At 40.9% G+C, this 117,216-nt stretch overlaps 3 protein-coding genes across 3 annotated transcripts; all 3 read right to left on the bottom strand.

Moving 5' to 3' along the window:
* Positions 1-39,572: 39,572 nt before the first annotated feature.
* LOC124272941 (multiple epidermal growth factor-like domains protein 10) lies at positions 39,573-43,114 on the bottom strand. The gene is made up of 4 exons (XM_046708183.1): positions 42,966-43,114; positions 41,209-42,045; positions 40,962-41,093; positions 39,573-39,625 (listed from the first exon to the last, which is right to left on the bottom strand). The coding sequence occupies exons 1-4, from the start codon at positions 43,021-43,023 to the stop codon at positions 39,573-39,575; spliced, it is 1,080 nt and encodes a 359-aa protein (XP_046564139.1). The 5' UTR covers positions 43,024-43,114.
* Positions 43,115-48,918: 5,804 nt separating this feature from the next.
* Positions 48,919-50,644, bottom strand: LOC124272940 (cell death abnormality protein 1-like). Its single transcript, XM_046708182.1, has 2 exons — positions 50,589-50,644; positions 48,919-49,706 (listed from the first exon to the last, which is right to left on the bottom strand). Exons 1-2 carry the CDS (start codon positions 50,641-50,643, stop codon positions 48,919-48,921), a joined length of 843 nt encoding a protein of 280 aa, XP_046564138.1. The 5' UTR covers position 50,644.
* A 23,818-nt stretch (positions 50,645-74,462) lies between these two features.
* LOC124272939 (multiple epidermal growth factor-like domains protein 10) lies at positions 74,463-96,104 on the bottom strand. Its single transcript, XM_046708181.1, has 3 exons — positions 95,984-96,104; positions 93,273-94,206; positions 74,463-74,652 (listed from the first exon to the last, which is right to left on the bottom strand). Exons 1-3 carry the CDS (start codon positions 96,036-96,038, stop codon positions 74,463-74,465), a joined length of 1,179 nt encoding a protein of 392 aa, XP_046564137.1. The 5' UTR covers positions 96,039-96,104.
* Positions 96,105-117,216: the final 21,112 nt, after the last annotated feature.

Here is a 117,216-nt window from a genome sequence, read left to right as displayed (position 1 = left end):
CGGTATTACCACGACAGCCAGACAGATCAACATCGTTGCTGGTCATCACGCATTGCGTTCCTTCTTCAATACCGGATAATGATGTTTGTCGACTGACCGCCAGGCATCGTCGCTATGACAATGATCATTAGCGTGCAGCGAAAGGTTTAAACCCCAGTTGAGCTGCCAGACAGCGACTGAATCTTGAATTACCGTCGGTAAATTTATCAAAGATTACACCTGAAGTAAATCGACAAAGAACGGCATGAATAAACGAAGTCAATATCCACCCAGCCATGAACGAGATTTTCAAGAACAAAACAAATTGAAATCGTACTACAGTTGTCGAAATCATATCGAAAGCATATATTCGTATTCGCCGCGACGTTAGCCAGGAAGAGTTCGGATCGTAACCAGGATCAAACAACATATCAGTATAAAGTTATGAATCCCGAATAAACATCTTCAAAGTCAATAACGAATGTCAGTATCAGTAGTCATCGTATTCAATCGCATGAATGGGTTGCGCCAAATCAAAAGAGTTGTTACGCAATACGATGAATGGCCATGTCCCTCCACTTCGTTTTGCGTATCATCATCAAGCGTGGAATGCCGTAAATGATTGCGTCAGTTTGGGGATACTCAGTACGGTATTGTCGTTCGAGTCCGGCCCCGCTCGAACATTGGCAGAAGTTTGCAAAACCACCACCAATAATAACAATCGAATAACTTCTCGATCAGCGCTTTAACGATAAACAAACAAATGATTACCGTATTCAGTCAGTGCATGAATGTTTAGCCAGTTACGATCATTATCAATGATCACCACAACTCTTCTTCTCTGAATGCACGTCGCTCGGCCACGATCGCACGAGTTCATTCTTTAACCCCGGTTATATAACGCCTTCGACGAATGCCGGCACATAACGGTGTTTATCAGACGACGAGGTGGTCGGTTATCGATGTAGCGATCAACATCAACACCGGTTGCGTAAAGAACTCAGGTTTACCAATAACGCATTCCGTTGTACCGCATCATCGATCATGCCGGTTCACCCTCATCCGTTGACAATTGATTTTCGCAGTACGGTTGTTCCATCATAAACGAATACCTTCAATATCGTCGTTTTGCTCAATCGTCAGAGTCAGTGAACGAACGCACATAAACTTCAAAAACTTAATATCAGGTTTCGATAGAAAACGGTTTCGACCCCGATGACGCAACGTTAAATACTTTAAGGTCAATCACTGTATCGAAGAGTACAAACAGATTGGCGTAGGAATCATCGACCGTGCCTTTCTTAACGCGATGTCGATTATCAAAAGGCGTTTTCGATGAACGTAATTCCTTATCAATAAAACGTCAGCAATATCATCGATAGACCAGTATCGCCGTTTTCATTCGAACAGTTCGATTGCATCGCGACGGAGTGGGTACCATCGATGCGTTCGAAATACGTTTGCGCACGACTGTCATTTCCGTCAGCTGTTCAGTTTGTTATCAATCTCTAACGCCATAGACTTCATCGCATTTTCGCGATAGTAACAAGTCTGAAGTTCAACAGATGTTGACATCACGAAATTCATTAATAGCAGTCGCTGTTTTGCGGGGAAAATTGTGGCAGTTCAGTTTGGTCCGATACGCTTTCCTTCCGACAACCGATTGCTCGAGTGAATCAGCGAAACTGGCTAAAGTTTAGCGTATATTGTCCATAAAATAAATACTTGCGTCGAAACGCACAGTTCACGAGGTTAAGTCGACGTTCGTCGAAAAGAACCATCCGCTCACCCCTGAAAGTGTTCACCGATCGTTTCGGGTCTCGATTCAAGGATAGTTTGTTTGACCCGAATGATGGTCGTTGTGATTTATGAACTGCGCTGACCGCCATAATCCTCCAGAAGATTGCTCGTAGATCACCCTTCAGTCCACTGAACATTGGCAATGAAGTCATCGCAGCCGGTGTTGATGTCAACCCAATTGCGTTCGATCGTCAGGAAGATCACGCCGCCGCTCATATTTCCGATAAACGATTGCCAACATGACAAGCGACGCCTGAACGTCGTTCAATGTACGACTTTACCGAGATATTCGATTGATCAGCATCAATGCCATATAATAATCAACAAAACGTTATTTTAATATCAACAAATCATCAGAATCGCGAACATCAGCAAAAAACATGCGTTACTCGATAATACATCTATGTTATTTATTTCCGTTTGACCATCGGTACATCAGATATAATATCGGCAGTTGAAGAAGGTGCGCCGGAATCATAGGGTTACCAGACTGGTTGGAATTAACGGTTTAATCAGAAGGAAAGCCCGTCATAATGTCAGCGTCATATTGAAATGATTCATCGCCTGTTTTCAATACGTAGCGTACGCAGTACGAAAGCAATAATAAATCAACGATCACCAGCCCTTTATTGAATTACCGTCAACGACGCCTGGCGAATGTTCATTTCCTTCCGCATAAAATATCAACGGCTTCGACATATTACGAGTTCTTCATCGGCGTATCAGCGAAAGATGCGTTTAGTACCAACGAAAGGTCATGGCGACTTCGTACGACATACAGAATATACGAGACAGCGTACTAACAGACAAAATTGGTCTTTATGCGAAGTGCGTATGCATACCAGCATCACTAAAGAAATCAGCATCGTTCAAAATATTATCCCAGCCGATAAGCACACCACAAACAAAGGCAATATTTTAAATTCTACGAGAATTACGGTCACTGAAAAATCGGTCAATACGACGTCACGAATTACGCCAGCGGACAGGGTCCAACGACCATCATGTCACAAGTCATCAACGGTGGTCGGCATTATATAGCGTTTACAGAGCCTATCAAACGGGTGATGTTTTCAGGATGTCAATGCCATCTTCAAGCGTTAATTATGATAGTGATACGGCGACGATCCATTCGTCCAAACATGCTTAATGGGGAGATCCTATTTTAGCAAGCAGCACGTTAAAGCCGCAAGAAATCATAGCAACCCTCCTTCCGCATGGTAAGGGCACTGCCGGAATACCGAAATGCCACAGGTCGAAGAACAATAATCAGTTAAGGTACCCGAACAATAAAGGGATCAATCTCAAATCATCACGGAATCACCACCGCCCTTCCAAAGACATACCAACGCGCGAGAAGAACGTTGACAGCGGGGAAATGGAAGCAACCTCGGATCTGTGAAAACAGCATTTTCTCCATCAGCCTGAGGACAACATTGATGAAAGCTGACGACGCAAACAGGATGGCGGGGATGTCGGTTCGATCCGCGACGATGCAAACGCCAAATGAACCGTGTTGGGTGGGATACATAAACCGGGATATCGCCGCAGCCTCGAAATTCGTGGAGAAGAGCTGGCCTCATCCGATAGTCTCAGCCTGGTATGTCAGCCATAGTAACGTGGTCGATCGATTATCTTTCTGCGCCAGTAATCAAGAATGGTACCGGTGCGGAAAGTGTCGAGACATTCTTCAATATCTCAATGGTTCATGACGCCAGACGGTTTCGCGGCGCGTTTCAATAGTCGTTTGGTTTCTGAACGATCGCAATGGCCGAATCTCTCCGCTTATCGCACAGTGTTAATTATCGTTTCCGCTACCTTTCAGCGACGAATTACCCAGTCTACGCGCATTTACGCTGAACGTACCAATAGTGCCTGACAACGCAGATTCAACTTTGGGCGCACGCTATGCTCAGCGCAGCTGCATGCATGCCGTATAATGATGCATGCAGTGTATGTACGTACGCATGGCGTAGCGCATGCATGCATGCATGCATGTATACATGTACATGCATGTATGCATGTATGCATGTGCATACACAGTATGTATATATGCGAGATCGATGAACAATACAACACAATAACAATGGGTCACACAACATGAATGTTAAAACATAGTCTCATGGCGGATTTGAGTGTGGATATCAATTGGCTAAAGAAGCGTTGACGCCAGGCACGAACAGCCAATTCAGACGACTTCATTCGAAATGAGTCACCGCCCGCAATCAAAGCACAGCTTTGGCGGCATACTGTACGTACATCAGTCAAAATTAATCAGTTCACGATTTACATTAACAGACTTCGACGTAATCATTCTGGATGGAAACAGGCACGTGACTTCGAATAACAAATTACCTATTGACGCTGTTGCATTGACACCACAATTACTACCTCAAAAGAAAGTAGCAGTTATCAACCACCTGGCACGGCCGCGCCGCCACGTCGGTGACATTTACTGTCGTAGTTGCGGTGGACTTCGGTCAATTGCGCAAGCCAGAAACAGATCATCAACCGTGCCATACCAGCACAAGCTACTGAACTGGTCACCAACACAAGATGTGTTCTGCCCTCCCGCTAAAAAACACCTCGCGCAAGCCTTTACAACCGAAGTCATCGTCACATTACGCAACACTCTGCACCATGCATAGCAAACAAACGCCAGCCGTCGTTTATTCAAAACAGCCTGAATTTCACGAGCATAATTCGCTTCAGATTTCAAAATTGTCACAAAGAGCACCGAGTCCCATAAGCGATTTGCTATAAACCTCCTATCTATTTTGTTAAAGATCTCGACGCCTCAGCCAGGTTACCTGGGCAACGATCAGATTCACCGATCAACACCAGCCTGCCGACATACGAAAACGTCAGAATAACGACTGGTTGGCCTTCGTTGTCAAATACGAAAATTACCCGCCGTCTTCCGAACATTGCCATTAACCATTTTAACAGCCGAAACGCATGAACAAAGCGTCTGGTCAGCGCTTTGTCCTGTCCACAATCTATAGCATGACTTCGATGGTCAAAAGATTATCACCAACCATCACGCTTATATTTACCATATTTATCGTAGCTGAGCGCGCAAACAACATTAAGATTGTCGCATGCGAATACAATAACTGGATATCAGCGTCGATTTCAAATGAGCGATTATAATGCAGGCGTACATTGCGACACGCGACTTTGTGAACTGAGGCGGCACATAACAGTACCGCCATTCATTCTGCCAAGCTTTAGCCAGGTTGTGATCACGCACATATTGCATCAATTTATCGAACCGACACCCCGCGATAGGCCGGGCTGGTTTGTATCGTATCGATCAACATTGTGTATGTTAACATTCACAAACCAATGAAAGTTAAGAATATGCGCTAAATCGATGCGTATGGCTCATAATGCCGTATCATTGCCGAACTAAATCCTCAATACCTGCAAATTGAAGTTGTGTCGCCGAGCCGATTGCTAATGGAAGTCACAACTCCACGATTCACCAGCAGCCAGCCACCGTGTCGGCTCGCCATATTTTCAAAACAACGAACAATATATGCGTTCGGTTGATCAACGCAGAACTTCACGAAAACATGATATTGTTCGCTTGATGCCGCCAATCATCATCGCAGTTCGCCGCAGAATATACGGTCATGAATCGACACGGGGATATGCTGAAAACCGTCAGTGAAAGAATCATCCTCCCGTTTCCACCATCAAAGGGTACATAAACCAGTTAGATCGCGATATTGTATTGAACCAGCCACGCACGAACCTTCCGGCATAGATCCACCAGGTGAGCCGATCGTCAGCATTCGTCAGCATCTATCTTACTCGACAGGAACATTGACCAGATCTTTGCATTCGTGTTAGCGTTTAACTGAATTTAAACGAAGTCAGACAATTTCAGCTTCGATTTTACGATTCCATCACACGACGTTCCAAAGTGTCAAAGATTAATCAACCACGGTTAGCGCGCATCGAATACGAAACACCACGAAGACGTTTTCGCACAAATCATCTTTCAAACAACCAATCACGCAGTTTCGCAACACCACGGAATATTCTCCGCTTCTTTCAATAGCATAACGAAAGGTCGAAGTACCGAATGCTTCGTTACCGAGAACATTGAGATCCGAAAACGTTCGATACCGTGACGAAATGAAAAGCCCGCAGCTTTCATCATATCAAACGAGATGGCCGATCGCCGTAGATCGATAAAGCGCTTGTTTCTTTGTATCGATAACTTTCAGATATGGTGAAAACAAATAGCATATTACTTTGTTAAAGCGATCAAACCACGTTTCCTCACCGACGGGTCGTCGACATTGTCGTCAGTCATGCCACGCTGGTTTCATTATGAACAACCGCAACCACGTAACGACAATCGTCATTGACGGCGCAACAACGCAGCGAAAGATGATTATGATCCATCAAAACTTTTCGTCCGAAGAAGATGTTGGAGTCAGTGATCAAAGGCACAGTAATTAGTACCAGATGGAAAGATTGATCGGTTCGTTGACGTAAAAGATCGTTCGTATCGCAGAAACTTGGTCATCGATTTGCCGTCGAAACTGGACGGTGGAAGAACATGCGATGCCCCATCAAGAGGTTTACGGATCGATATTGTTCTAAACATGCTTCTGATGGAAACATTGCCACCGATGGTTTACCGCTTCTATCGGATGACAGGTATTAAAGGTGAATGCGCAACCGGTGTCGACGAGTGAAATATCGCACCGTTGAAACGATGCCAAGAAGTGACGTCGGTTGGCCCGAACTTCAAATTGTGGCCGTGAAATACACCACCGGCGTAAAATATCTGCCCGCCAGTCAATAAAACGATGGCGTTCGTGAAGAGGCTCGGTTGCAAACGACCGACGTCATCATGCGTTAATCAAAACAAAACAGATATCGTAATAAGTTACGGAACACGTCAGAAATGTACCGGGCAAGACGACACGCAGCGATGAGATGAACAAACGGATGAGGGGAATAGGCGAACGCTAAGTTGCGTGATGACGCACCGTTGCCATCGCGAACAACGAAAAGATGAACCATCAATTATTTGCCCGCATCATCAGACTGCACCCGATACTGCGTTCCTTCCTTCCACCGTCCGGCCTGATCACGACGGTTGCCGATTTTCGACCGGAACACCAGTACGTCAGCCATGACAGTCGACACCATTAAGCGCGCAAGCAGAAAGGGTTAAACCGAAGACAGATCAAATATACTGAATTCAATTGGTAAGATTTTACAGAAGATAAAACCGATCGTTTCCAGCGGCCTGACATAAGAAGGTTAACGAGTCTGGTTTCATGAAACAGATTTGCGTCGCGTCAGCATAAAGTCCACCGATACGTTCAAAATCGAAAGTTCGACCGCACCAGTTCGATGACAGGCGTTTGCGAATCCCCAATCTTCGCAGTCACCGGAACGAATAGCATTATGTTTGCCGTAATATCGTCGTACCAAAGATATATGCACGATACGAATGATATATCGCCATTAATGCCCTTTCGTCCAATACGTTTTGCGTCAATTACCGCGTGGAATGCGTTAATGACCTGTTCCGGGTGGGTGAAAATCGGGAGTTTTGGGAGCGTTTAATTCGTTACGGCACACGTTCCCGCCCCGTCGAATTGGTAATAGTAGAAAGTTTAAAACTAAATAATTAATCATCAACAACAACAATGTCTTCAACGACAAACAAACAGTCATTACTGGTCAGTATTCAGTCAGTATACGTTATATTTACCATGATGAATTTATCAATGATCAATTACCGATTATCGAAGATGCATCGTCGGCTTCATATTATATGCAATACCCCGAAAGCCGCAGGAATGCCAACGCTTCTGAATATAACGCCGACGCTCACCGTATGTCGATAGCTACGTACGACCGACCGTTGTTGAAGTTTATAGCAAACAACCAGGGTTTACCAACGGCATCTTCAAAACGCAAAGTTAAAATACACCGAAATATTACGCCATCACCCCCGCCCCGCAGAACAAGGGCAAGATATACAATAATGGCAGCGAAGGGATCGGTGTTGGTGAACACGATGGCGACATGTTCTTCACTCTTTCAACACAGTTTTTCAGAAACATTTTCGTTCAATGGCTCCTGAAGGAGACGGTGATCGCTCAATCATCTATCAGTGCCAGGAAGATCATCTGTGAACATTAAGGGCAGTCACCATAATACATCTGCATTTTACCTTCGTTTTAACCGACTGCACATCAGGATATGGCTGATTGTATTGAGTGGCGAGAAAGCGATTGTTGATGCCACATGCATACCCGAGTTTGCGCACAACCACCAACAGCGAAAATGAACAGCCGCGCAAAAGCACGGCCGGCTTTCTCCACCCAGTTCAATCAGAAAAGGAGTCCGCCATACCGTCAGATGATCACGTACGCTGATTACCGGTCATCATCGGGTTATCATGAGTTACTTCGATTATTGGACTGTCGAGGGAGAAAACAAAGATCGGTTCTCAACATAATCTCTAACTACAGTCAACGATGTTTATACTGCTGTAAGGATAAGATCGTGACTCTGCTGGGACGATGATTGTTTATTTCTTCATTGCGGTCAGCGAAGATGAATGGGTATCGAACACGAAAGCGTCTTCATGGAGCGACTTTGCATATTTCGTGATTACAAGCAGATATAAATGTGTCGCCAGCAATTATCAAAATAGTTCATCTTCGCGAAAGCGTATGCATGTGTATGTTAATAGTCATCATAAGAAATTGCGCATTGTCGTGAACTCGTGCCGCGCATGACAATGTCAAAGGTACTATTATCGGAGGACGATGAGCATCATACCAGTGTCGTAACACTGAAAAGTCAATAAACGATCACAAAGTCATCGTCGGTATGTCCATCATCGCATTGGTATCACAGACGACGATGAGCCTGGTCAGTAAGCGAAAGTTGTGGGATTACATCTCTCCTCGAAAGTTGCGTTGCGTCAGCGACGCCATTCGGCGATGAAATATTTGCAATGCTCGATTCATTCCCCGAAACATGGCTTCATCGGCAGATAGAGGCAGCAGCAGAAACGCCACTTCGTCGGCGGTAAGCAGCCGTTCCCGTTGATTGATTAATCGCCGTGAAAGAAAAGCGTAATTGCCACGGTCGACGAATTCGATCTCGTAACAGTTGTTTCGAACAATAAATTTTACGCTTCCATCAACCAACAGTTGAACTATCATATCGCGCGATCTTCTAAGACACAGTTCGTGCGACAGCGCCTGCAGCACGCCGACGTCCATCATTGAAATACAGTTACCCGGGATCATCTAAAACAACATTCGCCTGAGATGATTTCGTTCGCCGAGAGCTTTTACTGACGTTGCGCCGAACCGATCCTGATGAGCGGAAACGCCAGAAGCCGAGATCATTCAATGTAACATGACAGCCAAAAGACGTATCTACAAAGCTTCGGAGCCGCGTTAATTTGTAACGACGCGTAAGCCGGGCCGACCTTCAGCGACGGTATCAGGCGGCGATGTACAGTACATACGTACAAATGCAGCGTATGCATGTACGTATGCATGTGGCTACGCACGCATTACGCATGTATGTACGCATGTACGGCTGCTGTTTGCAGTACGCACGCATTTGGTTACGTGTTGTACGTACGCACGCGTCGCGCATGCGTACATATACATATATATGTGTAGCCAGGTGAGACCACGGAATATCAATACACAATACCGTCGTCGTCGTCGTATCAACACAAATACGCCAGCATCAAGAATGAAAAGCAGAATGCCGCTGAATTCTGGCGATTTAGAGCGTGATATAATAACCGGCCGTAGACGGCAAAATCTTTTCAGGCACGAAGCTGCAATTGTTTTCGGTCAAAATGACTTGCCGAATATTTCACCTGCAACAGCATTGAAGTTAAGGCATGGCACATGCCCGTACGTACACTCGACAGCCAAAGGTCGCGATGTGCTCAATCAGTTCACGATGCCCGACGCAACACCGGCTCTGAATACAACGCACTTCGAATAATAACCGACGCCGTTGCATTTATCACCTGAACGGAAATACCATGCACCTCATCATCAATATCAGGAATCAATACTGGAAGCGACATACCGCCGTCACGTGGCGAATCATTTACACAGATTGCTGTCAATGAAATGTTATCAACTCGATCGTTGCCGGTTGACGAGCGTGATTGCACGAATGTTGCGGTATGTAAGGCACACAAAATTAATGGCTTTCAAAGCAGAAATACATCATCGTCAAAATATCAATGTCTGTTTTTATCAGCTGGCTAAAGCTTTGAATAGCATTCGTGAGACGCTGACAAATACCAGAGAAAGTTCACGATAACGTGATAAGCAGGAGCCGTGGCCAATATATCAGTGCCAGGTAATAACAACAGAAAGCATTAAACAAACAATGACATCAGATGACAATGACAACATAAGCTTTACAACATGTGCATGGCGCCGGTAGTCAAAGCGGACAGCAGCTATGTTCCACCTTTAAAAATACTGTTAACCAGCAGTCCTCAGCCCAGCCAGCGCCATAAGAGCCTGTCGCCGACATGGAAATACGTTCCAGCCACCGCGCCTCACACATTAAAACACGACGAACAATAAGCAGTGTGTTCGGTCAACGCGACAAGCCAGCACGCAAGCTGGCCCGACGATCGCATGGCCGGTTCGCGCCACGGGAACGTGAAGCCGTAAAACTGCAGCATCAGTATTTATATTGTCGCCGATCGGTGACACGGCATATAGAACAACGAAGTCAATTATCGCGTCAAGGGGATGGCTCCTTCCTTAAGTCAAATAAAGTTGGCAGCATATCAAAATCTTCAGTACACCGTGCCATAAAACACTTGAAGCTCGGTGGATCAAATGAAATTGAATCAAAGCCAGTATGCTCATACCATCTTTCTCCGTCATAGACTCACTATAGGCGATACCGAATAAGTACTAGTCAGACGCATCTTATTTAATATCGAATTCACATTTCGAAGATTGACTGGTGATCGATTTCAGATTTAAAGCCGTTATTTCGTCAACGTTTGTTCAATTCGATCATCAGTCATCGTTCCGACGACAGACGTTCGTCAAACGAATCGCCGAATCGAATGACTTCGATCGATGTTAAGCAATTAACGCATTGTTCCGCAGTCAGATTCTGCAACCACGTATTAATCGATGAAACACGTTCGAATATCAATATTTACCAATTCATTTTCTAACACAGCTTCGATCCCAACATCATCGACCACGGATTGAATACTCGCTTTACCCGATTAGCCAACCGAATCCAAGCCGAGGTTCAACATAGCATCATTGATCCAAAGACGAACGTTAGAAAACGTTCACAAGATCAGACGAAATGGAACGGTTTTAGAACCTCACCGTCACAAAGTCCGGCAGTTTCATCATTATCACCAGATAAAGCTTCGTTTTTTAATGATAACCGATATCGCGAAGAATTTCCGGTCCGTCACCGACGACGTTCCATCGACGAGTCCGGTGATCGTCACATTGGTTGCCGGAATCAACATCCACGTAACGACAATCGTAATAACACGTTATCGCGAATCGCTGAATATCACGCAGTCAGTGATATTATGACTGACCGTACGTTGGAGAACATCTTCGTTATCAAAGATCGTTATATGAAGAAATCCAGATGGAGATTGATCATATCGCAAGAACGTCGTCGATGATCGTAGTTCGACAGAAGGTCGCGAAGAGCAACGATGGATACCGTTCATATAACCATTACGTGCGAAGACACCGAATACTGGTTTATCGAGAACAGGCAGTCAAACGCGACGAATAACGTCTGAAACCGCCGGATACACGATCAGCCGCCGTCGTTCGGTTGCATCGTCGTCACCGGTATAAAGAAACATGATGTTCGCGAAAAGTCGTCAACGAGAGTTCGTAAAGTTCACGGCAAAGAAATGTCGGTTTGTTCAACGTCAAAACAACGCACAGATGACGACGCGAACCAGACGATGGAGAGAATCAAAACGATGCCCGCGACGCATTTATTTATGTTCGTAATATTGCGGCGGATCCAGAAGAGACTCAATAACGACGTCGACAGACCGTCAGCGGAACACGCTGCAGTTCTTTCCGTCTGCACAAACTGCTTCCTGATTAATAGATTTACGTCGATTCGGGTTTGCGTCAATCAGCGCCATCGCGACAGCCGATACCATTAGCGCGCAAGTTAGCCGAAAGGTTTGAATCGACAGACAGCCGGTCGGCCTGGAATACCAATGGCAAGTATCGTTTTAACGAACGATTAGCAGAACATAGGCAATACGTCGATAACGACGGTTGACGATATGAAGATCAACGAGTCAATATTCATCTGTTTTCATGAAACAGATTTTCTGTAAGCTTTAGGAGTTATCAAAATATTTTCCTCATTGATTCATAAGAAATTCGTTAAGTCGAATGGCACGAATTAGCGCGATTAAAACGTGCCAGTATTCCGCCGCACGGTTTGCAAACAAACGGTTCGACCAGACAATTAAAGATCGTCACCATTATCGGGTTAAAGCGTTTATGAATTTAATAAACACTCAACGAACGTCAGCATACGATCGCCACAAACGCATGACGTAATAAAATTCGACGATATGCACATTAGCCGAACGACACAGTCGCCGTTACCATTGTCCTCCAGCCGACATCGTTAAGTGTGTGAATGTAACTTTCAGTATCGGGAAGTTTAATGGTATCTTCGCGTACGTTCGAAGTTCGCAGTTCGCCCTGGTTACAGCGTAAATTGGTTTCACCATCAACGAACAAAATGATCAAGTTAACGATGAATATGATGACCAGTCAGCGTATATTTGGTTGGCGACACATGAATAAATACGATCAATACAATAAACTTCTTCGATGAATTAATGATGGCTCCATTTGTCATTTCGTCATCCCCGGTTAGTATACCGTTCTCGAATGCCGGTTATTGCCAACGAGGGCAGGTTTAAAATTAACGAAGATGAATAACGCTCGAAACACCGCGACGATCAAGGTGTCATTATTGACGCATGATCGTTCAGCCATATTCGGTTTCAGTACGTTTAATACCAATAACGCATATCCTCCAAAACGCAAGTTGTTAAAGCACACCACGACTGTTCACCCCATTCAAATTGTGTCTCCACTGATTACCGCTGAAGTCGACAGCACAACAACAATCATCGTTCAAATCACCGTTCATCAGGTCCGCCATTTTGATAAAGGCAGGACGATACGATCCTCCACCTTATCAGCATGTCCGATATATGTCGAGTTTTTACGCTTTCATGCATGGTTTTTCCGCCGATCACGTAGCAAACGACTGTTTAAAGATCGAAAGTTACCGCTCCGAAATTAATATAGACATTGCAGATAAGAACATCAGAGCGTTCAGCTCTATTTGATAACAATTACGGTACGTCGCGACGTAACGCGGTGTTAGTTGGTTCACGATGCAGATCAGTTCTTCCTCAACAACAGCAGTTCTTTCAGAAGTTATTGCCCAGCGATATGGCGGACAAAGCTCGCCCGATGTAAATAATATCGTAGCTATATATTAGAGAGTCGAGGCGTCGATCCTTTACGCATGAGACGAGATTTTTCCATAGTAGACGAGTTTCGCTTCGTGTCAGTATTTATCACCGGTTATTGTTGATGTCATGTTCCTTAGTTACAGTGTCATCCGCAGATGATTGGTTGTGTCCTCATAAAGACGCAAATCATCGTCAAAAACGCCATAGAACATTAGTTGGCGATGCTTTCTCCGTCAACGATGACAATTTCGAATGACGAAGGGTCGCGACAACTCGGTTTAAAAGACGGAAATGCTATTTTCAGAAACTGACGACCGTATTGATGACCTTAAACAGCAAGAAACAGCGTCGCCGCTCGGATGAGGCAGTGCCAGGTGAAAATAATATCAATCGTAATCCTGAAAGCCTAAAAATTGGTAAAGCTTGGCTTTCGCAGGTTGTTGTTCTGAGTCATTATAAACAATATTTCATTACACGGCACGACAGCTCTTGAAGTTACCTTACCGCTTCACCAAAAACGCCCTCTTATCAGAGTTTCGAGAAGTCGAAACAGTTTCCTCGACAAACGCAAGCCGTTTCAAATACACCGGGTTCGTCGTTGTGTTTCAGACGAACGTAATTCTGTCAACATATCGATACCGCATCGCCTCGCTCTCGACGGGATCATCGTTATCGGTCACCTTCGGTGATGAGTGCTATTGATGTACGAACACGTCGGTGCGTCGATCACCACCGTTCGTCTACCGTAGTATCGGTGTTGGCCGTTATCGATCTTCTTTAAATGCCATGTATGTATTCATGGTTTTCAGAGGATATGTTCATCATCAGACGTTGTTACCATATCAGCGGTTTACGCACATTAGCAAAGTAGCATAGCTTCGAGGTCGCACGATGCAACCAGTGTCATAATGTCACACGCAGCGATGATAGCCTCGACGCTGTTTATCTGCAGCAACGAATGACGTCACTGGGATGCAGACGCAAACGAAAAGATACGTCAATACCGACACGCAGACGTTCACGACGATAAGTTTTCGCAGACGTCACTTGATCTGCCAAACTACGCAGCGTTCGCTTCGATGAATACCGAAAGAGAATAAACACGACGACGCCACATTCCACCACGTACCACGCGTCATTGAACGTCGGTTGGAACAGGCGAACGGTCATTCAGTACGTATGCGCGGCGCGCGTGTGGTATGAGGCGTGACACTAACATCACATCAAACAAAAATGGAGCATCATAGCATCCGTTCGTCGTTAAATTACCGTTTTCGGTGACGCAAAGCACATGCGGCGCACGATGACGGTTTTGAAGGGAAAGGTGCGCAAAGCCTTCGCCAATAGCGACCGCAAAGAACACCCAGACACATCTTTACCATTGATCGACTGCTCAGCTCGCTAACGAAGAAGATTTGCGGAAGACGGTAGCGTAGCAAATAGTGGAGCCGGTTAAAGCCACCGGTCAGCTCAAAGCGGAATCTGTTTTGAACGAGGTTCGTAAATGTCGCCGTCGTAAAGCTTCAATATTAGCAAAATAGCCGCATAACACTAAAAATAACATATTCCAGTTTATATGCGTTCTTAATGAATAAGGAGTTCTACCAAATGTCGTTCCGTTGTTGTCGAGTTTTATCGAAAGTTCGCTGGTAGCACAGTCCCCCGTTGCTTGGAAAAATCGTTCTACGATATGCCTGTTTTGAGGATACCGTCAACACTTTTATATAGCGATAGCAGAGAACAGTGTTAACGTCAAATTTTACCGTAAATGGTGCACAACCGTTATTTAATGGTCAGTAAACAAAGCATCGATACGTTCACCTATCGCGCCTTTCGCCAGATGATGATACCTTTCTTGAGCTGAAGAAAGCCATTATCTTCCTCATCTCTTCTCGCTCGTCATATGATTCGTGAATGCGGCAGTATCGCGGCAGGAGTTATACAAATTACCGGGTTACAACACAGTGCATACCACAGTGGTTGAAGTTAACGCCAGCATTATGCTACCGCAATAAAGTACCACTTAGTGCGCACTGCCTGGCCAAAGGATTAGGAGGTCAAAAGGCGAAAGAGCAAAGAGTAAGATCAAGAAGCCGTCAGCATTATGCCTGATGCGAGCTGAGCCCAGGGCGAAATCGAAGAGTAAAAGCACTACAGAGAAAGAATAGCCAGCGGGCGTTTGAACGACCGGGCTGCGTCGATAGCCAGAGTACACTGAGAGACGCTGCGGCGAAGTCGTCGTTTAAAGTGCCAGACAGCAAACGTTACCGTAAATGCCAGTCCCGCATTGTCACAAGCAGACAGCGTTCTCCGATATGACGCAGACGCGATCGGAAGCGTACCGTGACGTTTTTACAGCGTAATGACACGGAGAATATCGAAAGACCAATAATCATCCAGAACAGGTGGGCACCGAATATCGCATCTGACGATATCGCCCTCACCCCCAAAGATGAATAACAGAACATCAGACCGTCTTCGAGCGTCCACGATTCGGTATCGAATCGCCGCGATACGATCGAAGCCAGCTGAAAACCAACGACGAATGCAAAGAAAACCGCGTACGACGTATCACTTTGTCATCAACGACTTTGACCGACCGAAAGAAAGACGTTGATGACATATTAACGATGAACGAATCATTCATCACTATCCACCGGTACGATCACGTTCGATAACGATCATCCGAAGATATGAATACGCTTCAAGAAAACCGCAACGAAAACACGATATGGCGAAGAACGCAAAATAACGATCAAATAAACGTTCAACATAAACAGCCATATACGGGTATTGCGTCTCGAAATGGGGACCGCTTTGAATGAAAGCAGCCGAGCGGCGCCAATCGGCGCAAAGCCAGCCATTTAACACCGGTATTATCAATCGCAGTACAGCTGGTAATCAGCATATTTAACCAGCCGCGTGGCGTTTCAACACGGTTACGCGAAAGAATAGGCGTGACCAGCGGTTAATTCGTCCGCCATTGATTCAGCAAGTCAACCGGTCCCATCTTTTATCATCAAACGTGGTATCTAGCCGCGTAAAGCGTTAAGTCATCGCCATCCACCAGGGTTGGTAAAATGGTTTGCTTCGATAGTGGAAAATGAGAACATTCGCTCATCAATCTGGTTTTCCCTCGTTCGTAACTACGGTTTGAAGTCTTCGAGTACATTTCGGATGCCATTCGATGGAGCCGCATTACTTTTACCGAATGCAGTGACAATGACGACAGGTTACCCAATCCTTTTCGAATATCGTAAAACGTGAAATCGTTGAGCCGCGCAAGCATAATGTATGAGTACGTACCATTCGGTTCTTTTCCGTCGCGGTAACAAACAGAAGTATTATTCCGGTTATTCCGACCATAAAATTCATATTATCAGTCATCGAATCTTTACCAGCATCCGCCATTATAATGCCGGTATTTTAGTGTTCATTGTTCGTCCGGATTAGCGCCTGCGGTTTGGTTCGAAGAGGATACGCACCCGTCCGAAGGGTGAAATTCGGTGTTGTTTATCGTCTTTATCAACGCGCAGTGTTCATTGTTCGGTCATCACCGTTACGTCCAGTCAATCGTATATCCCCGTTAATCGTCGACGTTTGAGCCCTCGAAAATAACTCACGGCTCACCATCGCCCCACGACCGCCCTTCGTTCAATCTTCCGAAAATAACCACGCAATATCGTTATCATCACTTCAATATGGATGACGTTAGCGTTCATTCCCCAAAACGTTCAAGAACACCGAAAATAACCCCCAGTTCGTTTGTCGTCCCCCTGTTATAACAGTCAGCGTTAATAATACTTTTTCTCGACATAGACCCGTCGTCCGAAAATATCAGGGCGTCAATGCTTCACCCAAAGTCCTTAAATAAAGTCGAAAACCACCAGTTTTCTCAATATTTAGGTGCTCGTTATCCACGCCCATAATATCATTTTCGATGTTCGATGGTGTTAACGCGATAATCCTTTCGGTCTGAGGGTCGGTCGTCAATCATCGGTTTAAGTTTTAAAGGGCGATTAACAGTTCGAATAACCTTTAAGGAGAGGTGTCCCAACATTCGCATTACGTTGTCCAACATATCGCCCAGCGCCCAATCATCAACACGCATCTTTAATAAAGTCTTTACGCGCCGTAAAATCATCGGGAAGCGAACAATCTTATAGCAGTAAACACGCTTCAGTGGCGTCATAGTCGAAAATCACCGTATCGCATTTTATAAAGGGTCGGTGATAATTTTGTGTTCGGTTCGCCTTTCGATATGTTGAAACATATTGAAACAGCCCGCATGGTAAACATTTTTGCAAAATATACTTCGAAACAGCTATCACAGCTTTATAAGGGGTGCTCATATTTCGAACAGCGTTAGCGGTTATACATTCGTCGTCAGGCAGTAATTCGTGAATCAGTTTATGTTGCCGACTTTGGGAGATTTTGTCATAGCTTCGAACTTATCCACGCTTGTATCACCGTGTTCAGCCCCGAGTTGGTTCCGTCAGACAAGATAAATCACGAAGGAACGAACGTTTCGAAACGCGTTTGGGCTGTTAAAGCGATGCGTATTGAACACCACGCATCGCATGTATTCATGATATCATGACCAGAGATCCTGATCGGCGACGACAGTTGGCACTTTGTATTAACTTCCGTCATAGCTTCAACGAACGTTACGCCGGTCGGCGATGATCGCCAGTTCCTTTGCCGAGCCCGTTGATTGAGACAGGAAGCTGCCACACCGTAGTCGATATTGTTTCAGCCATTGGCCTTTGTTTTGTTCATTGGTTTTGTCAGCCGTTTTGTTTTGTTTTGCGTTTTGTAGCCTGCGTTTGGGTTTCGCGTTCAAGTCCCAACATCTGGTTGCCGGTTTAATGCAACGTTATTGGCCGAAGATATTCGTCAAACAATGAAGCCACGCCACCCATCGTCTTCAATAACCACACAACAGTTTCGGTCATCGACAATACGACCAACAACAAACAGAATGACCGCACTTTACCAGAGTCATATCGGTTTTCGCAGAGTTCGTACCGAATTGCGGGAAAATATCGACGATTGTTCGCTTTTTGCCAATCAGATGCCAAAGACCATGTTCTCTCTGCTCATTTAACATGATGTAACAGTAATCGACAGTCGACATTTATTTAACCATTGCTCGCCGCCATTTCAGTCTCGTCGTTCGTGAAAGCCGACATTGGGCTTCGATCATGCGCGACTCCGAAACAGCCAACAACAAGAGTGAATACCGAGACGATCACGAAAAGAGAGTCGACCGGCGTGGCCTCAACAAACACAACTGGTAAACATTGTTCGCTCGGTACCGGATCAGCTCGTTTCATGGTCAAAGATGACGTCACTTTATTTTACGCACTTTGGCACGAACAGCATTGCGTTACGTTTAGTATACCGTTTGTTAATTAAAAACACCGCAAAAGCCCATATCGCCGATGATCATCATGCTGTTGATCCGGATTTGGTCATTGCCGTTCGCATTTCCGCCCCTTTCGATGAGAGTCGGATGCATGATGAAGCTGGCTCTATCATCGCCGCCGCCTCCGGAAACTTCCTGGCGTTCACCGAGATTCGCCACGTCATCATCAGCGTCTTCTTTGAAAATAGCGTCAACGTCCGAACCTCGCGACTCTGGTGCCGTCGCCATAAACTTCAGCAATGGCGTCACCATTCGGCACTTTTTCGATCAAACATCAAATGAAACACAAAATTATATGAAGTGATGAACCGGTTTACGCACCAGTCGTGTTACCGACGAGTGAGTTTGGTTTTCACGTCGCTTTCAGCAATAGCCCCAGCAATATCATGGCGCCAGCATCGGTCGAAAGTTTCATTAAAGCTCACGAGCATTCGAACCTGTCGGGCTATAATTAAGCCGCTCACGTCACGAAAAGCCGAAGGCGTCAGCAGTTGAAGAGCATAAAGCTGAAATGCTGTATAACGCTTTAATACGGTATTGTGTTTAAGTTTACCCCTGTGTTAACAAACACCTCGAATATTGAACAATAGTAGCCTTGCGCCATAAAGGTAGGTCTACCACGCCAGGGGAGCAGCGCATCGCCGCCATAATATTCAGCATTATCACGGCGGAGGACACCAGAACATCTGGCGTAAATCATCTTTATTTGAAGTCAACGCCATAATCACTTAGTGTTTGGCTCATTACCAGCAAAGCGATATGATGACACTACAGTTTCGAGAGTCATCTACCGCAAAGATTTGCATGCAGGTAAAGCGATCCTCGATAAGAGCGGCTCGAAGCTGTTCAGCTCAAACGAAGATACCGAGAATAACCCAAATCACAAGATTACGAAGGTCAACAATCTCTGCTTCATGCAACAAGAGATTCGTCCGAGTTTAATCACGTAAAAGCAGTCGCGCTTCGTCTCAGCTAAGATTAATGAAAGCGTACCAGCTCGGTAGTTCAGTGGTCGAGCTGCCGTGAGCCAGCATCAATACGCGCCTTGCGCAGCACATTCCTCATCGGTATCAGCGTACATCGCTTTCCGGGATTTTACATTAGTACTTAACGCGAATGGTTTGAAACACTTTGCGCTATCAAAAGTCATTTCAAGACAGCATGTGATGAAAGAAATCACCTCAACACATACCTGGACGCCACAATATGGCAGTATCAATGGAAAAGATCACCAGCCTGGCGGGGAATGAATCCCGCGAATACCAAGCGCTGTCGCCTCTGCTTATGTAAGTATTGACTAAACATTAATTCAAGAACACCCGCCAGAAATAGCCTGGGAAGCCGCTCGCTTCCGTTGTGACCGTTTAGCCATTAATGTATAGTTTGCCGGGCATTATTGCTTCCTTCAAAGTTGGTGCAGACGCCAGTGCTGGTAGCAGCCAGCGTAATGAAAAGCCAGATGTCGTCGTTACCGGACAACGCCAAATATGGAGATCGTTGTTGTAAGCGATGTTGAGCAGCCTGAAGGGCCAGGGCGTCGCCGAAGATTTCATCAAAAGCGTTAACACGATTTGTTGAATTGAACTGAAGTATCACGCATTGGCATACCGTAAAATGCAGTTATAGCTTTTCATATATTGCGCAAACACAGCGCGAAAATTTCATACCGCAATTGCCCATTCAGTTCAGCCAATGCCGCCCCGAGTTGCATTGCTATCATCGTTGAAGACAGAAATTACGTAGCTCCAAAATGATGACGATAGTAAAGACAGCACCGAGCTACCACCGTCACTGCCGCCAGCGGAGCGCTGCATAAAATGCAGCCGCAGCCGTTATATTTCGCATCGACTTTACGAAATGAGCGATCGGTTAATAATGGCAGTTGAGCTGCGCCAGGCGAAAGGCGACCGATTTTCGCGTCAAAAGCAGCAAAGCACCACGACGCAGCTCAAAACAGCCAGGCCAGCTTCACTACCATTCAGCTCACGAATAAACACCGTAGTAGCCAATCATTCTTATAAAGATGCAGTACGCCTCTGACGGTATTATATCATCGTTCGTCTCGAACACGACCGTGAACTGGTTAATCGCGTTTTAACCTTACGTTTGTCGTAAGATTCGATCGGCGGTCGTGGTTGCCGGTTGTTGACACGTCATCGTTGATTTACAGATCGCCGTTGATCACTGATATACAGTTCAATCGTCGAATATTTATATTTATCGCAAAACCAACCACCACCTTCGTAACATTGAAGTTGTTCAGTATCTATGATTGCACAGCAAAGATATAATAATAATCAGCTTGATTTTGTCATTGCCAGTCGGTCAGCACCAACGGAAGTAGCGTCCGCCACGCCGAAGACCGGTTTCTCCTTCACGGTCAATAACAAAACTTTACTTCAGATCATCCGAGATATTGTTGGAATAAAAGTGCCATATGTAAAATCATATCATTCAATTTCGAAGCATAATACCGAGATCGGGGATGAAATTGTATTTTGCCGGCGCTTTTCTGTTCCTTTATTCTGGCGATACGATTGATTTTGTCATTTGCCAGTTCATTTCGTACGCAATTGAAACTTTGTTGCGCGATACGGTGAATTTATCATTACGATCAATACGGTCTTTTAGATTGCCGTAATCATATTAATAATGCGCCTGGGTGCGTGACGAAACACCGATTAATATGAAAACAATGATTCTGCAATTGCTAACAAATGAATAAAAATCGATATCGCAAATATTAAAATCTAAACAACAAATTAGCTTAATACCGGGTATTATCTAATCCATCAATATCCACATTCATCTAATTCGACAAAGAATTCCCGTTTGACGTCATAAAGTTCATCATCGTTGCCATAACCGAAGTCCGCCTTTACCCAATATTTTACTATGCTTTATAAACGTCCAGACATTGGCGTCACGTTACAACTCAATTACAGGCATAAGATCGCACATTTTATTGGCCTTGCATACAAATATAATACACCAATCAGACAGGAACAAAATAGTAATACGATTTCCGTTCAACATTAAATACCGGCTCTTTGTCGCTTCGGTCGATACGGAACAGTTGCGGTATCAAAATACTTCATCTTCTTTCGCTTCATTACTTCGGTAGGCGTCAAGAATTTGGATATCAGGTATCACGGTAAAAATAATAATCGAAGTTCATCGGAAATAGTCTCTGACAACAAGACATGTCGTTCAATAGCACCAGCTGATGTCAATAAGAATTACAATGAAAAGGGAGATTTCATGTTCAACGACTTCTTAGTTTTGATTGACGTGTATGTTTTATCAAAGAGTGCATCGCATTGATGCGATTTATACCGATTGGATAAACGCAGGTTACCATATAACATACAACAGTTCGTAGTTTGTTCTTTGTGGCCGATATTTTTGCGACAACGTTTCAACGGTCATTGAACAGATTAGCAGCTCAACACAATATTTCATCTTCGAGGTTATGACATAAACGATAACGCATGGTATCAGCGCCCCGATCCATCACCGTCTTCTGCGAACGACGCCATGCTCGCATCAACATACCATGCGACAACATCGTCATATTGTAGCTGTGGGTAACGCAATTACGCAGCATTTAGTTTTCTGTTCATATTGCAGCATTAACGAAAATATGGTGAAACACCAAAAGCCAGAAAGCGTACCACGATTGGTATCGTCGATTGAAACAAAATTCCGCATTCAGTTTATGCGTATCAATCGGCAGCTTTATTTAATAGACGTTATTGGCAGCGCCCGTGCACACCACGCCTTTTTTGAGACTCTGTAAGGCGGTATTATTTGCCAAATGGTGGTATAGGCGGTAGACGTCAGCGAAGGGATCAATACGATCGCTTCATAAATATGCGCAGGGCAGAGTCAGCGGTCGTTTTCGCTGAAGAGGCGGTGATATACGCATGACCGTTATACCGCCGGATATAGCAGTAGCGGTAGATATACCGCGGACCATAAAGGTGGTATCGCCTTTTAGCGGACTCAATTCACCAGATGAGTTTAAGTTGTTTTGAAGGCCGTAAAACAGACGAGATCACGATTGAGTGCCATGCTGTGAACGGTGAATGATTATCAACGGCAAAATTGCTCCTGTTGAAAACATTTGGTTAACATACAATAATAATAATAGTAACAATGATGAGGTGAACAACGCAGTTGTTTAGGATAGTTCTCCAGGTCATTACTTATAGTAACATACGGCATATACTCAAACAAAGTCATATTACAAACGAAATATGGTTGATGATATCCGATGCATATGATGTACAAAACAGCTGAAATGCGTTAGCGTAATTGGCAATACTTCAGTTGTATTTCAATCTTCAGATGAAAGAACAGTTTTCTAATCTACGAAATCAGTAACGGCCAGATATTAATACGTATTGAATAGCCATGGTTTTTCCAGTTTGGCAATACAAACAAATGAACAGAGGCCGTTCATGGGGAGATTTCATTAACGACTAACAGATATACCACATCAAAGATTTAATCTTGTCTCGGATACTATAGCTTCAATCATTTTGAGAAAGGTAATATTTTAAACGTCAAATTGCTTAAACCTACGTATATCGCTCAAATTGGAACATGATCAAAACAACAGTCATTCATTTTGTTAACCTCAAAAACACAAAACACATTTAATACCTTCGCTCCATGGCGTAGATAGATACATATGCTGAGCATTTAGATTTCTTAGTAAAGTACAATGGCTTAGTTGAATTTATTCACACACTTTCGTTTCCAGCATTCTGGTCGCCAGCAAGCTTACGTGTTACATAGATGGTTTTACGTAGCCAGATTATACAATACGAATAATGTCATGATATGACCTTTTACCTGACATGATATAAAGTTATGTCAACCTGAAACTGAATGTTGATACTTCGATTGTATTACCATAACGTGACATATGATGGATAAACTTTTCGCCGAGGGCATCATTGGGGAAGATATACTGGTGGAGTTTCATTGAGAAATGAACGAATATCGACGCGGGTAAATTGCATTGAGGCTTCTAGGTGATAGTTCCAGAATTGATAATTAAAGTAATCGACGCGAAACGGTATTGACTTGATGATTTGACGAATGGTCATGGTTGGACAAGCTTCTCGAACATTGTCGTATAAAAGAAGCCATATCACCGCAACCGTTCACTATAAGCTCGCGTCAATGACCTCGCCGCAGTGACAATGTCGTACCGCTAAAACATTTTACAAATGTTGTAGCTGCCAGGCGATTGTTTTAAGCTCATATCTACCTCAAAATTTGAGTTCAGGAGTCCAAAATTCATCAAATCTCAATTCTTGGTATAGTTTTTCTTTTGCCTCGAAGGATTTTGGCAAAGATTTCATCGTAAAAGTTTTATTTGCATTTTGGTCGGTCTATGGGTAATTTACACAGTTTTGCTCCTTGTGTGTGTGTTCGTTCATTTCAGTGAGGAAATCATCGAACATGTTCCCATGTAAATCTGGAAGTTGGCTATTCAGCTGAAAAGGAGACGCATCAGTATTTTACATATGTATACGTTATGAATTGTTACCATAATCAGAAGAGCATCTGCATTTGTTAAAAATTTGGCACCCCATTGCCACTGAACTAGGTTCACAGGCACACATCGAATGTCATAGGTAAAGGTCATATCGCTGACCCCATTTATTTCGTATTGGCAATGAATTAGCCTCTGAGAACACATACAAGTTTCATCCAGATTAGGCACGTAAAGAAACTGTTTGAAAGGGCGATTAGGGTGCCAGACTCTATAAGTGGAGTTCGAATCTTTGATGCAGTCTAAACTCAAAAAGTACCAACATTTGGTACTCACTAAGAAAGTGTAATCCCAAATATAACATATGTTATATCTCGCCATGGGCGAGAACATTTACCCCAGTAACTCCAAAATACAAGTTTTTAATGTTTTTGAGGTTGTAAATGAATGAAAGTATACTTTTAGAATCATGACACAAGAAGATTTAACTAAGCTCTTTTGACTCATCCTCTGTTAATTTAGAGTTATTATAAAAAACTTCGACCATGGAGGACAAAAACAATTCTGGCTCCAGTTGCGGAATATTTACCTTTCCCTCAAAATACATGTTGTTGTTTGTATTGTGCTTTGGAGGTTAAGAGAAGTATGTTTATAAAGCATCACATCAAAAAGATTAAATCATTTGGTCTTAATTCGTCTAATCTAGAATCGTTAATGAAAAATCTCCCCATGGGCGAAAATATGTTCATTTGCTGTGTTTTCTTTATAATGCAAATAAATGATTAAAAACACACGAGCACTCATATCAATAATAATTTAATTGAATTGAACTTCACTCTCGACTGTGATATAGTATTAATATCTAACCCATTCTGGTTCGAGTAAATGGAATTAGAAAAACTGTTCTTTCATCTAAACTTATTTCTTGGATAGGTTAAAATACACCTAGGTGTGCCAATTGCACCACAACACGCATTTCAACATTTTTAGCGTTACATCATATGCATCGGATATCGTCTTCTTTATATTTCAAAGTTTGCATTATGACTGCTTAATTTTTAAAAAATATACCGTGTGATCCTACATAAACAACAATGACCTGAAGTGAACTGGCCTAAACAAGCGTTTAATTACCTCATACGCATGACATGTTCTATTGAATTACTAATGTGTAGTATATGTGTAATGCCATAATATAAGACAATTTGCCGTTGTCATGACCCCTATTCTACGTGCTCAACATAGCCTCAATCAAGTGTTTGGTCTCTGCCCAGCTCTGGCTTTGCGGGCTTCAAAACAACTTAAACTCACAGATTTATCCACCAAGATTGTTGGGATCCATGTTATTATATCTACCACCATACCACCCATATATAGTATCAGAAAAGCGATGTATTGTGGATCATACAGTACATTATATCTACCACCATACCACCTTATATAGCATCCAAGCGTGCATTGTGTGGATCCATACGATATTTATATCTACCACTACTCCACCTTTTATAGTATCGTAGCGATGCATTATGGATCCACATACACTGACGATTATATCTGGCACCACTATACCACACTTTTATAGCATCCAAGCGATGCATTGTGGATCCATACAGACATTATATCTACCAATTATACTACTACCTTTTGTTATATAGTAGTATCAGTAAAGCGATGTATTGTTGGATCCATACACTGACGTTATATCTACCACTATACCACCTTATAAAGTATCAAAGCGATATGTGCATTGTGGATCCATACAGACATTATATCTACCAATATACCACCTTATAGTAATCATCAAGCGATGTATTGTGGATCCATACACTGACATTATATCTACCACTATACTACGCTTATATATAGTATCAAAGCGATGCATGACAGATCCATACAGACATTATATCTACCACTATACTACCTTATATAGTAGCAAAGCGATGTATTGTGGATCCATACACTGACATTATATTCACCACTATACCACCATTTGCATACAATGTACCTAAATACCACCTTACAGAGTCTCAAAGCGTAGTGTACAGGTTGCTGTAAGTAACGCTCTGTGTTCATCCGGTCTAATTAAATAAACTGCCAGTTAATTACACCTGTGTCCAGCTTGCATTATGGGCCCCTAAGCCAAAATTTGTGTTTCAATCTGACGATCTGTCATTAATTACCTTTCACGAGCTTTGAGTGGTATTGAAAGCTCTCGCCCTTTTCTTTCATTAATAAATTGTTTCACGGATGAGTATGTAATCACTGGAGCACTTAAACATTAGAAGTAATGCCATGGAACACGTTACCTAACTACACTAATATGACGTGTTATTATATAGTATATGATTTGAGAATACGGAAGCACTGAAAAGCATCGTTTTTAACCACCAAGACCAAAACACTGGTGAGTCGAGTTCAGGATCGAGTGATGATTGAAAATACCACGCTCCTCAACAATCTGCGAATGATCCAGAGTTCTATCATTTTTATGTCATAGCCTCAGAGACAAATATACAAACACTGCCTTGTAGTTGGAAACTGTGTATCTGGCCTTCTGTTTCAATGATACATTGATTCATGAAACAGAACATAAATCACAGCAAGATAAACCCACTCAGTACAGGAACTTATTTCTAAATTTGTTAACGTACAACATGTGAATTAACTCAGCGCAATTGGTAATATGACTCTTGTTTTTATGGTACAAACTACTACGTTTATCAATGGTATGCGTGTACGTACATATAACATTAAAACATACACGTCAACGTAAACTAAGAGGAATGTTGAACATGAAATTCCTTTTCATTTGTGGCGGTTCTTGTATGACATCAACAGTTAACTGTGGGAGCTTTAAACTGTACTGACATATGTCTTGTCTGATCCAGAGCTATTTCCGTGGACTGGTTGTTGCTTTTGTTATTGTATTTTTACCGTGAGTACCCGGATGATATCCCAGAATTCTTGACTTGTTCGTGACCTCTGCTGCGCCACCCGCATGCGCAATTTATAGTATAAGTATAGAAGGATCAACAAAGATGAAATATTTTATCTCTATAATATTTCCATCCTCATTATTAATGATAACAAAGGAAAAATGTTTGAAAAACCACCTGCCAGTGGTAACAGATGTTAGGATTGAAAAATAACGAAGTCAATGTATATTATTTCGTCTTTATAATCCTAGTTAGTTTATTATTAGATTTGTAGGCAAAGTTAATAAAATGTACACGATCTGCTTATACCCATAGTGAAGCTGATTATAACACGACTGTAATATCTAGACATTTTATAAAGCCGAGACGCAAAATATTGTAATTAAAACAGACTTCAGTTATAGCAACAATGTCAGACAATACGACATGGAACAGGATTCTGCCTGGTGCAGATGAATGGCATATCGTTCCTTTATGTGGATATTGATGGATTACATTCCTCGAACAAGGTAATAGCCCGGCATTGTTAAGCCATAATTTTAGTCTGTTTAGATTTTAATATTTGCATTATGTTTTTATTCATTTGTTAATAGCACGAACAGAATCATTGTTTTCGCCGTGAAGTGTAATAATGAGACGAATTGCGCACACCAGGTCAAAAATTTGAGGCGCGTGTGTGAAATATGATTCACGTTGGCAATCTATAAAAGGCCAGCTGTTATTACAGTCAGCGTAACAAATTCACCATAATAATATACAGCAGACCTTGTTGCTTTTTTGAGTTTCAAATTGCATACAGCATATGAAAATAAACCCAACCGTGATTATAAGACAAAAGAATATAAAGATGCGGCTACGCCTACATACCAACAAAATCAAACGCATATCACTCATGTCAGCGCAGAATCGGAACAGAAAAGCGCCTGTAAAATCTACAATTTCATCCCAGTCCTCGGGTGATTGCCCAAAACAGCGAAATGAGTATGGTTTACGCCGCTTTCAGCACTATTCCAGCAATATCTCGGATGATCCTAGAAATGGGATTTACACAGTGCGCCACAGGAAGCAAACCCGATCTTCAGCGCGTGAAGAGCGGACGCTTTCCATTAGGCTAACCAGCTGCCCAATGACAAAATCAAACTGGTTAATACTGATATATCTTTATATATATGCAATCGTAAAAGTGTAGATACTCGAATAACTGTGAGCTTACAGGGAGTGAGTGAGTTTAATTTTACGTCGCTCTCAGCAATATTCTAACTATATGGCGGCAGTCTGGACCCGACAATCCAGTGATCAACCGCGGTGAGCATCGATCTGCGCAATTGAGAACCGATGACATGTGTCAACCAAGCCAGCGAGCCTGACCACCCGATCCCTTTAGTCGCCTCTACGACAAGCATGGGTTACTGAAGGCACATTCTAACCCCGGACCTTCACGGGTCGTGAGCTACAGGACAAACGATGATATATAATACCGTATAGAACCGAACAGTACTGGTGTTTAAAGCAACAATGCCTTTACTAAATTGTCATTTATTACCTGAGTGTTTGATCGTGGCGAACTGAGATCGCAACTCGTCGAGGTAAGGTAGGTATTTTGAAATATGAACTTTTGGAACAAGACGTGGTTGGCTTTTAGAAAACCTTTTTTGACAGAAATCGGTTAAAACGTCAGCTTTGGCAGAAATAGCTACGCCAAATGCATTACGGTGACTGTTTCAATTTCAGTAAAGTCGGTCTTGAACAAGAAATATAGTAAAACGACACGATTACTATGCACATCGTTGCTATGCAACACGCTCGCTTTGGTAACTACAGTGACAGTTAAGTATGATTCTTTATGCTACTATCAGTCGTCATTTTAAGATTCCCGTAGATTTCTGTCTTCAAACTTGATGCGTTATGGTAACAACTCAGGGGCGAGCGTGGCTGGACTGAATGAATGATACGGGTTTATTCGCGGTGTATAAATTTTCGCGCTAAAATGTTTTGCACGAAAATAAAACCTGCGCGAAATATAATACATTTACAGTATGCCAAATGCATTGTGTGCCTAGTTCAATTCCAGTAAAGTCGGTCTTGGAACAAGAAATATAGCAAAAACGACACGATTAGGAAATCATTCAACGCGGTATGTAAATCCTTCCAGACTTGCTCCAACACGACATCGCTACAACCAACCAGTCTCTCCATAATGCAACATCGTTATCCAACGACGTCTCCAGGAAACAACGACGACCTCTGAAACACCATTGCAGCAAGCAACCATCACAGTGAGAACACTGAAGAATGCCGTTCACCAACTGAGAGGAGCAATGAAGGCTTAAAGACAAAGCTCGCCAAAATGTCCCATTTACAGACAAACGTATACATTAATGGCTAAACGACAGTCTGACTTGGAAGAGCAACTGCAAGCAAATTCTCTAGTTACGGGATGACCTTTTCAAGTTGGGGTTGTTTTTGAATTATACCACACTAAATGTTATTTAAGTCATCACTTAATATAAATAAGGGCGGTAGGGTAGCCTAGTGGTTAAAGCGTTCGCTCATCACGCCGGAAAGACCAGGTTCAATTCCCCACATGGGTACAATGTGGAGTCTGGTGTCCCCTCCGTGATACTGCTGCAATATTGCTAAAAGCGGCGTAAAGTCCAAAGTCATCCAGTTTCATGTGTTGTGCTTAGATAAAATATTTGTTCTTTCATCCTACATGCTATCTTGACAAATGAGCTTTTGACCTGCAGAAAGGCGAAAGAAGTGTTTTAAGTATTCACTGGAACAAATTTACTGTAATGTAAATCCCAGGAAAGCGATGATTATCACATATCACCCCGAATTACCTCCATTTGAGTGTACTGTTTTCAGGCCGTGAGTGGATTGATTCTGTGCTCACAGTATCGACCACTGGGCTGCCTTAATTGAATTTACCTTCAGTCGTCATATAAGCTAGGACAGAGCTTGCTGCGGCATCAAAACAATTTTTACATGAGGTGTAAAAATAGTTAAGTCCTCTTGATTTGCATAGTAGGGAGGTTGTGAACCGTTCATGAAATCATATGATTTGGGTTGTATATTATCTTCGTTTAGGTAAGCAGATAGCCACAGGTATACTATCGGGGATCCTGCTTGCCATGCTGTGTTTCATCTTGTGCAGATGTCGACCTCTCAAACAAGCTCATTAAGGTATCTATCTATCTGCCTCCAGATTCACACTCTTTTCTGCTAAAGGGGGCAATGGGGGTAGCCTCGTGGTTATCGCGTTGGCTCGTCGCCTCCGAAGACCTGGTTCGATTCCCCACATGGAGTACAATATTAGTGACGTCCACCTCTGGTGTCCTCCGCCGTGATAATGCTGGAATATTGCTAAAAGCGACGTAAACCATACTCCCTCACTTTCTGCTAAAGTTTCTGTATTGGTTAGACTAATCTCCGAAAACTCCTTTATATCAGCACAAGACCTTTCGCTGTTCAACGGCTCTTCAGGTGTTTGATTGTACACAAGGACAAACCTATAACGCACAGTATCATGCCGTATTACAATATAATGTGCTTCACAAAACAGTTCAAGAACTACACGATTCTTTCTTATCAGTGTAGTTAATCCGTCATGGTTTGATGTTACTCAACGTTATACAGCATTTCAGCTATATAAGTGGTGAGCCTGTGACTCTTAACCTACAATTACCCTTTCTTGGTACCTTCAACTTTCATTGGGGGCGGGGCGGTGGGGTAGCTCTAATGGTTAAAGCGTTGGCTCGTCACGCCGAACACCCGGTTCGAATCTCCACATGGGCACAATGTGTGAAGCCCATTTCTGGTGTCCCCCGCCGTGATGTTGCTGGAATATTGCTAAAAGCGGCGTAAAACCAAACTCACTCAGTCAGTCAACTTTTATTGCTGAGAATTTATGTGCGTGTCCAGAAGGTATCGCGAGCTATTTAAAACGAGTTCATCACTCACATATAATTTTGTGTTTTCATTTAGTGTTTGATCCAGAAAAGAAGTCCTTAGTGGGTGACGCCGACCTTGAATTAAAGGACACTTAAACGACCCCGAACTTAGAGGAATCCATCACCGAGGTCAAGGTTGACTTCTCACTTCGACACCAAGAAAAAGAAGACGCTGTGTCGGATGATAGCGCTGTCGTCGCTGGATCCTCAGTTGAGAGCGTTAACGTGGAGAGTTTTCGGGAACACAAGCCTGACGGCTCTGATGATAGAGCCAAGGGCAACCATGGCCCAACATCCGACTCTCAAGATCAAAGGGACGTAAGGTGTGACAGCAATGGCTCCAGTCAGGACACCCGCGGGATCAACCCAACGCTTGATGATCAATCAGCTGATATAAGACTTGCAATTGACAAGCCTTTCAGCAGGGTATATAAACATGCTGCAATGCCAAATAATGGCGTATTCGGTCACAAGAGGTATGAGATAGACATGTCAGGAAATAAGAAATTGACCAATCATGTTGACCATGAAACAGGCTGATCCGGCTTTACCGAGCAGACAACGAGACATGACCCCACACCAGTTGTGTTTTGACAGGGATAATTTACACCAGTTATTTCTACGACCTTTCGATATGCGTCCGTCTCTCGCGGCAACCCGACCAGTGGTTATAAAACCTATTTAACGTATATTTCAAGTCAGACTATACGCTAATCAGAAGCCAAAGTAAATCCTCAACGATGCGACAATATATGTCAACTCACAGGCAGACAAAGTTCCAAAGTTTACAAGTGGCGAAGCTCAAGGCAAAAGTTAATGTGAGACGTTCCTCATCGTATAATGCGACCTGGCATGACGTCAATTACTGTTACATCACACATGAATGCTAAATAATTTAAAGGAAATTACATGAATGCTAACATCCTGTGCCAAAAGCGGACAAGTCGTCAATGGCACCACAGTTCAATTTGCAGAATTTCTGCGCAAGAGAAACCGATGAGCGCAGATTAAAATTCCCGATTTTCACGTATCTTGTTTATTTGTTAGTCAGTATTGTCGATAGAATTCTCCAAAGGGGCTTATGGCAATGTAGTTGTGAAAGATGTGTTATGTCGGATGTAAACTTCGAGTATTTGAGAACAACAGATATACTAAATATATGCCTTTACATTCAGCCAACTGACAATGCAAAGATGTTGGGACCCAGAATCGCCACTTTTGAAAATACCCCCCCAAAAAACACAAAACAAAAACACAAAACAAAACAAAAACAACAAATAAAACCAATGACAAAACAATAAAAAAAGCCAAAAACAACAAACAAATATATAAACATACAGTTGTAACACAGCCCCTGTCCCTCCCCTGTCATATAGCAGGGTTTTAGCCATTCAAAGGACACAACGTCATCACCCCGTGATCGAGCATGGCGTTGTTGAAGTATGACGAGAGTTAATACAAATTCACCAACGTGTCCTTGTTTGTGACGTCATAAAAGGGAGAGAGGTCCTCTCAGAGGAGTCATGGCCGTTGCGAGGTCATGAATGCATACCGATGTTACAGCTGTCTCTCACACCTCTAGATTGTGTGTTTCAATACGTACTTTCTTAATCAGTAGCATTCAATCCTTATCTAATTTAAACACATTTCGAAACGTTCGACATTCATGTTGTACGTTTTCTGCAGATGTATCTACAGTAAAGGGCGGGAAAAAGTATAACTCCTACCAAAGGTATGACACAGTGTCCCAAACGTGGAACAATTCGTTCCAGAAGTATGACAAATCCTCCCAAAAGTGTAACTAAGCCTCGTACAATTCTCACAGATTTTACTACTACAATGACGGGAGAATGTATAACGCGCCCAAAGTATGACACACTGTTCCAAAAGTATGACACCCCTTATAAAAATATGATAAGTTGTTTTTCAAAGTATGACACACTGTTCCAAAAGTATGACACACCCTTATAAAAATATTATAAGCTGTTTTTCAAAGTATGACCAACCGTATCAGAAGTAGGGTAGACCATTCCAAAGTATCACCGACCCTTATAAAATACGATACAGTGTTTTTCAAACTATGACACACTACACCTAAGCCATGTTTACCTGCCTTTCTTAGCGTGTCTGATTGCTAGACATTACGAGGTCAAGATGTTCCACTCCGATGGTTACACAGCAGTAAAAGTGGTTTATTAAAGTGTCGCATGTTGTGGTTGACACTAGACGGCTATAGAGAGTTGGACAGTATATAATACAATGTGATCATTTTAGCAGTACTGCTATAAACTAATGCAGATGACGGGCAGTTTACCTCTCCATCTAAAGTACTGTACGGGGCGAGATTTGCAATGGTTTGGCAATACTGCCCCTTTTCTTAAAACCGTCTGTGGTGGCATTGCTTTACGACCGCAGTTGAAAGGATTATCGCGTCAACGCACACCATGGAAGACATCGACAGGGAGAAATAGTGTATAAGATAGTAGATGTAATTTTCGCGACTTCATGTGAGTTTTATTGGGGAAAACTGGTGAGACGACGGCGACGACACGCACGACTGTGTGTATTAGAGACGATTAGAGGCAATTAACCCTGTTGACGATGTACGGTAGAGGCTATTTTCGAAGGACGGTAGGTAAGTCTATGTCAAGGGAAAATGTGTAGAGACGACGGGGTGGACACTCACGACTGTGCATAATAGGGGACGATTAGAGCAGTTAGGCCGATTAACGATGTACGTAAAGGGGTTATTTTCAAAGGAAAGTGTGTAGAGACGACGGGGTGGACACTAGCGGTCATGTATAATAGGGACGATTAGAGCAGCTAGGCCAATTAACGATGTACGTAGGGGTTATTTTCGAAGGAGAGGGTGTAGAGAGACGAAGGGTGGACATTTTTAGCGGTCATGTATAATAGGGACGATTGGAGCAGTTAGGCCGATTAACGATGTACGTAGGGGTTATTTTCGAAGGCTTCGGCACACGGTGATGGTCGAAACGATTAGTAATAAGGGGTGGTTAGACCCATCAGCAGGAATATACGATAACTGAGGACATATGGTGTGTAAGATAATAGAGGCGATTTTCGTCTTCCTGCTGCGCGTGTCGGACGTGTATGGTCATGTCTACAACGCAGACACGCTCAATTACCCTTCGGGACCTTTTAAGTGCATATCACTCTCAAACCATACCGTCAGCAGCTATCCGTACAGTTTGGACGTAATGAGCCTTTTCTTAAAACAACTATGGCGGTATAAGCAGTAGAGATACTTTGGTAAAGGTGTGGTAATAAAATAGACTGTAGTGGGGTGAAGCGATTGGAATATCCTATACTGTTTATTTGCAACACGGACAGAAAAGCGAACCGGGTAGATTACACATGCATCGACTCGTACGGTATAGATTACACGCGAATATGGCCCGAATTTCACGATTTTGCAGTATTCCTACAAAAGAGTTCGTGTACAAAGCCTGTCGTCGGTAGCTTGCAATCACCATTTCAGTAAAAGTAATACGCTTCCATGGTTTTCAGATGGCATGATAATACCAAGAAGAGTATACTCAGGAACTTTAAGAGCCATGGATTTTGACGAGGGAAAAATTAGGTTATTGATAGAGCTGTAGGAATGTTCTCGATTTTTTTCCCACGCCGCCGTCTCGAAGCAAACCGATTTTACTAGCCAACCATACAAAGAGGTGTTAAGCGTGGCTTTTAGCGCTTACGCAGCTAAAACCCACGGTGATAACGCCTGTGTTTGATGTATATAGGTATAATTATGTCCAGGACCGGGATTTGACCCCTTACCGTCCAATGGCAGGACGAGGTGCCCTTAGGTCACGCCCCCTATTCTTTTCTTCACACGTAACCGCTGATGGTGACAAGAGTATCACGAGCACCGACACGCAGTAGCTAGTTAGAAGCCGTCTGCCCGAGAGGGGTGGAGTCTACTAATGCCTGCACAGTGAATAATGCCTACAGTGTTAAATAAACAACTTTACGCACCAGTGCTGCTGATTGCACCTGCCTTCAACCTTTCAATAAAGTGGCATGGTCCTATTTCAAAGTGCACTAATGCCTACAGTATATAGAAAACAGTAACTTTCTATGTTGAGAGACATTTTATTTGGTCATTCATATACATATGTACATTCATATACATATCTTTCACATTGTTTTCATATTTTTCCTTAATTTTTTCTTAAACTTTATTCATATCTTTCACATAGTAGTTTGTTTGAGAGATAAATAAATTTACATAAATAAACATAATCATTTATTTGGATTAAAATGTAATTAAAACTTAATTTGATTCATGATTATATATACATATATACATCTTTCACACAATCAACTACCACATTCATTAATAAAGTCATTGTGGTAACCAAAGTAATTTACATGTATACACACAGTTTCACACATTCATCAACATAGTCATTTGGTTTTCAAGCTAGCTTGATCAAATATCCTGCAGCAGTCAGGAATTCCAGGGGCGTCTTGATACCAGATGTCAGCTGGGCCTTCAGACGAGTGAGTCTCTGGTCAATTTCTGTGTACGTCCTCTTGCGGGTGGGGGACGGGCGCCATGAGCCATCCTCATCGTAGATCACCCTGAACTGGCGTCGTCTCAGTCTGTACCCGCTGCCTCAGGAAACTGGCAATCTTCAGGGCTACCTGGTCTTCTTGTGGGTGGTTGTGTGGGGTCTGATTCCGAACAAACTGTCCGACTGTCGTACACTTGCCAAAGCAGCCACCTTGAACACACTTCCAGTGTACACACGTCTGTCGCCTGTTGTTGAGTCTGTAGCGGTATCCCTCAAAAGAGTACCTGCTGTCCTCCTTTCTGTGAAGTATTCGACTTTTTTTTTGGGATTTGGCATGATTTGCAATGAAGATTTGTATCACAAGCACTTTAAAGCAATACATTTCCTTCTCCTTTAATAATCTCTCAATTAATTACTCTATTCTTCAATTTTAAAACCAATACATTTCCTTCTCCCTTTAATAATCTCTATTAATTACTTTACTCTTCAATTTCCTTCTCGTGTGAGAACTAAATGCGTATGGAATTATCAAAACATAAGCTAGCTAACGATTTAATACTCTTGATCTTACTCTCTTTACTCTCCGCCTTGCTGGCCTCCCTAATCCCTTTGTAGCAGGCAATAGTGCACACTAAGTGGAACAATCTACTTGTGTGCAGGTGGCGCTATCGCTGTCACTGCAAACGTTGTAGCTATTATTCCCTGTAGGCATTATATTCACTGTAGGCATTAGTAGACCCAACCCCGAGAGTGAGGTTGTATATTTTGAGTGCTCCGTACCACGATGTCCTGCTGCTACGTTCCCGAATCGTATAATGAGCAGAGGGATGGAGAAAGATGTAAACTTTTCTTCAATAAGAAGGGAAAAGTATCGCCATCATCGCACTCTGGAAACGAAGACACCTTGTCGGTGGACGGGAATATGGTCTCCCAACTGTTTTGTGAGTAGAAATGTAGTTGTGCATATTTACGAATAAAATTTGTGAAACGTTGTTTTTACTAGTCTCTGTTGTGTTTTATATAAAAGTGTTGACGTTATCTACCTCGTGGGTATATGTTGGGGTGGTTTAAACAACGAGGGATACGGTGCTCGCGCGGACTAGTATTGTAGAGAGCTTTACATAGACTGTCCGACTCAATATCTTCTTTGTTGTATTTGGTAGAATATAACCGCCTTCCCCTTGTTGTATTGTAGAGAGTTTTACATAAACTGGAGGGTGTGTTATTTTTTTAGTGTCTTGTTACATTTATTTGCTGCCTAGTATTGTAGAGAGCTTTACATTGGCAGTACGACATTTACAGACCTCGTTCAAAATTATTATTCGTTCCCGCTTTGGGTTTACGATACGAGGTAAAGAACGTAACACCGTACCACTCTTGCTGCCTTGCCGCTTTTTCTACCTCACATTTTGTTTCATGTAGAATATCACCGTCTTACCGTCTTGTATTGTAGAGAGCTTTACACAGACCGGGTGGTCGTGTGATTAAAGAGTAATCTAGGTGTTTCTCGTATGCGGTCTAGTATTGTAGAGAGCTTTACATAGACAGCACAGATTCCCTAGCCTCCTTCAAAAACTCAAATATTATTGGCACGCTAATGGTGCATTTATGAGGTAAAAACGCGTCTGAGAGCAATTGAGAATTTAGCTTGACGGACGGATTCTTATGGTCTCCATTTTTGTTTGTGTGACGTCATTAATAGGTGTCACATGCGCGCACACACACACACACGTACATGCACGCACACGTACTAGATGACCATTCCTCCTATTTGTGACGATTCAATGACCACGTGACGTCAATACCGTCGTTGTAGGTCGTGACGTCAGTGTGGCAGTATATTTTCGAAGTTGCGTCACCATCAAGTGACGTCACTACCTTCGTTTGTAGGTCGTGACGTCACGAGACCTATCGTCGTGACGTCATACGTGTATGACGTCAGTGTGGCAGTATATTTTCGGGTTGCGTCACCATCAAGTGACGTCACTACCTTCGTTTGTAGGTCGTGACGTCACGAGACCTATCGTCGTGACGTCATACGTGTATGACAGTATATTTTCGGGGTTGCGTCACGTTACGTCACCTCGGAAATGTGCTGCTACCATACTACTGCTTCATGTGCATAAACCGTATTATGAAATGTATTAACATCTATTGAATAGACTTATATCTATCTGAAAACCATATGATAAGTCCCACTACATAGCATTTAAAGAAGATTGGTCTTTTAAACTTAACCTTTAATCTCAGTAGAGTGAGCGAATGAATTAAAGTCGACACACCGGCAATATTTCAGCCACATCGGGACTGGACACCCTCAATATAGCCTCCATCACAAGTGATTGATCTGTGTTGGGTCCGACTTGGTCCCGGAGGTAAAAGCAACGAAACGTCGCAGATCTATCAATGTTGTACTGACATTTATTGAATAGAATTACATTCATCTGAAAACCTCTTTGACAAGTATCAGTACATCGCGTTTAAAGAAAACTGGTCAATTAAAGTGAGTCCCTTTTCCCCTTAATCTTAATTACAAGTGATTGGTGCAGAAAGTATTTAAAGCAACACGTTGCTCGAAGTGAAGCCATTTTCCCCTACATTCTCCAAAACTCTATTAGAAGTTTTTACGTTTTTTGGTATGCGTCCGGTCCGGTTTGGCCCCGGTGATTAAAGGTAACTAAAACGGCGACGATGTATAATGAAATGTGTTTATAATGATAGAACAACATTATAATAACCTGCAGAAATAAACACTATAGCTTAAAAGAGCACGGTTGTTTTAAACTCGGTTGATTAATGTGAAGCCTTTTCCCCATACCCTCAACACTGCCTCCATCAGGCATGGCCGGTATGACTTTCTACTGGCTGTCTAAAAGACGTAGTAAGTCATGTAGTGTCAAGTTTTGTAGAAAAATATAATTTCCATCTTTAAACCAAGTTATTATGTCACAGTTATTCATTATTCAAAGTAATCATGTTGGTTGGGAGGAAAGCCTTTTTCTGTACTTTTTTTTAAAATATATATCTTCTATGAAACGTTTTTGGCCTGTGTTCCTTGCCCGTCTTGCTCAGGACTGTGAAATCGACATCTAAAACCTCACAGATGTACCTGTATACCTAAAGACCTGTATATTATGTAATTGTCATCTATTTTAAACAAACTCGTCCTTTATTTTCTCAGGAAAATCTCTGTCTCATGCATGGGATCCGCATTTCAACCAGACGCCTCCCACCCAACATGGTTTGGCTCTCTAGCTATATAGCTACGACTGGTGACACATCCGTGAAGTTTTAGGAGCTTTGATCCACCCGTGTCAACTGGGACGGAAACAGACGAAATGCTTCTGAAGAGGCTGTGTTGAGAGGAAGGGCACTGTCACCATCGTGATTGCTAAACACCACGATCCACGTCACCACAAGGCAGCACTTACGTATAAATTGTGTATGTCGTACTAGTCAGTAGAAGCAGACACTTCTGATGATATATCTACAATGTCTATATTAATTTCGACAGTAGCTCGATCACCGGTTAAACAGATCATTTATCACGACACATGATCAATAAATCTTCAGTTTACTGAAACCATACATAAGCTCTGTAAAAATAGTACACTATGTTATGGTTATGTTTGAATAAGATTCGTGGGAGGAGTTAAACTATCTGATCCTCTAAACGCAGCTTCTACTCATCAAATGTATCAATAGCGGATTCAAGAATGGAGCAGTGATTTAAGACAATGTTGTTGTTGTGCACCACTACTCAGTGACTTAACATAGCGGTAATCCGTAATGGTGGGGGAGTGGGGACTAGGCCCTGAATTTAGATAGGGGTGACCAGCATGGCCCAATTAATTAGTGTGCTATTTTTAACTGCGTTTTGGGAGGGTCTGCGTTGTGGGAGTAAACCCTGAGTTGTTTGCTACACAAACCAGATAACAGTGTTGGTCATACATCAATATGTGACACCTTGTCAGTCTGAGTGACAGGCGTGCATGTTATCTTTCGGTAGGTACAGCCAGCTTACCCTCGTTATAATGCCAACATTCGTCAGGGGAGATTTAGGCGTTATATAACCAGGGTGGCAAAATGACTCGTACAGTCGTAAGCCAGTGACCATGTGCATTCAATGAAGAAAGAGTTTATTGTAGTGATCATTATTCATTCATGTGTCATAGCTAAAATATAACATTCATACACTGACTGGATACAGTCATGTATTTGTTTGTTCATCGTTTAAAGCTTGTCAGGGGACATTTGTTCGTTATTGTGAGTGAGTGAGCTTAGTTTTTTCGCTTCTGCCAATGTTCCAGGAATATCGGGGCGGGAGACACAAGAACGGGGCTTCAGACATTGTACCATGCTGGGAATTAAACCCGTACGCCTACCATTGCGCTACTCCCTCCCAAAACTCCCATTTCCACCCACCAATCCCCACCCCGACCCCCAAGACACATGCTTACATTCCACACACACTTAGCAGTGGCATACACAAAAACAAATATTGGAGGGACGAGATAGAATTTATTGTAGCGACATATATCATTCATATGTACATATATCTTTAATTGCAACAATATTACATCCATACGTTGATTAGATACAGTAATTTGTAGCAAATCGTAATACTGGTATTCGTTGTGGCTGCAAGGTGTTTATTAGGAATTCATAAACACTTGCTCTGTCATGGTGACAATCACTAGATTGTCTGGTCCAGACTCGATTTGTTTACAAACAACATCGTACAGCTGGAATACTGCTGACACAAATATATACTCATGATATAGTCACAATTGTACATTCGACTCTGCTTTTAGTACAGATTTCTTATGGATGTGGAAATTGTTTTGTCGCTTCTATTTGCAGCTTACAAGAAAATCTGTTTCATGAAAACAAGGTAAGATATTGACTCGTTTAAGTCATGCCCTTCATATGTCAAACCGTCAATTTATAGAGCAATCAGTTGCCTATGTTCTGCTAATCATTCGTTAAAATGTCACCTGTGAAACAATTCCAAATTATTAGCTGTCTATCTGCTTCAGGGAGGTTTAAACCACTCGCTTAACTTGCACACTTAATGAATTATCAGCTAATCATAGCAGCTTGTGCGCTGAAGTTAACCACCTGGCATTGTTCCAAGCCAAGTCAACATACATCTATTAATCAAACCGGAATTTGAGTGCATAGATAGAAGAAGGAACACAAAGTATATGTGTAGGTGTGTGAGCCGCTTGATCCTGATGGTGAGTCTGTCTGACCATCATTGTGGGAGTCATCTTCTGGATCCGACACTCTGTTGGTCACAATGCTAGACATACAGACGCCATCATCATCACATGTGTCACAGCCGCTTGGACATCGGAGTTCGCAATTCTTCCCCCTCCATCCGTCTGGACAATACCTGAATCTCCCATACTTTTCACAATCATCATCTGTACATTTGATACATTTCCTGTGGCAGTGTTTTCCATGGTAACCCCCTGACACACCCGTGGGCACACGAACCATCGTGACTGGCACACAGTGATTGCTTGCACGTGGTACTGCATGGCGTCAGACAGTGTTTGCCATGCCAACCAGGCTTACAACCATCTTCACAGGCACCATCATGACTGTAACAACGAGACGAGTTGCAGGAGGTGCTGCACCGAGTGGAACAACGATGACCGTGCCATCCTACTTCACAACCCTCCAGACAGTTCCCGTTGTAACGATCACAGTGCCTGTGTCCATCCCCGCCTCTGTAGCATGTTTCAGAACAGTTGTGGTTGCAGTGTCTTCCTCGATAACCTGGACGGCACGATTCACATATACCTGTTCCTCTGTCACAGCCAGTAGTATAACATCGAGGGCAAGTCTTCTCGCACATGTCTCCATAGAGACCGCGTTTGCAACCATGGAGACAATATCCGGTCCAGCTGCATCTTGTGTTGAGGCAGGTATCACATGTTCTCTTGCAGTACTCTCCTGTCCAAGTTTCCTGACAGCCAAAGATACATCGACCGGTTTCTGTATTACAGACTTGATCCTTGCAGTGTACACCAGTCAATCCTCCATCACAGGTTTCAGAACAAGCACCTGTATAACGGTCACAGATAGCAGAGATCGTTGTGATGCTCCAACATCTTCTCGGACAGGACACATTGCAGTCTCGTCCATAATATCCCTGGCTTGCATGTGAAACATTCCCAGCGATTTTGTTACACCCGTCTGTGTGACAGTTGTCATTACATGGGATGGTGCAGTTTGTTCCATAGCAACCAACGTAGCATGACTGACATCTTAGTCCACCGTTTCCATGTCGACATCCATCAGTGAAGCATGAGACTGATCTAGCCAAACCTGCAATACCAAAATGTGAAGAAAGATATATATTTGCACGTACATATCTGAAGTTATCCATTTAAAAAAAAAGCAAAGCTTTTATCGTCTAGTTACATTGATAGCCATCGACTTTGATATGAAGTAAAGCTACGCCCGAGACTTTGTATTGAAGTGTGAGTTGGCTCCTGTTCTTCATGTGAAAAACCGATTTCCATTTCGTCCCAATGTATGAACATTTTCCTAACATTCGAAAATAGCTGGATCCAATGATGCTATGTTTAGACCTCGGGCATAGCAAACGTTCAATTGCTTTCAACGGCATTGCTTCATTGTATAATGTTAAAAAAGCAGAGGCTATTCCATCCATGGGTGGTATTATTTAGGATCCAAGCTGCATGATTGGATGTGATTTAGAAAATGAATTTAGTAGTACAAAACGTCTTGTGTAAACGTGTTTCATGGTGTGCACGCTAACATGGTTGGTGTAAATCTACAACTTACTTTGGAACATGTCATTGTGTTGCTGTACATGTCAGTCATAAAAATCAAACTGAGAATTGTCCTGAAATTGTTTAAATTCAATTAAACGTTGTTTGACAGGCGGCGTCTGTCACGTCAGGAACTGTTAAGGCAGCTGATGTGGTCGGAAGTTGGAACAAGCATTTGGCAAGAGCTCTTACCGTTTCATAGTCAGTAGTTTTCAGCTTTAAAATCACAAAATCGATCTGGTCCAATCTTGGAAATGTAGATCCTGTCTTAAATAAAGATCACGTCTGACAAGATACTTGTGATCCATGCATACCTATAGTAGGTCCTATACTATTGTTGGAGAAGGTTCGTACATGAGCATACAAGGCTGGTTCAAGTATATGATATCACTGATCCACGAACTGTAAGTGACACTAACACGAGTGGCATAGAGGATTTTAAATACTTACCAACACAACGGCTAAAGTAAAGAAGTAGGAGGATGAGGAGCCGTTCCACTGACATCATTGACTGTTGTTTCCTGCCTGTCTTGTGTCTTGTGTCCTGATTGATGACCGTCAGCCACTGGGTATACCCAGTCTACGAGTTTTACAACTTCCGCGACCGACGTGGTAGTGAGCCATGCGATCGTCAGATAAACAACACACAGTGCCGTAACATACAATATCCGTATTTATGTGCAGATTTCTGCATTGATGTAGACACACTGCTAGATTGTTCATTCGGTGTTTTGAAAATGTGTAAGTGACACAGGGTGAAACGGTACTTATTAGATCATGGAACATGACTCCATGTCAACTTTAACAGCGACACAACAGTCCCGGTCGTCTTATGTGAAGCATGTAACTTTAGATTTGGGTTCTTAGTTCTTAGTAATTTTTAAAGGTGGAACTTATATCTACTCTCCGCTTTGTGCTTCTAGGTGTGAAGGCACCATACACATGTTGTAAAGCTATGTGTATTCTATTCATCTGAATAACTCATTGTTTGTTTGTTGAAAATGCTTCTGATGTTGATTGGCTACCTAACTACGATATATTGTACAGCCCTGCTATCACGTTATCCGAGTATTGAAGACTCTCTGGTGGCGTTTGTGTATGTCTCCACAGGTCACTGAGTAAAGCTTGTAAGCTGATAAAAACAGACATTGATAATTTTGTGTGTCTTAGTTTCACAAAAGATATATTCTTCACTGAAATATTAATTTACTATGTACATACATACCACCAGCGGGTTCGTCCTATTATAATCACACTCAGTCATAATGTAACCTTGATCAAGTTGATAACGTTTCATTGTGTAATCTGGCGCAATTAAGTGATTCGCATACATTGTTGTATGGTGACATGAACGCTCGAACAGGTGTGAGCAATAACCCACAGGTTCCTGTCAATGATGATGGGGGTGCATGGAGGTGTTCATTCGTGTGTCTAAATACAACAACGTCAAATATCGTGGGTTGTTATTCAAGTCACGTTGCTGTTATCAAATTGAGTGTTACGTCAAGTGTATCATCTGTGTATAAATCATTAGACTGATTAATTTTATCTGACCTTGTGTCCAGGTGTACGTACAGGGCATGAAACATGCCGCCAAAGCATTGAAACATTGCTTTGATTGCAGGAGGATTTGGTGAAACTCATTTCAGATAAGTCATCTACAGATTGAAAACAATTGAATTCACCAGAAACTCGTACCTGAAAGAATTTTACCATCAACATACTTTGTAGTTGGTATATCCACACTCTAAATCCGCCATGAGTTATGACAACATTCATGGCAACACTTCCGTCTGTCTGTATGTATGTGTGTGTGTGTGTGTGTGTGTATGTGTATGTATTGATTCATTGAGTCTCACACACGCAAACACACATATATACATATATATATATATATATACACACACATATACGTACGTACGTACGTACATACATACATATATGCATGCATGCATGCATGCATACAAACATACATACATACATGCATACATACATGCATGCATGCATGCATACATACATACATACATACATACATACATACATACATACATACATACATACATACATACATACATACATACATACATACATACAATGAATGCCACACAATACTGTCACTTTGGAAAGTTCAACCCCAGCCATTGCGATCGTTTACAAATTAAGCGGCTATTGAAACGCATAGCATGCCAAGGCTCACGTCTGCACAACGTCATGAGGCCATTGGGATGGTCCATGGGGGAATGTCTCAACGACAAGTGGCTGCACATTTCCACTGCCACCGGAACACCATTTCTGCACTGGTGAGACACTACCAGAACACAAATGACGTCATCGATCGGCGACGTTCTGGACGTCTACTTGTAACAACGCCAAGACAGGACATATGGATAAGGGTGACCCATCTTCTCCACAGGTTTCAGACTGCAGTGATGACTTCCCAGACCATCCCAGGACTTCGCCGTATCCACCTCAACACAGTTCGACAACGTTTCCGTCATCACGGGATCAGACCACGACGTCCCGCCATACGGCCTATCCTGACACAACGTCATCGACAAGCTCGCCGAATGTGGTGACGAAATCATGTCCGCAGACCCTTGTTTTGGTGGAGAAATGTTGTTTTTACAGATGAGTCCAGGTTTAACATTTCCAATAGTGATGGACGTCAACGTGCCTATAGACGCGTTGGAGAACGTTATGCACAGGCCTGTGTCTTAGAGATGAATCGCTTTGGTGGTGGTTCCGTGATGATTTGGGGTGGAATAAGAGCACGCCAAAGAACTCCTTTGGTGATTGTTCAGGGCAACTTAACTGGTGTGGGCTACAGGGATCAGATTCATCGACCCGTGGCAATTCCTTTTCTGCAACGTCATGGCCCTGGGTTAATATTCCAACAGGACAATGCCCGCCCTCTTACGGCAAGGGTTGATATGGATTTCTTGCAACACCACAACGTTACTGCCTTACTGCCTGCCTGCAAATTCACCGGATCTCTCCCCGATAGAGCATGTTTGGGACGAGATGGATCGACGTCTACGCCGTCTTCCTCATCCGCCAGATAACGTCCTTGACCTTGCAACATAACTCGAGAGAATCTGGCGTGACATCCCACAAGCTTTCCTTGCACGTTTGATAGGCTCTATGCGTCGTCGATGCACTGCTGTTCTCAATGCCGATGGTGGACATACCCGTTATTGAGCTTGTGACATGGTCGTTTGACCCCTGTCCCGCTTGTGGACTCGTGACGTCATTGTGATTGACTTTTCAATTGAAATTCTCCCGACTTGTTATGGTCTCATGATCCCTCCATTAAAGTTTAAATGTACCTTTGACATTGTTATCGTACTTATCAACTGGGATAACATTTTGACAATGCACAGTTTCTTTATGTGGCTAGTAATACATACATACACTTTCACAGATAAAGATAATTTTATCTATTAAGTACACACTGTCTCGATATGTCTGACACATTTATATCTACTTGTAAGCCGTCGAGTATACAAAGTCATACATAAGTACTCGGTGTTGAATTACTAAATACATCTTTCACTGACCACTGATGAGAGAAACTCGCTAATCGATATGTCAAACTAAGAGTCACGATCTTAAATACTGACCTCCATACCTTCTGAAGGAAAGGAACAACGGTACCATAAACATCATTGACTGTAGTTGTAGTTATGTTAGAGGGAGGGACGTCAGTCTTGTGACTGCCGCGGTGTTCAATGTCAAGGGATAGTGTGTTGATTTATTATTCTTACTCACATATTGGTGTGAAACCCATGTGAGAAAACCGGTATCAAACATATGTGTGAGATCGATTTCCAAACCCGTGACTGGCTACTCCATAATGATTATGACGGACTCCTTTCCTGATTAAATTCATTGGAAAGCTCCAACCGAGTGCAAACCTTTTACTAGTGCCAAACACCTTTATAACTAGCTGTTATTTTCGCTGTTGGAGGTAGTTATGCATAAAAACGCACTCAGAATATACATAACAACATCCCAACTGTCACTTTCTCACCCTCTCAACACAGTGTATATCTGATGTACGAGTGGTTAAAGGTAAGTAAAATGTCACAGATGTATTATGGGTGACTGCACATGAGGCAGACGTTTCTTTACCTTTGATGTTCACAGATCTGGTCTTGCAACTGATAGGTGGTGGAGCTTTGATCCACCCGTGTCAACTGGGACGGAAACAGACGAAATGCTTCTGAAGAGGCTGTGTTGAGAGTGAAGGGCACTGTCACCATCGTGATTACTTAACACCACGATCCACGTCACCACAAAGTAGCACTTACGTGTACATTGTGTATATCGTACTACATGTATTCTGCAGAAGCAGATACTTCTGATGATATATCTACAATGTCTATATTAATTTCGACAGTAGCTCGATCACCGGTTAAACAGATCATTTATCACGACACATGGTCAATAAATCTTCAGTTTACTGAAACCATACATAAGCTCTGTGAAAATAGTACACTCTGTTATGGTTATGTTTGAATAAGATTCGTGGGAGGAGTTAAACTATCTGATCCTCTAAAAGCAGCTTCTACTCATCAAATGTATCAATAGCGGATTCAAGAATGGAGCAGTGATTTAAGACAATGTTGTTGTTGTGCACTTCTACTCAGTGTCTTAACATAGCGGTAATCCGTAATGGTGGGGGAGTGGACTAGGCCCTTAATTTAGATAGGGGTGACCAGCATGGCCCAATTAATTAGTGTGCTATTTTTAACTGCGTTTTGGGAGGTCTGCGTTGTGGGAGTAAACCCTGAGTTGTTTGCTACACAAACCAGATAACAGTGTTGGTCATACATCAATATGTGACGCCTTATCTTTTGGTAGGTACAGTCAGCTTACCCTCGTTATAATGCCAACATTCGTCAGGGGAGATTTAGGCGTTATATAACCAGGGTGGCAAAATGTCTCGTAAAGTCGTAAGCCAGTGACCATGTACATTCAATGAAGAAAGAGTTTATTGTAGTGATCATTATTCATTCATGTGTCATAGCTAAAATATAACATTCATACACTGACTGGATACAGTAATGTATTTGTTTGTTTATCGTTTAAAGCTTGTCAGGGGACATTTGTTTGTTGTTGTGAGTGAGTGAGCTTAGTTTTTCGCTTCTGCCAATGTTCCTGGAATATTGGGGCGGGAGACACAAGAACGGGGCTTCATACATTGTACCATGCTGGGAATTAAACCCATACGCCTACCATTGCGCTACTCCCTCCCAAAACTCCCATTTTCACCCACCAATCCCCACCCAGACCCCCAAGACACATGCTTACATTCCACACACACTTAGTAGTGGCATACACAAAAACAAATATTGGAGGGACGAGAAAGAATTTATTGTAGCGACATATATCATTCATATGTACATATATCTTTAATTGCAACAATATTACATTCATACGTTGATTAGATACAGTAATTTGTAGCAAACCGTAATACTGGTATTCGTTGTGGCTGCAAGGTGTTTATTAGGGATTCATAAACACTTGCTCTGTCATGGTGACAATCACTAGATTGTCTGGTCCAGACTCGATTTGTTTACAATCAACATCGTACAGCTGGAATACTGCTGACACAAATATATACTCATGATATAGTCACAATTGTACATTCGTCTCTTTTTTAGTACAGATTTCTTAAGGATGTGGAAATGGTTTTGTCGCTTCTATTTGCAGCTTACAAGAAAATCTGTTTCATGAAAACAAGGTAAGATATTGACTCGTTTAAGTCATGCCCTTCATATGTCAAACCGTCAATTTATAGAGCAATCAGTTGCCTATGTTCTGCTAATCATTCGTTAAAATGTCACCTGTGAAACAATTCCAAATTATTAGCTGTCTATCTGCTTCAGGGAGGTTTAACCCACTCGCTTAACTTGCACACTTAATGAATTATCAGCTAATCATAGCAGCTTGTGCGCTAAAGTTAACCACCTGGCATTGTTCCCAGTCAAGTCAACATACATCTATTAATCAAACCGGATTTGAGTGCATAAATAGAAGAAGGAACACAAAGTATAGGTGTAGGTGTGTAATCCGCTTGATCCTGATGGTGAGTCTGTCTGACCATCATTGTGGGATTCATCTGCTGGATCCGACACTCTGTTGGTCACACTGTTAGACATACAGACGCCATCATCATCACATGTGTCACAACCGCTTGGACATCGGAGTTCGCAATTCTTCCCCCCCCTCCATCCGTTTGGACAATACCTGCATCTCCCATACTTTTCACAATCATCATCTGTACATTTGATACATTTCCTGTGGCAGTGTTTTCCATGGTAACCCCTTACACTGCCGTGGGTACACGAACCATCTTGACTGGCACACAGTGATTGCTTGCACGTGGTACTGCATGGCGTCAGGCAGTGTTTGCCATGCCAACCAGGCTTACAACCATCTTCACAGGCACCATCATGACTGTAACAACGAGACGGTTGCAGGAGGTGCTGCACCGAGTGGAACAACGATGACCGTGCCATCCTACTTCACAACCCTCCAGACAGTTCCCGTTGTAACGATCACAGTGCCTGTGTCCATCCCCGCCTCTGTAGCATGTTTCAGAACAGTTGTGGTTGCAGTGTCTTCCTCGATAACCTGGACTGCACGATTCACATATACCTGTTCCTCTGTCACAGCCAGTAGTATAACATCGAGGGCAAGTCTTGTCGCACATGTTTCCATAGAAACCCTGTTTGCAACCATAGAGACAATATCCGGTCCAGCTGCATCTTGTGTTGAGGCAGGTATCACATGTTCTGTTGCAGTACTCTCCTGTCCAAGTTTCCTGACAGCCAAAGATACATTGACCGGTTTCTGTATTACAGACTTGATCCTTGCAGTGTAGACCAGTCAATCCTCCATCACAGATTTCAGAACAAACACCTGTATAACGGTCACAGATAGCAGAGATCGTTGTGATGCTCCAACATCTTCTCGGACAGGACACATTGCAGTCTCGTCCATAATATCCTCGCTTGCATGTGAAACTTTCCCCAGTGATTTTGTTACACCCGTCTGTGTAACAGTTGTCATTACATGGGATGGTGCAGTTTGTTCCATAACAACCAACGTAGCATGACTGACATCTTAGTCCACCGTTTCCATGTCGACATCCATCAGTGAAGCATGAGACTGATCTAGCCAAACCTGCAATACCAAAATGTGAAGAAAGATATATATTTGCACGTACATATCTGAAGTTATCCATTTTAAAAAAAAGCAAAGCTTTTATCGTCTAGTTACATTGATAGCCATCGACTTTGATATGAAGTAAAGCTACGCCCGAGACTTTGCATTTCGATTTCCATTTCGTCCCAATGTATGAACATTTTCCTAACATTCGAAAATAGCTGGATCCAATGATGCTATGTTTAGACCTCGGGCATAGCAAACGTTCAATTGCTTTCAACGGCATTGCTTCATTGTATACTATTAAAAAAAGCAGAGGCTATTCCATCCATGGGTGGTATTATTTAGGATCCAAGCTGCATGATTGGATGTGATTTAGAAAATGAATTTAGTACAAAAACGTCTTGTGTAAAAGTGTTTCATGGTGTGCACGCTAACATGGTTGGTGTAAATCTACAACTTACTTTGGAACATGTCATTGTGTTGCTGTACATGTCAGTCATAAAAATCAAACTGAGAATTGTCCTGACATTGTTAAATTCAATTAAACGTTGTTTGACAGGCGGCGTCTGTCACGTCAGGAACTGCTAAGGCAGCTGATGTGGTCGGAAGTTGGAACTAGCATTTGGCAAGAGCTCTTACCGTTTCACAGTCAGTAGTTTTCAGCTTTAAAATCACAAAATCGATCTGGTCCAATCTTGGAAATGTAGATCCTGTCTTAATTAAAGATCACGTCTGACAAGATACTTGTGATCCATGCATACCTATAGTAGGTCCTATACTATTGTTGGAGAAGGTTCGTACATGAGCAAACAAGGCTGGTTCAAGTATATGATATCACTGATCCCCGAACTGTAAGTGACTCTAACACGAGTGGCATAGAGGATTTTATATACTTACCAACACAACGGCTAAAGTACAGAAGTAGGAGGATGTAGAGTCTTTCCACTGACATCATTGACGGTAGTTTTCTGCCTGTCTTGTGTCTTGATTCATAACCGTCAGCCACTGGGTATACACTGTCTACGGGCTTTACAACTTTCCAGACCCACGTGGTAGTTAGCCATTCGAACATCAAATAAAAAACGAACGGTGCCGTAACATACAATATCCATATTTTCGTGCAGAGTTCTGCATTGATGTAGACACACTGCTATATTGTTCATTTGGTGTTTTGAAAATATGTAGGTGACACAGGGTGAAACGGTACTTAGTAGATCATGGAACATGACTCCATTAGCAACAATCGACTACCCGTTGTCAATGTCACATGTCAACAGCGACACAATAGTCCCGGTTGTCTTAGGTGAAGCATTGAAGCAGCTGAGGGATTGGGTTCTTAGTTCAACCAGTAATTTTTTAACGTGGGTCGCATATCGAGGCGCCATACACATGTTGTAACGCTATGTGTAATAACTCATTGAAGTTTGTAGATATTGCTTCTAATGTTGATCGGTTACCTAAATACGATATATTGTACAGCCCTGCTATCAAGTTATCCGAGTTCGGAAGACTCTCTGGTGGCGTCTGTGTATGTGTCCACAAGCCACTAAGTAAAGCTTGTAAGTGGATAAAAACAGACATTGATAATTGTGTGTGTCTCAGTTTCACAAAAGATATATTCTTCACTGAAATATTAATTTACTATGTACATACATACCACCAGCGGATTCGTCCTATTATAATCACACTCAGTCAAAATGTAACCTTGATCAAGTTGATAACTTTTCATTGTGTAATCTTGCGCAATTAAGTGATTCGCATACATTGTCGTATGGTGACATGAACGCTCGAACAGATGTGAGCAATAACCCACATGTTCCTGTCAATAATGATAGAAATATCAGCATTGGTGTAGTTGAAGATGATGATGATATCACAGTTGATTATCGAAAGTCACATGATACTCTCATTAATAAGTTCGGACAAAACTTGATAGACCTTTGTTATGCGTTTCAGCTATTCATCGTTAATGGCAAAGTGTTCGGAGACGAACGAGGTGAATTTACTTTCATGTGACAACAGGGCAATAGTGTTAATGACTATTTCATCTCTTCTCCTGACGTTTTTCAATATATCAGCAAGCTGAATATAGGTGATCAATTAAAATCTGATCATTTGCCGCTGGAACTAACCTGTAAATTTCCTTCCTTGAAAACGTCGAATCTTAATACATCGTCGGAAGGTTTACTTCATAAAATCATATGGAATGATGCTCTTTGTGACAATTTTTGGGAAAATCTAAAAACGAATTATGCTCGTGGAATTCAGATATTTTTTAGATAAACTTGACAGTAACGTTGATGACGCAGTTGATGATTTTATATGCATGATTGTAGAGTCTGTTGCATGAAGAAACGTATAATGAAACCTCTGACGATGACATCGCTAAACTCCGAGTGTAAAAACGCACGAAGTGTGGCACGAAAATCACAGGAAATTTAGAACACATCTTTGTGATTTAGTGATAGTTATGTATAGCACTAATATAGTATAGCTGGTTATTGATCTGTTTCACAAACACTTAGTGTGGCTCAAAGTTACCACACAATACTGACAATCATCTCAAATAGTCACCAGCAAAACTTACGACGAAAAGGAGTAACGACAGAAAGCACCTGACTCTAGCCATTACCACCGTTAGGTGTTGAATGTAATGTTAGATTCCTTTCTTTTCTTTTCTTTTTTTTGGGTGGGGGGTGGGGTGGGGTGGTGGAGGGGTTCACTCGTGTGTCTAAATACAACAACGTCAAATATCGTGGGTTGTTATTCAAGTCACATTGCTGTTATCAAATTGAGTGTTACGTCAAGTGTATCATCTGTGTATATAAATCATTAGACTGATTAATTTTATCTGACCTTGTGTCCAGGTGTACGTACAGGGCATGAAACATGCCGCCAAAGCATTGAAACATTGCTTTGATTGCAGGAGGATTTGGTGAAACTCATTTCAGATAAGTCATCTACAGATTGAAAACAATTGAATTCACCAGAAACTCGTACCTGAAAGAATTTTACCATCAACATACTTTGTAGTTGGTATGTCCACACTCTAAATCCGCCATGAGTTATGACAACATTCATGGCAACACTTCCGTCTGTCTGTATGTATGTGTGTGTGTGTGTGTGTATATGTATTGATTCATCGAGTCTCACACATACAAACACACATATATACATACTAGTATATATATATACACACATATACGTACATACATACATACATACATACATACATACATACATACATACATACATACATACATACATACATACATACATACATACATACATACATACATACATACATACATACATACATACATACATACATACATACATACATACATACACTAGGCACATAAAGAAACTGTGCATACAAAAATTTAAAATCTAAATTTATCAAACCTGTGTAGACACATCAGGATTCAAACTCAGAGATTAGTGACATGTATCCAACATGCATGCACGTGCCACGTTCCGTGACGTCAGTGGGTTCGTCCTTGAGAAAGAGAAACAGAGCAAATGAATGCCACACAATACTGTCACTTGGAAAGTTCAACCCCAGCCATTGCGATCGTTCAAAAAATTAAACGGCTATTGAAACGCATAGCATGCCAAGGCTCACGTCTGCACAACGTCATGAGGCCATTGGGATGGTAAGGGGGGAATGTCTCAACGACACGTGGCTGCACATTTCCACTGCCACCGGAACACCATTTCTGCACTGGTGAGACGCTACCAGAACACAAATGACGTCATCGATCGGCCACGTTCTGGACGTCCACTTGTAACAACGCCAAGACAGGATATATGGATAAGGGTGACCCATCTTCTCCACAGGTTTCAGACTGCAGCGATGACTGCCCAAACCATCCCAGGACTTCGCCGTATCCACCCCAACACAGTTCGACAACGTTTACGTCATCACGGGATCAGACCACGACGTCCCGCCATACGGCCTATCCTGACACAACGTCATCGACAAGCTCGCCGAATGTGGTGACGAAATCATGTCCGCAGACCCTTGTTTTGGTGGAGAAATGCTGTTTTTACAGATGAGTCCAGGTTTAACATTTCCCATAGTGATGGACGTCAACGTGCCTATAGACGCGTTGGAGAACGTTATGCACAGGCCTGTGTCTTGGAGAGGAATCGCTTTGGTGGTGGTTCCGTGATGATTTGGGGTGGAATAACAGCACGCCAAAGAACTCCTTTGGTGATTGTTCAGGGCAACTTAACTGGTGTGGGCTACAGGGATGAGATTCTTCGACCTGTGGCAATTCCTTTTCTGCAACGTCATGGCCCTGGGTTAACATTCCAACAGGACAATGCCCGCCCTCATACGGGAAGGGTTGCTATGGATTTCTTGCAACACCACAACGTTACTGCCTTACTGCCTGCCTGCAAATTCTTCGGATCTCTCCCCCGATAGAGCATGTTTGGGACGAGATGGATCGACGTCTACGCCGTCTTCCTCATCCGCCAGATAACGTCCTTGACCTTGCAACATAACTTAAGAGAATCTGGCGTGACATCCCACAAGCCTTCCTTGCACGTTTGATAGGCTCTATGCATCGTCGATGCACTGCTGTTCTCAATGCCGATGGTGGACATACCCGTTATTGAGCTTGTGACATGGTCGTTGGACCCCTGTCCCGCTTGTGGACTCGTGACGTCATTGTGATTGACTTTTCAATTGAAATTCTCCCGACTTGTTATGGTCATGATTCCTCCATTAAAGTTTAAATGTACCTTTGACATTGTTATCGTACTTATCAACTGGGATAATATTTTGACAATGCACAGTTTCTTTATGTGCCTAGTAATACATACATACACCTCCACATATAAAGATAATTTTATCTATTAAGTACACACTGTCTCGATATGTCTGACACATGTATAGCTACTTGTAAGCCGTCGAGTATACAAAGTCATACATAAGTACTCGGTGTTGAATTACTAAATACATCTTTCACTGACCACTGATGAGAGAAACTCGCTAATCGATATGTCAAACTAAGAGTCACGATCTCAAATACTGACCTCCATACCTTCTGAAGGAAATGAACAACGGTACCATAAACATCATTGACTGTAGTTGTAGTTATGTTAGAGGGGAGGGACGTCAGTCTTGTTACTGCCGCGGTGTTCAATGTCAAGGGATAGTGTGTTGATTTATTATTCTTACTCACATATTACTCACATACATACATGTGAGAAAACCGGTATCAAACATATGTGTGAGATCGATTTCCAAACCCGTGACTGGCTACTCCATAATGATTATGACGGACTCCTTTCCTGATTAAATTCATTGGAAAGCTCCAACCGAGTGCAAACCTTTTACTAGTTCCAAACACCTTTATAACTAGCTGTTAGTTTCGCTGTTGGAGGTAGTTATGCATAAAAACGCACTCGGAATATACATTACAACATCCCAACTGTCACTTTCTCACCTTCTCAACACGTGTATATCTGATGTACGAGTGGTTAAAGGTAAGTAAAATAACATAGATGTATTATGGGTGCCTGCACATGAGGCAGACCTTTTTTTACCTTTGATGTTCACAGTTCTGGTCTTGCAACTGATAGGTGGTTGTTTAGTGGCTTAAAGATGCGATTTTTTGTTGATTGACTATATAACTTCGTGAATACTGATCAATCAGGTATCACCTATATGAGTAGGTATTCTCCTACATTGAACCGTGTTCAAAATGACACCTGTCACTTAATCATAATAGTATGAAAAGTGTTCATCGGAATGCTACTGAAGGGAAAGGTAATTTGGCAATGGCATCAATCCCACCAATGATCTTCCCTGGCAGTGGACACCAATTGGGTTGACATCAACACCAGCAAGCCAGATGACGCTCGGTGCACCAGCCTTGCAGACTATGTTACCAACCAGTGGATAGAGGGTGATCTACACACACACCTGTGGACCCACCACCAAACCATCGGACCAAAAACTACTTGGAAGGATACCATAGTCGCCTGAACAAAAGGCTCATCCCAACATCTTCGAGGCCATCACATTCCTCAAGTCAAAACAAATATCCACTGAATCGAGATTGAAACAATCAGGCAGCAGGAGGCAAACCACTTTCAAAGAGTAGGCAATATGTCCGATTGGATGAGACCCTTTCGGCTCTGAAACGGCGTCTACAGAATGACGAAATAACCCTCATGGACTGTGCGGATTCTGCTTCTTTCAACCTTAAGTTGTGCTATTTTATGATTATATTTTGTATGTACCAGTCTATAAGCAAGGTAGACCGATAGACCTAACGAGCTGATTACTCAGGCATATAATCCGGATTATCCGGATTAGTAGAGAAGAAATAACATATCAGTTAAAACTGGTTTAACACTACCTAATTTTTCCCCCGCAAAGCGAGAAGGTCTGCTTCATGTGCATGAACCGTATTGTGAAATGTATTAACATCTATTGAATAGACTTATTACTATCTGAAAACCATTTGATAAGTCCCACTATATAGCATTTAAAGAAGATTGGTCTTTTAAACTGAACCTTTAATCTCAGTAGAGTGAGCGAAGTCGACACACCGGCGATATTTCAGACACATCGGGACTGGACACCCTCAATATAGCCTCCATCACAAGTGATTGGTCTGTGTTTGGTCCGACTTGGTCCGGAGGTAAAAGCAACGAAACGTCGCAGATCTATCAATGATGTACTGACATTTATTGAATAGAATTACATTCATCTGAAAACCTCTTTGATAAGTATCAGTACATCGCGTTTAAAGAAAACTGGTCGATTAAAAGTGAGTCCCTTTTCCCCTTAATCTGAACATACTCTTCATTACAAGTGATTGGTGCCCAAAGTATTTAAAGCGACACGTCGCTCGAAGTGAAGCCATTTTCCCTTACATTCTCCAAAACTCTATTAGAAGTTTTAAAGTTTATGGTATGCGTTCGGTCCTGTTTGGCCCCGGTGATTAAAGGTAACTAAAACGGCGACGATGTATAATGAAATGTGTTTATAATGATAGAACAACATTATAGTAACCTGCAGAAATAAACACTGGACTGGGCCCTTAATGTAGATAGGGGTGACCAGCATGGTCCAATTATTTAGTGTGCAATTTTTAACTGCGTTTTGGGAGGGTCTGCGTTGTGGGAGTAAACCCTGAGTTGTTTGCTACACAAACCAGATAACAGTGTTGGTCATACATCAATATGTGACACCTCGTCAGTCTGAGTGACAGGCGTGCATGTTATCTTTCGGTAGGTACAGCCAGCTTACCCTCGTTATAATGCCAACATTCGTCAGGGGAGATTTAGGCGTTATATAACCAGGGTTGCAAAATGACTCGTACAGTCGTAAGCCAGTGACCATGTGCATTCAAAGAAGAAAGAGTTTATTGTAGTGATCATTATTCATTCATGTGTCATAGCTAAAATATAACATTCATACACTGACTGGATACAGTAATGTATTTGTTTGTTTATCGTTTAAAGCTTGTCAGGGGACATTTGTTTGTTATTGTGAGTGAGTGAGCTTAGTTTTTCGCTTCTGCCAATGTTCCAGGAATATCGGGGCGGGAGACACAAGAACGGGGCTTCAGACATTGTACCATGCTGGGAATTAAACCCGTACGCCTACCATTGCGCTACTCCCTCCCAAACAATTTTCACCCACCAATCCCCACCCCGACCCCCAAGACACATGCTTACATTCCACACACTTAGTAGTGGCATACACAAAAACAAATATTGGAGGGACGAGAAAGAATTTATTGTAGCGACATATATCATTCATATGTACATATATCTTTGATTGCAACAATATTACATTCATACGTTGATTAGATACAGTAATTTGTAGCAAACCGTAATACTGGTATTCGTTGTGGCTGCAAGGTGTTTATTAGGGATTCATAAACACTTGCTCTGTCATGGTGACAATCCCTGGATTGTCTGATCCAGACTCGATTTGTTTACAAACAACATCGTACAGCTGGAATACTGCTGACACAGATATATACTCATGATATAGTCACAATTGTACATTCGACTCTGCTGTTAGTACAGATTTCTTATGGATGTGGAATTTGTTTTGTCGCTTCTATTTGCCGCTTACAAGAAAATCTGTTTCATGAAAACAAGGTGAGATATTGACTCGTTTAAGTCATGCCATTCACATGTCAAACTGTCAATTTATAGAGCAATCAGTTGCCTATGTTATGCCAATCTTTTGTCGAAATATAACCTGTGAAACAATTCAAAATTCCAATTAGCTGTCTATCTGCTTCAGGGAGGTTTAAACAACTCGCTTAACTTGCACACTTAATGAATTATCAGCTAATCATAGCAGCTTGTGCCCTGAAGTTAACCACCTGGCATTGTTCCAAGTCAAGTCAACAAACATCTATTAATCAAACCGGATTTGAGCGAATAGATAGAAGAAGGAACACAAAGTATATGTGTAGGTGTCTGAGCCGCTTGAGACTGATGGTGAGTCTGTCTGAACATCATTGTGGGAGTCATCTGCTGGATCCCACAAAATCTTGGTCACACTGTTAGACATACAGACGCCATCATCATTACAAGTATGGCAGCCGCTTGGACATCGGAGTCCGCAATTCTCTCCCCTCCATCCGTCTGGACAATACCTGTAATAGAGACTACTTCAGTAAGGTTTGGCCAAACTGCCAAGCTCTGTTACGGAAAACCCTGAAAGATAAATATACAAGTTAATAAATGTCAGTCCGAACCAAGTCATACATGAATATACGTGCATTTAATAAAACATTATTGTGGAGACCATTGTACATTCATATGTAACTACATTTATGATAGGAAAAGTATGACATCCATGCTGTATAAATTTACAGCGTACTGGCATTGTGGCTTAAAGGTGTTTATATGCATATCACAAGGACATATGATATCTGGAGACAACAGGATTTGCGATGACAGAGCATGTGTTTATGAATCACTATGAAATAGTGATGATAACAGGTGTTCGCGAAAGATGAGCGTATCCTGCCCTACCGACACAAGGAAATTGTAGTCAATTGTCCATGGAATTTTTTCATTGGTACATCAAATGTGGAAATGTGTCAGTCATTCGTCAAAACATCCCCATAGGATTAACTCTGAAGCTGTTTCAGGAAGGATTAAATTTAATTTTGCAGATGTATAGAATAAACACCTAATCATTAAGCTGAAGTTGAAACACCTGGCATCGTTACTTGCCAAGTCAACATTCATGTATCAAGAGACTGCCCTGTACTCAAGCTTATCCATTTCTGCTGTTTCAGTAGGGGTACATGTGATTAGATGTCACGTGATCAGAAACTAGCAGCATATACATGCCAATATTACGTTTATGTGAATGATATAAACTTTTCTTCAATATCATTCATTGTTATGACAACTGCTGGGCACAAGAAAGCATACACTTGATAACTGGATTTAACCAAACTAAAAACAGTCGCAAACTGAGGGTCCGAAACATAATTATGATACCCTCATGAGATTTATCACCATCGGAGAGCCATTCCTTGTATGTTTAAATTTCAGCAACCATTATACATGGGTGTATACTTTCTCGTGTCCGTAAGTTTACTTATTTCTTCCATGCTTATATCAACATCAGGTTATGTGTATTCATATCATGTTGATACTACTACTAATACTACTGAAGTAGGCATGAGTGAGTAGGTTTAATTTTATCCCGCTTTAATCAATATTCTAGCAGTTTCACAGCGGGGGTACACCCGGAATGGGATTCACACATTATACCCGCATTTGGAATCGGATTTTGTTCTTCGTCGTGACGTTTTAACCAATAGGCTACCCAAGTGCTACTACGACGACGGAGACCATGTCTACTGATTCCATTTTATGACGGACTACTGACTGGATACTACCTCCCCCCTCACCCTCGAGTTTGTAGTTAAAGCTTTCAGCTGTATTCTCGGGGCCCCTAGTTTCGTCGTTGTCTATTGAATAAAGACGGCACGGGGCATTTGTACGTGCATAGGTACAAAGTAGGCTTATGTTGCATTATGTTTTATGGATGGAGAATATTTTCGAAAGCTCAACGAATATTTGCTGGAATATTGCTGACTGCTGCGTCAAGCAAAGAACGACAATAATCATACTTTAATTCTTTATTCTGGTAATATCTAGATATTCGGGCAAATACAATTGGCACAGCCAATGTACAAGCTAACAATCTGATTAAAATCTCATACTCTAAAGAATACTAAAGACGTATCAGGACTTAAAAACTGAATCGACGTGCACTGCTACCTTTCACCATACCCTCTGTAAAGTAGAAATTCGCCAGTCGCACAAGTCGTTCTCAGTGGACGCGAAGAGTTGCGTCCCTTATTCCTTGTCTCCGTCGACATGCATCTATTGACAAGACACGATTTGAGCGCATAGATTAGAGTAAGCGAGTGAGACTGGCTCAACGCCGCTTTTAGCAATATGCCAGCACTATCACGGCGGGGGACAACGGAAATGGGCTTCACACACTGTACCCATGTGGGAAATAGAACGAGAGGAACAGAAAAAACAATTGAAGATGTGTGAGGGGATTGAGCCTGGTGATGTGGTATGACGATCAGCATGGCGGACAACTGCTCAATGCAACACTCTCCTGTTTAAACTATTTAAGCGAACACACACCATCATTATCCAACATACGTACATCGCTAAAAGAAAGGGACATATAATATATGTGTAGTTGTGTGAGTCTCTTGAAGTTGATGATTTGATATGAGGATCGGCATGGAAACCATCTGTTGCATCCAACATTGTCTTGTTTAAGCCGTCAGACAAACACACTTTGCATGGCTAGAAGAAGGGAACACAAAGTGTATGTGTAGCTGAGTGAGTCGCCTGATCCTGATGATGTGTTGGTGTGACCATCAGGACGTGAGTCGTGGGTTGGTTCCGACACTCTCTTGGTCAAACTGTTAGACACACAGACGCCGTCTTCATCACACGTATGACAGGCGCTGGGACATCGGAGTCCGCACTTCTCTCCTCTCCATCCGTCTTGACAATATCTGCATCTCCCATACTGATCACATTCATCATTTTTACAATTAATACATTTCCTGTGACAGTGATTTCCATGGTAACCCCTTACACAGCCGTGGGTACACGAACCATCTTGACTGGCACACAGGGATTCTTTGCACGTTGTACTGCACGGTGTCAGACAGTGTTTGCCATGCCAGCCAGACTTACAACCATCTACACAGGCACCATCATGGCTGAAACAACGAGACGAGTTGCAGGAGGTGCTGCACCGAGTGGCACAACGATGACCGTGCCATCCTACTTTACAACCTTCCAGACAGTTATCAGTATAACGATCACAGTGCCTGTGTCCATCCTTGTCTCTGTAGCATGTGTCAGAACAGTTGTGGTTACAGTGTCTTCCTCGATAACCTGGACGGCACTGTTCACATATACCAGTTTCTCTGTCACACCCAGTAGTATAACATCGAGGGCACATTTTGTCGCACATGTTTCCATAGAAACCGTGCTTTGCAACCATGGAGACAATATCCGGTCCAGCTGCATCTTGTATTAAGGCAGGTATCACATGTTCTGTTGCAGTACTCTCCTGTCCAACTCTCCTGACAGCCAAGGATACACTGTCCGTTTTCTTTGTTACAGACTTGATCCTTGCAGTGTACACCAGTCATTCCCCCGTCACAGGTTTCCGAACAAGCACCAGTATGGCGGTCACAGATAGCAGAGATCGCTGTGATGCTCCAACATCTTCTCGGACAGGACACACTGCAGTCTCGTCCATAACATCCTGGCTTGCATGTAAAACATTCCCCAGTGATTCTGTTACACCCGTCTGTGTGACAGTTGTCATTACATGGGATGGTGCAGTTTGCTCCATAGCAACCAACGTAGCATGACTGACATCTTAGTCCACCGTTTCCATGTCGACATCCATCAGTTAAGCACGATGAGGAACTGGCCCCAACTGAAATGTGTCATATCATATATGTGCTATAATGCATTACCAAACGTATTTTAATAGACCGACCCAGTCTATCAATTGGAACTGTCATAAGCGCCACTTTACTAGTATGTCAATCATAAAGCCGGGTACGCTCTGCGGATTTGTCAGAGAAACCTCAAACGCTGCCAGGGACTTGTAACAATAATAGATATACCAAAAAATCAAAGTTGATCTCAGCACTGTGCACGCAGAAAAGGTATGTACCAATGTATATACCCCCATAACACTATACACTCGTTTGAATAAGAAATACATTTTTCAATTTAATTTGTTTCCTATGATTGTATTTAATATAAGTTACTTGATGGGACGTAATACAGATTTTCTGTTCATATATATATTTCTTCCGTTATTGGTGTCCCTTTTCATGAAAGATCGTTCCTATTATTTAGCCATGACCATGACAACGAACACTGGCTTTTTGGTTTGTCTAATATTCTAGAAGTGTGACCACAGATTTGTATCTAATTTTGGAATTGCAAACTAAGTGACCTTGACAAACAAAAAGTTAAGACATGATTTGTTCAAACTTCAGAATTTTGAACGTATACGCTCATTAAATGCCTACATTGTTAAGGATGGCAAATGTTAAAATTTAGAGGAGTGAGTTCCGCTTCTGATTTTAGGCTTATTATTAGCCATAGAGTAGTAGATTCCTGGTGAATTGCCGGATCTGATGTTCCAGATTCTTTTTATGAACTATTCTTTTATTTTTATTCATAAGGGTTTTTGGTCTAACTAGGAGAACCAGATATAAAACGTAGACAATGTTGTAACTGTTAACTATTTCTGGATATTCAGATAATGTGAAACGTAAAAGTTTACATAAAGTTCACGGAAACCAAAGAACCCCACAATTTTATAACCCTGCATTAATATTTAAGAATACCAGGAGCTCTAACGTTCAAACACGTCCTACTGCCCTATTTTCATTGTATACCATTATTAAGGTGGTACTATGTGGGAACCAAGCTGTGTGATTATTGGTGGATTTAGAAATGACTATTCCATTCTCAACGTGATATGAATTTCTGTAGTTATCATACTGAAAGGAGGTTATCACGCATTACAAGATTGTATAGTTGTCACACAAGATGGTTTACCTTTAGTTATCCATACAGTACGTCTGTTATCAGGCATTACAAGATTGTTTAGATTTCAAACAATATGGTTTACCTTTAGTTATCCATACAGTACGGATGTTTTTACGTAAGATGCTTTACCTGTGGTTATCATACAATAGGGGTGATTTATTATCAGGCAGTACACGATTGTATAGTTGTCACACAAGATGCTTTACCTTTAGTTATCATACAGTAGGGATGTTATTACACAGGATGCTTTACCTTTAGTTATCATACAGTAGGGATGTTATTACACAAGATGCTTTACCTTTAGTTATCATACAGTAGGATGTTATTACACAAGATGCTTTACCTTTAGTTATCATACAGTAGGGATGTTATTACACAAGATGCTTTACCTTTAGTTATCATACAGTAGGGATGTTATTACACAAGATGCTTTACCTTTAGTTATCATACAGTACGGATGTTATTACACAAGATGCTTTACCTTAAGTTATCATACAGTAGGGATGTTATTACACAAGATGCTTTACATTTGAGTTATCATACATTAGGGATGTTATTACACAAGATGCTTTACCTTTAGTTATCATACAGTAGGGATGTTATTACACAAGATGGTTTACCTTTAGTTATCATACAGTAGGGATGTTATTACACAAGATGCTTTACATTTAGTTATCATACAGTACGGATGTTATTACACAAGATGGTTTACCTTTAGTTATCATACAGTACGGATGTTATTACACAAGATGCTTTACCTGTAGTTATCATACAGTAGGGACGTTATCAGGCATTACAAGATTGTATAGTTGTCACACAAGATGGTTTACTTGTAGTTATCATAAAGAAGTGATGTAATCATGCAGTAAAAGATTGTATAGTTGTCACACAAGACGGTTTACTTGTAGTTATCAATCAGAAAGGATGTTATCAGGCATTACAAGAATGTATAGTTGTCACACAAGATCGTTTACTTGTAGTTATCCATACAGTACGGATGTTATCACGCATTACAAGACTGGATAATTATCCATACAGAAGGGAGGATATCACTCATTACAAGTAGTCATTGAAACATGACGAGATTTGCGTAGCAAGTGTACGAGCGTATGCTATACACGATTCTACCCGCCGGTTCATTTAACTATGAACGTGTAAGTGAGATTAACAAGAGTGTCGTAAACGTTGGAGTACAAAGGTAGCGTATACTGAGGATTTTGAATACTTACAAACACAACGGCTAAAACAAAGAAGTAAGAGGATGAGGAGTCTTTCCACTGGCATCACTGACTGCTGTATACTGCTTGTCTTCGGTCATGAATGATGTGCGCCAACCTGGGAATAGCATAATGCGCAGGGTCTTTTGGTTTTACCACGTTTTCAACACACATGTCAGTGAGACATTCAAACCGCACAATGACACAGTAGGCACTGAGGCATGCCGTGCAGGTGTTTATGTGAAGTACTGTGCACTGATGTAGATACACTGCTAGATTGTTTAGTTTAGGTTTTTTGTTTAATGTTTTGAAATTTGACTGTGACACAGGATGGGGGATTTTGGAACATAACTCAATGAGAGGGAATCGCGTTCAGGTTGTCAACGCCACATGTTGTAAACAATGACACAACAGGCCTAGTCCTATAAGACATGTCGCCGGATGTATTTCCCCATACATTTGCCCATATCTCTAACTTTATTCCTCTCTGCTCGTTTACGAGCGCTTCTTCTATCACTCTTACTCTGGTGTAATACCAGTAGTATCTCGCGCATTACCTGTTCCGTGACATCTCGTGCATTACCTGTTTCGTGACGTAGGCATCTTCAAATTTGCCACTTCATCTCACGCCACGGCCATACGTCATATTCTATTGATGTCCATATATGTATTTTACAGGTATGTACCTTTTCTGTCTACTTTCTTTGTCATCCTCTAAACGTATTATCATAAAGGTACGCGATATCATAGTATTTATAATATCTATTATATTTATATTATAAGGCATCGCTTTGCACGAAATAACTAATTAAACACTGGCACCAGCACGTAAGTAAATGTGAGTGATGTCTGCTTCCTTTAATTTGCTCATAATATTCAAAGTGCAATATTACATAAAATGCTGTAAAGACCATCTTATAAATGGTAAAATGCGTGCAATCTTCATATTTGCCACTTCATGTCACGCCACCGCCGAGGTGAGTTGATTCACCCCTCGGCCATACATCATATTCAATTGATGTCCATATATGTATTTTACAGAATAAACAGATTTATATCAATTACGCCTCAGTCTGATTTATCAGCGGCCAGGACACGCGGCAGACACAACAATTAACTGTGGATTTGTGCGTTCTTTGGGCAAGCCAGTAAGTTTTAAACATGGTGGCATCTCGAATCTCCCCTTTTGTGTGTCTAGGTTCGTCGGCACCATACAATGTTGTAAAACTATACAAACTAGTGCGCAAAAAGAAAAGTGAACACCTTCATTAATGATCGATAAAATCAAAGCAAAACATACAGTGTTTTCAAGTGATGGTACATTTAATGAAGACAGCATGTGGGATAATGCACCCACAGTGTTTATGATAAACTCCTTACAGATAAAGAGCACGTGTCATGTAATGGACAGAGGGGTAGGAATAGCACAGTTCACAGATACAACAAGAGCCAATCATGGAATGTCTCCGTCATGTTAAGTCTCTGGTCACGCATAAACATCCTTAGTAACGAGTGTGACTACCTCTAACAGCAATACACGCCCCGACTCGCCGTGTCATCGATGTCATCAGCCGCCGAATGACGTCATTCGGAATCCCACTATAAACCACTCGTTCCTGAGAGCGTCTCCTAGTTCTTGTCGGTTCGCTGGAGGCCGTAGTCGTCTTCTCACCTAGCCGTTTAGGTCTAAACGAATATTACTAACTTTGCCCAAAATTCAAAATAAAAAGTGTTCACTTTCTTTTGCCCATGACTTTATATATTCTAATCATCTGAATGATTCATTGAAGTTTGTACTCTACCAGAAACTTGACAAACTATCAGGCTTTTACACAGCACTAGAGTGCATTGTCGCCCACGATCACCGGAAGCACATTGACTGAGCTTACTGAGCTGCATTCCATGAGTGACGGAATCCCATGACCACTGGTTGAAACATTCGCACTGTGCTCTTTCAAAGTCCGAAATTCAAATCAGAAACAGAAAATTAAGATAAAGAAAAATGAATGACAAGAGTTTTTCATAGATCACATTTATATTGAAGGTAGTCAAAGGGTTCATTGTGTGACTAAAACAGATTTCGTTCCAAAGTCGGGTACAATGGGTACAATGTGTGAAACCTATTTCTGGTGTTCCTAGACGTGATATTGCTGGAATATTGCTAAAAGCGCGTAAGACCATACTCACTCACTACATCAGTGCTGCTCTTGCCATCGTTCAGGGTAAATGTATACAGTATGGAATGTGTGGAGTCTCTATTTTTCAAACCCCAGAGTGAGGTGGAGTAGTCTAGTGGTTACAGCGTTTGCTCATCACACTGAGGACCCGGGTTCGATTCCCCACATGGGTGCAATGTGTGAAGCCCATTTCTAGTGTCCCCGGCCGTGATACTGATGGAATACTGCTAAAAGCGGTGTACGAGGGGGTATCAAAAAGTTCCAATTATCCCCAAGAAGATATTGCGCAATCAGGATAACATTTTGACTGTAACATCAGTGATCCTTATCTAGTTAATGGACCAAGCACTATCTACTTCCCTACATTCAGTCTTGTGCTAGTTGATCATACACACCAGTTTCCCCAAGTATGGAGAATATTGAGTAATTACGTTCTTGCACTTGATGGGCTGCACTGCACGCCAAAGCCACGATGAGATGAAATCTGTTTAAGGTGGTGATAACCCATCCTATGACACTGTTGTGACATCGAAAAGGAATTTCCAAATTGGTCACATGGACACCCTGAACAAAATCGAGGCGCTGGTTCAGGAAGATCGCCGTGTAACAATACAAATGGTTATGCATGAGACCGACTTGAGCTATGGCAGTGTATGGAACATCATTCATAACCAACTGCACATGTCCGAAGTGTCAGCACGACGGGTTCCTCGCTCGTCTTGTAACCATCGTTGAATGTTGGGTCTATTTGTATGATCCTGACACAAAAGAGATGAGTAAAGAGTGGAAACGTATCACGTCACCACCTCCGGAAAGGGCCAAGGTGCATGAAATCAGGGGACCTCTATTCAGCCGGTCTGCGCAAGAAACAGTGGCAGAAATGGTGACTCTGTAAAAAAATCATAAGGACATGACAGCAAAATAAAGTTTGTACCCTGATTAAGTCTTGGTGATAATTAGAGCTTTTTGATATCCCCTCGTAAAACGCAATCCACTCACTACTCACTACTCACTACTGATCAATGCATTTAAGATGACGTTATGTATACATATGTCGCGCAATATCTTAAACAGCTTTGATATTGATATTGCCATGATATTGCTGGAATATTGATAAAAGCTGCGTAAAACCATACTCATTCACTCTTTCCAATTGCTGAATCGTGGTACAGTCAATCTAAGGCTGAAAATGGGTCAACCTCAAACAAATTGCAAAAGAAATGGTTTTAAGTACATGTATATTGATTAGAGAAAGGTATCCTCCATCACAAATCAAAAGTCGAATTTTCACAGAGGTGGGGAATTCCAAATTTTAGCTTTTCATAAAGCACCCTACTCTAAAAATTTCATCCTTAAAACTTTCATGACATTGCACGGCTAAGGCATATATGACCCAAAAACACGTAGATAACTTATTTAAATATTTCTATTGAATGAAAACATTTTACTTGACGAATTAAAAGTTCTTTTGCTTCATATTTATATACAAAAATTCTCATCTAGAGGTCCTCATTAAGGTCATCTTGAGGAGCTGCTGTTGAGTTCGAGCAGCTGATACCCAGACAGTTCCCACACCCGGGTGAACACTGCAAACAGTGTTTTCGACAGCTACAACGTTTATTGTCACAGTCATTCTTGCAGTTACACCTTATTACCTTCAGAAGAGGTTCTGGGGCCGCTGGCAAGTGTGTCCGATTTGGATGAAGCTGTCCTTCAACAACTGTCCAACCCCAGTCCTGTGGAACCAAATCACAGTTCGGCCTGATCCACTGTTGAACCTGGAGGTAGACTCGCTGACTGTGGTATTGAGCAGCAGCTGTTGTAGGTGGCAGCACATGTACTTGAACACAGGAGGTACTCTTTATTACCATGGCACGGAACCTCCTACATCGCAATTTGTTCAAACTTTCTCCCGGAAAACCACTGTATAGACATGTAATTGCCTCCTCCTCAGCTTGAACAACCCCCTCTTTTTTGATGAACTGCCGGTAAACACTTCAGCCTGGTGTTTAAAGTGGGGGTATGTTTCCAGTTTCTTCAGTGCAGCACCTTTGCCAATGTCATAGAAGCGTGATGTTGTGTCACAACCAGTGAGGGCATGTATGAATGGAAGGAAGCGAGACAGTTCCAATCCAAGTTTCTCCTTTACCACTTTGATGTCCCATATACGCTTCCGTTTGTCTGTTGCCAGTTTAACCTCTGACTTGAAGTAGATTCTTTCTGAGTTGAGGTCTGCATGAAAGAGCAGGAGCACAAGCAGGTCAGTGTCTTCTCCCAGTAAGACAGTCACATTCTCCAATGCTGAGGATACAGCTGTCTGGACGATCAACAGGTCAGCATCACCAGGAGCACGCAATGTCCGGATACCAGCTTCCTCCATCTTCTTGCCATGGAGATCAATGAAACGTTGCTTGTTCTGTGTGTTAACATTGATTTTTGGATGTTAGATTCATGTCTTCCGTGAATTTGACTTCAGGTCCGGAAACGCCTCCAGTACGCCTCAGATGTGTGTGATCTTTGTGCTTGAGGATTCTGTATATCCATCAAAGACAACTGTGGGATTTGAATATTTCTTCACATGCTTCACATACAAATTGCAAAGAGATGAAAATGAAGCTCCCTGCGACCATGGCAATCTTTGCAACAAAGAACCTCCATCAAAGATATGATTCATAACATCATCATGTGACAAGTTCTTGTCTGGTACAGTTAAACTCCAGATTGCATCTGCAAGTGCTGGCTTCTGTGCTTCTCGTAGAAATCCTGATGAGTCAAACAGTGATGATGGTATGCTGCAAAGCTCGTAGGTGAAGATGTCAGAAATGTCCTCAAACAATCCATCTGCTGCGGTTACGAAGCGTTGGAAGAGGAGCTGGGGATCAACCTGAATCATTTCATCATCAATCTTCACTGCCGTCTTCGTGCCAAGGGTGATAGCCTGATATATTTTCTTGAAGGTAAAACTTTGTACTTGCTGATTGACCATCGATTTGAGTACATTTCTGCAAAGTTAAAAGTTTATGAAACTTATAAAGTGATTCTTTCAACAGTTAGTGGTGTTCCCATTTTACAGATTGATATAAACGTGTGAGGAACAGTAAGAAGGATTCAGCATTTAATTGGTAATTGCAGATTTTCTAATTAGCTAATTTCTTAATATCTTCAAAATAGAGCACAGCTTTATACACGACAATATGCTATGAATTAATAAGGAAACTGTACACTTCACAGTTTTACTTTTAATGAATTTAATGAGCTTGCATTTCATGAAGTTTTTTCCTTTTTGGTCTATATTAAATTTCAATGTAATCTTAAAATGTCTTTTTTGACAAATGACCTCATTTAGACCAGTTTCTGGCAAAAAATCATTTCTTAATTTAAATTTACTTAAATATTAAGGAAAAATAATGTTTAAAAACCCTGTTATCTTATAAATTCACTTATTCTTGGTCAAGTATGTTGAAGTCATGTCATCAGCATGGCCCTTCTGGGTTTCCATAGGGTCTTTTTCCTAACAGAGTGACGTTGCATTTCATGCCATTTTAATCTTAATTTAGACATCACCAAAGCATATCTTTTTGATAAAACGAACATGAATAACACGTTTTAAAATAATGGTAAATGGTAGTTAAGTTTCTTACTTCAAATATTGAAAACGGGAGTTAAAAAGTGTACCATTTCAAGGCAAATGTTGCCGGTGCCGTCAAGTAGATTACTTGTTGCATTTGTAAAATCATGCCATATCTTTGGATCATAAGCGAAGACAATGCACAAATGATGTATAAAATAACTTACCAGATTGGATAGTTGATTTGAAAACAGCAAACACGCATGTTTATGAACTTCTTTTGACGTCTCGATTTAGCTTGTTCGCCGTCAATCAAACAGAGTTGTTTCCCCATGGCGTCCCGAACGGGTCAAATTCGGGTTCGGTAAATGGATTAAAATATTTTAAAGATTTTTATTGTTTCACCTCTTTAGATTTTATTAGAATTTTTATATGTCATTTAGACAATGCCAATGAACATATTTATCGCAAAATAAATTCTTTTGCAATTTGTTTGAGGTTAAATCGTAGATTGACTGGACTATTGCCTTTGATGCGATTATGTCGCCAAATATACATAGCCGTAAAGATGCAGGTTAGAATTGGGACTTCACAGATCTTTAATGGTTGTTCAAATGTGTCGCTATATATTCGGACTTTACTGTAGCGTGTAATACACGGGGACCCTGCGTCTCACTTATTGTTATGTATTTATAGTAAATTATGTGTGTGTATATGTAGTTGTGAGCGTGTAGGACATGTGACACATTTGAGGCAGCATATCAAAAGATCCAAATTAGAAGTCGTATTGCCTGTATGAGAATTTAAATTCTTGATTTAAAATCGGACTAGACCCAGAACACTATAACATATCTGTTAAATAGCAAAAGAATACTACAACAGCCAGTGTGGACGATATCATGTGTAACATGTCATAGGTTTCGAATTACACTTTCCCAGTAAAGTATTCTAGTACTTTTGTTAGGTTTAGTCAGCTACATCACGGCAGGGGTAAATCGGATTCACACACTGTGTCAACGATTAAGTGAGTGAGTATGGCTTTACGCTGCTTTTAGCAATATTCCAGCAATATAAAGATGGGGGGGACAACATAAGTGGGCTTCGCACATTGTACCCATGTGGGGAATCGAACGTGAGTCTTCGGTGTGACGTTTTAACTACTAAGCTACCCCACCGTCCCGTCAACGTTTATATCTCCAGATTATCCCATTTTGCGTCCCTAAGAATGATCAATTTCTGGACCCACAAATCTGAAGTACTTAGCAATATTACTAAATCAGTTCGTGTGGCCTCAGTATAGGAATAAAAATAGACATTGCATAGACGTTCAATATAACTGTAACGCTGATCAGTGTGACCCTGCACTTCCTGGTCCATGTGTACGTAGCTATCAGTGGTATAGTATCACAGCATTTAGTTTGGTATTCTTGTACAAAAAGGGGCGGTGGGGTAGCCTAATGGTTAAAGCGTTGGCTCGTCACGCCGAAGACCCGGGTTCGAATCCCCACATGGGCACAATGTGTGAAGCCAATTCTGGTGTCCCCCGCCGTGATGTTGCTGGAATATTGCTAAAAGCGGCGTAAAACCAAACTCCGTCAGTCAGTCTTGTACAACAAGCGATAAACAGAAATACCATGATCATTTCTTAGAATCGAGTGAAGTTCTAAAATACGGAATGAATGGAGGCCACAATAATGAATGTTTTGACTTGGGTATTACTGGAATGTGACTTGGAATGTAAGCCTACTGTATATCATATGTAAGTTTTGTCTAACAGCAATAAGCCTCGTTTCGATCTCCAGCAATCTGCGCGCAAGCCCACGTAATGCAGTTGGTAGTGTCACTGCGATATCGTCAATCATGGTTCACAATATAAACCACTAGTATGACTGTTCCAGACTTGATTATATACAAGTCTATGTCATGTATGAATATTAATCAGAAGCATATACATGTGTGGGTGTATACTAGGTTTACATATGACCATATTCGACTAGTATACATAGTGATGTAATTGGTCTGAGGTACTCTGCATGTCTACAGTTACAACTGTTATTTTGCAGTCTTCTTCATAAACCACACAACAGTTTCGGTTTTCCGCCAACATGCTCCATTTATTACAACCGGTCATCTAATACAAAACACATACCAATAAGCGGAACCCAATATTCCGCATATCACAATATGCGACACAACAACCACGCCAAGAAATGAATGGACGTTCTTATTGAAGGAAGATCCGTCTATCTAAAGATACATGTATATATACATGTACATATATATATATATATGTTACAGTCAATGTGTAAAATCAGTTAATTTGTAAATTGCCTGATTCACTCAGCCATTTTGTGAATTTGAACATTTCGGGCAATTTACAAATTGACTGATTTTACACACTGACTTTAGCATACATAAAAAATATAATACATACTATAATGTATGTGTGTATATATATATATACATATGTGTGTGTGTAAATATGTTTATATATATATATGTGTGTGCATATGTATGTCTGTAATAAATGTATTTTATGTGTGTTTCTGTATTTATCCTGAACATGTATTATTTACATAAATATATAAATATTATATACATTGGTGTTTTAAATCTAAAGTATATAAACACACATACATGTTATACATATCTAATACCTCACTTGATGATATACAGGCTGCCTAGGCACAAAAAGGCAAAAGGAGAAGTGAAAACTAAATTCGGCATTGTACCATTACAACATATATAGCTGATACATGCCTCAATGTTTACAACTTTTGTTGTAGTCTTCCTCAGTACTATATATCACAATTTGAGCTAAATATCATAGATAAGGAAGCTGCCTCTGATTGTGTAAACAATATCACAGTAGACTATGTACACAGTTGCTCTTTAGATATCATTGATAAGGAAGCCTTCTCTGACCGTGTAAAAAAATATTCACAGTAGTATATATATACACAGTTGCTCTTTAAATATCAAAGGTAAGGAACCTGATCTGATTGCGTAAATAAATTCACAGTAGAATATGTACACTGTTGCTCTTTGGATATCATAGAATGATATAGAAACTGATCTGATTATGCAAACAAGTTCACAGTAGAATATGTACATAATAATTCTTTGACTATCATAGATAAGGAAACAGTAATATGTAAGTATTACATAGAATATGTACTTCTTTGACTATCATAGATAAGAATACTGTATTTGATTATGTAAACAATATCACAGTAAAAGATATACACAGTTGCTGTTTAAATATCATAGATAAGGAATCTTTAACTGACTGCAAAACATTCCGTTGTAGAATCTGCAAAGAATAAGTTGATATCGCAGTAACAAGCCATTGAATAGAACGCATTTTCACCTCTAGGAAATGTCATGACCTCAAGAAACACCCACCAAAAGAAAACTGGAAGCTGGAAGCTGCTATGTACATATGGTATAATTTCATCAGGAAACACTTGTGTTACTGAAACGTTCTTTAACTTCAATAATAGAACATTGATGCTTTAATATATAATTTAGTCATCGGGTGAAGAAATCCTTTCTGCAATCAATTTGGAACCTTAAAAAAATAAAGCCACTGGACTAGATCACCTTAAACGATTATTTTATTATTCCACACATTTAATACCATTCCTAACTTATGAACTGCTAAAATATATAGTGTGTTTCATAACTTAGTAAAGAACATGTACCAGAGTGTACTGTTCTTAAATCTTGGCATTTGGAAACGCTCACTAGAAAATTTCCTAAACTTGCATTCAACACCAAACTATACTTCCCATCTAAAGTTTAGACTCACTTAAAACACTCACTATACGTTATTCACATATATATGGTTATATCGAGGATTGATTTCTCCACTAACTTGAGGGAACCAACTGTAAACCTCATGCAGATGAATTGCATCAAATTGCTCAAAGGTATTAGCAAATAGTGTGCATATGAACAGATGCATTTTGATGTAAAGTTTTGTGAAGAATTCGCCAATTTTCACTATCTTTTTTCGTTTATTGAATTCATCAAAATAATCTTTTCAACGTTACGTATTTGTTTTACTATACACCAGTTCACGTGTAAACAGTACCTTTAAACATTATGGAATATTTTGCAAAATTTTGCGTTAAGTTTAAGAACTATTGATAGCGTACTATAAGGTGGTTAAAGGCAATATAACATTGTTCCTAAACGTCAATCTTGATGTAATTTGAAAAATTTTTTTATCCAGTACGTGAGTAAAAATTATGAAACACTTGTTTAAATTCATAAAAACCATAAAACCATTATAGAAGTGTCGAAGCCGTTCAGAAGCCTGTCATAGATTTCTGTTACCTTAATTCTGTCATATTTCATCGAAACTCTCATCTTTATATATGTATGTATTTGCCCAATACCCCTGTCATCATGATCTTGTATTATATGCGATTTTTTTATCCACGTTTCATGTACCCCAGTTGATATCTTTTTTGCAAATCTACAAACTGCAAAATCTACAAAAATCATTCGTCAAGACATCACAGAAGGATTTGCTTCAGTTAGGATTAAACAACTTACTCAAGAATAATCTCCTAATCATAACACCTGGTGTGCTGAAGCTAAACACCTAGCAAAGGGAACTTGGCATCGTTCGAAGCCAAGTTGACATGCCTCTGTTAATAACACTCGATTTGAGTCATGTGCATAACAAGAAGGAAGGAAAACAAAGTATACGTATAGTATTGTGTGAGTCGTCTGTAGGATCCGACACTCTCTTGGTCAAACTGTTAGACACACAGACGCCATCATCATCACATGTGTGGCAGCCGCTGGGACATCGGAGTCCGCAATTCTCTCCTCTCAATCCGTCTTGACAATATCTGCATCTCTGCAATTTTTACAATTGAAACATTTCCTGTGACAGTGTTGTCCATGGTAACCACTTACACAGCCGTGGGTACACGAACCATCTTGACTGGCACACAGTGATTCCTTGCACGTTGTACGGCATGGCGTCAGACAGTGTTTGCCATGCCAACGGGGCTTACAACCATCAACACAGGCACCATCATGGCTGTAACAACGAGAAGAGTTGCAGTTGGTGCTGCACCGGGTGGCGCAACGATGACCATGCCATCCTACTTCACAACCCTCCAGACAGTTACCGGTATAGCGATCACAGTGCCTGTGCCCATCCCCGCCTCTGTAGCACGTTTGAGGTCAGTTGTGGTTACAGTGTCTTCCTTGGTAACCCGGACTACACTGTTCACACATACCTGTTCCTCTGTCACAGCCAGTGGTCCAACATCGAGGGCAAGTTTTGTCGCACATGTTTCCATAGAAACCCGGTTTGCAGCCATCAAGACAATATCCGGTCCAGCTGCATCTTGTGTAGATATCACATGTTCTGTTGCAGTACTTTCCTGTCCAACTCTCCTGACAGCCAAGGATACATCGACCGGTTTCTTTGTTACAGACTTGATCCTTGCAGTGTACACCAGTCAATCCCCCGTCACAGGTTTCAGAACAAACACCTGTATAACGGTTACAGATAGCAGAGATCGTTGTGATGCTCCAACATCTTCTCGGACAGGACACATTGCAGTCTCATCCATAATATCCTGGCTTGCATGTAAAACATTCCCCCAGTGATTCTGTTACACCCGTCTGTGTAACAGTTGTCATTACATGGGATGGTGCAGTTTGCTCCATAGCAACCAACGTAGCACGACTGACATCTTAGTCCACCGTTTCCATGTCGACATCCATCAGTGAAGCATGAGGAGGAACTTGCCAGATCTGCAATACCAAAAAAGTGAATATAGATATATGATTGCACTTTTGGTTCGATAAAGATGTGAAAAGTGAAGCTTTTATCGTGTAGTTACAATGATGCCCATCGACTTTGATGTAAGCAACTTAAATATGAACTATTGCCGTCGTCATTGGTAGTGAAGATGTGGCAGAGACTTTGTAGTCAAGGTCTCCGCAACGATTAGTCTACACCTAGGACATAGCCAACCATTTAATTGCTTCCTACTGGCCCATTTGCATTGATTCATTGTATACTATTAACAAGTAGAGGATATTCCACCCTTGGGGGATATCATTTGGGAACCAAGTTGTATAAGTGTAAATGATTTAGAAAAAGACTATTCCATTCACAACGTCATATGAATTTCATCCAAACACACCAAATTCGTGTATACGTTTTTTCATGGTGTGCTCGCGAACATGTTTGGGGTACAGTTGTAAATTTACTTTGAAACTTGTCAATGTATCGCTGTACATTTCAGTCGGAAACCCCAAGTGAACGTTGTTCTGACACTGTTTTAAACGTTTTACATGCGCCGTCGGTCACTTTAGAAGCCGCTACTTGCAACTGGTAGGGTTGGAACGTCGAACAGGACCGAACATTGTGCAAGAGCTCTTACCGTTGTACAGTCAGTAGGTTTCAGTTTACAATCGCAATATTGATATCGATATAATGCAATGATGGAAAAGTACATCTTGCCTTGATTAATAAATTGTTGAGTGCGGCGTAAAACTTAACTTGATTAATGATCAATGCTGACAAGTTGCTTAATATGTTTCAAGCATACCCATACTATTGCTGATAAATATTCGCACGTGGGCAAAGAAGTACCGGTTCAGGCATCCATAAACAGTTATCGACTGCGTTATATATCACGAAGAGAGGCTGGGAGATGATGATAATATGAGACCTATATTATTGCTCATAAAGATCTCAGAGTTTATAAGGCCAGTTCAAGTACATAATACCCTTGGTCTGTGAACATGTATGTGATACTAAAACGTTGCAGGTGTTGAATACCCAGGCTATTAATACCTACCGACAGAACTGATGAAGAAAAGAAATAAGAGGATGAAGAGTCTTTCCACTAGCATCATTGGCTGTTGTGTATTGCTTGCCTTGGGTCTTTAATAATGTGTGTCAGTCGAGAGAATAGTATAGTACGAACGGTCTTTGGGTATTACTTGCAACCCAACCAACGAAATAGCTATAGTGAGCTATTTAAACGCGAGAATGTGCCATACAATACGGGTATGTATGTGTAGTGTTACACAGGGCTCAAGCATACTGTCCATGAACACTTATCCACTGCATTACATATCATAAAGAGCGAATGGAGATGGATACATTACATAATAGATACGGTTAAACGAACAATACAGTCTACCGTGGCAAAAAACGCCCAACATTTGTCTGATCACACTCGGGTGGTCAAGTCAGTCCAAACCGTGTCAGTATCCTGTCAAATCATTTTCAACTTAGGAAACAATATATACCCACCAACAGTTCAGTCCATACATAAGGAGCTGATCGAATTGTACAAGTTAACAATGTTTACCTCTGTCATTACCTGTAATAGAGACTACTTCAATAAGGTTTGATCAAACTGCCATGCTCTAGTATGCAAAACCATGTAAGATAAATAAACAAGTTATAAACAAGTTCGAACCAAGTCATACATGAATATATGTGCATTTAATAAAACATTATTGTGGAGACAATTGTACATTCATATGTAACTACATTTATGATAGGAAAAGTATGACATCCATGCTGTATTAATTTACAGCGTACTGGCATTCACTGTGGCTTAAAGGTGTTTATGTGCATATCCCAAGGACATATGATATGTTGAGGCAACAGGATTTACAGGCAGCAATGTGTTTTCTCCACCATTTTGAGTCGCGTCAGTATTACATCTGTAGGATGTTGCTCGTAAACAAATCGAGTCTGGACCGTAAAGACAATCCAGTGACTGTCACCATGCGATACGATGATAGAGCATGGATTTATGAATCACTATGAGTAGTGATGATACCAGGTTTTTGCGAAAGTGAGCATATCCCTCCCCACCGGTTGCACCTGTCATAAACACAAGCAAAGTGTAGTCAATTGTCCAGGGAATTGCATCGGACATATTTTGTTTCATTCATACATCAATTTTGGAAATCCCATAAAACCATATGTAAAGCCAACAGGTAATAGAGAGCAATGAGTTCCTAGATCCGTTAGTGTTAGAGCCGCCAATCATTCGTCAAAACATCACCACAGGATTAACTCTCAAGCTGCTTTCCAGGAAAGGATTAAATTAATTTTGCACATGTATAGAATAAACACCTAATCATTCAGCTGGAAGTTGAAAACACATGGCATCGTTACTTGCCAAGTCAACATGCATGTATCAATAACACCCGAAGACATTGCTAGAAGAAGGGAAGGCAGAAGCAAAGCACATTGAAGAACCCCCTGACCCATGAGACTCAGTACTGTTGTCAATTGCATTTCAAGGTGCTTCGCCGAGTGGCCCTCGAGGACCAAAAACTTTATGACTGGTCTGTACTCAAGCTTATCCATTTCTGCTGTTTCAGTAGGGGAACATGTGATTAGATGTCACGTGATCGGAAACTAGCAACATATACATGCCAATATTACGTTTATGTGAATGATATAAACTTTTCTTCAATATCATTCATTGTTAGGGCAACTGCTGGGGACAAGAAAGCATACGCTTGAAAACTGGATTTAACCAAACTAAAAACAGTCGCAAACTGAGGGTCCGAAACATAATTATGATACCCTCATGAGATTTATCACCATCGGAGAGCCATTCCTTGTATCTTTAAATTTCAGCAACCATTATACATGGGTGTATACTTTCTTGTGTCCGTCAGTTTACATATTTCTTCCCTGCTCATATCAACATCAGGTTATGTGTACAGTTAGTTATTCATATCATGCTGATACTACTTCTGCTACTACTACTACTACTACTACTACTACTACTACTACTACTACTACTACTACTTCTACTACTATTGAATGAGTGAGTGGGTTTAATTTTATGCCGCTTTCATCAATGTTCCAGCAGTTATACAGCGGATGGGCTTCACACATTGTACCCGCATTTGGAATCGGATTCTGTTCTTCGGCGTGACGACCGAACGCTTTAACCAGTAGGCTACCCCAGTGCTACTACTAGTTTCGTCGTTGTCTATTAAACAAAGACGGCACGGTGGATTTGTAGGTGCATAGGTATAGGTAGGCTTATGTTGCATTATGTTTTATGGATGGAGAATATTTTCAAAAGCTTAACGAATATTTGCTGGAATATTGCTGACTGCTGCGTCAAACAACTATTCAATCCAAACAAAAGAACGACAATAATCATACTTTTAATTCTTTATTCTGATAATATGTAGATATTCGGACAAATACAACTGGCACAGCGGGAAAATACGTATCTAAATGTATCGGTACAAACGTTGAAAGCAATGTATAAGCTAACCATCTGACTAAAATCTGATACTATCACAAGAAAAAAATGGTGATTTCCAAAAATTTCCAATTTGGAAGTATCATATTTCCAAAAAATTCCAAAATTGGAAACATGATGTGTCCAAGGCTTGGAAATTTTTGGAAATTTAGGAAGGATTTTACCACTACTTCTTTGAGTTTCTCCTTTTCACAAGGATCCCCGTGAGTGTATAGACTGTGTATTCGTCCTCCCAGGAGTGTATTCGTCCTCCTATGGGATCAACTAGGAACCAGTTCTATATTTAGTATGACCAGGAGACTATAAGACATTGCAGAATATCCCTGGTATAACTTCACTCGTCTGCATCCTTGTTGTTCTAGGTGTTAAAATTGATATTGACTGTCATATTTGCCCTGATATGGCTAGCATTTTCCAAAAATACCGTTTTAAGTGTATGTTTTACTTATTATCCACAGAAGCGCAAAATAGTTTTGACCTGTCACGGTTTGCATAAACATAAATTACATAGACCTACGTTACATCATTGATTAAATAAAAGTTTACCGGACCCACTGACTAACTGGACAGGGTTTATTACATGTCATAAAACTGAACCCTTGCCAGGGAATAATAGGTTTATTGTAGTAGAATACTTTCCCTAATGGTACCCTCTAATTAACACCTGTAACAAGGGATGGACCGTTTGGGTGGTTTATCATTGCGAAATCAACAATCAAGACTGTTGTTTTAAGACTGTAGGCGAATAGAGAACAACCCATTTGGGTTTGTGGTCAGAGACGGTGTTATGCAGTTGCTGTATTCACGAAATATCATGAACTTGATAATAGATAATTGGTTATATTGTCCACACACGGGCGGACTGAGGCAAAAAGAACCCAAATGAATTCCTTCTTAAAATCTTCATAGTGTACTATTAATTTGGTCATATACAACAAAAGGTGACTAAATGTTTAATTTTAGATAACGTTAAAGGTCACATGCAACCAAAAGTCAAACATAATTAAAACACAATTATCACTTCTTCATGACATATAATATGCATTGTTGATTATGAAAAAAACAAATAAACAAAATTATAAGCGTACAATCGCAAATCAAAAGTGCAATATTTTGCACTTGGGTTTACCTCCCTCGAAACGAAGCAACCGGGATACCGAAGCCAGTCAGAGCGGGTGGGTGTGCACTCAAGTGTAACGGCTGGTTCATTAGCAGATGCCGTCTTCACGGCTCATTGTGTGTGTATATAGAAAGATGTTGGGTTTTGTAAAAACATGCTCATTTTTGTGTATAACATTTTGCAATCAACAGACATCATAACATGTCATGTGTTCAAGTATCACACCTACCTGTCTGTGTAATTACATAATGTGACAGAGACCGAACTCGGGCCATAAATCAATGCGTTTTGTTTATGGTGTATAGCCTGATTGGTGTTAAGTTCAAATTGCATGTGGTCAGTGATCGCAGTTGTGTATTGAATATTGTCATTAGCAGACAGGCAGGCAGACACATAGGTGTCAATAAAACAGACATTGAGTTTTGTCTGTGACAACGACATATCTATATCACAGTTAGAATTTGTGTCAACGCTAAATAATGACACTGCTTTTAAGTATCGAACTGAGAAAGTGACTCGGTAAGAAGAACGTGTGGTGAAATAGACAAATGAAATTATATAAACAGTTTATCTACTGTCATAACATATAAAAAAGCTCGCGCCTGTGAGATATCAACAAAACATTATGAAAATAGCTCACACCAAAACCTTCACCGAGTATTCACCAGACAGCCCGCTTCCAAGTTGCGCGAACCTATTTCACTGCGCACATGCTATGAGCGCAGCCTAGCTGTTGAAACCCGTTTTCCCCCGAAATTTTCGGGGGAAAATTAGTGAATCGTTTGAACTCCGATTTCGCGCGGTTTTTTTCATCGCGTTATTTTTCAACTTTATAACTTGAATTTGCATTTTTGATGATTTGTTTCGGTACGTCCATACCGAAAGGTATTTGAATCTGCAAAGTTGTGTTTTACGTTGCATGTGACCTTTAAAAAAATTCTAGAGAAATCCCTACATAAGTTCATATCACAGATGATTCCAGAGACAAATAGTTTATGAGATTCTAGTTTAAAAAAAAGCATTAAATTCCAAGCAAGCCAATCTGTTCTCTAATACTCAGATATTATTATCATTTACACGAAAATAGTTTGAGATGTCGACTCAGGAAGCCGACCTTTCAATTTTTATAAGGCTAAGGACGTTGACAAGGGGTAGGCTTTGAAGTTTGTGTGTTATTTTAGCACATGGCTAATCTCATGTGACGTGTTAGTATAAGCTGGTGGTTGATGGAAGTGAACACATCGCACACGGAAGTCGACGGTGTAAAAACATGATTAAAACAATCATATGATGAACACATTTAACAAGGCACTGATCCAGAGCAATTTCCGCGCACTGGTTGTTGCTGTTGTTATTGTTTTTCTCCCCTGAGCACCCGGATGATATCCCAGTATTTTCAAAGGGTTCGTGACCTTTGCTGCGCCATCCGCATGCGCAGTTGATCGTATAGGTATAGATTGATCAACAAAATGAAATTTTCTTTACTCGATAATATTTCCATCTTCATTTTTATTATAAAAAATAAAAACAGTTTGAAGTTTAATCATCTACAAGTGGTAAAACATCATGACTGAAAAATAAGGAAGTCAATGTATGTCTTTATATTTTGTCTTATAATCCTAATTATTTTATTGCCATATTTGTATGCATTTTGAAACTTAATAAAAAGCATACGATCTACTTATACTTATAGCGTATATATAACATGACTGTAATATCTAGACATATTATAGAATGCCAACATGAATCATATTTCCCACACGCCCTAGGTATGACCTAGTGTATGTTGTCTGTCCCATTACGCTACACGGCGAAAACAAATTATTCTGTTGAATGCTACCACAAATGAATAAAAACAAAATGCAAATCTAAGAAAAAAAACAGACTAAAGTCTGCAACAATGTCAGGTTATTAACTTGTTCGAGTAATGTATCCATCAATATCCACATAGGTTTAGTCCCGATTTTGACAATGAACTTTGGTACCCTTGTCAGCTCTTCTCGTGCCCGTTTTTTACAGTACTGGTAAGGATATAGGAACCAATAGAGCTTTGGTCTGGATGTGTATGCTGTTTGTCCCCCTCTTCTGACAACAGTCCCATCTGCTGTTGTAGTGACTGAGGCTGTTTTCAGGCACTGACATCTCCATATAATGGTACCATTCCTGTTGGCAGTTCGTCTCAGATACCTATATCCATCCAGCAACAATTCTCCACCTGTTCTCCTACCATCTAACTTTGTACCTTTCTCAGCCATGATGAAATCTGATAAGGAAATGTGATGTATATGGGGCATATATACTTTGCAAGTAATTGGTAAAGCCATTTCTCCCATCCTGCTCATGACGAAACCTTTTTTTAAATATTGCATTCATACATCTCAACGGATAATGCTGCTTCTCGCATCCTTTTCCCTCAGTTGATTGTGATATTAGTGTTCCAGAATGTCACTTGTTCTGTACTTCTCTCGGGTGATTGCATTTACTAGTACATAACTACCCTTAATTGGTGCAGCTAGTTATCCCAGGTTTGAGAGCGAAACTTCGCGAATCAGTGACCAAGATGCTGTCAATAATGGGACACTACCTCCACATAAAGGAACAATATGCCATTGATCTGCATCTGACAAAGTGTCTTTTAACAGTCTAATATGCGACAAAGGGCTACATCGATTCAGTTTTCTTCACATTGGTGTATAATCTCATTGGTCATCCAAGATCGCACACATGACAACTAATTGCATGATGTCTGCCATTCTTTAAAAAGGTAATATAAAATGAGCAATCAATCCACTTGTGTTTTTCTTGGTCATCTCCTCCCCCACAATCCCCACCCACCCGTACCATTGTCTTACTAATTAACATGGTCTGGTGATCCTCTTACGCCTTAAAGGTCACATGCAACCAAAAAATCAAACATAATTAAAACACAATTATCACTTATTCATGACATATAATACACATTGCTGATTATGAAAAAAGATATAAACAAAATTATAAGCGTACAATCGCAAATCAAAAGTGCAATATTTTGTACGAAGCAGCCGGGATACCGGACCAAGTCAGAGCGGGTGGGTGTGCACTCAAGTGTAACGGCTGGTTCATTTGCAGATACCTCACGTCTCATTGTGTGTGTATATATATAGATGTTAGGTTTTGTAAAAACATGCTCCTTTCTTGTGTATAACATTTTGCAATCAACAGACATCATAACATGTCATGTGTACAAGTATCACCTGCCTGTCTGTGTAATTACATAATGTGACAGAGACGGGGTGTGGGCCATAAATCGATGCTTTTTGCTTATAGTGTGTAGCCTGATTGGTGTTAAGTTCAAATTGCATGTGGTCAGTGATCGAAGTTGTGTATTGAACATTGTCATTAGCAGACAGGCAGGCAGACACATAGGTGTCAATAAAACAGACATTGAGTTTTGTCTGTGACAACGACATATCTATATCACAGTTAGACATTGTTGCTAAATAATCAGATTGCTTTTAAGTATCAAACTCAAGTGTTGAGTTGAGTTGAGTTGGGCTTTACGTCACATCGGCATTATTCCAGCCATATAGTGACGAGAACAAGTCTGCATTAATATACATTGTAAGTACAAAGTGGTTTCGTTTCAAAGACATACGTTCATTACATTGTCATTTTAGAACAGAGAATGTCATAGCACTAAATTGAAAAGCAGGTAAATTCGTTAGTGACATTACACAGTTACATTTTATGATATAGATCAACTTCCCTCATATAGTTCAGTATCAGATGAGCGCTCACGCTGGAGAACAGATCTTTCAGATTGGTTGCGTGATAATGCGAGTCCCTTGCAGATGTAAAATCCACACAGTCAAGCAGAATATGCTTGGCGGTGAAATCCTCATCGCAGGAGAGACATATGGGGTGTCCATCCCCATCCGTTTTTAGCAGATAGTCATGTGTAAACCGACTGTGGCCAATACGACATCGTCGTAAAATTACTTCATCACGTCTTGACTGGCAACCCAAGTAGGTATAACCGATTGTTGGCTTCAATTCAGGGGGTTTGTTTCTTCCTACTTGAGTGTCCCACCTTTTTTGCATCAGGTCCCGAGTATAGCTTCTGATAGTGAGTTTGAAATCACAGTACGGGATTAGCAGTGGAGATAGGGGCTTTTCAAGAGCTGCTTTTGCTGCAGCATCGGCCTTAGTGTTACCTGCTATGCCGACGTGACCCGGCAACCAGCAGAGGATGATGTCATATTGGCCAGTAGAAAGGTCGTTGTACAGTTCTAATATGTCCAAGATGATTGGGTGACTTGAAGTCACGTTTAGAAGTGCTTGAAGGCAGGATAATGAATCTGTAAATACGATGAAGTCTTTGGACTGATTTTGCTGTTGAATGTAGGTCAAAGCTGAGAAGATAGCTTTGGCTTCAGCGGTGAAAATGGAACTTTGGTCGGGGATCCTAGAGGCGACAGTCTTGGCTCCAATGACTGTAGCGCTGGCAACTTGGCCATCGTCCTTGGGATCCGTCTGTGAAAATGAATCTGTGAGTGTTATACTTCGAACGTAACTGGTTGTATTCCTGTTGGAACACCAAGGGATTTGTTTCAGACTTTTTGAGAAAGTGACTCGGTAAGAAGAACGTGTAGTGAAATAGACAAATGAAATTATATAAACAGTTATATCGGTAATCTACTGTCATAACATATAAAATGCTCGCACCTGTGAAATATCAAGAACACACCAAAGCCTGCACCGAGTATTCACCGAACAACCCGCTTCCAAGCTGCGCTAACCTATTTCACAGCCCAACTGTTGAAACCACTTTTCCCCAAAGCGCTGGGGGGAAATTATGGAATCGTTTGAACTCCGATTTCCGACTGTGACCTTTAAATAAACAACTTGCCCGACTAGCAAAGGAGGAACTCCCCCATCAACTTACTGGCGGTTAATACATTAAAGGAATGATGTTGTTTTTACACAGGTACTTTACGACAGGTTGTAATCAGTATAGATTAGTAAATCTACATACATAAACACTACCTTTTGACATATCCGCTGTGCAAGATAAAAGTAATTAATCAACCAGCGTGTTATCGGTTAATCCTTTGATCAATGTTTGTTTGTATCTCAGCTGATAATTCCATGAGCATATTACATAAAATGTAATACATTTGGCACATCAGACCTTAATTCATAATGCTGAGTATTTACACAAGAAATGCGAAATGGGAACCTCTGTCGGGTAATCTGAGTGGTTTTACCTTCATACCAGTTATAAATTCAAACTGGAAAAAAAATCCACAGTTACAAGCTTGGAAATGTCTTGGAAAGATGATGTTTCCAAGACTTTTCCAATTTTGGAAAGATGATGTTTCAAAGACATTTCGAATTTTGGAAAGATGAGATTTTCAATTTTGGAAATATCCGCAAGGGGAGATAACTGGTGGGTGATGGTAAATGATTGTTCTGCATGGGCTAATAATAATAATAATAAGTGTGCTTGTATAGCGCACAAATCAAACTGCAAGGCAATTTCTCTAGGCGCTAAAAGATAGAGTGATCTGAAGAAAGGATTAAAGTTCATAAGCTTGTTTAAAAAGGAAAGTTTTCAGTTGGGACTGGAAAGATTCCACGGACGCGGCTTGTCGGATGTGAAGAGGCAGTGAGTTCCAGAAAAGGGGAGCTGTGTAAGAGAACTGTCTATGTCCATATGACTTTAATCTGACCTTGGGGACATTCAACTGACAATTAGAACTTGATCTTAAAAGCCGTGGTGGGACATATTCACTGAGGAGATCTTTCAGATAGATTGGAGCTTTGTCATGGAGGCACTTTGAAAGCGAGAGTGAGGATTTTATATTCTATTCTCTGTTTCGTGGGCAGCCAATGTAAGCGTATCAGCAATGGTGTAATGTGACTGCGCTTGTTGACTCGGCAAATCAATCGCGCCGCAGAGTTCTGAATCCTCTGGAGCTTGGACAATAGATCTTGGCGGATATTTACAAGAAGACTGCAGCAATAATCCAAACGTGAGAGAACAAGTGAACGAACTAGGTGGTGAGCCAGCATCAAATGTCAGAATATCACGAATGGAAGCAATATTTCTGAGATGAAAATAGCATGACTTACAAACAGAGTTTACGTGTTTCCATGGATAAATTTGAGTCTAGAAAAACACCAAGGTCTTTCACGGAATCACTGAAAGGAACTTTCTCATTACCCACTACCAACGAAGACACATCCACCTTAGCAGTGCTACTGGGTTCCACACAGCAAAACCTCGGTCTTACTGTCATTTAATCTCAGCTTCCTTTGTATCATCCATGCTTTGGAGTCAAGGATACAGTCTTCGATTATAGACATATCGGCTGGAAGTGAGTCCGGTTTAGTGGAACGCAACAGCTGGGTGTCATCAGCATATGACTCGTACATCACAACATGATGCCGAATGATATTGCCGAGATTCTTCATATAGAGTGAAAAGAGAATGGGCCCAAGAACGGAACCTTGTGGCACTCCGTATATAAGCTGATGCGTACACGATTTCACGTCCTGAATGACCACAGATTGTGTCCTATTATTGAGGTATGAGACAAACCATCCAAGAGCTGTGCCATGAATACCAAATTCTGTTTTCAGACACTCAGTTAATAGCGGCATGGGGGCGGCATGAGTGTTTCATGTGGGTGTTAAGGCGACAGACGGTAGTCTTTGATGTTTGGTGTTGTTTTAGTAATGATTGTTTAATGGATTAACGAAAGCATTATCGACTTGACTAGTCGAAATTGCAGTGGTGAACACATTTTAAATGTTCACTATAACATGTGTAGGTTTATGCCACCAAATACTGGTTACAGCAAAGGGGGTAGTAATCGCTGAATTGCATGCAATGTTAATTGACCCCTGAAAAAACTTATGGGCCGACACTGTTTAGAGGATACGAACGGTACTTCATTGTTGCATAAGAAATACATATAAGCATTTGATGTGTACTGAAGTTAAAATAACAGATACCTTAGTAAATTTTCATTTGTCATAAATATAATATGTAATAGACATCATATGTTTACGTGGCATGATTACATATCGAGGTAAAAAACACGGGAATAAGATCAAATTGGATCAGTCACTATGCCATCTATGCATTAGAAAATCTGAAAAGCATACACTGCTGGTATACTTTATTGCAATCAGACAGGAACTACCGGGGTATTCTCAAATAACAGCATCTGATGAGCATCCACCCTTCCTAATGTCCCGCTGTTTGGGTTGAAGAATTTTTTTCAAGGTGGCCAGAAGCCCAGTCCCTGTGTCCGTCACGGTCGATTTGGCAGTTTGGTTTGGAAATTAGACTGTTGGCGAAAAACATTAATCGCTCTGGATCAGTTCCCCACTAATTACATGGGGATATATAATGAGAAGAAGCATGAAAGTGTACATTCGACTTTGAAATGGCTAATGCTCAACTTGAACAGAAGTTTATTCCTACACCTCGTTGGTGCAATATGCCGGAGGTCAAAGACAACCCACGAAGAAGAAATACCGATACCTGGAACGTCGTCTTCAAGAACTGAGACACCAGTTTCAAAATGGAATTTTAACTGTTAGACAGTTTGCTGATTCAGCGTCTCTTCTTTCTCATCTTTAATATATTTATAATGTACTTATAAATGTGTATGTATATTTAAAATTTTGTAATATTTTTGAAACATTTCATAATATGATGTAATATAACTATTTATAATTCCTGGAAATGTAGCATGTTGTAACATGATTAAATAAAATATGTCAATATAGTCTCCCGTTACCACTCGTGGCTTACGCCTTCTTTGTTTTTTATGTGCAATGTATATATGCTAAGTGAAATGAGACTGAAATAAAACACTATCTTTATACATATATTTGGCTCGTTTTCTCATTAGGTGTGCTCTCATTCGCATAATCCGGAATATCCTCTTCTATCAACACGTAGGCCTTTCATTGTCTCTATAATCCAATGTTAATTTGCTAACAGATGGGCATCAACATTTCTCTTAATTCAACCGTTTGGACCAAAGGTCGATAGAGTGGAGTTTCCATGTATATTCTCACGCCGTTATCAAGATAAAAGTTACTACAACCAGGTGAATAGAAGTATATATGCATAGTGACAAGCAGCAAATTAACAACAGGTAATTCAGCAAGTAACACGTCGTTGGGGCCAACAGGAGAGTAAGATCAACAAGTCGAAATCCACTCCATTGTCCAAGTGATGGAATCAATCAACATTCAATCAGCTTGTTTATCCTGAACGTTGTACATCGAAATGCCGCTCTACGCAATAAACAGGGAGTTGTTATCACGTAAGTGGTATGTTTCGTTGTGTATCCCCATACTGTTTACTGTAGTATAAGTGAGATCTGCTTCACTTTGCGAATGATCAATCTTTTGAAGTTGATTTAAGTTCTACTTTAGTAAACTGCTACCTAACAGATTGATCTCAGATTAAAACATCTCATCCCAAATTCGTGTTTTATATTTCAGGTGCTAAGAAATACTGAACTTTTACGTATTAGATATACATCTATCGGTACCAGTTTGACGTGTCTGGTCATGAGTTAACTAACATAGTGATTATATATTTTTGACCATTACATGTGTCATTCACACGTCATTTATGCCATGATAATGTTCCCTGATCTATTTCATCATACAGCATTAATTCATTCAATGTTTTGAAGCTCATATGAAAACATGAGAAATGTAACTGTTCCAGTTCCTTTTGAAGAGTGAAATTATTTTTTGTTCCTCAAGTGTTCCAACCAATATAGTCATTATGGTTACAAACGACCTGGGTCCCGTTCCACTAACCGATCTTAGCCCTATGTCAATCGTAAACCCCTAAAATCGCAATCTTAGCGTGACGTTACGATCGGCATACCGTTCCACTAACCAATCTTACCTACGTCAATCGTAAAGTTAAGATTCAAAGTCTAAGTTGCTCATGTCCAACTTAGAATAGCTAAAATCAATCGTAGAGAAACCAAAATGGTGGTTTTCCTATTCTATGTGAAAAATAAGAGCGAGCATTTCACCGTGAGCGTCCCCTAAAGTTCCCCATGAAATGAATTTGTATATTTCTGTGATGTAAACAAACACTGCACTGAAGCTTTACAAATGTCAGGCCAGTCTGACCACTGTCGTCATGGGAACACAACCGAGCGAGTCGGTGTAACACATTTGTACAACAATATTGCAACGTCATTGTTAAGAATAGGGACAGCCTTGAAGTGAACAATGTTCTGAAGCAAAAAAGATACAAATATCCTTGATTTCACTGCGCATATTTGGTGGGGAATTTTTAAGGCAGACCGCGTGTTATTCAAGACCACTGACAGATTCTACAAGCTATAGCCTCGTCACGCCTTGTGTATTCTGATTGACACGGTTCAGGCACATATTAAAAGCTCTGACACAATTGACATTTTTAAAGTCCAGACTTAAAACCTGTTCTGAGTATATTACTTATAATCTCGGCTGTAAATATTCTCGTGTGAATTATCTGTACACAGCGCTTTGAGCATGCCCAAGGATGTGGAACAGGCGCACTATAATTATGCATTTATTATTATTATATTATGCTTGATACCCATCGTTCTCACGCACTTGCACCTGAAACCAAGGTGCTCACTACCCTAATATTTTGCTCTAGTTTTTTTCTGCAAAAATACCCATGAAGACCCGGGTTAGAATATTGAACTTCAATAACCCATGCCTGTCGTAAGAGGCCACTAACGGGATCGGATGGTCAGGCTCGCTTACTTGGTTGACGCATGCCATCGGTTCCCAACTGCGCAGATCGATGCGCATGCTGTTGATCACTGCATTGTCTGGTCCAGACTCGATTATTTATCGCTAAGATACATAGCGTTCACTAACATGAACGCTCATGTTAGTGAACGCTATGCATCTTAGCTAGATTATTTTCAGACCGCCGCCATATAGCTGGACTATTGCTGAGTGCGGCGTAAATCTAAACTCACTCACTCACTCAGTTGGTTCGTAAACTACTTTCTATCATTTGCTAGACTATGCAAAGGGAGATAACTCGTGCCATTCCTCCATCTCTCGCACGAAAGAGTCTCGGTCTAAGCTTGGATCGGATCGTAAGATCGGGACCGGCTACGATCGGCCTAAGATTGGTTAGTGGAACGGGTGTAATTTTTAGCTAAGACGATTGTAAAATTGCCGTAGCTTGCTAAGATTGATCTTAGATAAGATCGGTTAGTGGAACGGCACCCTGATTTTAATACCTATCAAGTTAGATGTTATATACGCGTGCATCCACACACACCCACACAAAACATCCGTAATTTGTCAATTCTGTTCGGACGATAAAGAAATATCTAATTTGGTCAGAATCAGTATATAAATTATCTTCCCTTACTATGAGAGAAGCATGCCATTATTCGTTCATTTTTTTAATAATTTTATCTGCATAAAAGAAGGTATTATCAAAAATGTGAAACAAACTTTCGTATACTACCATATCACTAACATTGCAATATTGACCATGGAATAATGTTAAGCTTAGTCTGTTTTCAATGTCATAATATGTGAGGTTCCTCATTCACACATGCATACAAACTGACAGCATAACACAAAACAATATGCAACCAACCCAATGTCATACAATACAAGTTTCACCACCTGTGCATACCACACTGTTGACGAATCTCTCAGGCGTGTTAGAGCGATAATCACATCACGACATGATTAACAAGCCTACAGCTCAGCAGATTTTAATGACTTACATTTTTAATAAGAAAAGCAAGATTTATGGATGTCAACTTCTTTATTGTGAATAACACGAAGTTTCGGAGCATATGCTTGCTCCTTCATCAGGTGAAAATCAGGTCACAGTAATGCATTCCACTTCTTAATGCCCATCAAAGATTTCACTCACTTCCAGGGGCTTCTTTAAGAGGCATAAAAACTTGTTAATTAACAAGGCAGTAGGCCTTGTTAATTGGTGACTATTAACTGCCTTGATTCACTCATCAATCAACAAGGGATTAGGTCCCGGGGCGTGTAAAAAACAATAATTTACAATAACCCACCAGTTATTTCCCCTTCTGGACATTTCCAAAATTGTAAATGTTTGGAAACATCATCTTTCCAAAATTGGAAATGTCTTGGAAACATCATCTTTCCAAAATTGGAAATGTCTTGGAAACATCATCTTTCCAAGACATTTCCAAGCTTGTAAACATGGACTTTTCTTCCAGTGTAAAGAATACTAAGTTGTATCAGGACCTGTATCGACGTGCACTGCTACCTTTCACCATACCCTATGTGCGGTAGCGTTTCACCAGTCGCACAAGTCGTCCTCCGTGGACGCGAAGAGTTGCGTCCCTTATTCCTTGTCCCCGTTGACATGCATCTTTTGACAAGACACGATTTGAGCGCATAGATTAGAGTAAGCGAGTTAGTCTGGCTTCACGGCGCTTTTAGCAACACGCCAGCACTATCACGGCGGGCTTCACACATTGTTATCCTCGTGGGAAATAGAACGATGATCATCAGCGTGACGAACGGAAGGTTTAACCATTAGGCTACCCCTGCTGGATAGGAGAAAGGAACAGAATATACAATGGAAGATGTGGGCTTGAGTTTGATGATGTGTTATGACGATTAGCATGGGGGATCTGCTTGATGCAGCACTCTCCTGTTTAACTCTTTCCATTCGAAGACGAGATATTACGTCTGAAGGGTCACAACCCTTCCATACGAGTCTATTTCTAGCAACATGACACTTACATACGAGGGACGTGATATTACCAATCCATGGTTGCAACGGTTGACATGGCCCATTCATGACTAGCATAACATCAAAATCCACATGAACTGAATCTTTTTCAAAACATCTTTATTCACTTTCATTCAAATATTTCAGACCAAAAGAGAACAAAAATAGGTCGTGTTTAGCACAGACATATTGGACATGCATTTTTTTCTAAACTGAGAAACATAATTTAACTTACACAGCAGTTTGATAATTGTGAAAATTTCTTTCCATCCAGTGACTACACTACGGTGGAAGAACAACCACAATTTAGTAGATTTATGTCATTACTTAGAATTATAGGGTCATAACATCCAAATCCAACCAACGATGAAACGAGTGTTACCTGTGGTAACAACTATAAGAACAGTCAACAGTGAAAGAACATTGCTAACAATCAAACGTCAAACGTCGTAACAGCTACTGTCATCATCACAAATGGCAGATAGAACTTGGCATACAGTCAGATACGAGTTTCCACGACCAGCCATTTAACGCTGTGTGGTCACCAAATGTCAAGGTCATATAGTACGTGGTTTTGACCAGGGGAGATAATCAAGTAAATCCTAAAAAAATACACTGTCACAAAGTACAAGAACTGCATTCGAAGGAAGAGGATACACGGCTACAAAACTGTGAAATATGTTTAGTATGAGTAGACGATCGAGTTATCACGTCCCTCGTATGGAAAATCCGACGTAATATCTCGTCCATCGAATTCAGAGGCTACAGCTGGAAATATCTGGTCGTATGCAAGGGTTGTAGATGACTGGACGTGACATCACGTCCTTAGGATATATGTGCAGCTGTGAACATTTTTCGTCGTATTGAAAGAGTTAAACTGTTAGACGAACACACGCCATCATTTTCAAATAAACGTACATCGCTAGACGAAAGGGACATAAGAGATATGTTTAGGTGCGTGTTGCGCCGCTTGAGGTTGATGATGTGATATGAGGATCGGCATGGAGATCATCTCATGGATCCAACATTGTCTTGTTTAAGCCGTCAGACAGACACACTCCAGCATTATCCGATTTGCATGGCTAGAAGAAGGGAACACAAAACATATGTGCAGGTGGGTGAGTCGCCTGATCCTGATGATGTGTCGGTGTGACCATCAGGACGTGAGTCGTGGGCTGATCCGACACTCTCTTTGGTCAAACTGTTAGACACACAAACGCCGTCTTCATCACACGCATGGCAGCCGTTGAGACATCGGACTCCGCACTTCTCCTCTCTCCATCCGTCTTGACACCATATCTGCATCTCCCATACTGGTCACATTCATCATTTTTACAATTAATACATTTCATGTGACAGTGATTTCCATGGTAACCCCTTACACAGCCGTGGGTACACGAACCATCTTGACTGGCACACAGTGATTCCTTGCACGTGGTACTGCAGGGCGTCAGACAGTGTTTGCCATGCCAACCAGACTTACAGCCATCTACACAGGCACCATCATGACTGTAACAACGAGACGAGTTGCAGGAGGAGCTGCACCGAGTGGCACAACGATGACCGTGCCATCCTACTTTACAACCCTCCAGACAGTTCCCGTTGTAACGATCGCAGTGCCTGTGTCCATCCCCGCCTCTGTAGCATGTTTCAGAACAGTTGTGGTTGCAGTGTCTTCCTCGATAACCTGGACTACACCGTTCACATATACCAGTTCCTCTGTCACAGCCAGTGGTATAACATCGAGGGCACGTTTTGTCGCACATGTTTCCATAGAAAGCCGGCTGGCAACCATGGAGACAATATCCGGTCCAGCTGCATCTTGTGTTAAGGCAGGTATCACATGTTCTGTTGCAGTATTCCCCCGTCCATGTTTTCTGACAACCAAGGACACATCGACCGGTTTCTTTGTTACAGACTTGATCCTTGCAGTGTACACCAGTCAATCCTCCGTCACAGGTTTCCGAACAAGCACCAGTATGGCGGTCACAGATATTCGTGACCGTTGTGATGCTCGAACATCTTCTCGGACAGTCGACATTACAGTCTCGTCCATAATATCCTGGCTTGCATGTAAAACATTCCCCAGTGATTCTGTTACACCCGCCTATGTGACAGTTGTCATTACATGGGATGGTGCAGTTTGTTCCATAGCAACCAACGTAGCATGACTGACATCTTAGTCCACCGTTTCCATGTCGACATCCATCAGTGAGGCATGAGAAGGAACTTGCCAATACTGCAATATAAAAAAGTGTTCAGTGTATATCTATAATTTGACATATATGTTTTTATATAGTTCTGAAACGTGAAGCTTATATTTTGTAATTACTGATGCTTATCGACCTTTGATGTAAGCTACTTAAATACTTAAATATGAACTTAGGCTGTTGTGTATCGTCATTGTGGTAAAGATATGGCCGAGACTAGTTATTATGAGTTGGTTCCTGTTCTGAGAAACCGATGGATTTCGTCCCAATATATGATAATGTTCCTCACTTTTGAAAATAGATGGAAACAAATATCCTATATTGTTCAATGCCCAAACTTATTCATTTACTCTTAGTTACAGCAATCATGACGTGATGCAATCATGACATGAATGATATTGATGATGATCTTCCGTCAAGGTGTCGGTAATGCTCTAACGTTCAAACACGTCCTACTGGCCCATTTTCATTAGTATACCATTATTAAGGTGGTATTATGTGGGAACCAAGCTGTGTGATTATTGGTGGATTTCGAAATGACTACTAGTATTCCATTCATAACGTGATATGAGTTTCTGCAGTTATCATACAGAAAGGATGTTATCAGGCATTACAAGATTGTATAGTTCTCACACAAGATGGTTTACCTTTAGTTATCCATACAGTACGGATGTCATCAGGCATTACAAGATTGTCTAGTTTTCACAACAAGATGGTTTACTTATAGTTATTATACAGAAGGGATGTTATCAGGCATTACAAGATTGTATAGTTATCACACAAGATGGTTTACTTGTAATTATCATACAGAAGGGGTGTTATCAGGCATTCCAAGATTGTATAGTTGTCACACAAGATGGTTTACTTGTAGTTATCCATACAGTACGGATGTTATCAGGCATTACAAGATTGTCTAGTTGTCACACAAGATGGCTTTACATTTAGTTATCCATACAATACGGCTGTTATTACGCATTACAAGATTGTATAGTTTTCACACAAAATGGTTTACTTATAGTTATTATACAGAAGGGATGTTATCAGGCATTACAAGATTGTATAGTTATCACACAAGATGGTTTACTTGTAGTTATCATATAGAAGGGATGTTATCAGGCATTACAAGATTGTATAGTTGTCACACAAGATGGTTTACTTGTAGTTATCATACAGAGGGGATGTTATCAGGCATTGCAACATTGTATAGTTGTCACACAAGATGATTTACTTGTAGTTATCCATACATAAGGGATGCTATCACACTTTACAAGACAGGGAAGTATTCATTGAAACGTGACGAGAACTGTACGAGCGTATGCTATACACGATTCTACTCGCCGGTTCAAGTATATAATATCACTTATTACTCGCCCGTTGAAGATACTGCAGTGTAATATGTTTACGGCAATATTACCTAAGTGAAATACCGCTAGACGTATGACGTCAAAATGCTAATACCTCTGCCGCAATGGTATTAGACCTTGCTTGACTCGCGGAAAGCTGAGTATCATCACACTGTAGGCAGTTTCGGCGCAGTTTCCATCAGTTTATGTCGGTGAGTAATAAACAGAATACTAAACTCGCTTCCATGAAATACCATTTTTATTAAACTCGTGAAAGATTTAGTATTAAACTCGCTTTCGCTCGTTTGATACCAAATCTTTAACTCGTTTAATATACATGGTATTACACGGAGGGTCGTTTAGTATCCTCTATTTATCTATGAACTAAAAGTGAGACTAAAAAAGAGTATCGTAAAACGTTGCAGTACAAAGGTACTGGATACTGCGGATTTTGAATACTTACCAACACATCGACTGAAGCAAAGAAGTAAGAGGATGACGAGTCTTTCCACTGACATTACTGATTGCTGTACACTGCTTGTCTTGCGTCATGAATGATGTGAGCCACCCTTTGAAATAACATTATGCGAAGGGTCTTTGGGTTTTACAACATTTTCAAAACACGTGACAGTGAGGCATTCAAACCGCACAATGGCACAATAGCACTGTGGCATGCATTGTAGGTATTAATACGGATCAGTCGTGCATTGATATAGATGCACCTCTAGATTGTTCAGTTTAGGTTTTTGTTAGATGTTTTGAAATTTGACTGTGACACAGCATGAAGCGGTAATGAAGAGATCATGGACCACCATGACTCCATGAGCGACAATCGAGTACACATGTTTGCAAACAGCGACAAAACAGTCCCGGTCGTTTTTGGGTCAAGCATGTAACTGGAGAATTGTTCAACCAGTAACTTTTTAACGTGGGACGCATATCGCTTCTCCGCCTTTTTTCGCTTACACATGTTGTAAAACTTTCCATCTGAGTAACTCCAATGAAGTTTGTTGATAATGCTTCTAATGTTTGATTGGTTACCTAACTACGATATATTGTACAGCCCTGCTATCAAGTTATCCGAGTATGGAAGACTCTGGTGGCGTCTGTGTATGTGTCCACAAGTAACTGAGTAAAGCACTTGTGAGCTGATAAAACAGACATTGATTATTTTGTGTGTGTCTCCAGTTTCACAAAGATCTATTCTTCACTGAAATATTAATTATGTACAAACATACCACCAGCGGGTTCGTCCTATTATAATCACATCTCAGTCAAATGTAACCTTTGATCAAGTTGATAACTTTTTATTGTGAGACAGCAGGCCCAGTCCCATAGGACACAGCAATTAACTGTGTATTTGTGAGTTCTTTGGGCGAAGCTAGTAAGTTTTAAAACATGGGTCGCATCCCGATTCTCCACGTTTGTGTTTCAACACATGTTGTAAAACTGTAATATTCTAATCATCTGAATAACTCATTGAAGTTTGTACTCTACCAGACAGTTGACGAACCATCATGGGGAATTACAAAGCGTGCACTGCCGGCCACGATGACCGGAAGCACATTGACTTAGGTTACAGAGCTGCACCCCCATGAGTGAAGGAATCCCATGACCACTGGTTCAAACATTCGTACTGTGCTCTTTCAAAGTCCGAAATGGAAACCAGAAACAGAAAGTTAAGATAAAAATCCCCAATGAATGACAAGAGTTTTTCACAGATCACTTTTATATAGAATGTATCCAAGGATTCATTGTGTGACTAAAACAGATTTCGTTTCACAGATAAATCGTTACATGTTTTATAATATTTAATACGACTAAAAACTTGCCACGATTTTGTTATCACCTACATGTCCAAATCAGAAGCTTTTAAGAAAAGTAAGAAAAATCCTACACATTATGGTACATTGTCCATTTTGTTTCTAACAACCAAACAAATTCACTCTATCACACGGCACGTCTTTTCTTTCATGGTTTAACATATGTCTGGTAGGTTGTCAGACAAGGTCATAGGACAATACGATACATAAGCATCTGTACCAGCGTTGGTTACACCAAGACACGCATGATGTCACATGATCCCATTTCAGCGCATTATAATTATCCGTTTCAGTCTACATGTGAACACATTATTTATGATAATTTCCGTCGTGACTGAGTTTAGACAGATAAGGTTTACTGAAAATGCCTGTATGATAAATAAACTAAACTATGTAATATAAAAGGTCGATGCCAGGAATTATTTTCGGTTATTTGCCAAAGGAACAGATTCAACTGAACAAAAAGAGTAGTGAAAATTAAAATCAGTATTGTACCACTCACAGCATATATAGCGAGCTGCTGTATGCGTAAATTGTTGACAACGTTTGCTGAATGTATTCTCCCTCAGCTTATATATCAGGATTGGAGCTAAATATATTGCATAATCCATCATGTCAAACAAAGGTGTTCTCATTAACAATCCAGTCTAATTCCCCTGACTCTCGAGGGGAGACCCAGATGTTTAACAAGGGTGGCGTCATATGGTGTGTTCTCAGCTATCTCAAATTGAAACTGGCGAAGCCATCTTAGACAGAACCAAGTCATTAATGAAAACATTGTACATTTAGTACAACAGATTGTATTGTAGAGAAGATAATTCATTCATGTGCACAATTATCTATGTAATGAGAATAATAAATATTCATAATGTATGCACTGATTCATAGTATTATGTCATACTGGCATTCACTTTGGATTGAAGGTATTTGTTAGCATATTATAAGAAAAATATGAGATGTGGAAACAGTCTCATTTATATAGGGCAATCAGTTTTTCAATTGTTTTGAGCCGTGCCAATCATATGCAAAGCATTTAATTTATAAAGAGCAATGTGTTTCCTAGATCTGTATATGCTGATGACGTATCAAGATGACTGGAGCATGTTGCTCATTTTCAGCGAACTTCCATTTCCCAAACTACGACAATCTACTCAGCTAACTACACCACCCAGGACAGCCGCCCTTCGGTACAACCCGTTTATTAATATCGTATTCTGCTGACCTCGGCTCATTCCATGCTATTACTCCGGACTGAAGTAAAGCCATCACGGAAACACTGGAACGTATCGATAAAATCTCTGTAATTTGATCTCATCATTTCTGAACTTAAAACAAAGATGGCAACACTGAGTTAAAAGTTGGTGAAGTCGACGACGTGTTTCATGTGTTGAAGAAAGCGAAAGTTTGTAGTGATCCATAACGAAGGTTAGAAGAGAGAAAACTGTATATATTCCTGAAGAGGTACTTCTGAGATGAGACTTCATCCAATCTAAATTAAACATAGGCAGCCAGTATATGCCATTCAAGAGGATCCACAGGATTGGGCGCCCCCTGTTGTCCACAACAGTCAGGTAACGCACTGAAACCATGACCCCTCATAGCTAAATCACACGTACAACTGGGAGAAAGTTAAAGGCTGCCATGATTAAAGGAAGCTGATTTTTCAATTGCTGAGCAATTTCCTGGAAACAATTACCTACCTATATAGATAGATGTACTATTACCGTTGCTGGCTGATGCAAGGAAGAACAATAAAAGAGCTTTCATGACGGTTTGCCAAATCTCTGTAGATAACTTTTTAGAAACGGCTCCACCCCATCTTGCAGGGTACGGCGATCTCTCTCTAAACCAGGTCCAGGTAGGTAAGCAGTGTCTATATTTTGTACTCGATGCTGGTGGCTACCTGTGCCAATGCATGGTCTCCTGTACATGAGCTTGCTATTAGGCATCTGAAAAACAGTCGCATCCTACTGCACCCCAGCAGTGTTGTAACTAATACATGATATCTGTCCAGATATCACAGACAAGAAGAGTAAAGCTGATGCTGAAATCAACTTCAAAGTAGAATATGCAAATAGCTATCTGAATGGTTTCAATAACGAAACTAGTATCCGGTATTATTGCAAATATCTGTCCCTCTTTGATATAATTTATAGAGATATGAGCTGCATCTGATTTCGTTGACAAATATACATTATAATCTGTAAATGATAACGCTATCAAAGAAGAAAACTGGCACCTGTTCGTGTAAAGACGCTTTATTCTGGAACCTGCATAAACTGCATTTGATTATGTAAGGAACTTAACAGTCAAATATGTGAACAAAAACTCTTTGAATATCATATATAAGGAACATTTACTGACTGTGCGAAACATTCCACATTAGAATCTGCAAATAATACCTCTCTGAATATATCACAAAAAGAAGCTGATCGGATTATTGTAAGTAATATCACAGTAGAATATGTGCACAGTTGCTCTTTAAATATCATAGATAAAGAAGCTGCTCTGATTACGTAAACAATTTCGACAGTGCAGAATATGTACCCAATAACTCTTTGTCTACTTATTTGATAAAGGAAACTGTAATGTAAAAGAATTTCACGGTAAATTTATATAGTTAGTTTTCGTAGCCAGTAAAGGCATGTACCAGAGTGCACTGTTCTGGAAACCTTGGCATTTGGAAACTCACTACAAAATTTCCCAAACTGGCATTCAACGCAAACTATATTATTATTTACGGAAAACTCAAATTGGAACCCGCCGTATGGGAACGTAATTACAAGCGTGTTATTCTATTCTGTATAAGATGAATCATATTGGAGCTAAAGATAGCTGAAGAAACTGCCGCTACGGCTTTTGTAAAGTCAATTTCAAACAACTGTGGAACGGTGGAAATATGTGTGGTGCTTCATCATGGTTGGCGTTAAAGAGTTTAAGGTTTATTGAAGACCAGTTCCTGCAGAAATGGAACTGTTCAGGCTACCAGACAGCTTGTAGTGTGTGTTCTATAAGATGGTTAAAGAAAATGTAACTTTGAAAATACTATTATCTACCTAAAAACGTCAATCTCGATATTAGGTGAAAAATGTTTATTCAGTAATTGAGAGTAAAAGATATAAAAAATTCATCAATACCATCCATAGAAATGTTGAAGCCGTTCAAAAGTCTATAGGAGTGGGTGATTGAGTTAATATCTAACGTCTCATCAGCGGCAATATTCCTGTATGAGATTCCTGTTACCTTAATTCTGTCATGTTTCATCGAAACTCTCATCGCATATGTGTTTTTTAATACCCTGTAATCTTGATTTATAATTATATTTTTTTATAATTTATAATTATGTTTCTACATTTCACATTCTACCTAATTAAATGTTTATTTATATTCCACATTTTTTTCATGTACCACCGTTGGTTTTTTATTTGAAAGTTTTGAAAATCTACAATCTGCTAAAACTGCCAAGTTAGATCCGTAAAATCATTCGTTAAAACATCACAAAAGGATTTGCTTCAGGAAAGGATTAAACAACCTTGCATACTTATAGAATAATCTCCTAATAATAAAATCTGGTGTGCTGAAGTAAAACACCCTATAAAGGAAATTAGCATCATTCAAGCAAGTTACTATGCATCTATTAATAGCAACGATTGGACTGCATAGCAAGAAGAAGAAGACACAAAGTATATATGTGTGCTTAGATGGTAGTGAGCCGCCTGAACCTGATGATATGTCGATCCATGGCTATCTGTATAGGGAGTCATCTGCTGGATCCAGCACTCGCTTAGTGAAACTGTTAGACACACAGACACCATCTTCATCACATGTATGGCAGGCGCTGGGACATCGAATTCCGCAATTCTCTCCCCCTCATCTGTCTTGACAATATCTGCATCTCCCATACTGGTCACATATCTGTCATTTTTACAATTAATACATTTCATGCTGACAGTGATTTCCATGGTAACCCCTTACACATCCGTGGGTTAACACGAACCATCCTCGACTGGTACACAGTGATTCCTTGCACGTTGTACTGCATGGCGTCAGACAGTGTTTCTGCCATGCCAACCAGACCTTTACAGCCATCTACACAGGGGCACCATCGTAGCTGTATAACGAGACGAGAGTTGCGGGAGGAGCTGCACCAGTGGCACAACGATGACCCGTACCCATCCTGCGCCCGCAGACAAGTTCCGTTGTAACGTCCACAGTGCCTGTGCCAATCCCTGCCTCTGTGGCATGTTTCAGAACAGTTGTTGTTACAGTGTCTTCCATGATACCCTGGGCTACACTCTTCACGCTATGCCTGATCCTCTGTCTGGCCAGAGGTCCAGCATCGAGGGGCACGTTTTGTCACCACATGTTCCATAGAAACGTTTTGCAACCATGGAGACAGTATCCGGTCCAGCTGCATTTTGTATTGGGGGAGCCAAGTATCGCATGTTCTGTTTGCGGTACTCTCCTGTCCAAGTTTTCTGACATCCAGAGTTGCATTGGCCGGTTTCTTTGTTACAGAACAGTCTTGCGGTGCGCAGCCCAGCCAATCCTCAAATCACAGGTTTTCGAGACAAGCACCAGGTATAAGCGGTCACAGATAGCGAGGATCGTTGTGATGCTCCCAAACATCTTCTCCGGACGGGATATGTTGCAGTCATAAGGTCGTAATATCACCGAAGCGCATATCAAACATTCCCCAGTGATTCTGTTACACCGTCTGGCGGCAGTTGTCATTACAGCTAAGGATGGTGCGGTTTAATCCATAGCAACCAACGTCGCATGACTGACATCAATAGTCCACCGTTTCCATGTCGACATCCATCAGTTAAGCACGATGGGGAACTGGCTAACTTCAAGAATGTGTCATATTATATATGTGTTATAATGCGTTACACCAAACGGATAGAAGTTTTATAACTCTGCGTATTTTAATATCACCGACCCATTCTATCAATTGGAACTGTCGTAAGCGCCACTTTACTAGTATGTCAATCATAAGGCCAGGTACACTCTGGATTTGTCCAGAGAGAGCACCAAAAGGCTGCCAGGGACTTGTAACAATAATAGATATACCAAATATCAAAGTTGATCGACACAGTACACACGGAAAGGAATGTGGTATTGTATGCATACCCCATGGACTATACACTCGTTTGAATAAGAAAGACTTTTCAGTCTAATTTGTTTCCTATTATTGCATTTAGTAAAGTTAAAGAATAGATTTTCTGTTCATATCTCTCTTCTTCGTTATTGGTGTGTCCCTTTTCATGAAAGATTGTTCCTATTATTTGCTTGTGACTATGACAACGAACACTGGCTTTTGGATTTGTCTAATATTCTGGAAGTGTATTGTCCTAGATTCCATATCAATTTTGGAATTCAAACTAAGTGACCTTGACAAACAAATAGTTAAAACATGATTTGTTCAAAGGCAGGTACGTATACGCTCATTAAATGCCTACATTGTTTAGGATGGCAAAATCATTAAAATTTAGAGGAGTAGAGTTTATACTGACACCTGCTTCTGATTTTAGGCTTATTATTACCCGTAAATTAGTACATTTCTGTTGAATTGCCGGATCTGATGTTCCAGATTCTTTTTATTAACTATTCCAGCATAGTTTCTTAAGGGTTGTTGGTCTAACTAGGAGGAGCCAGATATAAATGTTGTAACTGTTAATAATTCAGTTTAGAATATTATGCAACGTGAAAGTTTATAAGTTTGGAAACTAAAGACCCACAATTTTATAACCCTGCATTAATATTTAAGAATGCCAGGGTTTTTGGCTCTGTTTGCAAGGATCGTGACGGTCAAGGTCAATAATTAACTTTAATATATCACTGATGACTGAGTTAAGTTTTACGCCGCTTTTAGCAATATTCCAGCAATATCCGCGGCGGGGACACCAGAAATGGGGCTTAACACATTGTGCCCGTGTGGAGAATCGAACCGAGGTCTTCGGTGAGCCAACGCTTTAACCATAGGCTACCGCCCTTTTAATATATCAAAGGGAACGTTCTATATTCTCCAGCGGCGTCAATTTCATCATCACGTACTTAGTGCTCACCGTGATACGTACACTATTTATTGATTATATGAATTCGGTGATAAGTAGGCGAGATTGCATCTGTTATGCTGTAGCTGTGGTACGCGGGCTATTTCACCGGGCGCTCGGTGATAAGCTAAACGTTGCCACCAAATGTATGTAATATCATCTCAAAGGCTGATATCATCTCAAATACTCACCATCAAAACATCCGAAGAAAGGAGTAACGGTAAAAAAGAAATACGACTCTATCCATTTGCCACAACTGACTGTTGGGTGTACTTTGGTTTGTTGGCAGGGGTTGTCATGCGTTCAAATATGTTCATATGTGCCGATAACAGCGGGAAATCGTGGGTTGTAATTCAAGCTGTTATCACGGTGATTATTATGACGAATTGATCACTTTGGTGAATGGCATTATGGCTGTATATATCATTAGATAAAAAATTCAGACTTTGGTGTCAAAGGTGCACACACTAGTGATTTGATAAGATAAAATAATGTACCCAGTTTGGTGGTGTTAGAGTGGTGTCATATCGATCACTTAACAATGTAAGTTGCTATATGCATGGTTTATCATTGCCAAAATAGTTTTTGCTACATCACTGCTGTCAACGCTTTGTATCATTACCTGTATCGTGGTCACGGTTTTTCGCCTTCTTTCATATTAACGTTTTCTCCATTCTAAATGAAACTTCGACTTTTCCCAAGACGTGTGCAAACGAGTATGGGTGGTATACATGAAGAAAAATTAAGCACCGCCAACAACAAATATGAACTATGAAAGAGCAATAATCAACATCGCATCGTGTGCTGGCTGCGTTCATTTTTGTTGATACAGTGAAACTGGATTAAATTCAATAATAGAATAAAATAGAGCATCGGAATTGCGTATTTTGTATGGCATATTATCCAACTACATGATTTATACGTATCTCTAAGTTAATAATTACATGAAAGTCCAGGCTAAATGAACTATTAACCATACCTGTCATGGGGGCGACTAAGCAGGATCTGGTGATGAGCTCGCTGACTTGGTTAACTTATATCATCGGTTACCTAATTGCGCTGATCGATGCTCATGCTGTTGATGCTGGTTATCTGTTCAGGAGAAACAGATTCATTTGAATGCCATCATATAAACGGAATGTTGCTGAAGTGCGGCGTAAAACAACTGACTGTAGCTTAGTGGTTAAAGCGTTTTGCTCGTCCGGCTGGCAGGTTCTATTCCACGTAGTACCAGACTATGTAAAGCCCATTTCTCGTAATCTGCCGTAGATATTGCTGTAAATATTGCTAAAATCGGCGTAAAAGCTAAACGCACTAACTCACTCACTTATTCTGGTCTAGAAAATGGGTGGTTGACAGCATGAAGCTCTGCCGCCAGGGCGTGAAACACTGAGTTCCGTCATCAAATTCAGATAGTCTCTAATATCCTTTATTAGCATGCGGGCCCTAGGCGCGTTTTGTAACCACTCAATCCTCATTCAATGGGTCTTGTACTTTCCTGGTCTTTACGGCCGTTATATTAGTGGAATATTCCTAAAACCTGTAAATCCAATACGCTCATTCCACTTCGCGTTTCCATTACAGCTGACATATCAAATAGTCCTTGATATCCAGAGGAGACCCAAGTGACACCATTCACCACTTATTCCTCCTTAAGATAGGCCCCAGGCTTACTGGCTCCTTTCCGGAATCTGCACGAGGTGTCAAGAGCCCCCAATGCGATCATCTGTATGCTTCTGTTAGATTATTGCGTAGTTGTTGTAACAAGTCAATAAAAATGCCAGAGTTGTGACGACTTTTTATCGATGACCTTTAACTACAAACATGCGCTACAAGTATTATCGAGGGATTTCCGAAAAGAACCGGGCGAGGGTTTAATGGCGAAATTGAGGCTGTGACGTAACGGAAGGAATATTTTCGGTCTTTGGTTGAGCCATAATGGAGTCCACAGCGTCGTAAGAACCATTCCCACCATTCGTTATGACAATCTCGCAGCCTACTGGTTAGGTTCTTTGTTATAGGCCTGATGATGGTAGCATGGGGACTAAAAGCATATATGTTTACGTATGTAAACACGTTATCTTGTAAAAGCTTTGCAGCGTCAGTAGGTATTTTACTTGTGCATGATGAAGACACATGTACGGTGGATTTTGATATGAAGTATTGTCCGTTCGTTTTCGCATTTTTTCCTTCACTATCTATCAGCATCGATGTTAAGCTCAAGGGAATGTTAATGTCTGTAAGATCAGTGGACCAGCAACGTGGCTCGTTTGGCTCACTATATCCTTATTCACATACATGTATTGTGCTGTATATTTTGAATACAAATCAATGTTTACTACAATATTTAACCATCTCTTGTTGCGGTTAAATTACGGTGATAGAAATGCTTGTACAAGACGAGGGTACAGATTTCTAATCAATACTATTGGATCGATCTAAATATTAGGTCACACATCTAAAACATCAACTCACCAAAAACCCAACCAGATGAACTGATTGAAGATTCCTGACAACTGTTGAAATATCAATGTAGACGAGACGTCTTGAAAGATCTATGACATGAATCAAGCAGTCCTCCCATACGTCTCCAGCAACCATATACATGCTTACTATACAGTTCAGGAATCTGGCAAAAGCCACATCACACCACTATCATTTAGAAATTACTAGAATCGATCATGTGGCAAAATATCCGCTATGGACTGATCTGCAAATATCACCATATGTTATCAGGTTATACAAAGCAAATAAGTAAACAGCACAACTCGGATGTTGAACAGATTGTATTTCTGTAGTTTCAAAACGTATTCAAGCACCTCCGCTTTCATAGATTGCCATTACCCACATCCTTATTTTTCAGTAGGGGTGGCATTGTGTCCTTCACAAACCAAATGGCAGTTCGTTTTGCTTCAGCTATGAAGCCACTTTGTTCTTTAAATTATAGATTATCTGTAAAGGAAGTTACAGTTATAGTATCTGAAATGCAAAATGTTTTCACGTGCATAACAAATGTCATGGATGATCAAATCACACACAATATAAGCGCAGTATGAAAATAAGCTGTGTTAGAGGTGTAATGTGAGTTCTCATGTATTACAAGAGCATAGTGCATGTTATGTCCCTGCAGCATTTATGGCACATATCTGATTTCATTGCTTACTATTGATGGAGTGCTGCGTTAAACAAACATCCAATAACCTCCTTAAAAGCCACCATTAAACTTATACATATTTTGGTGGTAGTAGCATCTCCGGTTTATTAACAAAATTAATAAAAATAAAAATTAACACAAAACAAACACACACACACACACACACACGCACATCTTCATCCACGTATTTAACACCGTCTCTGGAAAATGTTTCGTCGCCGTGGGTTCAGCTTTTACGTATGCACAATGGTACAGACGCAGTGGACATGACCAAGTCTTTTCCTATTCCTGGCCAGATTTGTTTCTTTTCTTAACGTATGGTCAAGGAATCGTCGAGGGACCTTACGACTTGTCATCAACGCAACCACCTTGACATGAAATGTTTCACCAGATATTGGATGAACTCGAAGCGTCCTGAACAGTGAACTTGTCTCATTCGTGTTCCTCATCAGTCTGCGGAGCTTCGCCTCTTCTGGATTGTGACGGGTTGGCTGCTTCGGGTTCGCAATGACTCACGACCGCAGCAAACAACGATGCAGAGCGTTCTTCAAGAATGTGAAATATTATTTCTTAGAATACAATTCTTCTTTTGCATTTGTCGCCAAAGTAGATGGAAGGAAACATGTATACCCAGCCATAGCGCTTTATGGTGCGTGAAGATCGAGATCTATAACAGAAGTACTGTTTAAACGTGTCAGATTTTAACTTCATGTTTCTTCAATGTGACGGCGATCATTAGTCTTCCAATACAGCCATCTGATTTCCAACCACCGTATGAATTGTAGCTGAATCATTCAGTGTGACTCATAGTTTCAACTCTATGAATAATTCAAATGCAACTTATGCATTTCATTCTCGTAGAGATAACCATCTAACTATTGGATTTCTTACCGTCAGTTAGTCTGAAGGGAGGACTGTTAATTCAGGTCACCGACACTGTCGTTTTTCTGTGAACTTTCCTCTGCCTTAAATTGCCATCTTAGAAATACAGTTTGCTGCTTACGTCCTCGTAATTCAGCTTCTAAATAATTTAGAGGCAAAGTGTACTTTATTACATATACATGGGGTATAATGAACTGTATTCAGTCCTGTCTTCATCTGGCACTACATAATACCACCTTAGATATGGAGAACGTTAATGTTATTGAGGAGCTGTATATACGCAACCGTTTCTACATTCAATATTTGGAGCACCTCAGCACCCATGAATCTGCATATAATATGTTCATTAAATCCTGTAGAGATATGCTTCTCTTCAACGTGTTATATGAAGTGCTGGAATCATGTACTAGAATCTTTAGAACAAATCCCTCGGTGCTTACGATGCCATCTTCTAGACTATTACACCAACGGCAACCAGTGAGACTATCGATGACACCGAACACGACATCAATAACAGCACCAGCTCCTGGCGCATTTGTTCGGATTCATCAAGATTCCATTCTCCGGTACACCTAAGGAATGAACATACAAAAATTATGGCACAACTTGAATGTGTAACGGCAAAATATAACGTTCGTATTGCTTGTTGGAGGGGTACAATAAAGGAAACAAAACTGATATATTGGTCATCGTACAGCTTCAAGGTGTCTGTGTGCAAGTTACACGAAGATATGATGCTTGAAAACAAGTGTCATTGGTTATAGAGCGCTCTGTTTGGATCATGCGATACGTACATAAAACCATTAATCATCGTTGCCATAATAAAGTTGCAGACTTCGGAATCTATTCCAATCAGAAGGGAATATTCAGGGGACTCCTTCAGTCATTTTGCTATTTTGTTGGTCTTCAAATTCTTTGCTTGAGGCTTTATGGAAAGGGTTGCCATCCCAGACCTCCTCGGCACAGATCCCCAACTGCAGCTTACTCATCAGCTGGAAATGAATGACGTAGGCTCCTTGCTAGGAGGAGATGCCAATCTGAAACGGAAGGTTCTCCTTGTCGAGTCTTTTTCCAATGATATTGGCCGAGACACATTTTGGACTCGACAAATGTAATTCATCTGAAACGTGGCGAGTGATTAATGATAGATCGGTAAGGTTACAAGGTTGTGGACGTCTTTGTGAATCGGGCCTGCACCTGTCTTGTAATGCAGAGTTGGAGACAGGCTCCAGAATGCCCAGATTCAAGACAAACTTCGGGCCAATTATAAAGCTCGTTTAAAGAAATCTGGGCTCAGGCTAAATGCTCGGAACAAGGTCAAAGCTATCAATGCGGCTGCTGTGCCGGTCCTTTCCTATTCGCTTTGAATTAGTTGATTGGACAAACAAGATAATCCAGAGTCTTGACCGCCTGACCAGAAGGATCATGGCTAATAACAGAGCCCACCGCCTCGTTTCTCTCTCAGTCGGTTATATACTTGATCATTCTGGAGGTCGGGGTATGAGTTAATGTGGGAAGCTCTTCCTCCCCACGGTGACGGGAGTACACCAGGTGAAGTCCTAAGTCGTTCGCTGTAGAGATCTTCTGTTGTGCGGCATCGTATTTGCATGCGGTGTGTGGAACAGAACAGTAATCAGCCGACTCCTTTAATGCCGTCTCCACCATTCCACCAATGGCTTTGACTCCGAATTCTATCCATGGTACGGCCTGAATGTCCAGGGCGTCATGGAAAATGATGCTTTCAAACTTTCTGTGGAATAGATGCCACTGGCGCCCCAGAAGAATTCAAATTAAATAGAAGCCACAGATTTGTTTATAATCGGTGAATTTTCTGTCCTTTGGCAACTTAACGTGATTATGCCAAGATTCAAGGGAAAAGAAAATGCTAAATATGCGATTTCGCCTTTTGGAAATGTCTCGCTTGGCTTCCCTGACTGTCGTCAGACTCCCTTATTCTCGGGCCTTTGGTCTAGTACCTCCCTGATCTCTTAGCGCTGATCCGAGATGCCAGTTTCTCCACTAGAACATCCCTTCACAGAAACACTGGAATACAGAAAGGCTACGCATAATCCTCGTAAGTTCTTGGTGGAGTTCCAACTGGGCAGCGTTTCCTGGGAGAAGTCCCGGCTGGCTGTCCTGGGCTGCGTGTAGGGCCTAAAGGCTAATGAAATTACCAGCCTGACTGTCCAGGATACCAGACACTCTCTGCTGTATACTATTTATTTTTAATCTGTAAAAACATAATAGTAATAATCATCATTTGACAGATCACTATATATACAGCCATGTCACTGATGGGTTTAGGTTTTCGCTTATTATCAGCACGTAATCCAGCTTGGATCTGGAGGGAAAATGAAATAATTTTTAAAGTGAAATGATGCTCTGTTCACCAAGAGCGTTGCCTATAAAATTAAAGTCCGCATGATTGGACATACAGACGCCATCATCATCGCACGCGATGTGACGGCAGCCGCTGGGACATCGGGTTCGCAATTCTTCCCCTCCTCCGTCTGGACAATATCTGCATCTCTCGCATGCTGGTCGCAATCGTGATCTTTACAATAAATAGAGTTCCTGTGGCAATGTTTTCCATGGCGGCCTAATACAGCCGTGGGTACAAGATCCATCTCTCGGCTGGTAGGCGCGTTGCGTGGCGTCAGACGGTATTTTGCCATTATGACCGGACTTTACAGCCATCTGCACGGGCGCCATCATGGCTATGGCAGCAGGACGAGGTTGCGGGATGGTGCTGCCGGTGACCAAAGGCGATGGGCGTCCTGTTTCTGCAACCTTCCGGACGGTTATCGGTATAACGATCACGGTGCTTCTGGTATTAAATCGCGCTCTGTGGCGCGTTTCCAGGAACAGTTGTGGTTGCAGTAATGTTTCTTTCGATATAACCGCGGACTGCACCGTTAACAGATATGCTTCTATGCGGCCAGTAATATATCGAGGTAAAATGTTTGCATGGCACGTGAACAAAACCGGTTTCAATAGAAACCAGTAAGGACAGTATCCGGTCCAGATGCATCTTGCGTTGAGGGCAAGGTATCACGCGTTCTGTTGCAGTACGAAGGTCTGTCGGGTTCTTGACACCCTAAGGATACATCGCCCGGTATAGCTTACGTTCTGTTGTAGTACAACCCTGTCAAGGTTCTTGACATCCAAGGATACATCGCCCGTTTCTTTGTTACAGACTTGATCCTTACGGTATACCCCAGTCAATCCACCCGTCACCGGGTTTTGAACAAGCACCAATTATGGCGGTCACCAGATAGTTGTGACCCATGGCCCGATCATCGAATATCTCCTCAGACAGGACACATTGCAGTCTCGTCCATACACTATTTCCAAAGAAAGGGACACCAATGACGACATATTAATTATATATATATTATATAATTATATATATATAATTCTGTCGTCATTGGTAATCCCCACCTAATAATTGATATGTGTTTAGCCATGACCTTGATAACGACCATTGCCAAACATGCCTTGGTATTATTGTTAATGTTGTCACATAGCTGTACCAACACCTCTTTTCTTTTGTCCAATATTCTGGTAGTGTGACCAGAGATTTGTATCCCGGAATTTGGAATTCAAACTCAGTGCCCTTGTCAAACAAATGGTTAAAAATGGTTTGTTGATCAAACTTCAAGTTTGAAGTTATAAGTTCCTTAATTTCCCTATACTGTTCACGATAGCCAAATGTTACAATTATTGAGGAGGAAAAGTTTATTGACATTTTCTTCTATTTTAGGCTGATTAATGGCAAGTGGAATCTTGATATATTCCTGGTGAAATGCCGGATCCGATGTTCCATATTGTCTATATTGACTATTCGTTTATTTATATTAATAAAGGTTGTTGATTTAATTATGAGAACCAGCTCTTAATCATAAACAGTGTCGTAACTGTTGACAATTTTTGGATAGTCAAGATGATGTTAATTTGGGATAATGCTTTTACGTTTACAGTAGATATAAACTTTCGACGGAACTTAAACCAACCAACAATTTTATAACCATTCATAAATGTTGAGAGTACACAAACAATCATATTTGTTTGCAAACAATCTTAAGGATCGTGAAGGGTACTTGATCGGAAAGGGTATAAAGTGGGTGTACACAGACCATGGCAGAGCGTTAATTTATTGCTCTGGCATGTACTTATTGGCTGTTAAAGACCTAAGATGGAAACAACTGACTGAGTTTGGTTTTACGCCGCTTTTAGCAATATTCCAGCAAAATATCACGGCGGGGGACACCAGAAATGGGCTTCACGCATTGTAACCCATGTGGGGATTCAGACCCAGGTCTTCGGCGTGACGGAGCCAACGCTTTAACCATTAGGCTGCCTAAAATGGAGCAAAGATTCATAAAGTAAAGGTTGTCTTTTACAAAGCTGCGGTTATTGATCTATTTCACAAACGTAGCGGCAACGTTACCACGCAAAGTTAGCATTCAAGGCTGGGAAGGGTAGCGACGGGGTACCCGACTCTGTCAAAGACACTTTGGCTTCTCATTGAATGCACTATGTGTTGTTATTTTGAATTTGACTCATGTGTTGGAAATACACGGGTTTTAATTTAGAGTCAAGTGGCTGATGTCGATTTGATTATTGCATCGGGTGTAATATCAAGTATAGATAATTAGATTGGTTGGTATCTAAATTTTCCAGGCTGGACGTAAACTGCCGCCAGTGCATGAAACGATACGTCAAGATTACTTTGATAACAGGAGACTTTGGTGAGAAATCCGTTCGTGATAAGTCCTCTCCTAAAATAAGTCAGAACATATGGCCCTCCTCGAATGAACACGAGTTTCACTTAAATCCATTAGTGATAGATTGAAAACAAATGAATTCACCACAAACTCGTACCAGCTTCACTTTGACCTGAAAGAATTCTGTTTTGTTTGTTCTGGCCTCTATTTGTCATCTCCCTTGTGTTTATCTATTAGAAGTCATTCCCTATAAGTTAATCCCGGCCCCAAGCTGTCTACTGTTCATCACCTATCAACACTATTCAACTGCCAAGTGTTGGCTTCTATTCAGCTCTAATTAAGCTCTAGTTAGAAAGTATTGGCGTCTTTTGGCATAATTAACTGAAATAATGCTATTCAATTATTACATTATATAGCTTACATCTTTGTTGTCTTATAATTTTGTTGTTCTTACATGTACATATATACATGTTTATATACACTCTCTGCTTCATACTATTCATTCACCTGATGAAATTAGGATAAACTCGAAACGTTGTGTATATTCATAATAAAAAAAAATGACATCCATAAAAAACTCTCTTCCTTATGTGTATCACTTCTAAGACCTGCAGAAATTAGAGTCGCCAATGCAACCCTCACTGTATATTACTATCAACAGACTTTGTAGTTAGTGTACCCACACACTAAATCCGCCACATGCAATGTGACATGAAATTATGACAATATTCATGCTGCTTCGTCTCTGTTTGTGTGTATATATATGATGTGTGTTTGATACACATACATATTGTTGAAACCCCTAAGATAAACCTTTCTTCATAGTCTAAACTACATTCCACAATGATGCATGCTTTCATAATTTACAAATTACGCACTTAAGAATGGAAATATTCCTTTAGGCATGTATGTTATATTTCTCAGTTAATACGAACGAGACTCCGGAAACAATGAGATCAGTAAGGGCGAGGCCACGACCCGGGTTATCGAAATTACAGGTGCAAGCATGTGCGCAACTGTACACACGAAACCTCCGCAAATAGCACGTTAAGTGATGCGATATCAACACCACTTATTGTTTGGTTTAAACCGACAACGCATTTGTTGTTTGCACTTTTCATAATATGACATAACAAAGGAATGGAAATGGGATTTAATGGAAGCGGGCCATAGCCATGGCCTATGTCAATGCTTCTCCGCATATAGTTCGTTATATCTTGTACCTGTAAAATTCTATGGAGCAGACATTAGGACATTAATGAATGAATCAAAACAAAATAAAAATAAAGAAAATAAGAACCCACAGATACCAAGGGCATTTATGTTTTATAGGTTGTTACTTGAATTCCGTAAAGCGGTTAGTTTCAAGTTATGTAATTCTGTGCGAGTTTTTTATAAGGTTTTCGTTGTCTAAACGAGATACGTTGTGATAAAATTTTGCTGGTGTGGGGTGTGTGTGTGAGTTGGTTGAGGATAGAGTGTTTGTCAGGACTTAAATTTGGGACAGGCAGGGGACATGACAGAAAATGGATGGCATCTTCTCTGTTGGAATGCATGAACAGATGGGATCATCAGTCGGGAATCATCCAGGTAAAGTGTGTTGGTAAAGTACGCACTGCGTAGTTTCGTATTCATCAGTATAGATATGTCTGACACGCCATGCACCTAGACTGTTGATCGTATGGGAGTGTTTCGTGGTACTCGGTGTTCAAATGCCAAACGTAGTTGTAAGTTGAAAAATACTTCACAGAGAGGGAGAGGGACGTCGGCGTGGTAGAGGCATGTCCTTTCGAATCGGTCCTAGCTCACCGCTTACAATATTCCTCCTGACCCGCAATATGCAATTTTCATGGCTTCGTAGCATACAGGGTGTAATCAACTCGCATTTCATCTTCGCAGCCGTAACATCAGTAAATGTCAAATGTCAGTTCCGCACCGCACAACATAGTGTCTATCAGTAGTTAGCTGACTAAAACAGTAGTATTAAAAATACAGGCTGCTCAAAGTAAAGCATTCTCAACACAATTATCAATCCACTAGTATGGGTGGTAAAGAGGTGAGTAAACTGTCTTTTATATGTGCCATAAAATGTATTTACATCTATTGAGATAGAATAATATACATCTGAAAACTTCTTTGATAAATTGCCAATAATTCGCATTTTAAAGAAAATTGGTGTTAAATTGAACTCCTACTCTCAGCTAGCATTGCAGTGAATGAATTAACAATTAAGGACTTCCACATACTTACATATAATGAATAGAACTATATCTATCTGAAAACATCTTTGATATGTACCATTTATATCGGCTTTAAAAAGAACTCTTGCACATTAAAATGATAATTCAGAAATAAAAACAAAAGTCGCAACACTCGAGTTAAAAGTCGACGTGAATAGTCGTGTTTCATGTGAGAAGCGTGAGTTTGTAGCCGACAATTACGACGATTGGAAGAAAAATACAAATATTCAACGTGATCTATGAATAAAGCTGAAGATCCTGTTATGGGGAGTATATCCACTAAACCGTAATTTCCAGTCAAGGAGGAGCTTGCAAGCTCAAGATGGCATTATGGGGGTATGTCCGCTAGCCGTAGTTTTTCAGTCGGAGAACTTTGCAGCTCGAAAGAGCTGTCAAGAGATAAAAGTGTATCGATGAGGGATAATCCTGTAGCAACATCCCCAAAACCGAGAACTGGCCCGACTTTGAAAGTTCCCAAGAGGGTTCTCTGAGAGTTCATCAAGTCACCACCATTACACCTGGGCAGCCAGAATGTAAACTTAAGAGGGTCCGCAGGATTGGGCATCCCCGTCGGGAGACGCTGCTTGTTGCGTCATGGCTGAAGTTCGCATGTTTGGCTTTGAGGGCGGACCGCGGAAAGAGCGGTGCTGGCAGAGCAAGGGATGGATTGGGCCGAAGACAGCGTTCGGGCTGCCGGAGATTGGGCTGCCAGAGTGACCCTCAGCTTTTGTTTTGATGTCGTTGTTTGCGTCACTGATGTTGTTGTTGACTGGACGTTTTCCGGATGAAATTATTCCACAGATGTTCGCTTCCCAAAACATATCACCGAAGTTAGGTTTATATATAATGTTGAAATTAGTGTGAGTGAAAGTAATGAGGAATGTCAGATTGCGTTTTGTTGACTAACGGTATATGTTTCGATAAAGAATTATGAAAGTGGAAGCTTTTTATCGATGTAGTTACAATGATGCCCATCGACTTTGATGTAAGCTTGGCTTAAATATGAGGACTATTACCGTCGTCATTGAGTGAGTGAAGATGTGGCCGGAGACTTTGTAGTCAAAGGTCTCCGCAACGATTGAAGTCTACACCTAGGACATAGCCAACCATTTTAATTACTTCCTACTGGCCATTTGCATTTGAGTTCATTGTATACTATAATATGGAGTATAGGATATTCCATCCTTGGAGTGATATCATTTAAGGAACCAAAGTTATTATAGTGTATAATCATTTTAGAAATGTCACATGAATTTCATCCAAACACACCAAAGTCGTGTATACATTTTCATAGTGGCTGCTCGCGAACATGTTTGGGGAGGTACTATTACAGCAAATTTACTTTAAGAAGCAATGTCAATGTAATTGCTGTACATTTCAGTCAGAGCCAAAGTGAACGTTGTTCTGACGCATATTTTAAACGTTTACGTATTATGCACCGTCAGTCCACTTTAAAGCCGCTACTTGCAACTGGTAGGAGTTGGATAGTCGAACAAGACCGAACATTATGCAAAACTCTTACCGTTAACCCGCAGTCAGTAGGTTTCAGTTTACATCCGCAAACATTGATATCGATATAGTAATGCAATGATGGAAAATTACATCTTGCCTTGATTAATAGAATTGTTGAGTGCGGCGTAAAACAGCATTTGATTAATGATCAATGCTGACAAGTTGCTTAATTATGTTTCAAACATGCCCATACTATTTACTTTGATAAATATTCGCGTGGGCAAACAAGACCGGTTCAGAGCATCCATGAAAGCTGATTATCGTCCGTTACTTATATCACGAAGAGGCTGGAGATGATGATAATATAAGACCTATGTTATTGCTCATAAAGATCAAGAGTACTCCTAAGGCCAGTTCAATTGCATAATGCCATTGGTCTGTGAACATGTATGTGATGCTAAAACGTTACCGGAACTGAGATACCCAGGCTATTAATACTTACCGACAGAACTGAAATGAATGAAAAGATGAAGAAGAGGATGAAGAGTCTTTCCACTAGCATCATTGAAATTTGTGTATTGCTTGCCTTGGGTCTTTAATAATGCGCGTCGATCGGAGAATAGTATAATTGCGAACGGTCTTTTGGTTATTACTTGCAACCCAACCAACGAAATGGCTATAGTGGGCTATTTAAACGTCGAACTGTGCCATACAATATTGGTATTTGTATTGTGGCGTTACACAGGGCTCAAGCATAAAGTCCGTAACCTTATCCACTGTATTAGATATCATAAAGAGCGAATGGAGATGGATACATTACATAATAGATGCGGTTAAACAGAGCAGTACGGTCTGCCAGGTGGCCGACGCGGCTTGTTTGATGCAGTCACGCTTGGGTGGTCAGAGTCGATCCAAACCTTATCTGAAGTACTATCACCTCCAAGTCATTTCAACTTGGAACCCGTATATGCCACCAACGGTTCGGTCATGCATGAGGGGCTGATCGAGATTGTACAAGTAAACAATGTTTGCCTCTGCAGTAGAGTGGTGTATTGAGAGACTGCTTCAATAGAAGTTTGATCCAAACTGCCATGCTCTATTGTAAAAGGCATGTAAGATAAATAAATTAAGTTATAAAATGTCAGTCCGGAACCAAGTCATACATGAATATATGTGCATTTAATAAAACATTATTGTGGAACCATTGTACATTCATATGTAACTACATTTATGATAGGAAAAATATGACATCCATGCTGTATTAATTTACACATCACTGGCATTAATTGTGGCTTAAAGGTGGTATGTGCATATCCACAAGGACATATGATATGTATGGGAGACAACAGGCCCCTGAGGCAG

Source organism: Haliotis rubra, unplaced genomic scaffold, assembly GCF_003918875.1.
Source record: "Haliotis rubra isolate DU_JTF1 unplaced genomic scaffold, ASM391887v1 Scf1746, whole genome shotgun sequence".
In the NCBI taxonomy this organism is placed as follows: domain Eukaryota; kingdom Metazoa; phylum Mollusca; class Gastropoda; order Lepetellida; family Haliotidae; genus Haliotis; species Haliotis rubra.
The sequence above is the reverse complement of the archived record's forward strand: the minus strand, read 5'-3'. Positions and strand labels throughout refer to the sequence as shown.

What these genes read in the sequence shown, in the direction of transcription:
- LOC124272940 (XM_046708182.1), bottom strand. Translation starts at nt 50,643, where the DNA reads ATGTCAGTGGAAAGACTCTACATCCTCCTACTTCTGTACTTTAGCCGT. An exon ending in GTACTTTAGCCGTTGTGTTG is followed by an intron (nt 49,707 to 50,588) that starts GTAAGTATATAA and finishes TTGGTATTGCAG; the next exon opens with GTTTGGCTAGATCAGTCTCA.
- LOC124272941 (XM_046708183.1), bottom strand. Translation starts at nt 43,023, where the DNA reads ATGATGTCAGTGGAACGGCTCCTCATCCTCCTACTTCTTTACTTTAGC. An exon ending in TTACTTTAGCCGTTGTGTTG is followed by an intron (nt 42,046 to 42,965) that starts GTAAGTATTTAA and finishes TTGGTATTGCAG; the next exon opens with GTTTGGCTAGATCAGTCTCA. An exon ending in ACTGTGTGCCAGTCACGATG is followed by an intron (nt 41,094 to 41,208) that starts GTTCGTGTGCCC and finishes GGTATTGTCCAG; the next exon opens with ACGGATGGAGGGGGAAGAAT.
- LOC124272939 (XM_046708181.1), bottom strand. Translation starts at nt 96,038, where the DNA reads ATGTCAGTGGAAAGACTCGTCATCCTCTTACTTCTTTGCTTCAGTCGA. An exon ending in TTGCTTCAGTCGATGTGTTG is followed by an intron (nt 94,207 to 95,983) that starts GTAAGTATTCAA and finishes TTTATATTGCAG; the next exon opens with TATTGGCAAGTTCCTTCTCA. An exon ending in GAATGTGACCAGTATGGGAG is followed by an intron (nt 74,653 to 93,272) that starts ATGCAGATATGG and finishes AAAATTGCAGAG; the next exon opens with ATGCAGATATTGTCAAGACG.